Source organism: Dromaius novaehollandiae, chromosome W (genome assembly GCF_036370855.1).
Source record: "Dromaius novaehollandiae isolate bDroNov1 chromosome W, bDroNov1.hap1, whole genome shotgun sequence".
Taxonomy (NCBI): Eukaryota; Metazoa; Chordata; class Aves; order Casuariiformes; family Dromaiidae; genus Dromaius; species Dromaius novaehollandiae.
In genome coordinates, this window is record NC_088130.1 from 22,697,530 (window position 1) to 22,841,708 (window position 144,179).

Genomic DNA, 144,179 nt, shown 5'->3' on the forward strand with positions numbered 1-144,179 from the left:
GAGAGTGAGTTATCTTCAACTGCTGTGGTAACTTATATCAAGAATACTTTGAGAATATAATAGAATCACAGAATGGTTGAGGTTGGAAGAGACCTCTGGAGATCATCTAGTCCAACTCCTCTGCTCAGGCAGGGTCATCTAGAGGACGTTGCTCAAGATTGTGTCCAGATGGCTTTTGAGTATCTCCAAGGAAGGAGACTCCACAACCTCTCTGGGCAAGCTGTTCCAGCACTCTGTTACCCTCACAGTGAAGAAGTTTTTCCTTAGGTTCAGACAGAACTTCCTGTGTTTCAGTTTGTGCCCATTGCCTCTTGTCCTATTGCTGGGCACCACTGAAAAGAGTCTGGGCCCATCCTCTCTACACCCTCCTTTCAGATACTTCTACACATTGATAAGACCCCCCCTCAGCCTCCTCTTCTCCAGGCTGAAGAGCCCCAGCTCTCAGCCCTTCCTCATAGGAGAGATGCTCTAGTCCCTTAATCATCTTTGTGGTCCTTCTCTGGACTCGCTCCAGTAGCTCCATGTCTCTCTTGTACTGGGGAGCCCAGAACTGGACACAGTACTCCAGATGCAGCCTCACCAGGGCTGAGTAGAGGGGGAGGGGGAGGATCACCTCCCTCGACCTGCTGGCAACACTCTTCCTAATGCAATCCAGGATACCGTTGGCTGCCTTGGCCACAAAGGCACATTGCTGGCTCATGGTCAACTTGTCCACCAGGATCCCCAGGTCCTTCTCTGCAGAGCTGCTTTCCAGCAGATCAGCCCCCAGCCTGTACTCGTGCGTGGTGTTATTCTTCCCTAGGTGCAGGACCCTGCACTTCCCTTTATGGAACTGCATGAGGTTCCTCTCTGCCCAGCTCTCCAGCCTGTCAAGGTCTCTCTGAATGGCAGCGCAGCCCTCTTGTGTGTCAGACACTCCTCCCAGTTTTGTATCATCAGCAAACTTGCTGAGGGTGCACTCTGTCCCTTCATCTAGGTCACTGATGAGTAAGTTGAACAATCCTGGACGCAGTACTGACCCCTGGGGGACACCACTAGCTTCAGGCCTCCAACTAGACTCTGCACCACTGAGCACAGCCCTCTGAGCTCTACGTTTCAGCCAGTTCTCAATCCACCTCACTGTCTGCTCATCTATCCTGCACTTTCTGAGCTTGCCTATGAGGATGTTATGGGAGACAGTGTCAAAAGCCTTCCTGAAGTCAAGGCAGACAAGATCCACTGCTCTCCCCTCATCTACCCAGCTAGTCATCCCATCATAGAAGGCTATCAGGTTTGTTAAGCATGATTTCCCCTTGGTAAAGCCATGCTGACTACTCCCGATCACCTTCTTACCCTTCACATGCTTAGAGATGGCATGCTGGATGAGCTGTTCCATCACTTTTCCAGGGATCGAGGTGAGGCTGACTGGCCTGTAATTCCCTGGGTCCTCCTTCTTGTCCTTTTTGGAGTGACATTAGCCTTCTTCCAGTCTTCAGACACCTGTCCTGTCCTCCATGCCCTGTCAAAGATGACTGGGTGTGGCCTAGCAGTGACGTCTACCAGCTCCCTCAGCACTCATCGGTGCATCCCATCAGGGCCCTTGGACTTGGGGATGTCCAGTTTGCCTAAGGGATCTCTAACCCAGTCCTTCTCAACCAAGGGAATGTCTTCCTTTCTTCAGACTTTCTCTGTGGTCTCTGAGGGCTGACCTGAGCAGTAAAGACTGAAGCAAAGAAGGCCTTCAGTATCTCTGCCCTCTTTGTATCATTCGTCACCAGGGCCACTGCCCCATTCAGTAGCAGGCCCACATTCTCCCTAGTCTTCCTTTTGTTACTGATGTATTTAAAGAAGCCCTTCTTGCTGTCCATGACATCCCTTGCCAGATTCAATTCCACATGGGCCTTGGCCTTCCTGGTCACATCCCTGCATATTTGGATGACGTTCCTATAATGCTTCCAAGTGGCCTGTCCCTGCTTTCATCTTCTGTGCACTTCCTTCTTCTGTTTGACTTTTGCCAGGAGTGCCTTCTTCAGCCATGCAGGTCTCCTGTCCCCTTTGCTCAACTTCCTGCTCATTGGGATGAGATAGATGAGCATATTGTAACAATACCAGATATGTAAATAAATAAGCAAACAACCAGGCTTTGTGTGGTCTGACATATCTTTTAGGCAAAATGATGCTTTTCATGAATCTTTTTATGTTTTTGGTTTTAGTCATTTCCACATGTCCCAGTCTCTAAGGAATTTTATAATAGATAAAGTTGCAGGAAGGCACAACTCTGCCTAAACATAAAGTGGAGACCCTGAATGCTCAGCGACTGTTCACGCCACACCAGAGTACTAATTTTGCTTCCAAGCCCTGTATGCATACTGCAGCTGAGTAGCTCAGGATAGACCTCAACAGGCTCTCTCATCAGAAATCATATTTCTTTTCCATTTCTCCCTAAGCTGGGAAATGTCCTTTGATACTTCCTGTCTGACACCACTGCGTGAACAAAGACCATTTATTTTAGTTATCTTCTCTCTTCCCCCTCTTCCAAATGATCCAGCTCCCTCTTCAACTCACGTCTGCTCTATGGAGCTAAGTCCAAGAAGTTCTCTCTGGCAATAAACTTCTGGAGATAGTTCTCAACTTACAGATATGAGGTAGCCAGAATAGAGTGATGAGGAGCTGCTTTACCCCTCAGGACTATCAGTAATTTCTGTTTCTCACTTTTCATTTCAAATTGATATTTTTTTCGTTTGTTTAATCATGGCTCTTAGATTACATAACTCTTCAGTCTTTGCATCCCATTCATTAGCCACTGAAATGGATGTCCTTTGTAGGAGATATCCACTACATAAAGAGGCCTGAGGGAGTGGGTTGTCCAGCTGCCCACCAGTGGCCACAGACAAGACATCTATATTTCCAGAAGCTCAAGCCAGCTAACCACATTCTACTCATATAACTCATATCCAGCCTTTTTCTTTTAACTCTCCGCATACTATGACATTCAGTCCATTAACTTATTATTTTTTTTCTTTCACATTCACTAAATCCTCATTATCAAAAATGAACGGAAGTTACCAATCATTTATGCCACAGTCATCCTTTTATTTTGTGTTTTTTCACTTTGCCTACTTTGTTCGGTGTTTGGAAAGCTCTTAGTTTTTATCCCACCTTATACTTGTAGAAAGGTATCTTTTTCTCAGCTTTTCTTATGGAAAGTTCAGACTAATTTTTCATTTCTTGTGTAATATTATCAGCTAAAGGGGCACTTAAAGATTATAAACTCTCTTTTGGGGCCATGCGGGAGTTCCTGAACTCCATATCCAAATTCTGAATGCAGCAATGGTGAGTACCTCAGTGCAACATAGAGAAAACTTTGATGACAGGTATTTTGAATGTTCAGTTAGTTTTTCTGGAGCTGTCCATGCCCTCAGATATCCAGATCAATTCAAATGCCTAGCTGTAACCACGTGTGCTGAACCAGGAACTTCTGGGTAACCTGATTCTTCAGCAGAAATGGAAAGTGAATCAGAAAAAAACTGCAAAGCTGATCTGGCCAGGGCAGGCTGAGCCCCGACTGTCCATTCAGCCAATCCCTGTCATAGTAGCTATGGGACTCTTAGGAAGCCACTGCCATCTCTTAGCGTAGTCCCAAAGCTATGCCCCCTCTCAGCACTGGAAGGAATATGGTGCCTATTTTGTGCCTCTTGGCTATAGGATGATTTTATATGTGATGCATGGAATCAGGAAGGTTGACTTCTCATGACACAATACTATTACAAAAAGAATATCATGTAGTTTTCAAACTCATTGCTGAGTTTCCATGAATTTTTCACTAATATTATCTGTAGCTAATGAAAGCAATCTGGAAGGAATGAAAGGAACCAGAGACCCTTGATGACTTTGCTGGCTAAAACCACTTAAAATGTTTGTCGAGTTTAGAATTTAATGACATTTATGACATCTTTTACTGCTGACATGCTCTTCTTTCTAATTCACTCTCAAAGTTTAAACCTGGAAAAGAGGAAGTGCTAGATTAAAATTCTTTTAATTCCTGAAAGGACTCAGACTCAAAAGGATTGATTACAATAAAACAATGTGATAAATTAACTGTGGGCCTGTGTTCAGTGACCTAACTACACAACAATTTAATTGAAAGACTAAGGTGCCTTGTAGTTATTTGGAATGCTGTAAGTGGGAATTTATGCTAAGAAGATGGATACTAATTAATTCTAGGATGCTATTGAAGGTGGTCAGAAATCCAAGCGGAACAGTGCTCCAAAGGTTCGCACTCGTGAATGCCATAAAGGTATTTGACGGAGTAAAACAATCTCTGTCACTTGAAACTGAGTAGTTCGGTCTTGAGGGAGAGATGTTATTGTTCAAATGTAAATTTTCATACCATTCTCTAACGTGGCAAGCTACAAGTCTGCCATATGCCAGCAGCATAAAATGCTCTTTAGCTACTCATTACACATTTTTTTCCACATTGGTTCATGAGTTAGAGTTTGAAGAGTTTAGAATTAAATATTCACGCAGTTAATGATCTGGGAAAGGAAGTTTACTTCCATCATATATCATCAATAGCCTCTATTACTCATTTAACACTAATTCATAATATTTGAATACCTGGGGAGGTACAGCATATAATTTCATATATATGAAAAGATGAAAGATATATGATGAAATGATCTTGCTATTGTGAGCCTTATGAAGTTTGGCAGACATCAGGGGGATAAAACTCTGTGACCAGTGAAGGAACATAGATGTTTAGCCCATCAGTGAGGGGTATTTGTATGGGGTGCTCTGTCCCAGCATGCAGAGCGCCTTTGGAGTGACAGTATGTAGGAGTGGGACCCTTGGGAGAGAATCAAGTAAACTTGATAAGTGGTTTCGCTAATGCTGTCTCCCATCTTCAGAAGAGGAACTGAATGGGGGAATGCAGAGGGACGAAGAAGTGTGAGAAGCAGTTCAATAGCGGCAAAAAAACATACTCTGACTATAACCACTTTACAAGTGGGAAAACGGAGGCATAGCACAGCTTGAATCAAGAATTATTGTAAGTGGAGGTGGATATTTTGAACATACAATACCCTCTCACTTTTCATTTCCACATTTTTGTTCCACCCACCGATTCATCTTGGAAATTACTAATACCAAAGGCAGTCAAATCCATTGTAATCTTAAAAGTAGCAGGCACTGAAAACATAGGTTTGTAATAATGCACTTGTTTTCCCCTTGCTATCAATCTATCTATCTTAGAACTACAGATTGCATTACAGATATTGGTTCTAGGTCCTTTGTGTAGCTTTTTAAGATATATTGGCAGGATAAGTTGCTGTATAATTTATTGTATTCCTGAACAATGCTAAATATTGTGGTCAAGTGCTCTTTTTTTACTGAGTATTTTTGTATGTGATTTTGAAGGCTTTAAATGTTTAGGTAGTGACTCACCTGCATCTATTCAAAGAACTGATCACTAACCTATGAAAATCATTACACTAAAGCATTATAAAAAGGCATAGCCCCGTATCTTCAGATGCAGATTCCAGCCATTTTTCTCTTCATCCTTAAAAATATTTTTGAACTTTTCTTCCCAGGATAAGCTCAGGGTGACCTGGATGAATGATCGCTGGGATGACTAAGGAAATTTAATGTTATTGAAAGAAATAACATGTACTGTACATATGTGATATTTCTATGTCAACATGAACCGTTCAAAGGGAAAAAATCTTAACATTGCTAACACAGCTTAATGAAAATCCCTGTCATTGGGCAGCAGTGATTACAAAAAAGAGTGCACACAGCAATTAAAAAAAAGTAATAATATTCAATAGGTCAGTCATCTTCATTTAAAATAATACAGACAGTTCTGATTAATCTGTTTAAAGAAAAAACAGAAAAGGGCTTGAAGTTGTAGATAAAAATATTTAGAGACTCTAAAGCCTGAGGTTCTGTAGAAGAGGTCAGATAGAAAGTGTCTTAGCAGATGTGTGCAAAATGACAAAAGGCCACGGAAGAGGGAAAATAGAGAGCTGCTGTTTACCTTGCTATTAAAATAGGACAGTCACTGCAGTTAAAAGGTGATGTTTTTGACACAAGGCATAATTAACTTGTTGATGTAAATACCATTTACTTAGGTAGCTGGGAAGAAAGGACTGGCCATTTAAGTGACCAATGAAAACATCAGTTTTCAGGCAGAATAAAATTTTAAAGATCTAAATTTGTGTCAAAGTATGAGCCAGTTTCTGACAAGGATTAGAAAGAATTTCTCCCCAAATCAGTTCATTAATCACTGCTCTGGATTTCTTCAGGCTTGCTCCTGATTTATCTGGCACTGGCCACTGTTGGAGGCTAGATTTCCAGACGGTGTTTTCAGTATCTCACTTTATACTTGCTTTTCCTCCTGGCAAAACATCCCCATTCAAAGGCAGATGGTGGCTGTAAAGTATTAGCAAAGGAGGCATAGCCTCTGCTAATCCAGTTGCTCACATGGGCCACTGGGACCATGAGCCAGTCCTATCCTGACTGCATTTGACTCAGCATTCAGAAGGCAGTGCAAAAGTGATCAACGAGGTGCCTTTATAAATTGTGGAAAACCAAACCAGCGGCTCAAAATCTGACCCAAATTCCAGTAGGAATGTTCAAAAGAGAAGCTACTCTATTTTCTTCCCCTTTGATGAAAGTTACATAAAACTCCAGCAAAACAGATACCATCTTGCTCTTGCTTTTGATCAGCTAACCAGTTCATATTTTCCAAACATCCTATAAACAGTTCATTTAGACTAACAGGGAGAACTACTGCCATAACTATAGCTCGTTTCCATCCCATATGTCACATTGTAAAACTCCTGTTTTATCCAGTCTCAAAAATAGCTGCTTCAACTGTGTCGAAAACCATATGGCAAACATCACCCCCACACAGTGCGGTCTATTGTCATCAGCCGTTGATGTCAAAGGGAATTAATATCATGGGCACTCCTTAAGCTTTCAGAATGGGCTGGAAGGAAATGTAGAAGAAATACTTCCCTGCAGCTGTCTCTGCACATCCTCTAATTGTTAGATCTGGTCATCCTTCTCAACTAGCATGTCAAAAATGCAGAAGTCTCTAAATTTGTCTTTTTGCAGTGGTCCTTGTTTCTTGTTATCTCTTTAGCCCATCAGTAAGCTGTAGTTTTCCTCCTATCCCTGCATAGGTGTGATATTTTGGAAGAATAGTTGAAATTTTTGTTTTTCATTGTAGCGGAAGTGACGACTGATTCTTCATTATTCTTATCCTCCTGGTTGAGCCCATAATGACAAATGTCACAACATCATTTGTTGTATGACCTGCTGTCTCCCCTTACAAAAGCACATCTTAAAATGAAAGTTGGCTCCAGTCTAGCACTGTCTTGGCTCATTTACATGTGAAATTTTGAATCCCTGATTAGTTCTCCTAAAACTATTAATATAGATATACATACATATCCATGTATATTTACTTCTCATATTATTATTTCTGTCTTATATCTTGGTCTGTGTCCAATAATGCAGCTTGGGTCTTAGCAGGCTGAAAGGTATCAGATCCCAGAGTGTAATTTTCAATATTGCTCTAGGCTACTGAATTTTAGAAAGTTTTTAATGACCTGTACTGTGTTGAAATAAACTGCTATGTAATATATGTATTTAATTTACATAGCTAAACCCCAACTCAGCAAATTGTGTAAGCATGTTTATCTCCTTTGGTATTCAGCAAAGCACTAAAGAGTATACTTAGCATTAAACTTGTCCAGGTCCGCCAAGTTCAAGCACTTCAAGAGCTTTTCCAAGCAGAGGTAGATTACTAAGCGATCCCTGATGAAACAGTATTTTACAATTTGGTTCACTGAAAAAATGAGGTAAAGGGAAGCTGATGAGGAGGTTCAGAGTTTAGGACTGAAATATTTCACCAGACAATGTGCTTAAGTGCTTTCATGAGAAATGTTTTCAATATAAATTGGAAATAGAACTAAATGATGATACTTGCACTGAAATTCCCTGGATTTATTTATCAGCAACAGAGCCTAGTCATAAGCCACAGATGAACTTCATCTTAGAGTTGTAAGATTCATAGAAAAATTTTGTATTTGATTCCATAGCTTCTGCTCTTCTGATGAGCATATACTATCAGGTACAACAGGACTGTCCACCCAAAGGCATTGTAATGTGTTCTTGTGAGAAATATATATTAGTTAATATTAATATTAATTTTTTTTCCAACAAGAGAGCAGGTGTTTTCTTGTTTTATCAAATCAAATGAGTAAATCCCAAATGCAGCATTTTTGGAAGGCAGTGCATGTCACTCCACTCATTCTTTGGCTCTCTGTCCATAGGCTGATGAAATGTAGACATGGCTGGCATTTTGCAGCTATACACAGGATCTTGTCAATTTATGAAAAATTACCATGGTATCTTGGTACTAAAGTGTAGGCATCATTAAATGTACATAAGACATTTGAAAGGTCTTTTCTAAGGCCTCCCTTAATTGCCTGAAAACTTATACTTAGCAGCGTTGTGTGAAAGCTATAACTTTCATTTCATATTCTGAACATTTTGCAAGCATTTCCATGTTTTTGATCCACTTGCTTTTTTACTCAGATTTCTGCTGGTATCTCATTTAGTTTTTTCAATGAAATAAATGCTATTGCATTTGATTTCTTCCCAAAGAAATATTGATTTCTTCCCAAAGGATGATTTTTGTCACAGAAAACAGGGTGACTTTAAAACATTATATAATGTAATGATTTTACCACTGAGAGCAATGAAATTAGCGAACAATTTACATTAAAACCGTTGTCTTAAGTAAGACTATTTTGCATAATGTAATCCTTGTATTTCTGGATAAAATTACTTTTTTGACAAATAATATTCTTTCTGTGAATGAGTGAAAGTTCCTTTATCATAATTTTAACTTATAAATTCAAATATGATTCACAGCGTTCTACAGTACAATTTTTTTTTGTTTGTTTATCCAATATGCACAGGAAGGAAAGGTCAGGGCCAAAGACAGAAAGTTCAAAAGTCCAGGACAAAAAGTTATGGCTCATAATACACTTTAAATTTTTGCAGCTGTTCCTGTCTCCTTCTGTACTATCCAGATGTACCAAAATTCATATTTTTAGTCTGGCAAATGTCATATAAACATTAAACATTTCATGCACAATAAGACACTCTTGATTTCATCACCTGCATTTTGACTTGGAGATGGGTCAAATTTCAGAACTATTTTTTACCAGTGGAGTCATACTGCAGATATTAGGAAGAACACAGTACTAAAATAAAGGATGGATTCAGCTGGCTAATTTTTCCATTATTCTATCTCAAGGCTGTTTCAGTTCTAACTTATATTATGTTATACTGCTTTTTTAATTTAATTGATAAAAAATGACTAAAGCTGAATTCCTTGACTCATTTGTTATAAAATATCCAAGATCAAAATTCATTTTTATAGTGTTTATCTTAACCCTGCCGTATCTATGAAATATTATGACCTCTATTCTTTTCAGGTTTGCAGACTCTCTTCGTAGTAGATATTCTTTTGCTTTGTTCTGAATCTGGTTAGTATGTATTGGTTGATATCCTTATGACAGCTTTATTTTCCTAAGATTTATTTTCTAAATATGAACTAGTTTTTCTTCATAATAGTAATTTTTCAGAAGTAGCTGTAGCAGTTCATCACAGTACACTAACCAAAACATATACCGGTAATGAATAGGCACTACTGATAAACACGGAAGAGAAAACATCAACACTTCTGCATTAAAACTCTGGCTAGGAAATGGGAACTGAAAAACCTCTTATTTGTTTATTATGTTCAGGAAAGTAGGGATTCTTTAGGTCAATATGACTTAATTATGACAGTTACTGTGGTTTAGGCAGTACAGTATTGGAAAGTTACATATATTTATATATATGAATACCTATAGACACATATATGTATTTGGCCAAAATGGTATAAGCAATGTGGCTAATTGGCTCTCAGTCATTTGTTATCTTCTTAATTTCACAAAAGAAATGCTCTACTTGGGATTTCATCTCTAGTGAATAAAAGCGTACCTATCTTGTATCTGCCAAACTACTGCCAAAGATTGCAGGGTACAAATGACCTTCAGAGAACTCAAACGAGCAGGTACTTTCTCAGTAGTGTTTTGACTTGGGAACAGATGCAGAAGAAATTCTTCCCCATTCCTTCTCTCCCCGCCTTTTATCTGTTCCATCTCATCCTTTTCTTCCTCTCCCTCCCTCCTCACAGGCAATAAAAGCCCTGCCTTTCTTTTGTTCCCTGCAGCCATGCTCACAAAGTCACCAACATAAACATCACTTTCAACAGGCAAAGAGCCATTCTCTGTACAAAAACTTACTACTGGTTTTATTACTCATTTCTCCTTACATTGCAGGCCTTGTTTGAGAAGGAATAATCCAAAGACAGTAACAGAGCAGTCTTTTCCAGAACTCCTATCTGAACTTCCTCCAAATGCCAACATCCTGCAACTTATTGTTGCAAAGCACCTTCTCCCATTCTACTTACTGAAACGGTAGAGACTTGCCTATCCCAAAATAGACAAATCACTGAATTAACCTTTCGAGTTAAAAGTTAACTCGGAGAGTCCTTTAGTTTTGCAATCCTGTTGTCTGAGAAAATTCCCATATTTTACCAAACAGAAGCTTCAATTCACATGAAATGAATGAACCCCTTCAGCTGAGGCACCTTGTCTTCCTAGAGTCCACCTGTAGCCAGTGGAGAGAGCTTGGCATTTGCTGAAGACAGTTCAGCTAGCCAAGGTCTGAATCACCTTCTGGAGGGCCTTATCTCCTTCTGGAGGGCCTTATCTCCTTCTGCTGATAAGGGAGGGAGGCTAGGCCAGCCAAACTCTTAATTTAGGCTTTGGTAAAGTACATAAAATTAGGTGGCATGCATACAATCCTAAAATGTATGCTAGGAGTGGTATGTAAATCCCAACTTTAGGCTTCAGTGACCATAAGACAAGGACAGGAGAGGTGGGCTTCCTGTGGCCTGGGATGTTAGAAGAAAGCTGTTTTACACAGGAATCTACCACTAGAGAATGAAAACTTGGCCACTGGATTCAATGTGCCCTGATTTCTTCTCAATTCTTTTCCTCTCTTGAAAAGATACAGTAGAATTATTCTAGCCATGACTTCCAATGGCTGAAGAAGACCTAGAGAGGCAAATCTGACCAAGAAGAACCACAGTGGTCAGAGATACAAATGGAGGAGGAAAAGGGGGAAAATTTTTTGAGAAAGTATGTAATCATTGCCTTAGAGCAAGGCAAATCAATTGCACCAATGGCATTCATAAAATTTGTTTGTCTAGCCTGTTAATAAAGCCTGCAAGGATGGACTTCCCACCAGCTCTCTCAGTTCTGGTGTTTAACTAGCTTTTGGTGCTCTGCCCTTGGAGAACTCATTTGAGCAGATGTTTACTCTCTGCCCTACCCTCACCCCACACAGCTCTTCAGCTCCTCACATGAAAGCCTTAGCATTAGTGTTTGTTCTGCCTTTTCATAGCTAGACAATCTGTCACCTAGACAGGGCAGTTGTAATATTGAGCTTATTCAGTGCCAGAAGTAGCAGGTCCATGTTCCTAGATTGGATTTTGTGTTCTTATCCAGCTTGTCAATATGTACGTAATATGTTTTTAGGAATTTATTCTTTATCTGTACTATTAAACCACGAGTTGCAACATGTAAATGTTTGTCTGCAGTGAGTATATACTTTTCAAGGACATTTTTGAAAAAAACAGGATAAGACTTCTCAAGAGGCTATTTCCTAGTTAAGGAAAAAGAGCAATGAATTTAATAGCAGCAGCTTATGAATGTGTATTTTAATTTAAAAAATGTCTAGTTTTATCACAGTGATGCATCTCCCAGAGAGATCCTTCCATAGCATTTTCAAATTTAAAACAGTTACCACCATTTACTTTTTCTTATTTTTCCATATATCTTATATTTTCTATTATTTGAAGCACCCATGGGGAAATAGGTGCTTGGTTGTTTCTCTCCCTCCTCCCAGGTGTAGAAAGAGATGGGGACTTAACAGTGATGGTGGGACAGAATATTTGAGCTGCTGTAATATGGACAAGCTGTTAATTCTTAGTGGTCTCAGAACTGGGGTGAGTGAAGAGTGAGTTACAGAAAATTTTTGTATCTGTGCCTCTTCTTTAATTTTACTGAACCGACTGATTCACCAGAGGTAAAAGAAAAGCAGACCTGAACTTTTGTCAGAATTTCAAAGGTCTTTGGTTGTTGTCAAAACATTGTGTAAATGTTATAACTCCACAGTTCCTGATTTTGGCTCAGAACCTGATTACAGTTGAATTGTTTCCAGCTAATCAAAACAGAAATTAATAGATGCCTAGTAAGAAAGCTCACTTTATTTATGTTATTTACAGTCTAATCTAATCTGAAGACATTTAGCTAGCTGAGATAAATATCCCTTCGGTTTCCACTTTGAACAGAACCTGATCTATTTCTGAAGGATTACAGAACACTGAAGTCTATGAAAACATAAAACTGCTTTCTAAAATAATCTTCTATATTTTTGAAGTACTCACAAATGGCTTCACAAAACTGAGATGACTACATATTGTACATTCATACTGATATTCCAAATACAGCAAAGGAAAGTAGCAATTTGTGCTATTTATTTGAGATCAGGCAACCCATAAGAATGGGACTTACTGTCTTAGGTATAAAGATACTAGGTAGGACAGAGGGGTTTTTTTATGCTCTCCAGAGTAGGCATCTATTAATAGAAATGAGAGCCTGGAATATATCCTCTGGTGTAGCCATAAACAATTTAAAAGCATAATTAACATAAATAGCCAGCAGATGTCATTTGCGTTTTAGACTATTAAAGCCAAAAGGCTATTGTTATGGCAATGAAGTACTTTGACAGTTTACCCTTTGGGGAATAGAAGATTTTCTCAGACTTTCAAATTTGCTTTTATTAAGTTTCAGTGGAAATTAGATTAAAACATTATCATCTATATTGTTAAAAATCAGAAATCAGTGTCAGAGAAGTAGATGTAGTCAAATGTAGTTTTTTAGTGTAACATTCACGTAGTGTGAAGTGGACTGATTTTTTTTTTTTATTTTAAACTTAAAATCTAAATCCAACCCTCCTGAGTCATTGATAGCAAAACTGATTAATTTCAGTAAAACAGCATCAAACTCTAAGTTCTATATGAGTAAAATTAATTAAAAATAGATTTAATTAATTTAAAACAGTCTATCAATAGAATCCTTAGAGTGAAAGAGGAGGCACATTTCTCTTTGAATTATGCCATTGCTACAATGGTGAGCTAAAATTCAGGGTTAGAAGAGTCTCTGAGCAAAACATTTAAACTTACCATTTTAATACATAATACATTTTACTAAACCTGACTAGATGCTTTGGTGACCAGGAATGGAATTACTCAGTGCTAAAATGTGGGCACATGCTTAAGCACTTTGTTGAAGAGTCTAAGGGGCTAGCTACAGAAGCACCTAATTTAATAATAACAAAGCCAGATGTACACCACTAATAACAAAGTAGATTTTTCCCACACATTCATAACTGATAAGTACTTGCACACTTATTTTTACCTCTGGGGTGTTGAGTTTATTATTTTCTACTGAATATGTTAAAAATGAAATAAACTATCACACATCCAAACCAACCACTTATCTGTCAGGCAGAATTAACAATTTATATGCATTCTGCTGGGTACTGAACATTGGGTTAGATTTGCAGTATTGCTATGATCCAAATATGAGCAGTTTACTTGATATACCTTGATAAAGTCTTACATACTTCATCTGACTTTACAGTTACATTGTTTAATTTAAACTCAGTGTAAATATTTTTATATTTTGGTATATTCGACAATGCAGGGATACATGTTCTGTATGACCAGCTTCTACAAAGCAAATAACTGAGTTTTGAGTTTGTTTTTTTTATATTTTTCTTATGCATCATTACATTTATAGTATTATTAAATTCCATTTTAATTATGTGACACTAAAAGATCGCAATAATTGCGTGGAATTTTGAAAATGTCCTATATGTTGCACAGTGATTTTCCTGGGATCCAAAATGTTTAAATCTCTTCTGATACAGCATTTGTAAAATACTGCGTGACCATAAGGTAATGGAAGTGTAGACACTGAGGGCTACTACGGGAAACCAAAAGGAGATTGCCATACATGCTTGTAGCAACAGAACATTGGCTTCCAAATATCTTTCAGATGTAAGATGCTACAAAAGTTCAAGAGCTGAGGATCAGGATTGCCCAGGAGTTCTCAATCTAGCACACGGGGCCATATGAGAACATCTTTAATGGGGGCCACAACTGAACTGTTCACAAGCACCGCAATGCTCATGAGCCCTCAGCAGCCCATATCTTATTTTTGGCACTCTTCTAGCACGCCTGATACCTATAACTTAACAGTATCATGAGAGAAGACAGATCCCTAATAGATGAGGGACAGCAGCGGACTCGTACAAAACTGCTGGGAACTCAGGGAACATGTGGGAGGAAGCCAGTATGAGCAAATGATAGACAAGGGTTTTGCAGGTACAGACTAAGCTACTTGAATGGCTCCTACCACCAGGAAAGGATTCAAGGCTGCTGATCTTGGGAAAGAGCCCATCAGCTGGCTGAATCAGGTGAGTCATATGCTCCTCTCCTCAGCTTTTCTTTCCAGCTCATGCTTGTTTTATCTCCTGAAAGTCCATTCCTTCCAGAACTAGCTCTTCCAAGTAGTGTATTGGAAACCTCAGCTCCTAGGGTAATGCTGAAAATCCCCGTGCCTGCAGGGCTACCTTGAGTTTGCAGTGCAGACTTGGGCTAACCTTATTCTGGCCTGCAGCCTAAAACAGAAATGCATTGATTTAGAAAACAACACCTGAGTATCTACAGCCAAAATTTTCAATAGTAAAAGCCTAGAGCAAAGATCCAAACCTACATTCAGGTAGATTAACTAGCAACCTCCTAGCTGTTAGTATTCTAAGTTTTGGAAACCTGGTCGTAAAAGTGCCCACGTATGTAATTGTTTATCTTTTCCTTTGTACAGGATGTACTGATGAACAAAACATCAGCAAAAACCTATCCATTGTCCAGTGCCCACTTAATGCTGCTCTTTGGGATATGGCCATATTTACACGATGCATGTATTTAACTGTATTGACTCAGGCTTGTTTCCAATTCCTTAAGTATGGCGTGAGAAATCTAAACCAGAAACTATTTAACTTTCTACATATCTGCAAGTCTATGATATTATGCACATCCTCCAGTTACCCTTCCTTTCAATAATATTGTAGAATTAAAAGAAATGACAAGAAGTATAAGGCAATATGTAAACTAACCCTGAAAACACTCAAAATTGCATGCAAAATCTCATTAAAGCTGAAAAGCAGAAAAGGGAAACCTACAGGTTGAGAAAAGCTGCATAGTGCACTGATTCTAAGAGTAGTGCTCTCCTTTTGTCTGTAGCATCTAAACCCTACATATATTGGAATAGATGTTCTATTTTAAAACGCTAAGTAAATATTAAACTTTCACATTCTTTATCTTATTGTTTGCATTCTTTGACACTTGGCTGCAACTTGCTGCAAGTTTCTCAGATGAAGTCACTTTTTAGCAAGATGGTAGATTACTTTGAAGTAATACGAACAATCAAAACTTGTAAAGAAAGACATTTCCTAAATGTTATAGTCCACCTCACTAAGTGCACTTTTAGTGATCAAGAGTGATGTTAGCATTCCCGCAACTGCAAGAGGTGAAACACTCCTGAGCTGTCTCTGGATCAGCTAGGCTCAAAAAATAAGCCCCCCCCCCCCTTTTTTTTTTTTTTTTTTTTTTTTGCTTTTAAGAAGCGGGAGAACCTGTGGCAAAGCTAGGCTTTTTGACGAACTGAAATGCCATACTGCTGAACACATTGCAAAAAGCTCTATCCTTATTCAGTCTCTTTTACAAGAAAAACAGTAGCTCTGTGGAGCTCTTTTCTTGCTTTCAAAAGCAATCTCTAATCCTGCATAGTCAATTAAAGATACTTAGGCACTAAAGATATCTAGGAACTAATTTTCCTATGATAAGAACCAAGGCTTCTGTGCACTCCAGTCAGAACTCAGCATATGAAAATTAAATGGCACGTGTCTCAAACTAAGCACTACCATTAAAGAGAATTTTGAGAAAATTGTCATATTCCCCCTTTCACAGCTCATGCCCGTATATGTAAAATTGCCCTAATACTGACCAGAAAAGAAAATTATAAAATCAGTGTGTTTTGAACATCTTCTGGATATTAATGTAATTATTCAGTATTTAATGATAAATACCTTAAAGAAACAATGTTTGGCCACAGCTTTTTTGAGAGACCACAAAAGCTATTCACTTACAGACTGATTTGTACTGCTGCGTAATACTGATAACACAATACCATATTGTGTTTATGGATTAGGCTGACCTTCTCATAATAAACTTAAGCAAAAACGAGGTGATTAATTCAATTAAGTTGCTTAGGAAAAATATATTTGTCAGTAGATTATATTAAGCAAATCCTGTGTGCTGTACCAAGGGAAGAGCAGTAACATGAAGAAATCAGGACGGAATAATGGAATTCAAATAAATTTTTTTCCCCCAACTACATATGAACCTGCAAAGTCTTGATATATATTTATGTGTATATATATATATATAAACACACATGTTCTCCTAATATTAGTAGTATACTATCTTCCAAAACACTTGCTAGCACTAAACAAATTCTAACCAAAAAACTAACCACATGCTTCTACAGCACTAAGCTAGCATAGATTTAACATCTGGAGTTTGAAAACATTGCATCTTCTGTAACACAACAATCAGATGTGTTAAGTTTTGTTAGAGATTCAATCCACAGAATAATGCTAATGAACTTCAAGGCATCTTTCTCTGTTACTAGAAGTTGCCAGAAGTCAATAACAAGTTTCCCTCCTATCCATGAATGCCAGTGCAATCTTCCAGGACCAAAAACTGTGGTTTGCTTTTGCTAGTCTCAACAGATATTTATAAAATAGTCTCATATCAGATTGCTTCAGGATTGTCAGTGAGAAGCACGTAGCATCAACATTTAGAAATCCTGCTCTATTCTCATTTGGAAATGAGAAGGAAAAATGTAATTTAAGCTACTGTCACAGTCTCTAGGGGTAAGATTTATCACTCCTAACTTTAGCCATCTAAATTTAAACCTAAAGTTTAAATTACTTCTCTACTCAAACACTATGTTAATGGAAAGAGAGAAGCACCTCCCATGGACGATTCAGGCCATCTTAAGATAGAAACCTAAGATAGGTGGGAATTGCCTATCTTTCCATTTAGTACAGAAGGAACCTAGATGATGAATTTAGACAGGACACCTAACTCTTGAAGAGGTAAAATTATTTGAAAGAAATCCCAAGAAATTACATGCCCTGGAAGAGGAAAACCATAGAGGCTTTGTTAGTGAATAAAGGGAAGTTATCACCTGATTATGAGACTGCAAAACTAAAGCAATAAATTAAAAAACAAATCCTGAGAATATCCTTGAGGAATGGAGAAAAATTGGGACTTTTCCAAGTTTCTCTAAAAAATTACCTAATTTTAGTGTCTAACAGCGAAGTGTTGGAAGGAACCGTGATTCATCATCATTTTGTGACCTTTCATTGCTTTTACTGTGTTTCATATATTTATTCTTAGTTTGACTTTTACACATTTTCTGTCAGCAGTTAAAGACAATTCGGTCAATTGCTGTCAGCCACCTGCCTTGGTCTTCTGGCCCACATGGAAGAGGACCCGTGCCGGAAGGGAATTCAAACAGGGCTGCAAAGTTCTGCGTTGTCTGGGAGAAGAGCCAAGTCAGATGCCAAAGGGCTACAGGATTGATGCTTGAGCTCAGTGGTGGAACTAAAAGGAGAAGAAGATGCAGTGATACTGCCTCCGTTCTATTCATGACAAAAATAGTCATAATATCTAAGCTGTTACCTCTGAGCATGGAAACGATGGAGATAAAAAGTATCATATCTTTTAAAAAATATATTAACTTGTCTCTCTTCTGGATCTTCTCAGGTCCTAACTTCAGAGGCATTCTGAAGAGGCTTTCGGACCTAGACAAACCCCCCATTTCTTCTCCCTGTTTCCTACCTCTGACTTTGTCTAAGATCCTGGCTTGTAATCTGCTATCCTCCTACAGTTCCTATGGCAATATCTCAGTGCTATCCAAAAATATGTGTGTTCCATAAAGAAACCACCTACTTGCTTGGAACAGATATTGGCATCCTGGGTCTTGTTAGATTGTACCTTCAACTCACTAACTTCCTTCCAGAACAATATTCTTCCAATTTAATGATCCAATTTCAGTGAGTCATTTGGGCATTCAGTTTAACCCAAACTGTTCCAAGTTAGAGTTCTGCTGGAACTGAATCCCTACATAACCTGCAGAGGGGGAAAGGGACGGGCTCCCGCTTATGAACTGTTATACATGGATACCCATTTGCTTAACACACCCAATGAAGTCAAAAGAGGATTACTTCACAGATAGGCTAAGGTGTGGTTTGGAATCAATGAAGTATATTGAGATGATATTAAATTCATTTGCTACTCACCCAATTTTAGCAGAACTCACAGCTGCATAGCATATTCAAAATCATAATTATGTTGCTTGTGGGTAATTTGCATTTCTTATAGCCAGCTTTTTATGAAGTGGAGCAATGTTGACCAAAGACACACAGAAATGTAATTTGAAATTATAGAAGAGTTAAGCTTTTCACGTTACCTACAGTTTCACACGCTGTTCTTTTACCTTCAGCATTATGTATGCAGACAAGCACACTAATACCTTTGTTACATAACTGTTCAGAAATGCTCCTATTTCACAGGAAAGATGCATCCCATTCACACACCTTACGCAAACAAGGCAAACTGCTACACGAGTGAGGACATGCAATGTTACGTTTGAAAAGGCTATTTAGGTGAAGTCGTCATGGCCCTTCCCTGGGCCAAACAGTAAAACCCTCCCTTCAACTTGTTTTCCTCTGTTCTTGAGATTGGCAAAACACTACTACTTCATCACTAATGGGGAAGAGCTGTACAGTGGAAAAACAATACCCAGTTCGTGTTCAAGGTTGTGTTGACCCCTGAATCTGCTGCATATTGGTATGCTCAGCAATGTCGACTGGACAGTTTTTAAAGAGCTAACCCAAATGATGTCAATCACAAAAACGCAAACGTGAGTTAACTCACGCTTTTGTAAGTCTTTATACTCAACTCTCACCTTTGTCACAGTCTGAATACAGCTGTAGAAAAGCAAGCTGCTCAGTGAGCAATGGAATGAATCAACTATGATTTGCTTTGGTTTTATGTCTAACAGATGCTTGATTTTCATGTCTGAAAAGATGTGTATCCCACTTGGAGGCTTCACAACAGCTGGGGCACATAAGAAGTCTGTTGCAAGTGCAGATTTGTAGTTCACGTTGCCTTTTGTTTTTTGGTCATCTGGGGTTTCTGTCTTCTAAACAGCCACTTTCACAAAGCCTGTGAGAAATCAGTTATCTGGAAGACCTGTGCTTACTGCTGAATTTGTGCAAAAGCTACTAGGGGGGACAGACAACATGACTGCGTTTTGACAAGAGACTGGACTGAAATAATTCCAGAAGAGTTTTTTTCTTTGATTACTACCTAAATGATAGAAGCAGAAACCAAATTGTATTCACAAATCTTCAGACACAAGGATTGTAACCTTTAATTAGAGCCTGATAAGCACCATCCTCCAGGAGAGCACTACAGTGACAAAAATCATCCCAGGCATCAGGAAATTTGGAAACTATGAAAATTAGCTCAGGCTGGATTCCTAGCAATTACCACATGCTAAAGAGAGGAGAAATCTTTACCAGAGAGCTAGTTCATTATTCTAAGGATGTTTCTATATGTAGCAGAAATACCTACTATCCTATTACTTGAATTAAGTCAACTTCACATTAAGTTAAGTCAATTTTACAATGCATTTATTGAAGAAAAAAAGGGGGAAGTATACTGAAGTAAGAGTGAAGAATACACATAGCAGGTAAGACGCTGACAGCTGCAATTCCCTGTTCCTCCACTGCTCCCCCTCCCCCATGTCCAACTCTGGTACTTTTCCTGTAACACCGCTCACTGCAGGGCAGCTTAGGAGTGTTTTGGCAGGGAGCAGTCTGCTTATTCTCCCTGGAGACTGCACAGAGATCGTAAATCCTCCTTAGAGTTCTTAACCCTTGTGTGTAACTGACGGCCTTCATTTTCCTGGGCTACGACGTTTGAGCAAGCGGCAGTGCTAGGATGTGGGGAGAAGGCACACATGGTAAAATTACTGGGTAGCTCAGCCACACACTTTCTAATCTTATCTAATAGATTTTGCAAGCAGAACTCTGTCATCCCCTGTACCTTGAAAGTTTTCTGTTCAGGACATACCAGCATCATTATTAATAGAATAGAAACAGGTCACTGAACATACCTTTAAGGGATTTCTCATTCAGACCATATTAGTGACTTCTGACCATTTTCCCCTAAAATTCTCATCTGTTGTATTCCCCCCTCGATATTTTCTTCTTGGCAGAATTGGTGTCTACTTTGTGCCTTGCACTGTTAAAGTAACAAGTAACCAGGGCCCAGTCTTAATTATTACAGGAAAATGAAATGTGAATATTGATGATCTTATTGTAGAAAAAGGAGATGATGGATGAAAAAAAGCAAATCAAGCCAGCTATTTAGGTCATGAAACATTTATCCAAAAAACCATCTTTTACAGCTGGCTAAATAAGAGATTTAAAGGGGAGAACCTACCCTTTCTAACCTGACTTCTCACATCTTTAGACAAGTATGATTATAATTATACTATTCCAAAAATGTTTTTCACTTATGCAGCCGCTCCATGCATATTTCAAAGCATTGTAAAGCATAAATAACACTTGTTCTGTTTTGTATGCAAGATTAAGATACATGTTCCAAGCAGCATATGATTTTATTGTTACAGTCGGGGGGAGGATTCATGTCTCTCATCTTGTCGTTGCACTAGTCCAAAGCTACAAGAACCATTTGTGGAAGCTACTGGCATGCTGACATATAATGCTTGGGGTTTTTCCACTGTTTTAGCGTGCTTGGCGTTAGTGTCGGACAAAGTATGTGTTTCTGGAGATGATAGAACATTGTCTCTTTTTTAGTTTATGGGGGGGTGCCTCTTTTACATAAGGGCTGCTTTCACAGCACTGATTGCTTAAGGCAAGTGCTATCTAAATGTGTTTGGACGTATGCAATCAGAGGCATGTTTTGCAACTTTCTGTCAGAATCCAATAAATAGACAGCAATTAAAAGAGATTATGAGATTCTAGTAGGCGGGCAAGCAAGTTTCTAAAAAAGGGCACTTCCCACACTTAAATATTTGCCAACATAATCCGTAAAAGAATCCACTTAGTTCATAAACTGCTGTGATGCTCTGTTGTCTGTTAGATATCATAAAAGCCTATTTTATTCAGAGTTCAGAACCTGAAACATATGGAACTTGACACAGTGGGGATAAAGTAGACTGGTAAATGTAACAGCAATTTTTACCAAGGTCCAAGTATTATAAAATATAATACCCTCTGATTATCAACAAATCTTATGAGTTTTAAGCTTCTCAGATACCTTTAATGGAAAACTGGACTGGGAGTTGGTACTTCCCAATGTGGGAGCAGTAGATGGTGTAGTTATAAAGTCCTCTTGAGTACTGTATAGACTAGTTAACCACCAGCCAGTTTCACATGGAGGGTTCTTCATCCATGGTGTGCTCAGGGGAAGCACATGTAGATGAAGCATCTATTCCCAGTTCTACAAAATTCAACTGGAAACTGGTCTAGAACCCATTCCCAGGAGCAAGAGAGATGTGGCAGAGCCTATTTGCCAGCTTCAGTTCCAAAAGCTGAACATCATGCCTTTTAGTGTGATTCAGCACATGGTGAACATGTGGCTCAAACTACAAGCCCTTAATACTGGCTGTCCATGGGGTTCCCAGAGTTAGCTGGATTCTGTGCAACTCCACACCTTTCGTGGGAAGTCACTGCTGGGAAACTGCCAAGCAAGCCCAATTGTATCTCAGTGACAGTTTTGGGAAATGGAGACTACTTTGAGATTATTTCCTTCTTACTCACTTAGGACTTAGAAGTTGAATTCCAGTCTATAGAAACATGAGTAATACAACATGTTCCAGAATAGCAGTGATTTCATATGAATTTCTTAAAAAAATAGCTAGGAGGCACCTTCCTGATAGGATTTCAGATTATTATTAAAAAAAGTAGGAAATAATATACTATTTGCCATGCATGAGTAGTTTTTTGCAGCATGCAAGACACAAGGATATCAAGCAGTAACTCTTCAGAGAATGCATAGAATATTTAGGATATATATGCAATTTATGAAGGACAATCTTTTTCAGGTTGTATGTGGGAGGTTTTGGATATTATCCAGGATGACTCAGTTTGTCTGGCTTTTCTGAGTCCGTGACAACCCAAGTGACGTAAATATGAATTACAATCATAACAAGTCAATACCACTTAAGGTCTCCACTGTGTCTTAGAACACTTATTTTCCCTTAAACAGAGCAAGTGTCCTTAAGATACTATTTCTTATCTTAAAGAGCTTATTGATATGACAGTCTTCAGTCACAAGTTTTGTACATTGACAATAGCAACGTAGGCAATTAAACAGCTCTTATTTCTTGTCCTAGGACCCCAGTTCTTCAAAGTTCATTGAGCTTTCTGAAGGCACAGAGATTGCTGCAAGCTCATAAGGAATGTTTTTTTTTTTTACTCTTCAGTAAATGCTTTTCCATTCATACAAACAGAATGAGGGGGCAAAAAACATCTGATAAATATTCCAACCCCCACACACTAAGTTGCTCCAGAAAAAAAGCAAGAATTAGGTAGTGCTATTGCTTATGGCTCACAAGCTTGACCCATTGGAAGTTCTGTGAAATAAAAAGTCAATCCCACAGTGTTAATATTTCCAGGTTCCATAATCTGGTGGTGTTACATAAACTTTCCATAACATGTTTGTAGCCTTCCACACCACGAGACAAACTGACATCACCGAGGAGCTATTTCTTTAATCTCATTTTACTGATAGTTATCCCATCTTAAGAATGACATGAAAGAGATAAAAATCAAATGTCTTCATCTCATTTTATTAAACAGTGAGTTTGATGTTCAGTTTGGATTTAAAGTTTAGAATTCAGCTCCTAAAATTAGAATGTAAGGGTGGAATTTTCAAAAACAGCAGATAGTTAAATACTCAGTTCCCACTTAGACTTTTAAAGTGTTACCAAAATCCCTGTCAAAGGGGGCTTAGATTTAAAATTGGTTTCTTTCATAGTTATCAGTCTCAGAGTAAAAGGGCCACTCTGTCAATCTACGGGCTACAACGCTTTTATGAAGCAGTATATCCCAGTTGAAACAAATTGATCTTGTCCGTGTCTGACACCAGCAAGAACTATGTTTCAGGTCTGAGCTATATTAAACACTCATCTGGAACTAAGGTACACATTAAAACACAAAATTCAGCCTCACCCTTCCTCCTTTGCTTCTCAAGGATAGGCCCTTTGTTTCAGGCTGGGACTTTGCTGGTGCACTCCCTAGATTGGAAGGAAACTGCAGTTTGTTTTTGGAACTTTTGCCTTGGAATCTTTCTGTCCTCCCCCAGCTCCCTTCCCTCCTTCTCAGTTTCTTGTCTTTAATGAAATAAGAAGTTCAAAAGGCTGGCGACTGACATTTTCTGACACAGGTGGCATTTAAGATAAAGGCCTGACGCTTTTTGTTTTCAGCTCTGGTATGCCATGTATCAGCAGTCAGTTATAATGCCTGAGTCAGATATGCAACTGCTGTTAATATTAGAGATTAAAAAATTCTGAGATGATTTTTTTCATGAGTACTTCAAAGAAACATACAATTGTTCAGCACATGTGAAATGTGAATTTTTAAGATATTAAATGGGCTTTTCAGTAAGGTCATTAAGATGTTAGTAGAGAAATGCTATTTATCTTTTCAACACTCAGCATATTCCGCACATCAGGAAGCCAGTTCCCTTTTAGTTAAGGAAAGATATTTATAGCCACATGTCCATCCCAAGCTACCAAACAATGTCAAGTAAAACCACTTTCAACTCTGGACGGGTCTGTAAAACGCAAAACTAATGATAATCTTTGGAGAAGAATTTGAAAAACTCTAGGAAATATAGAAATTTATCCCTGCCCTTACACACTATATTTTCTTCTTCACGCAAAAGCCAGTAAGGACTGGCTATTGGACTTGGAGTATCCGAGGAAAGACTCTGCCTGTTACGCTTACATTTTTAGGGTAGTACTAGTGCCTGGGGGCTGCTGCACACTGTACCAGCCACAGGGTGAAGAAAGAACAAGCCGATGGGGGCTGTTGCTGAACCCTGAAGGGCCCTGTACCTTCATCCATCAGTGCACCAAGAGAAAACATGCTAGCAAACAGTTCAGAAGTTTGCTACTCCCTGCACAGTCATTTGAATCCATCACCAGAAGAAGCTACATAGCATTTCTGCAGCTGAGTTTATACCAAGTAGATCAGCAGTAGCCTCTACATATGCAATTTGCAGAGTCAGGAATATTTATATTTCCTGAATGGGAACTGCCTACCAGTTCCATGTTTACTTCAAAAAGATTTTTTTCCCCCCTTACAAAAAACACACAAGAAAAGCACTGAAAACAGGAATAAAAACATAAAACAGTGAAGATTTTTCAATACAGAAGAGGCATAGGGAATAGAAAAGCAAAACCAAGGAACTCATTAAAACAAAATACAATGCTGTAGGGTGTTGGAATATCATAGCATTTGAGCATTCCAAATCCAGTGGGATTCCACAGTATCAGCCCATATGACAGGGCATCCCAGTGTTATCACCATGTTTCGGAATATAGCTGAAGCTCTCCCCTTCGTAAGAGAAGACAACATTTAGCTCGAGAGTCTCAAGATTTTCTACAGTTCATACAGAAGTTACATTCCAGAGTCCTGCACTCTTTCTAAGCCTACGCTTCCTGTAACCAGAGCAAGTTAAAGTTTTTAGGAAAAACATTATCTTATTTTTCTTCCAGAACACCATGATTTTCTTCACGCAACTTAAGTTTACACCTTTTCTTTTTTTTTTCCCCCCCAATGGAATGTAGCAGAATAGGTAACTCCCAAGCTATAAAAATATGAAAAATTGAGAAAAAAAAATCCATGCAATCTGTTTTCCTCTTGCCAAATTTTTCAAATCCTTCCTCACTTTGAAAAGGATACAAAAGGAAACATGAAAAATCCTAAATATCTTAGATTCCATTGTCTTCAGTGGGAAAGAATAATGGAATGGGACAGACAAAGATGGAAAATACATATAACAATTCATTGAGTTTAGTTTCAAAAACATCCCATTTTTCAATGGAAAAGTTTTGGTCAAACCATCTGACTACTCTATAACTACCAAAAGCACACTTTTTCTTTTTCCCTATTTTTGAGCTTCTTGCCATTTTTCACAGTAGCAAACATGAAAACAAGCAAGCAAACACCCAGCCTGTCAAAATAATCTCATACTACTTAAAAAAAAGAAGTCAGATTTAATGTCATCTGTGACTCAGGGCCCTCGAGTGAATCCTCCTCTCCCTTTCTGCAGACTACTTTGCCAACAGGACAGCTTGATTCATGGAGGATTGTATATTAATTCTAAGTGACCTGCTTCCTGGGTATATCTCACTCAGCCATGTGCAATCTATTGTGTTCTCTTTAATGAAACTCACAGTGCTGATATTCAGAAAGCTGATACAGCCAAGCAATGAAGCCATTGATTCCCATCCAAGAAGTTAATCAACAGGACACATTTTCTTCAAATGTGATGTCTCATGAATTAATTAATGCAATTCAAGATCCTTGTGTGTTGGAAATGTGCCTTGTTATTTACAGACTAAAGCCAAACACTTTCAACCTGAACAGATGATTTGCTCTACTAATCTAGGGCACGTTTAACCCAGTGCTTAGCTGCTGAAAACAAATGCTCTTCTAATAACTTCCTTTGTAGGGGGTCAAGAAGAATGACATGCTTTCTCTTTTAAGTCAAGAGTATCTTAATTTCAAAAGCACAATGCCTTCTAACTAGCTGGACTCTGTACTCCTGAGAGAAGATGAAAGCACAATAAAACAAGCCACATCTTCTGTGAATGATGGATTCTATTTATTTTGCTGTCTTAATTTTGTGGGAAACTCATGTAGCCAAACTATTTTCTCCTGAAATGGGCACAAGGCCAGACAAAATCCAAGGGATTTTCACTTTTTCTATTTTTATAATTTTACGAGCTGTACAGATTTGTCTGGTTTACCTTATATGAGAAAAGCAGCTGTCATGCTTTGGTCAACCTACTGCAGTAAAGTAGAATGTGGCCACTAAAGCATGCTGCAGAACCTATACAATAACACTATTAAAATGAACTTCTAAATCTGCCATCATTTCTTTCAGGAATTTTTGTAACATGTACAGATAAGCATTTTTTAATCATCTATAAAACAGCTTGGTTTCTTTGACAAGAGGTCTAACAGCTCCATAATATAGTGGTGATGTATTCTGGCATTCTACATGTGCTGTCACATTGGCAAAATCCGCACTGACATGGTTACATATCAACAGAAGGGTGCAATAAAAAAAGCATTAAGCTAATCAGAACTATATAAACACATTAAGATAATCAACAGCTGGTTATATAGCAATTAGCTATACCATCTTTTCTATGGCTTATCTTCCTTTCATGATTCTACTGGTCAGTCCTTTGTTGTATCTTATCTCAAGTTAGACCAGAGGTTTTTCAGTGCACTGACTGTTTCTGTGTGTTTTATATAATGCATAGCAGAATAAGCCAGTACTGCTTGAAGTCCTCAAATACCACTGTAATATTAATAAATAATACAATCAGTAACAAATGATCAAGAAAATGTGTTTGTGTGGTCAAGTCTGCTGCATACAAACCAAGACCTTTATAAACAATTATTAAGAAGCTTATTCAGAATAATTGCTTTATTCCAGGCATTAAAATTAAAATATAGTCTTCTTCCCCTCCCCCCCCCCCCATCATTAAGTTCTAGAGTTGTTGGGATGAACAACCAGCTAAAGCTTTAACACCCTTCTGGCTTTCAAATGAAACTAGTCAAACAGAACATGCTTCTAGATCCACAGAGGGGAAAAAAGCCTTTGGCCTACAGCAGTTGAGACCAAAATATGATTAGACATGAAAATTACTCAATTTTAAAGGAACTTTACAGGAATTAATCTAAAACTATACATTATCACCAGTCAACAGATCCAATATGTATACCTTTTGAGCAACTGGACCTGACAATCACGGATTTAAACTGGACTTGACTGCCAAGTTTCAGCTTGTTAAGAATTCAGAGGGCAAAGTAACCTCTGTGGAAGAGAAATTACAACAGCAACTAACCCTTAAGATGAAAGCTGTACCCATTGTGCTCAGTCCTGTAGCCTGAAAGTTCACATGGTGATAAGAATATCTTATCATGACTAAACTCTTGAATTTGTTGATAAGTTCTTTCTTTTCTTCCCATTTCCTTCTCATTAATTAAATTATGAGTTGATGGGCCTACCGTTGTTTCAGCTACATGGCTGAAAGAGCGGCATAATCCATCACTAATAATAGGAGCAGAATTTGTGAAATATTTAAGTATTTGAGAGACAGGTAGGACTTTGGCTCCATATGATTGCATTCAAGTACAGACTTACATGCAAATATACATAAAATTATTTTCAGTGGTTGGGAATCACACACCATAGATTTAGAATTGCATTAAGTAAGTGTATTCAGACTCAATCATCAAAAGAATATGCATTTCTAATAATCCATAGGCAGTCATTTGATTGTCAAAATTTTCAAATACATTCCAATAATGAGCAACTTAGAAATGAGTCCTACTGTTTGGTAAATTTTGCCCAAAGCTGAAAATTCCAACTTTTGAAATGTTTATTCAACAAATATCAAATCTGTAGCAGAATACATAGTACATATGTTACATTATCTTTTTTTTTTTGTTTTAGTCTTTCAAGCTATGAGAAGTCTTAAGAACCTTTTTGTGTAACTTACGGCATATAATGTGAGGTGGGTAAAAAGTCAAGCAAGAAAAATTCCAGGAAAAAGATAGTTTTATATTCAAGGCAATTGAACGTCACCTTGACTAGTTTTTAATCCTTGCCTCCTTTACTGAGATACACGATACTCACCGAGTCGCATTTTCCCAGAGAGCTACTATGCATTTCTTATATTCTGGGAACTAGGTTTAGAACACATTGGGTCTGATTTGCAGTAGACTACAGTAGACTTCTCTAAGGACTTCTATAGGCTAAACATTCTGAAAAGTCATCTGTTAGGTATAGCAAAACTGTCAAGTCTGAATGAATTTTAGGCTTATGTTTTCCCCTCCCTCCATCCTCCACCTCCAGTAGGAAAACAGGCAAACGACCACCTAACTTCACAGGATTTTAATCAAGCCATCATTTATAAACAGCCAAAAGCTAGGTCATTAATGGTATTAAATACTAAAAGATAAAATAGACAAATATCCAAGAACAGTTAGACACAGAAAACCTTGGCAGGTGGTTAAATCACTTTAAATGAAATCTTGCCCTAATATCATGAAACTACTACAGAAAAATCTAGGAGGAAATTAATCTTTCTGTGCATACCATATTTCAGTGATGGACAATAAGTAATGCACAAGGCTGCACACCAAGTACTAGGATAAAAATATTAACTGGCTATTCATTTTATGATCATCACCCACTCTACATACTCTAAAAGAGACTGATCTGATACAAAAATGCTCTAAGTACTTATTTTCAATGAACAACATGCAAATTATACACCTAAAATACTGTTCTTCAGTTTTGAAAAGAAACTGAAGAATAGAGTACAGAGAATTTGTTAGGCCATTTTTTTGTTTTGCCAAATCACAATTTTGTGCCATCACACAATGGAAAAACATAATCAAAGGAGGAGGTATTTTTAGGCAAGAGCAGCTCTGGTTTTAAATATGCATGCAACTCAATTACTGATGCTGCTTTTGGGGAACAGCAGCAAAGAAAATCTTAGGTTAAATTATGCAGGTTAAATTCCTAAGTTGAACTATACAGAAAAAAAAATCATCACCCTGTGGGCCTTTTCTCTTAGTATAGAGGCTTCTTTAAAGCCTGGACAGCTGTTTGGACTGCTTTTACTGCTTACATATGTGTCTTGATACTACAATATGAATCTTAATACTACAATAAAAATGACTTATAGGTACTCTGGGAAAAAAAGGCTTTTGTGAGTACAAGTTTTGATTGACATGCTTTTCTTTGTCCAAGTGTATTTCAATCCATTCTCAATCTATATGAATTTACTTACTGTCTATTCAGACTGTCTTCATCTTTCCTGGAGGATGGTATGCTTAGGGAATCATCAACTTTTCAAAGAGCTTGATTTGTAGAGAATAATGCTTTAGAGCTGTGGATATGGGTGCTCTCTTGGGCCTAAGGGGATGGAAAGAGAAAGACATTTTCTCGCTGATTTAATTGAACAGATTTATGGACTGTGGAGCTATAACTTGACCTGCTAAAATGGAAATAAAGATGTCAAACTGGATCTATATTACTGTTTAAGAGCATATTTTAAAGTGAATTGCAATAACTTAATTGAAAAACATCCCCACCCTTTCTTTCCTCCAAATCTAGGAAAAGGCCTTGAAAGCAGTTGCTCCCAGGAATATGCAAGCTACTCTGCTTGGGGGAACACACCAACCTTTCTATAGCACAACAACTGCTTTATCACTACTGTGGCAGTAAAACCTGCATGTATGAACACTGCTCTGGAACAAATGTGGGTGTTTTTTGCTTAATTATACTATCTGGAAAATCTGGTCAGATGTCTTAAGTAAACAAGCCCTTTGTCTCAGTGTTCTTGTTCCTCTCGCTTGCTGAGAAAAACAAAAATTAGCCGAGCAATTATTTGTTCACTTTGTTCATTTCTGAACAACTAATGCATCCTCAAAGGTATCCTCAGTATTTCCCTGCCCTTCATTTGCCTGAATTTTCTGGCCAGAAAGCAACCTTTCCCACTTGATCTTAGCAGGAGCCTGACAGACACTCAGATACCAAAGAGAGAGGGGAGAGCTCAGAGCGCAGGAAGGCATCCATCTCATGTGCTGCCACATGTAAGTGGCAAGTCATCCCCAAAGAATGCACCGGATGATGCTATTGAAATCCCCTTTCCCTCAGCTAGAAAGCTATTTCTTTGAAATATCTAAATTTAAACAATGTAGTTTAGTGGTTGAGCGCCCTGATACATTCCTTAGAGCAAGCAAAAGAGTACAAAGTTCTGTTTTTTCTAGTCCTCAAATGTGCTCCCACTTAGACAACTCTTTTTACCTCTCCATATTTTCTACATTTTATCTACCAAGATAAAACCTAGAAATAACTAAGTATTATCATGGACCCTTCTGGATTCCTCCTAGCTAGTAAAACTATAGTCACAACGTACAAACTATTCCATTATTCTGCTTTAAGCAGCATATGAAAAGTTGCTGAAGCAGGTTTCAGAACCCCTTTCTGTGTAGTGCTATGGATATTTTCAAAGAATTTCAGAAGCAGAGTAAATTACTTATTCAAGTTCTATTCAGTGTCTGCACTGAGGAGGCTTTAATATACAGAAAAAAGCCAAACAATCTCTCCTTTGCCTGCTTTGCCCCTTGGTGCCTAGCACTGAAAGTTTAAGAGAAGGCTGGTATGCAACTAAGAAGGAAGTAAGGAATTTGTGATTTGTAATTCCTATTGATACATTTCCCCTTCCTTTGTCCATCTGCAATTGGAAAGATTTGGACACTGGTTCAGATAAGAACCTGTAAGACAGCTAGTTTTTCCTTAGATTCCTGACTCATTTCCTATCTTCCTGTAAGTAGTTTTACCCAAGAATTTGTCATCAAGTATTCTCCCTACTAACAAATACCCACTCTGTTTACCTTCAGAAATACTGCAATGTGCTACAGCTCCAGAGTAAAGAGAATTAATTTAGTAATTCTTTCTGAACTAGAAGTATTCTAGTCCATGTGCTTTTCTGAAACTGAACATTAACTCAGTCTTGGAAAAATGATGGATTTAGCCTTTCAGCATGATATCAAGATAGGGATTTTCTCTGCCCACTTGGCTTACTGTCAACACTGTCAGAAAGGAAATGATAGAAAAGTAAAATAAGCGCCTGCACTGTAAGGTTTAACTAAGGTCATGGATGCATTTGAGTACATGTATTACATGACTCTCCACATGAAACAAGATATACAGTTTTGCATATACACATAATTTTTTTAAACAGATATTTAGAGATTAATGATATTTAATATACAGATTCCAAATATGTTGTTATACAGCATTTATAATTAAGAAAGCTGAAGTATTGAAAACTCTCTGCAGAGGAATGTGCATGCTGGCAATATTTCTTTTATGATACACATCTGGCAACTATCATCATTATATATTTCAGAAAGCTAACATGAAAGGCAGCTTTTAGAAATGCAAGTAAATAAAATACAAAGTAATTACCTGACTGCACTTTTTATATGTTAGTCCTCCATGTTATACTTAGAAAAACTACCCCAAAGAGGTTAGTGTCTTATCCAGTATCACACCACGTCATTTGCAGCTTTGGCCTCTGCTCCTCTTTATCAAAACCTTTGCTAGACTGCTGCATCAACATTAACCAATAAAAGCAGTAAGTCACTTGAGAGCTACTGGAGAAAGTAATTCCAGTCAATATACATCAGAGCAAAGTAGAATCTGCTTTAATTTACACTGGGAATTGGATTGACCTTTTCTATTCCCACAGTATTCCTCTAGTATTCCCTGGAAAACATAAAAGGAGCACTGGACTAGCTCTTTGCATCCTCAGCTATGGTTTAACTAGGTGTATGGAACTGGTCCTTAGTGTAGAAACCTCATTTAAAATACATGACAGATTTTCTCACAGTCCAGATACTTTTCAATAATGTTTAAATATCAGCAAAAAATAGCCAAATCAACCTTACAGTTAAAATAATAAAAATAAAAGAGTGTATGTCTCTTTTTACATCCTATCTCTTGCTGATCTTATTTTGGAAACTGCTTGTGAATGTTTGATACTAAAATCACACAGAATAAATCTGATTAATTCAGAGGATAATACGACTTAAATAAAACACAAGTACAGACTGCCTGCAATCTCATTAGTTTTAGAAAATGCAACTCTAAAACCTGGTGAAGTTTGCAAATGCACACACAAATCGCTTCTGTAGTTATCAACTCAATTCCAATTATCGGTATGAAGCTATACTGTGCCAGTGAAGAGATGCAGCTTCAAATATAGCAGCACATTCTAATTTTCTCATTAAATGATGCGGAATAATAATAAGATGTTACTCCCTATTTAAACTATTGTGATAATGAAGATCAGAGATTGGCCCACAGAGAAGACAGAAATATCCCTGTACTAGACAGATACTGCTTCTTTGCATGACTCACCTGAATTAGAATAATCCTACACTATTTCTGCCTCAAACATGATTTAATTTCACTGATATGCAACAGCTGTCAGCTTAAAAAAAACAGGCTCAGCACAGCTACAACCATAACAAACAATGACCTTGGCTTATATATAGTAGCCATGGTAGCAACTGAAAGGACTCTTCCCACAATGAGTTTGGAGGAGGGTTTTAATCTCAGTTTCCCATGGCTCAGTGTCTCACCAACATAGCGAGGCTGAGAAAAAGTTCTGCACTAAAGGCAGCTACTCTGAGACACAAGCTAATTTGTGATGACACCATAGGAATTTCGCTTCCATCCTCTCTAGGGAACATGCCTGCTTTAGAGGCTCTGCTTGCAGCTACTTTTAGTAGCACAAAATTCCACCACCATTTTACCATTTTGCATGTGTGGAGAAATAATTCATCCCTTTGAAAAACAAAAAAGGGAAAGGAGGCTTTTCTGGGTTTCCCCTCTAGCACATGTAATTAATGGCTCGCTTTTCTAAATCAGTCAGCTGGTGCATTTTTTCCTCCTATCTTGGGCAATGCAAAAACCACTCAAGAATTAAAGTGAAGCATAAGGTGTTTAATCAGTTTAAGTGCCATCTTCACAGATGGCAAAGGTCAAACTTGAAAAAAGAAAAAATAGCCACTGAGTTGCACAAAACTTACTTAGTGTGCAACACATTACATGTAGGAGTCCAAAAGACCAAGGAACTGATAAACAGCTAAAAAGACACAGAATTACTCCTTTAGCATATAGTTAGGCTAAAGTGCTGCATACCCCACAGGCTGGCATATTCTTCAGTGGAGATCTACAGCATCTGTTAAGGATACTGGCATGTGTATATGTTGCTTGAAATTCCTAGCACCTGTCCAAACCACCTTGAACATAGCATCAGAGATCTCCCTTTAGCAGAATTTTCCATTCAAGCTTGAGTATAGTCCTTTGCATCTCTGCTGTGGGTTTACACCCTGTACTTTTCAGTGAGTTTGTACGGGAATTGCTCAAGGCTCAGAATGTAAGCTGACTCGCTTACTTTTGGCACCTACCACCCTATTTGAGCCAGCCCTTAGGGCTTCCTCTTCCCACTGGATCCAGGCACTTCAGCTGAAATCAGCCCCAGCAATAGATAGATTTTTCTGCTTACAGTTTGCTTGCCGCAAAGCCCTCCTCGTAGCTCATTTTAAAGCCACTCAGTTGACCTTCTTGGCAGAATAAGCTACTAGGGCCACAATAAATCCCAACTTTAATTGGACTGAATTCCATCAGAGCCTCTCAAACTGGAGCTCTCCAGTCTAACAAGGAGGGGAAGCTGCCAGCAAGCAGCAAGGAAACAAGTTCTGGCTGCATCCTACCTGCCTAAGGAGCTAACCCATTACATAACATTTTCAGAGAAATGAGAGGTTGCTTTGCACAGAACATTTCAATATGCCTAAAATGTGCAAGAATAAATATGCTAAAGAAATTCAGCTTGACACATTGTGAAGGGAAGCTATTATGTAGCTGACAACTTTTGTCTGGGAAGCTTCCCTCACCAATTATGCTACATAAGCATACAGCAATCTGTTTGAGAAAATCACTGCAGTGTAGCAGAACAAGGAGAGAAGTGTGAGCTTCACAGTGCCTCCAGTTATTTATATGGAGTGTATTTTCAGTTGCATAAAGGCTGTTTGTGTTATTCCCCACTTTTGCTAGAAGCTTAAGCTGACCAAAGTAAGGCTTCCGTAGCGAGCAGAGGCCTGCTATCTCTGGGTCATGATAAAGTCCCACTGAGTCAGATTCTTATATCCCCACTTACAGAAATAGTTTATTATTCTTCCCTCCTTAATCCTGCACAGCTACACACACAAAGCAATGTAGGAGTCCAAAAGTATACTGGGGGGAATTTCTTCATTATCCAGACCATGATGTCTGTATTTCCATGTTTCACTGTAAAAAAATTGCTTATTTGAAAACAGCATAATGCTTATGCTGAATTTTATGAGCGATCAGAGGACATGTTTAAGGTCAAATTCACTGACTGTTCACATTCCTTATCTGCTGAAGCACCTAATTGCTAGTATTTCAGTGTTCAGAGATGTCTCAGAGGACTTTATACTTCGAAGTGCATTTACTTGCTACACAGGTAGCCTGCCCAACTGTTTTTCTGTATCCCATACAGTCTTGTGGGAATGTCACGTGTCTGATTGATATCAGGCAGACAAGACCTTCCCAGAAGTATCCTTAGCACCCCCCTGCTAAAATAGAGAATACACTTTGTAAGTAGGGGAGCTGAGGAAAACACCGAACTTCAGGCTATGCCTGATGCCAGCTTGTTCTTTACAGGGTCACTGAACACAAGTGGGGGGGAGGAAGGCATCATTGGATGACAGGAGCTGAGCAAGTTCTCAGCTCCCTTGCCAGTTCCTGGGGCTCCAGAGCCTTGTCCATCCTGTTCAGGTAGCAGCCTGGGCTTGTCAGTGTATAGCCAGAGCTGGGTCAGTGCCAGGAATCTCCCTGAGGGATAAAGCCTCTGGCTTTTGCCAGAAGAAAAAAGTGAATCAAAGCCTTTCCCCCAACTGCTGTGGATCCCCTCTGTCTGGAGAGGGCCTTCATATTTAGTATACTCTCAGTGACAGAGTGCTGCAATCACCATGACAGATGCAGTTATATTTGGGGGGGAGGGGGGGAAAGGAGGGCTGACAAGCAGTGTCAGTACTGTCTTTTCAAAATCTGCAGAGAAGCGCAAAAAAAACTAGAATAGCAAAGAATGTACAGAAAAGGGGCCAACACTGCATGCTTAAGAATAAGAAAAGGGAACATTAATGTCACTTAGTAATACTTCCCTGGAAGACTCACAGCCCCCAGTCAGGATGCCAAGGACTACCTTAATCAGAAGTAGCATATTTAATGGTCCTTACTGGATTTTTCTTCCATGAAAATTGTACAGTCATTTTGAATCCATGAACATTTTTAGGATTCCCAGCTTCCTGTGGCAAGAAATTTCATAACCTCGCCCCCTTTTGTTTTAGCTGGTACTGCCAGATGGTAGTTTCATTAGATATCTCCCAATTCCTGTATTTGAAGAGGTAATGAAAAATTATTTGCTGTTTCCCATGACACTAATGATTTTATTGACCTCTGCTTCCTTTTCAGTCTTTTCCAAAGTGAATATTTTTAGTGTTCTTACTCCTTCTTCCAAGTCATTCCTTCCCTCTGACCACCTGCTTCGCCATTCCATGAACCTTCTCCAGTACTACCGAATCCTTTTGCAATATGGGCAACTCAGAGCTATATATAGAATTCAAGATGTGGCACCTGCTGCCTTTGAATGGTGCCACCGTAATGTTTCCTGTAGAGGGAAGGAGGGGAGAGGCAAATAACCCTAAATGCCTATTTTTAAACTCAGGGCTATGAGACTTGATTCCTGGCTTCTGAATGTTTGCAAAGTTAATTAGCAAGCAATGCCACTTCTAAACTTTCTCCTTTAAAGCTGGCTTTGTGGACAGTCTTGCAGAACATAGCTATAGCATTGCCAGTGGAACATAATGACTGTGAAAGCTAAATGAAAGGTCAAAGAATTTGGCTTCATTCCTCATTGGGAAATGCACAGTGAGGATGTAGCAACAGTTTTCAGCACTTAGGGGTGGGTGGTCTCTTAGAGTGGAGGCTGCATGAAAATTCCCATGTTTCAGGCAAAGAAGGAAAAAGAAGAGGAACCTATTGCCTTGTAAGAGATGTAGCCAAGAGGGGAACGTCGTAACTGACACTGCTGTGTATTACAGAGCTGCGTTACACTAGCAACTGAAATGACAATTTCAAGCCATGAGAGGATCATTCACTGCAAGTACTATTACTACTCCCTTAACATTTGCAAGTTTAAAATATAAAGTTTAGCAAAACCATAGCTTCTTAGACTTCACACAGAAGTTTGAGGAGAAACAAGATGTCCTGGGAATAGAAAGCTTACTGCAGACCGGCCAAAATGACAAGTGAGAATGAACTTGTCACTTGATGGGAGCTGTCTATTTAAATAACATTCTATCCAGAAACAATGTATTAGACAAAAATCTCAGTCCAACTTTTTCCTCTTGTAAAACAGTTTAAAACACTTAAATAGCATTCTGATTGCTCTCTTGCTCTGTTTATCCTCTATATGTTGCTGCACTGTTTTGATTTGAAGAAAAGATAGTGTACACGTTTGAACTTATCTTGATAAGAATGCTTGAGTGCTTAGATGTTATACCACCTCTGAGACATACACTATTTTCTACATTACCTGCCAGAGGAAGTAGCAACTTATTTGCTTTCCTCACTGTATAGTCTGAAGTGACCCATTCAGTAAAGACTATAGTAGTTTAGTTTGGTAAGCAAGTACAATGAAAGAAACAGCAGAAAGAATTTAGTTTTGTTCTACAAATAAGGCTTATTACTCAAAAGCTGTCCCTAAAAGCCTGTAATAATAATAAGGTCCTGATATTTAAAGGTATTAGGGTACCTAAAGATTTAGATGTCCAAGCAGAACTTTCAAAAGCCTCTGCACACCTAAACTGTCTCAAGTTAACACTTACCAGCTTTTGAGAGTCCTATTGAGGCTTCTATCTGCATCTTCAGTTACTTCAGCAAGTTAAAAATAAAACCATAAAATCCTAAAATGATAACTGTCTGGAAGGAAAAGTAATAATAATGTTCACTAAAGTAAAAGTGCTTTAAGCTACTGCAGTGCTGTAGGAGATGCCCACTTTTGTGCATATAACAGTGAGGTGACTACAGTTAAAGAAAATTGTTGCAATCACTTTCACAAAGAGCATCCAAGCCTCTAAAATGAGCTGGAAATTGGCTGGGAGAAAGCCTGTATTCAAGGCCCTTATCTCACCAGCTCTGAAATGAGCCCTTGCAATTCCCATGAAGACCTGCTTTCCTGTACTTCAGATATCTAAGAGCAATTATATTAGAGGTCCCAGTACACCTCTTTTTCATTCCCAGCATGCATTTGGGAATGAGAGGCTATCTTTTGTTTCATACTGCTCACTCAGCTTTACTAACAGGCAAGCTTCAAAGACAAAAATATGCTCTTTTTTATAAAAACCCACAGTTTTGTAGTAAAAGAGCAGAATTAAATAAGATAAAATAATAGAATAGAGCTATAGTGATAGTAAAGGATAAAGATGTTCCTTGGCTGTTTAGCACCTCAGTTTCTATTATCTTTTTAGGCTAAGCTGAAATCTCCCTCTTTTGAGATGAAATCTGTCTTGTTGCTGTTATCTAAGATGGCTACTTCCTTCTCCTCCTATCCTACCCATTAACTCCAAAGGAATACTAAAGATTTAAGATTTCCCCCTCCCCCCCACCACTGAAGAAGGTTAAGACATAAAAAAACCACCCTTTCTCCATGCTGTTCCAAGCTAGATCATCATCTTTTAAAACTTTGCTGCCTTGCTTCCTCTCAGTAAGCATTGGTATGCCACAGGATATTACCAAAACCAACATTATTTCTAAGTTTGTAGCTCCTTTGTCTCTAGGCATGCTGTACAGACTAACCATGATACTCCAGACAGTGAAACTTGAAAGGTAGTGGTAGAGCTAGCTAGCCTAAGCCCTTGATTTACAGACTGGCACAGCCATCAGGGAACAGCAAGACTGGGGCTGCTTAGCTGGAGTGGATGAGACAAGAGCCAAGGGCAACCACCCAGCAGAGGCAGAGCCCCACCATACCTGAGCAAGGTAGCCAGGACAGGGTTGGCAACAGCATCCATCAACAGTCCAGCAATCATCAGACAGCTGCAAGGCAACTAGTGAGGCCCGAGGACAACCCTGACCAGCAGGTCAGGGACAGGGCTGGACACAGGCCCACTTTCAGCCTAGCTCAGGCAAGGAACAAGGGGCCTGGGCCTGAGCTTAAATGGCGCTCCTGGGCGGGTGGGTGGAGGGTGCATAGGCGGGAGCCCAGGTGAGGCTGTTCAGAGCAACGAAGCTGTCAAGGCCCTGATGATTCCCCTGTCCTAGATAGGTTTATGAGAGCTCCTTCCAGAGCCTCCCTAGCAAAGAGATGTACAGTCCTCTCTCCCAATAATAGTATTTGGTAGCATATGCCGAGTATACAAATATTAGCTCTTGTACTCTCCATGAGCAGGATCCCATGACTGCCAAAACAAAAGGGGAAACCTTCGCATCAGCTTCTATCATCCCATTCCCTTGAATGTGAACAAATAAATACGAATACCTAAGTTGGTAGAAAAACCCATACCATCACTGGTGAGCAGAAATCCACCAATCCGAATGCAGTATTTTATATACAAACAGTTCATTTTACACACATCATGGAGAAGAACAAAGAAGTTACTTGGTCTGTTTTTCCTTCCTATGTTGCTTTTGTTCCGTTTTCTCAGAGCTGAGGTTTACTCATGATATTTTCCTTTAGAAGGAACCAAAACATAGCAAAGTACAAGGTTATCTGCACCCTTGTATAAACATCTTCTTCCGATGATATATTCTTTACAAATGAGTAATTTATTTATTCAGGGCTTAGAAAAAGCTTAATCATTTACTTTCTTCATAGTCCTCACACATATTTGACAGGCTGTTGTACTACTTTAATATTAATGAGAATACTCATTTTTCAACTCAGATAACAGCTTCTTTAAGTTTCTGGGAGACATAGACCATCCCTATTTTTTTCTTTCATTTGCTTATGCGTCTTAGCTGCCCTTCCCATATACCTCCTCAGCATACTGTCTACCTGTTTACATTTTTGGGAAATAGTGGGTTTTTTATTTTTAATTCAATAGAAATATTTGTCATGCATGCTCTAATTTATTTCCCAGGTCACTGATAAAACAATCTCACTCTCACTCCCTTGTAAACAATGTGGAATGAAATTAATGTGAAAGACTTTCCAATTATAAGCCAAATATTGAGGAAAAGCAGTTTTTTTCCCCTCAAATATATTTGTAGCTACACTGGTCCAGTTAAGACCTACTGCCAAAGCCTTTTGTGTTTGTGCAGTGTTTTCATTTGAGATTTTCTTTCTTCAAGAGTTGAAACTAGTCATTAGCATGTCTGCACATATGGGATGATCTCATCTCACAATAAACATTTCTGAAGCAAAGAGATGCAAAAAAGAAACTAGATGATTAAGACTAGAGTGAAATCAGAATGATTATTTATCCTAAATAGAGGAATAAACATATCACATATTCAGCTATTTAAGCCTGTGAAATAAAATAGTGGTAGACCTGCAGAAGTGTTCAGCTTAGCTTTTAAGATGAGTTCCTTGTGAATACTTTTTCTTGAGATTTTCTAAACATCATTCCGTGCTAGAGTTTGTGTTTTCCTTTTAGCTGTAGGAAGTGTACATATGGAAGGCTTTGTTTGTTTTTATTTTTAAATAACATATGTTAACCAAACTTTTTTAGCCTACCCTGCTGAAATTGTCTTAAATAAAACAAATGTTATACTACTTTCTAGTTTAGAAGCAATTACATTCACAAAATCATATAATTTGTTTCTAAATCACAGCAAGAACTTTCACAGAAAAAACATTTTGGCATTTCTTTAGGTAGGATGTTTCTTTCATCCTTCTTCCTCCTCCAATGAGAGTTCAATATCTTTAGCTCTAAAGAAGGAATAATATTTAAAGAGACCAAATTCCTTGCAGGACCAGGTCCTCACATATGTTATACTGTGTACATGGGATGCTACTTAATGAGCAATGCAATATGATACTGTTTTGGATACTTTGAACAAGTGAGGTGCTTCTAGATTTGATTAATTAAGTGTACAAGAAAAAATGTCTTTTACATATAACTGGAGGATTTAGTATGCAAGTAGATGATGTAACTAGCTTAGACTCTGTTTTGCATCAGAAAACACTTACAATGAAGGGTATGCATACAAAAAAGCATTTGACTCAAAGCTCATTGAAGTCATTGAAGGTTTAACACTGGTGCTTAAGCTCTTTAATTCATCAGGACCTAGGTAATAACTAGCAATAACTCAGTAATTTTAAAAATGTAGAATATTGCACTTCTGGATCTTTATATGTATGTTGTCCAAAAAGCAGACAGAGGCTGGCCTAAATAGTTCCTCAACTCTCTCACTGGATTATTTCTGATGGGTAGCATGGAAGGGAGGGCTTTCAGAGTATATCAGTACTGGGCTCTTTCCCCAACTGCGTAACTGCCTGCCTGCCTGCCTGTGTAACCTTCAGCAAGTCATAGTCTTTCATAGCTGTCAAATAAGAACTTTAATACTTGCCTATCTTTGTAAAGTTAAAAAGAAGATGTTTGCTCCATACACTTTGCTTACTTTGAGTCATGGTCATTCAAGACTCTCAATGAAATCAATATAAGATCGAAGAAATAAGGTTCTAGCATTTCATTAATACATGTGCATTAGTATGTTAGTACTTTGTGACAGTGGCTTTAAAGAAACTCCTGCTTTATCACCCCAGAAGGAGCTGTAGTCTTGCTGACTCTATGCTAGCTTTTACTTTTCTGTGAATTTATTAAATTTTTACATGACTGCAGGGTGTTTATTCTGTGAGTACCTCAAGTTACTCACTGCTTTATGTAAGATTAAAAACCTTGTTAATTATTGTAGTTTATAAAGCCTATTTTATATCATAGGCTTATTTATGCCTTGTCGAAAATGGGTTTTCTGTCTCATAAAAAATTGCTTTTGTCTGGAAAGATAAGCTGGATCAACTTCAGTATTGTACCTTGACAAATCTGAAATATTTAATTTGGACTTCAATTCCCTTTGAAACACTATAAGATAAATTTTAAAAGCAAACAATTATTTTGAAATTAGAAATAAAGCTTTCATTAGAAATACCAAAATGGGCCTTTGGATATTTTAAAAATATTTTCCCTTTTTTCTTAAAAAACGATTAGATCAAAATTGCTATGATTTAACAAAGAATTTTTTGTTGAAGCAGATTTATCTACTGCAAAATTGATTAAATACTTTTTTCTACCAAACCTAAGTTTGTTTGTATACAGTATCACCACCCTGGAAGTCCAGAGGGGCCAGTAAGTGTTAGGAATATACCATCTTATTGACGTGTGGCAAAATTAAACTGTCATATAAATGGAACCCATTCAGTGATTTCCTTTCTCTTAAGAAACTATTACATTTAAGTTCTAGTGAGAAAGCATTGCTATCTGTGAAGATACAAGCTATCCTTAACGGATTACAAAGTATGATTTCGTATTTTAATGTTTTATACTCTGCCATTTAGCAATAGATCATATGCGAATCAAAAGTCTTTCCAGAGTGCCACAGCATATGCATTGCCTTTTCTCCCCCCGGAGCTGCCGAGGAGTTGTGGTCAGGCCCATACCTTTGCTCAGCCTGTGGGATTTAATCATCTAAGGAAGAGGAAGGAAAGTGCTTAGGCAGCAGTTCTGACTGACCCATAACATTCATAAGGCCATTGGTCAGCTCATAGGAATTCTGAACAGGGGTCAGACACAATGTGGGCCTAGATTCATTAAAATTTCACTTTTCCATTTAAAAATCTTCTTTTCCCATCAATTATTCCCATCACACTGTCTCAGTAAAGTGGACATTAATTGGTATTTCCATTTTCTTTTTTAGTCAACGGCAGATGTGAGAGAAAATGGGGACCTTGTGCTTTCCCATGGAGTTGCAATGATACCATCCTTAGGGAATTTCTCTTCTTGACTGGAATTATTCCACCACAGTCTGTCTAGATTGTTTGTCTTTTTTATTGTTGTAAACATTTACTAAGTGTTAACTAAATGCATTCCAGACAAAAATAAAAAGCAACAAAACAAATTGAGAGAACATCTAAAGAATCTTCCCAGGTGTATTTATTGATTAGCAATAATTCTGCAGTCAGTTCAATAACTAGAAAGAATGAAGAGAAACCCACAGAGTTTGACATTTCTACCTTTGTGTGCAGCTCTATAGTAACTTTGAACTCTAGCATTTTTGTTTATTTTTCAGCGCTTTTTCTAATGAGTGTGACTGCTGCATTCTTTCATGTTTAACTGATACCATGTCTCCCTCATCCAAGGTTATTGATGCCTTGCTAATTATATGATTAAACTTATCATTAAGGCTCCATTTTCTGATTTTGCTTTGAAGTGTTTTGTTTTTTTTTTCTATTTCTACATGATAGCAGGAAAAAAAAATCTATCTACTGCTGGGAAATACTCTATTGTACCTTTCCCTTCTGAGAACTGTATGGACTTTAGCTGCTTTCACATCACATTGTGAACTCAGTAATTTCAATTAAGCAAGTTCCAGCCCTCAGAAGTTTCCGTGGAATTTATTTTGACATTATGGCCACTTGGTACTTTTGATAAATACTTTTGAGGGATTTTAGCAACCAGAATAGTCTGGGATTTAAGACCTGCTACCAGCTGCTGCATCTTCATTTCACTTTGCTCTAAAGTTTGTTCCAGTTGCTTTATCTTCTCATGCTGCAAGGAAACTTGAGTAGGCAACTCCAAAATCAAAGCCTACTGTCTCTCTCCCCCACTGGTCTGAGATCTCTATAGAGCTCTTCTTTCATGCATTCCTTTAACATAAACATTCAAGAAAAAGGCCCATTCAATTTTAATTTGACTTGGCATAAGCGAGAATTTTCCTTTTTATCAAATCACTTTGTTATTCATGTTCTTAGGAAGGTGAAAAATAGGTTAAAGAGTTGCAACCAGTACTGGCAACTGTAGGTTCCTCCTGGAAAACTGCTGAACTCATACCAGCTGCATCTGAAGAGCTGTTTCACTTGCATTTTATCCGAATTATTTACCACTGCATATTTTGATACTGAGTATGTGAAGACAGATCACTATCACTACTGCAGACAGCTAACAACTAAGATGACATTGCCAGGGAGGCATTTGGAATAGAGCTCCAAGAATCTCAAGGGCTTACAGTAGAATGAGTTCGAATATCTGATGATTTATTACTAATGACAAATGCTAAGATCTTCAAATCCAGTATCAAGATCTTTCTCATACTGTTGAAAATTACCCCTTTCCCCAGTTCCTAAAAATGATGTGAAACAGACCAGGGAAGATAGTAGGAGGGAAAGCATCTGATAGGTGCCACTGTGACAAGTACTGGATACACAGCAATTTTGTATCCCAAAGAACTTCAGAAACAAAATTATAGATTTAAAAATAATAACAGTTCTAGATATGAATGAAAAATACAGTCAATACAGAATGCACCTTATATGGATTCATATAAATAAATCATATGGCTTCAGTATGAAGTTAAGGTTTTAAACAATAAAAAAGGAGTAATCTTGCTGGAACATACATGTTTTCCTTGTTAGCACCCAAGATCTAAGAAGCATTCATTAAACAAAGGAGCATACATCAATAAAAGCAGGGAGACAATAGACATTACACTACTTGCATGACTGACATCCTTGCAAAGTAAAATAAAAGCAGTTTTGATTATAAGCAAGATTCTTACACCATGGAGTTTTGAACAATTTCTAGATTTACTCATTAGATAATAGAGAAAAAAGAAAAAGTACAGATTCAGCAAACATGCAAATAGCTAATATAGTCTATGGGCTACTGCTGCTTTTTTGTAGCATTTTTGGTAAAATAGTTGTAATTACTGTTTCTTGTAAGAAACACTGTGTATTGATAACAGCTGTCTATTTCTGCTATAAATTGTATGTAGACATAACCTGAGGTAGAATTACTGCATATTCTTAATGTGCATCAGTGGAGTTTTACCAAGTTAATAGTAACTTATTCTAGGCTCAAATCAAAAAAGAAACAGTAGAATTGATTTGCTGAAGCCTGAAGAGGTAGAATTGTCAGAAGTGGAGCTTTCCCCCGGCAGGCTTTATCTTTAAACATCAGACTAAAAAGTTCTATCAAATATGTTTACTTCATGTGCATATCTTAAAAATTAGCTACTCTTTAATTCCTTTGTTCCTTGCTCCTAAGCACTGGATGATTGCAAGTAGTATGATGGCTAAGTACATTAAACATGACTGTAGGGAAGATTTTCAAAGGGATTTAAACACCTAAATCAGTGGGAACAAGGTAATTTTTTGTCCCCCATGTCATCCTGAAATGTCAGAATCTCTGACTGAAAAACAGCCCCCTAGGTTATCATAGCAAGCGTGTGTGTGTGTGCATGCGTGTGTGTGTGTGTGCACACGTGTGTGAGTGTGACTGTGTGTGTTTGTGTTTTTAATTGCTGTGGACTCAGGATTTCCAAAATTTGTACTTCATTGCTTATTTTAAAACAACTTTATTTTATTCTTTTCGTGAAGGAAAGTGAAAAAAGAAATTCTGATTCTTCGGCTCTTTAGAGCAGCCTTGTGCTGATAGCTGGGCACAAGGAAGCTGTGAAGCTGGTGCAACTAGTTAGTGCTACATTTACGTGTCCTATGAACCCCTCAAATAAATGTGATATTAAAGTTTATGTTAACAAGAACAGGCTTGGAAAATCCACAAGGCTGTTAATATATTTGGCCTAGTCACAGCTTTCACTCAGCTATAGTAGAAATGCAAATACTTAAGGAAACCAAAATCAGAAAATTGTAACAGCAACTAAAACTAGATAGAAGCCAGATTACTACTCTTTCTTTGACTGTACATGATACTAAGGATGGTCACACGCAATTAAGGGACAATATCTTAAAGTGTATTTTACAGAAATACAGTTTCCCCCATGCACAAGGCTTTTTTCTCTTACAGTTATATTTTCTACATGCTTTCACCTGTACAATTCAATTATGGTAAGCTTCAATTTATCATTTAACAAGGTAGTTCAATAATGCTTTGTTTTTGTTAATACCAATTGAAAACAACCTTTGTACATATACACTTGAAATTAACTTCAATGGGAAGTTCAAGCTTCGTAAAATTCATATTGCCTGTGCAATTTTTCTGTTTACATAAAATATTCGTTCTAACAGCATTTGAAGCAGGACTTGATACAAGAAACGCTGAACATTTCACTGCACAGTATTCAATAAGACAACAAACCTTCAATAAATAAAGGTCAATGATATAAACCCTCCACCTAGAAACTGCCAGGCCCTGCCAGAAGGAGCTGACTTTCTACCACGTTGCTCTGTCCTTCCCACAGCACTCATTGAACCTTTACAATAAACATACCAGTGCCCCTACGTGGCAAGCATTTGCTGTTGACATACACAGGAATGAACCCTTCCAGAAATTTTCTTCCTTGCCTGCCTTTTCTTATCTAAGCAGCAAGTGCATAAGCAGAAGGCTGGAGTAGTGTCATGTTTCAATACGATCTCAAACATGAAGCCAAAGCCATGATTTATTTCAACTGTGCAATTCAGCAGTCTCTGAGGTCACGAAAAAAGGTCAACAAGCATTTTCTTTTGTTTGGAGATTTATGATCAGTTTTGTTAAAAGGCTAGGATTCTTCGGGTGATATTTGACATTGAAAACAATGTTTAATCAATGGTTATACTGTTTAATGCTGCTCTGTAAAGACTTGATTGTTTCAGCCTTCCCATTATTTAGACAGTGAATGAATGAAATAAGGGAAGTACCTTTCTGCAGCATAATGCAGTGAGCCATCTCACTTGTTACTCAGCAGCGGTTTGTTTCTCTAAAGAAATGGAAGAAATTCCACCATTATCCATTGCCTTCAGGGTAGGTCTGATACTTTTCAGGTCAAATTAATTTTCCAGGCCAAACCAGAACAAACCTAGGAATTCACTGCTGAAACAGGTTGCAACCTTGGGAATCAAGAAGCAGACAGCTATACCTTGAGCATCTTTCACATCCCATGTTGTTCTGCACTATGGTTAAACTTCCCTAGTAAGAGAAATCTGGATATGGTAGCTAACAAAGAAGTACCACTTAATATGAAAAACAGAGAAAATCTTTCAATCGCTTACAGAAAAGTGCTTTTGTCTGCTAAAGCTGTTCAATAGCCTCTGAGCCCTTTCCACCCTTTTTAAGGCAAATTAGAGCATTATTATTGAGGATACTCCTTCATGATTTTGCTACTTGCATTATTAGAGCATCTGGTAATTTCAAGTTATGGAGTAAATCTTCTCTGAGGATGGTACTATGCAAACACAGAGCAAAAAGATGATACTTGCTCCAAAGAGTTTAGAGTCTAAAGTAAGGGGCGACAAAAGGAATTCTTTTCCTGATGCTGGGGTGGATTTGGTATCTAGTTCTTCATGAATATTATAGAAACATTATTTGTTCTCTAACAGTATCAGGCTGGATCTTTCTTCAGAGGAAGATGGCAATGGCAAGAGGTCGGAAATCTTCCTGTGATACGTTAAGCAGTCAAAGCTGCAGCTAGAGCACTGTGAGAAATATTTCAGCCCAAGGTCTAAAAAGAGTCATCCTTCATAACACCATATCGTCATTACTGCTAGGGTCTATGTTTCTCTGTAGCTTGCCTTGTACGCTGCCATAGAAGATACTTGAAAAACTAGCATCCATGCTGCTCAAATACTGACACACTCTTGCACAGCCGCTTTAGACTTTTTTGCTTTTGCAGTGGAAGCTCATCAGTGTTTTTCTGCAACTATTATTGCAGGTACTGGATTTGGAAGTAGGTAACTTCCTATAGCATATTGTACTAGAGAAATATAGCAATATGTGAAAAACACCTGCACATTTGCTATTGGTGCTAAAGCAATTTGTGATGTTTCATTTCAGTTGCTGACAGTGTTAAGCACGGTCTGGTTGAATCCTTCATCACAGATTGCTCAATAAGGGAACTTAGGGAAGGTCATTCGCATTTCTTCTAGATTAATGCATGCCTAACTTCTGTAGTCCCTCTACATCAAATTTATAATAAATACTTGCAAAATTTCATTACTATAGGCAACTCTGAAGTAAATTACTTGAATACACATTTCACTTCTTAAAAATAAGATTAGCCTTACAAGTCCCTTATTCCTGCTGGTTTCTTTTGACAAAATGACTTATTTCCATGGTACAAAATTTCTCGTTATTGAAGGCCTTAAGTTCTGCTGATCACACTGTGAGCCCCTTAAGTATATGCTATTTGGATACATGGGTTCACAAAGTGCACCTAATGTTCTAAACATAAATGTAATTCTTAGTAGGTTTCATGTTGCTTACCTGTAAAAACACCACAATTTAATTCAAATTTTCAAGACCCTTAGTATGCCTCTATACGAACAAATCCATATAAAACTTTTGTCAGTAAATAAAAATAAAGTAACATATATCTAGATTTCTGGCTTGATATGTTTTTCCTTGTGATTTATGTGTAACAGTTGTGTATTATGAATTAATGCACATATTTGAACTTTTTTTTTACATGTTACACATTTAATAGTTACATTTTACAACAGCCCCACAAATGCATAATAGTGCAGAGGACTGATTAAAGAATTACCTTACTTTAAAACAGCAGGCCTATCAGTCCCACAAACACACAAAAAAAGAAAGTTCTGAGCTGAATGCTTTCTAGTAGCTTTAATGTGCCTCACAGCACTTGACATTGTAGCATGATATCATATGTACGTTACTGCACTAGCCAGGGGTCCAATGATAACAATTTCGGATCAGCTGCAGTGCCTGAGCATAGCACGGTGACTTTCACCAGTGACCTCTGTGAGGCTCTGAGCTACCTTGTGCTCTCTGTGAATAACATGACACCTCTGTTCTGAGAATCAACAGACTTTATTCCTGCTAAGCTGTATGTGCCCACCGAGTCGTCAGGCAAGGTTTGGATCCTGATGCAGCTGTTGTCTTTGTACCTTGGTAAAACTGCAAGCCCTGCGGGACAGGGAGCACGTTTAGCCCTGTCACTGCATGGTACTCGACATCATTTGGGTTGCTTAGTTAATTGAATAATAGTCAAAATAATCAAATTAATTGGAAGCCTAGCTGAAGCATCTAAAGTTACTCAGTAAAAGATTTACCAAATTCAGTAATTACTTAATTCTTTAGTTTTAACAAGTATGCTCAGAAGACTGCCTGTAGAGCAAGACCTTATCATAAGCCTTGCATGTATGTAAAAATCCCATAATGTCTTTTTCAACTAACATCTAAAAAGGACATATGACAAACTGAAAAAATATATTTTAATGTTTTGGTTAGATGTAACTACTCTTCTTCTTTATACAGTTTAATTTTCTTTTCTTTCATCTTGATCAAAGAAAACAGACAATTGCAAGTCATTTCTCTCTCTAATTCTTATTCTTTAGCACAATGCTGCAAAATTGTATTGACTACACTAAAGCAAATACCATAAAATATTTTTATAAAAATTATTTAGCTTTTATTTCTACTGATCTTTGATTTTAATAAAATATACTAAGGTGACCACAATTTGACCTGTTGTTCTTTCAATAAAATAAAATAAGATACAGCTTACAGGAGAATTAAAAATGAAACTTAGCTTTCAGAGACAAAGTTCTGATAAACAGAACTCCTGTGCTGTACTCCTACAGCATCAAACTTCTAGAAAGCTAAAAAACAATTTCCTCTCTCTAAAAGAAAAAGATGCTATAACAACAGAGTACTAGTTTGTGAGAACAAACTTTTTTTAAAGAAAAACTAAAGAAAAGGATTTATAATCACTCCTATATCCAAAGTCAGGACAACATTTTATGGTATTATAATATTAAGATATTAGGTGTATTGAGATCTATAAAAGTTACCATATTAGATATGTTAAGATACATTAAATATTTTGGCCTCATTGAAGTTAATGCGTGTTTAGAAATACATGTTTCTCTGTTTGCTCTTGCGCTCTCAAAATTTGATGCTGTAAGAGGTTCAGCATTTTCCACAGTGACTTAAAGACTCAAGCTCACCCACCCCTGTGCCAGAGCAGATTATAAATACAGAAACATAGATGGCTACCTCATTTTCATGAAAATGCATTAAAACATAATGTTGCAATCTGGGAGGCAATACAATATATTTAACTCTTCTTATCACCAGGATCACAGGTTACAGTCTAAATCCATTTAGGTTCTGAACATTCAGCAAGCACTCAGAAATTCAAGGAAAATCAGATGGAATTCAGGTGCTAAAAGCTTTTCTGGAACTGCCCCATCACCCCATCTCAGCTTCCACTGAAACCAATGAAAATATTTCTCCAGATAGCTCACAGTGCTCTTGTATTGATCTAGAACTCATCCACATAATAGTTTTTCAGGAAAGCTTGAAGATCCTGAGAGTTTTCAGTTCAGCTGTGACCCTGGCTACTATTTCCTATGGTGAAGACAAGAAATTGGAGGATTAGTGGCAACACACTACAGCTTGAAAATAAAATAATAGTTGCTTCTCCTATAAAGTAACCTGCTGGCCATGAAAGGACCTCACTAAGTCCTGAGCAAAATGTAAGATCTCTCGTTTTGCATCATTCATCTCACTGCAAATAATGTTTCTCCTCTTAAAATAAAAAGAGGCCAAACCTGACACTATAAATCCCCCCTCTTCTTCTTGTTTCTCAGCCCAAATACTTTTTTTTCCACATAATTATGCTCAGAACAAAATTATAGGAATAATGATTCATTAAAGGTAAGAGTAATCAAAGAGAAATACTAACAAGACGTGAAAGCAAACCAACATTACAGAACAGGGACTATGTTTCCAAGACAGTCACAGTCATGACTTCGTGAAAGTGAAGGAGAAGGAGGATTGCTTGATGAAACAATACAAAACATCAGAATGCCTTAACATCCTACTCTAGCTGCCTTCCAGAGATGGGGGCCCCATAGCAACAATATTTCCTCATCAGAGAAATCCTCTTCTTTCAGAACCTTTAATGTCTGAGTTCTCTGATACCATTACTCTGGTAGTGTGATTGTTCTGATTAATCCATGTTAATAAAAGAACAAGCTCTCAGACATGCCGATATAGGAATGTATAGTCTAAATCCAGCTCCTCTGGTCTTCTAAGAATTAACTCTTCACTCAGAAAACAAAGAACTTCCAACCTTGCCAAACGTAATAACTCCTTTTTGCCTTGCAGTTTGGAAAGACTCATGCTGTTAGACCTATCTGGCCTGCAAGCTTTTCAGTTGGCTTCCTCAGTGGAAGCTGCAGGCAAAGTCCAGCTTAATGGGTCTATTATTATTACAAATAATGTAAATTGTGCCTAAATACTGTAGGATCCCCAGAATTTTTTTATAGATAATATTTTAGCATTTGTTTACTATTTTTATCCCAAAATACTTTTCAGATTTTGCACAAGCAGCACCATTGAAATGCAGCTAGTTTGCAGGTCAGCACTAGTAATGTAGAGGAGGCAATATATTGGCAAGGGCTTGAAGGCAAATCTCTCTCTTCAAAAAAGTCCTATGAAATTCATAATGTCCAGTCTGAGCAGGGAGCTCCTTAACATTTAAGATTTTTCTGGGAGGCACCACATATAGTACATTTTTGGAATGACATTGGGCTAAACCCTACATTGCTTTCCTGGAAAAATATTGTCGTAAAATTCGGAAGAAGAACCACCCAAAAGTAGCAGAAATGACAGAGTAGTTTCTATAGCCCCCTTTCTTCCTGCACCAAAAGGAAAGGAGGTGAAACTGTATGCATCTCCTCTCCAGGCAGCACTGACTCCCATAAGGGCCCAGTGCAGCTTCAGGCTTGAAGTGCAACTTGCAGCTGCCCCTTCCCCTGCTCTAACAGCCTTAGCACACTGATGTGGCATACAGCGGTATATACCTGTAGTGTGAAGCAAGCTACTTTTGTGTTCCCCATAGCGTCTCAGCCCCACGCAAGGCCTCAGCAGTAGTTTCAAAGGCTAACCTATCTGGAAGATTGAAATGAATCCTGCTGGAATTGGAATTGATGGCAGCAGGCTGTCCCTCTAATCCAAGCCAAGGCTACCCTAAAATCATATGAGAGCCCCTCTGACTACTAAACATACATTCCTGCATTGCCCTGAAACCTGCTCCTCTGACTCCTGCTCAAAGACCTCTGGGAAATAAGAGCCACCTGCACCTGCAGACCTGTTATTGCAGAAAGCTGATCTTTGTTTTAAATCCTTTGGGATTCTCAGCACTATGAGAACTTTATTCTGCTGTTATTTTTCGTGTAGTCTAAATAAATGTAGTGTTTTTTCCCTACTCAGCATGCTAAATCCCATATCCTGTTTCCCAAGTCTGATTCTGAAAGGCTGGGGACATTGACACTACAAGTGTTTTGTTACTGTCTGATAATTTGGTTAATGTGAACAATTAATCCCCAAATTCTTTACAATTAAAGACCCAGAGGGAGTACTAGACCAGGGCTTCCTCAACATACTTTGATTACGTGCTGTGAGTGGTGGTAGTGCGTCTGCAGCTCCTGAATCAATACTAAGTTAGCACAAATGCACAGAAAGACATATATGTTTTCTTTTCTCGTATCTGTCTTCCATGCAACCTCAGTCTCCCCCGCCTCTCACACTCTCAACCTCTTGTCTCCTTCTAGCTTCCCCCCAAACGGGGATCCATCTCATATGCCTTGGTCATCTGCTTGCTACCTAAATACCTCAATAACTTGCCCCTTTCTGCCGAGCTTGTGCTCCCTACCTCATCCTGCTGTGGTCCCCTCCTGCTCCCTGAGCAGGAAAGGTAGATACTGCAACTGCTTATGTATATGCAACGGAGACTGAGAGGAGCTCACAGAGGAGCTGGAGGCTATGGCGGCACACAGCTTACCAGCAATAGGGGCCTGCACAGAGGGGTTTACCCCATGGTTTAAGGCCACATGCATGCAGCTGCAACCTGCCACCACTTGCCACTGTGAAATGATCCTACAAGTAAAAGATTCTTTCACTCTGACAGCACAGAAAACAATTTTATCTTACTTCAACATTCACCACAGATACGATTTTTACCCTTCTCTCCTTGCCTTTGACACTGCATCTTATGCCAAAAAATGAATTTCCCACAAAAGAAAATTTAAAAAAACCTAAGTCCCCAAATCCTCAATAGCATTAAATTCTCCCTTTTTCTTCCTTCCTTGGTTATTTTTGCATATGTCTACACGACTGTGATCAGCATAGAGTAGGGAAAAATGGGCTAGCTTTGAACCAGCTAGGTTAACCATTGTTAATTTACCTACAACCATGCAGAATTCAATGTTAATCAGAAACCTACCCAAAAAGCTGTGGAAATGTTCGGTTGATTAGACCACGCTGCCATAGCTAAACTGCTACGGGGAATATCTCAGCTATTGACGGCTTTGCACTCTAACTATTAGGAATGGAAACCATAACGAAGAGGGACGCGAGTGTTTTGACATTACTGGATCATACAACTTAGTTTATAGATAGAGCTGTACTAATGCCAGTAAATGTGTTTTCTAGAGTAGATAAGAACAAAGTAATTTGCAGGCTGCAATAGTTCTCACCCAGAAGGAAGACTTATGCAAATAGAGTGGATAAATGAATAAGATAAATGATCGCTTGAAAAAATTTACAGGCTAAATAGTCAAAATTTTGTGTATACAGTTATCCCACATGTGTACATGAATACATATCTAATTTGCAAATATAATTATAGTGATTGTATATGCAGATGAAACCACCGTACGGGCAAATTACACAATAACTTGCTGCAGGCATGCATAAATAAATATGTCACAGCATTACTAACTTGTCCATGTAGTACTAATATATACATGAAATTCAAATGTAGTCCTGAAAACCTGCCTGAACTAGATGGTAGCAGACTGTCTATCCAGGCCTCTCAAGGGCTATCTTTTATTTCTGCCCTTTACTTTCAGAAAATTAGGACTCACTTCCTTACCAGCAGCTAGGTTATCAGGTATGTGGATCTCGTCTGCTAAAATGGAAATAAGAAAGAAGCAAGACATAGAGGCAGGCAGACAACTTTGGTCCACTGACACGCAGGTCTTCCTGCAAGACGGAGCCCCTGAAGCTTTTGCATTCAGCAACATACTGTGATGCAATATGTTTCTAGTTTTCTTCTAACACAAGACAGACTGGAACTATGGAGGTTAGCCATAGTAGCAGCAGAATATATTGACATTATCTCCTGTTCTGACTACTGAACTGGTGTAAGAGACTGCATGCATACAGAAGGCACTATATACCAATGGGCTGATCCTCCCTCAGAGCAGACCCTTGGGATCTTTCTTTCACTCTGATGTAAGCAAGAGAAGAATCAGTCTCAGAACATCTAAAATGTACATTTGGAGCAAGCCATTCAGTACTTTGATGAGAAATATTTCACATAAGACAATATCACTTCTGGAAAATTGATATACTATATAAAGTACCAGCCTCCTAAACTGTGCCCTGGTTCTTTTAAACAAAGCTAAGAAATTGTGACCCTACTGCATCAGTAAACGTGCATTGGAACATGTTATTGCTGATGTTCGATGGAAAGCAGCACACTATTTTTTGTTGGTCTTAGAACTGGCCCATGTTTAGTTTCTTATTTCTGTATGTTTGTGTCTCAGGCAAGCTATGACTTTAATCAGGAACAAGCGCAGATTTCCCAAGGGCTATAGTTTAGCAGAACATTACAGTCATCCTATCTGCGAGGTCATGTGAAAGGCTATGACTTGGATAGCTGACACTGAAATATTATTCTGGCAATTGTAAAATACACCTCTCTTAAAGCCTTATTTCATTGTAGAACAGACATGAGAAAAACATGGAAGTATTCTTCATAATTTTTTCAGAGGGTTGTTACCTGCCATCTGGTCAGTCGCTGGTAGCTATTTAGAGCAGATTGTGCTGTTCTAAACATGCGCAGCTTCAAAGGGACTGCTCGGAGAATAAACAACTATCCAGTGGGAATACTGATGGCACAATCTGGCCCTTAGTGATTATTTTAACTTGCACCAAAGATATGTAAGCTACACCTGGAGATTTGTATTCATGGTTTCAAACTCTAATTGCTTCGCAGTACTTTTAATTAAAGTCTTAAATGCACAATTATTTATGCGATCTTAAGCCAGTTTGACTAATCCCTCTATCTGTTTTAGAGAAACCTGTGATTCACAATGCAAGTTAGAATAGCCTAAGAGATGGCTGTAACCGATGGTCTTCTTAGAACCACTTCAGGTATTTTTCACAGCCCTGAATCCTAAAAATACTGAGTGGCAGCCCCGTTTTGCTCTCCCAGTCCATGTCCTATGCACCAAGTTCTGCCTCTACATGACAGCAATTCTCCCTGCAATATTCATTTGGGGAATCCAGCCGAGTAATCGAGGTGGGATTCTGCCATTCGGCTTTTTGAAAAGGTCACTAAAATGTAAATCATGCAGGTCTAAAACTTTCTTGAGGGCTTTCTTCTGTCCAAAAATACAGAACTGGGCTCTTAATGGAGCATAAAGACAAAAGGCAATGGCATTCTTAAAGTCCATCTGTGAGTATGTGGAAAAGTTTGAAAAAGCTATACTATTCTGATACAATTCTGCTTATGTGCTGGAGATTGCCTCCATTTTTCGTTCCTTATTGTGTACTACTAAGGATATTTACTTGAAGATAGAGTCTTTGTTTAAGTATTCATCTTTCTTTTTCTACTCAATAATCTGAAATCCTAATCCTCTGTTTGTGACGTAACAGCAGGACTGCTATGGAAATTATTACAGTGCCAAAACTTAGAGGACTATGACACCAGGTAGAGAATAAACAGAAGAGGCAGATGAACTCTTGGGAAACAAGGATCCCTTTTTTATCCAAATATTTTCATTAAAAAGAACAAGGGAAGGAAAGTACATGACATGTTTCTGAGGCCCAGCTGCTCTTTTAACCAAGCCTTCAGAAGGATGAAGTGTAAAAGGGCCTTGTCACTCACAAGAAAAAGGCTTTAGTTTTGTTTTCTTAAGTCTAGACCTTTGGCTCCTATGATTTATTTACATACCTCGATATTTTTTTCCTTTGAAGTCCACAGGCACCAGTGACAGGAACGGTCACAGATAGTCCTTTGCTGTGCTGAGTTGCTAACTGACCTCCAAAAATCTCTATCAAGGACACAGTACTGCCAGTTACATTCGAAAATCCCACGGCCTCCAAAAATCAAGATATTACCAAAAAAATATAATCTTTATATTTGCTTTCTGATTTCTGTGCTTCCACACTAACATGTATCATGTTTCAAACTTTTCCATCATAACTGCGAGGGCTAGATGCTTACATGAAATGAAAATTGAGATTTTCATTTGTCATTTTACCACAGGAAATTGGGATGTTAGTGAAAACACCATGTTGTGTTAATGGGCAGGTTTTAATCCCTCAATAGCAACTGTCTGATGCTATATGATAATGGCCTACAGAACAGGCCTTGAAGATCAGCACCTGTAGGATGTACTGTATTTCAGCGTATATTCATCTTGTGGATAGAAGAGAGGCCACTGAAAAGGAAAACTGGCTGGGCTAAGAACCATCAACAGTGGTACGACACACGAAAATGCCATCATAAAAAAGTACAAATATTTTAGATATATGAAGGACTGACTGGAAAGGGGAGCAAGTTCCAAAACCAAATCAAATATATTCTCATACCGACCATAAGCCAGTCAGTCAGACAGGTGGTACATAGAAGAAAATAGAAAAAAAGTACAGGGACAGATTAAAAAAAAAAACTAATAAAAAGGAAGTACTACATTATAAGTAGATTCTAAGATAAATTGGCACAAGAGATTGAAAAAAGAAACTAAGATTTTAGTTAGTACTACCCAAGGTATGTTAAAGTAAAGAGAAATGGTAAGAAAGATGTGTGTCCAAAATGTAGGATTTACGGCCAGGCACCAAAGCTTATTAATCATACAATGGATGTATCAAGTAATTGGAGAAGAGTATATGGCAGATTTCACAGTGAAGGGTAGCAGCTGCCTTGCAAGACATACCTGCACAAGCAGAGATCATTATCGCTGTAGTCCAGACACAGCTGTAAAGAAATGTGATTCTTTAGTCACTATTGCCCATGAAGCATAGATTAGAAGATCAGATAAAATTATTGCACACAGAACAAGAGGTAGTACTTTACCAGGAACTTTTGTTTCCCATTTCTTAAGAAGGTCCAGCTGAAAAAATATATATATATATATATAAAAAAAGGAAGAAATACACTCAACTGGACAAGACTGGGCACATGAAAAAGATAAACCTTATTCTAATCATCTGTCATACATTGATATTCCCCAATGCAATCACTACTCTGTACAGTGGAAACTGACAATATCGGGTCCATCAGAAAGCAACAGTGAGGAACCTCTCTAAAATGCTGAAGAAGATAATAACGTTCTAAACATGGCTGCCTAGATCTAATCGAGATCTCTGTTAGTAACCATACTACCTCCACATTATTCACTCCAGGTTCTTAGGCAGGGGAGGGAAATAAAACTGTAATGTTCACTTGAGTCAGCTGTAAATTACAAATCCAGCTGACGGTGGAAGCAAACTCCAATTCAACTTTTTTAAATTTGGAAACATTGCTGTGACACTAGATGGCATTTGTAGTTGAGAGGTTATACATTCCCACTATTTTCCTAAAGAAAATTGGGTTTCATCTACAAATCCTCACAGCAGCCTTCCTTCTTGGGGAAAAGATTCTGATGGTCTCAATGCCACAGGGTATTGTGAAGTCAGTTGGGAAGCCTGATTCACAGAAAGGTCAGAGCATGGGTTACCTAAACTACAACTCAGGTGCCAGGCAAGCATGTCACTACATAACTTCCCAGTCTGAAATTTCGATGTTTTCACAGTAGCAGCAACTTTTAAAAACAAATCTCAAATTTTAATTGGAGACCTAATTTTCAAATTAATGGAAGATTTTCATCCAGTCATAATAAAAAGAATATCACTGGCAGAAGATAGGCATACAATATGTGCAGGTATCAGTTCAATTAAATGACAATGTTCCCTTTTCAAAGATGTAATACAGCTGAAGTTAAAATGCTGAAGACAAGAGTGTTATTCTAGGTTTTTGGCAAGGAAAATCCTGTAGCATTATTTTCACTGGAAACATAGCACAAAAAGTTCAGTTTCTGCAAGGGGTTAGGAGGACAGAGGGGAAGCCAATAGAATTCCTCCAAATGCATGCTCTGTCTTCTAAATATCACAAATGTTTAAAATGTTTTTCATGTATGTCATGAAAAAGTCATAAAATCCATCATTTTTAATATGCACTTAGATTTGGGCAAAGGAGATAATTATAATTACCTATCAAATAATATAATGTTAAGTAGGGTAAAGCATGATATTATTAAATGGTATCTTTAAAAAGATATCCCCTCCTTCAGACGAAAAACTTTGATTATACCGTAATATACTTACCACTAGTATACTTCTGCATATATTCATGACGGTTCTTATAAAAATCTAAAAGCATTCCTCCTGGAGCTCAGATGTTTTCTCCTTTGAACAGAACACAGGGATTATTTTAAATTAATGAGATGTTGGCTTGACTATTCCATTTTTGTTCAAAAATGAAAAAATAAAATAACCTTGAATTCTAGTGGACAGTAACACTGAGAATCTGTAGTCACAGATTAGCCTCACATTGCACTAAACGTGATACAGAGAAGCAATACAGATGATCCATGCCCCAAAGTGCATAGTGGAAGAGTATAACTAGATCATACATATATTTAAATAAGGCTGTACTGGCTTGGGAAGAAGACCATAATAAAGAAAGGCAATTGTTTTTGGTATTCATAGCACATGCAAGTACTCTCTATTCAATTTACTGCACCTGGTGCAAAATAAAAACAAAACAACATATTACAGGAGAATAATATCCTGTGTAATAGACAGACTAGCTGTTGATAAAGATTATCTTAATCAAAATCATTCTTAACCCATGTCAATAAATGCCTGTAAGCCATAGACTAACGTCAGGTTATTTTGAAGCTAAATGAAATCCAGTTCACAGCTGCACATACTTCATCACATAAATGCAGATTAAAGCTGATTTGAAAGCATCATTATGAATAATGCATTATTTTTAAAGTACAAAGTGAATAAGGTAGTCAGCCTGTGTAAAACTGAAATAGGTAGATTTTCAATAAATGGCCAGATTCTCCACAGTAAACAAGGGATAGCAGTTTCCTCGGTTGGAGAGAAGTTGTGCTCACGAGTGGGTTCAATTCCTAGAAGGCTGGGATACAATGAGGAGAGAAGAAAAAATCTTGTGGAAGTTTCTCAGATATTAACACAAACTGGAGGATGGATTCCACCTGCTCTAAGCTACATTGTCCCATCCATGACAGTCTTAACACAGGATCTGTAAGAGGCGGAAAAGGAGGTATGTCTAAGAGGTAAAGTTCAAGTAGTGACAAATGAAATTCAATTTTCACAACTCTGCACAAACTCTTCCAGCTGTAGAAAGTATTTCCATTCCCTTCATAAACATTTGGACTATATGAGAAGTTCAGCTCTAAATATTCCCTCAAACTGCAGGCCTCCAGTTAGCATTAGTGTCCTTTGTTTACTGCATTTGGTAAGTTAAATAAAGCCTTGAATATTAGAATTATGGAAGATCTAAGCATAGTATCTTGCTCTTACCATTCAGATTTAGTAAGTAGTTATTAACCACATAACTCGGAAATTCCGCAGTCTTTTCTTAGGCAAAAGATCCTTTCACACTTAGAATAAAACAAGTTTTATTTAAATAAGGACAACTGGACTAAGTCCTTTCATTTGAAAATTATATATATATGTCTATATACATACATACATATATATTTGTGAGAGAGTATTCTTTACATGTATGTATATGTTTAGATACATATACAAAATATACATATAATCTATATATGTGATGTTATAATGGTTAGCAAGTTAGAAATCTGAGTAAGCCCTTACGAGTGCCCTGTGCAAACATAGTGACACTATGTGCATTGCAATCAAACAGTTTGACTGATGTGAACAATCATTCCTAATGTAAAATTCTAGGCATAGTTTCCATTGCATTTAAGCTGAAAATCTAGATGCTTGTAGTGCACAGAATAGACAGCCCATCCCTGTGGTAAGGGTAACTATGCCACAATATGTTTCAGGCATCTGGAAAAACAACCAGAACAGTAACAGCACTGTTTTACTCTGAAACAAGATACTCCTTTCCTTTTAAAGTCAATACTTTTTGAAATTATACATTTTGAGATAACTTTGATAAAAACCTGTACCACCATACTCTGCGCCCTGCTGTTGTTGTAGTTGTCGAAGTTGTGTGCTGCGAGTCCCGTTAGTATCTACCGTGTCATTGATCAATCAATAGTCAGTTTTAGCAATAATGTCCTTAGACCTTTTCTATGAACTCTGAAGCTGATGGTTCGATGCATAAGTGTTATAGAAGCCAAATACTAAATACTGTTGCTTGCTGATTGTCTAGAGCTTTTGCATTAAATAATTAAATCAAAAAGAAAGGATTACTGTCTGAATACATAAGCCACAGGGGAGAAGTCCTGGAATACTGTATAAGTGCATAAAACCCACCTTTCCTGGACTTCAGCAAAGGGCTTTCAATTTTATGACCTTTTCCTCTTTCCTTCTCAGATAAAGGGTTTTCACATGCACTTAAGTTGTGTTATCAAGTCTGATAGCTTAATCATGTGTCGCGCACCTGATATAACATTTGCAGCTCTCATGGACAAATATGATGAGTGTTCTAAGAGTATGAAATTTCACAAATTCAGGGGGTGAATTGTGGGAGGTTCGAGTCTAACAGGGTGTGTCTATGTAAACAGATGAAAGAGGACTTCATAAACACAGTTTAAGGAAGGGTGGAAAGTTTTGGGTTTTTTTTTAATCTTAACATCATTCTTGTCAAGATCCAGATCCAAGAACATAGACTTCTTCAACATTTCCCTCTATTATGTTTTCTGTAAATCACTGGAGATTAAAACTTCCTCCCTATTTCGCTTTCTCTTTTCCTTTTTTAAAGAAAGTTAATATTCTTTGGAAATTACCAGTTGTTCTTCCACACACGTAGGCTCTTGTGCCAATTTGGGAAATCATAGCACTGATATGAAGCAAAGACTGATGACTCCTATCTTTTATTCTTTCAAAACCCTTAACAAGTGGTTTCATTTATTTGTTCTTCATTGCACTTGATAACCTTACTGTGCCCCCCAAGTGAATGAGTTTTGCTGTTCTGCCAAGGGTCAGCCACAGAACTATGCAATTCACCCTGAATTCTGATGTCTTTTGTTTCCACTTTTTACTGCTTTGGCATGCTAAGGCATCAATGCTTCCTTTCTTTTAATGGAAAACTGAGCAAAGGCTTCAGGATCTGACTCTTCAAAATAGGATCATCTTTTTGTTCAATTGTCAAAGTTTCAGGGAGCAGTGACCCATGTCTTATTAGTTACCACAATATAGTAACCTACAGGACACATGGCACCATTTTTTTTCATGAATATAAAAATACTTTTCTCTTTTATTTTTATTTTTAATTTTAGTTACCTAAGTTTGGTTTTCTTCAGCCTCTTATTCCAACTTCCAAAAGAAAGAAAGTGCTCTTTAATGACCTTATGATAGGTTGGTGGGCCCCTCTCTGCTGTCTGCAACAACCCAGATGCAAAAATCTACAATCACCATCTTCTTTTGTAATTCACAGAGCTGTTTCTAAGCTCTTTGCCTACTGCCAACATGCGAGTTTACCTGTGATGTCAACCCCTAGTGTAGCTGTTTTGACTAGTGTAGTTCTTTTCTTTTGTTCGTTTTCCTGAATGACTGTCTAAAAACTATTCTAGTTTAAAAGTGTAGTTTGGTAGTATGAGTCTTGAAAAGAAATAATAATCCCATATCACCTTTATCAAGGGGATCATTTTAGCATCAGCAACACTGCTATTTGCACACGTTCAGTCATAACACGGAAAAATATCATTTTCAGCTGTGTTTTGAGAGCATTTGTGTTTGTTTACTATCATCTGCTGCCATCTGAATTTTTCATTCACATGTAAAAAGCAGTTCCCAAGGGTGTTTGCAAAAACAGCCATTAGTTAAATCTCTGCTGTTTTGAGAACTTTTCCCTAACAATAAATATTCTTGCTGATAAGACTGTTATTTTTCTTATGTCCAGGCTTGAGCTGGACTTCTCAGACACTATACATCTGCAGTACCTTCTGGGTCAGTCAGATGATTCAGGGGACAGAAATTTTCTAAAGCTTTCCAACGATTTACTTGCAGAGCAGCAAGCAGTATTTCTTTATCACATTCACCAATAATCAAAATTGCCTTCAGATTTTGGACCATCTAATGAAAAGGAGTATTCAACAGCAAGATGTTTCTAGTATGACTGAAAAGAGTGTTTTTGCCAGTTATTCGAAAGCTTGACTAAAGATGCATTTTTGTGGCTTACGTTCTTTGATATGAACAGACTATCCCCTTGCCATCTACCTGAGGCTCTCTCTTGCTAGATAAACTTTTCTGCTGATGGCCATTCTGCCTGCTGGGTAGAGATGATCTGGTCAGACTGTATATTCCCTCAGTGCTGCTGAGCTCAGTCAACAACCCAGTCATAATTCCAACAGATGTTACTGCTTCTCAAGGCCAAGGTAACCTTTCCAGACCTCTTAAAAAACAAAAAACAAAAACAACAGCAAAAAGCATAACTCCTGGAGCAAATATTAATAGAATAGTTATTTAAGCCCTTCCCTCAATGCCAGGAGGAAATCTGCTTTTTGTTTTCTTATAAGGTAATTTTTTCAACAAAAAGTAAATCTGTGACCTTCTATCCCATCTATTCCTAAAGTATAGAGACCAAAGCCCCTGCTTGAGAAAACTACCACTATTAAAGAAAACATTTAATCACCTGCTTAAATGCCACCAAAGTCATTACAAAGTAGGCACATGTCTTCACGAGAGTCACCTCCACGGTGACTATCTTACAGTCAACACTGCCCTTTCCTGGGGCTTGTCTTTACTCAAAAATGGGTTAACATTCCTCAGACTCGAATGCCCTTAGGGCTCTTGTCTCAGGCCTGCTCAAATCACACCAGCATTTCTCCATCTCACCTCTTTACTCACACCTCCCTTATATTTGGATTGGGTGAGGCATCAGTCCTTGTCAGACAAGATAACACACTTAACCCTTTCTCCCCATGGTCAATATCTGAAATTTGGTGACTGGTTCAGAAAATCACTGCTAGCTTTTGCAAACTCAAAATAAATCATGAATTTCTGATATGAATTGAAAACTTATATATAACGTGGGCAATATGACCATCCCTCCTTTGGCATTTACATTGACTATAGGACGCAAGACTTCTCAGTTTATGTTGTTTCAATATCACCCATGAATATAAGTTCAAAACTCACACTGCTTCTGCAGTCATGCTCTAATTCTTTTTAGGCCATTGCACTATCAAAATACCAAAAGAGAAGCCTGTGTTCAGCCTTTAGTTAGAAGTCTGTTTTATTAAAAAGCAAGGCAATCCAGATAAGTTTGTTTTCATTGTTTCTTTCAGTGCTGAGTGACTGAGACTTGGATGGACAATTCTTTCAGTGTATTTAGATCATAATTTTTCTCATATCCACTGTATTTTTTATACAACAAGCCTGATTTTTCATGGAATAAAGATTATAATTTTGTTTGATTATCTCTAGCAGCTTTATGTGGGCTTTTTTGTGAATTGATCTTGCATCTATTAGATACCAAAGGTAAATATGTGTGATTCTATCAGCTTTCTCCTTTTTATTTGGTACTCACACTGTTGTAAAGAGGTGCAACTTCAGTTGCCTCAGTTACAACCTGGCTGAGTTTAAAAGTGCTAGGCCTGCAACTCTATTCTTTCCTCCCGTCTATTTCTCACCATTTGACTCGTACCTCAACATAAATCTCCAAACATGACCTAATTAAATTGCATCACTCAAAGCTGCAAGTTTTATAGTTACCAAAGTCTACTAAACAGTATCAATCTCAGTATTATATCTCAGATCAGGGTTACTTAAACATTTTCATACATGAAAGAAACAGTTATAAACAACATTCTCAAATTACCTTCTATTCTACACAAAAACCACAGCAGTCAAGTCTTTCCATATAGTAACAGATTTCTCAGATATAAGTGGTTACAGTAACTGCATTTTATGAAGGACTCTCTGAATTCTTAAGCTCTAATAAGGTACTACTTCAATTCCAGTTTTACTATCATACTCTTCATAGATTCAATGAATAGCCATTTATTATCAACAGCTCTACTATTTTAGGAACATCAGAAAAAGTTCCCTTCTCTGAGAGTCCTACTGCACATCTCTGACCTAAATGTGGCCCACTGCCTTTGTTATAAGACCACTGGAGGAAAAGTAGGCCCTTTTATGTTTAAAAACACGTAAAAAACTAGGAGAGTCATTTTTGTAGAATAATTTCCACGAGGAAGATAATCATATTACATGGGTCTGTTCCTCGCAACAGGTACATGTAGCAGCTTATAAACACCTGTGAGTGTTCATAAGTTAAAACAAGCTGGTGTGCTATTAACTTACCCTTGCATCACCTGTACAGACAGAATGGGGACAAAGTGAGTACATTCCCTATCGTTGGCTTGATTCTGTGTCCCAGCTCATGAAGCCACCACCACTTACACACCATCATATATACAGCACTGGTAGTGGCGGGTGTGCAGAGAAGCGGTGGGAGGTGCCATGGATGCACCTCAGCTCCTGCAGAGAGTGGGACTCATTCAGGGAAAGCCTTGCTAGGTGTTGAGGTAGGCACCAGAGCGGACAGAGAGATGCCCAGACACCTAAATCACACCCGAATTTCTGCAGTTCTTCCATCAAATTCGTTTTCACCCAGCACTTTGGGAAGTAAAATGTCCTTGCAGAAAAATACATGATAAAACCGTCTTGTTTCCTGCTTAGCTGATAAAGAGATTGTGGATTTCTATCAAATTTCTCTTGTGCCAATTTTATCCTCAGATTATCTCCATTTCCTCTTTCCTTCCAATTGAATGCTTCATTACCTTGCAATAATTTATTTTACCACAATTTATTACAGAGAAAATAAAAGCAGGCATTATGTGTGGGGTTTTTTCTTCTGTAAAATATAGCTCAGATTCAGATTCTGGTATAATCTACCTAGCAAAGATGAACCCTTTTCTGATTCTATATTTACACTAATCAGAATATTTTCTACTTGAATCTAATATGCAAAGGAAGGGCAGATTACATGAAATGAAGACCAACTTGAACAAGAACTAGTTCAAAGGATGATACTAATTTAAAACTCAAAGGAGAGAAAGGAAACTTCATTTCCTATTCTTTTCTGAAATATGGGAACAGAAATGCTGAAACAATTTTTTTCCTGCTTCAACTGAAAATAAGAAACCCTGAAAGTCTTATGAGCCTCTATCTTCATGAAGTTCTAACTCAGATCTCAAACTGGGGACATTTGGATATGGTTTCGCAAACCTGTGGCATCTGTGTAGGCATCTGTGATGCCTACTCAAATTCTAGACTTTAGACTTCTATGAGGAAGCAATATACTATTTCCTTTTCAGCATGAGAAAACAGAGACAGCAAAGACTTTACTAATGGTGCTGGAATCCATGACAGGGGTATATTAAAGCTTCACTGTACTTCCCTAGAACCTAATGTAATAGGCACTGGCACACTTCTCTGGACTTCTGAAATACTATTTCACTAGTAAATACGAAGAGGCTTGTGTCCTCTGTTCTTAGCAGCCAGAACAGTCTTTCCAAGTCAAGAGAACAACTTTCTTTCCTACTACTTGTCCCTCTCCCTGGTGGGAACCAATATCCCAACCTTGGAGTTCAGTTATTTTATCTTTCTTCAGAGCTTGAGATTTGTTGTTTTAGAGGACTAGATTTAACAACTCAAAAGCTGTCTTTATTCCTCTGTTCCTATGTAAAAGCCCCACCATCAAGTAAGCAAAAAGAATTGCTACCCAGTATGAAACAAATCCTCTAATGTAGATTCATCAGTTTCTTACCATGATAACACTTCTTTTCCAGTTCCCATTTTACTGTGCTGCCATATTATCTGGCTTCTTGGTTGACGTGATTGCAGCTTAATTCAGGAGTAGGAAGGGACTGGCTAAACTGGCAGCATTTCAAACGCATTCCCTAAGGTCTGAGTCCCTAACTCTTTTTCCGTGCCATAACTGGCCACAAGACGGTTATCACAGCTGGGAGTTCGATGTTCTCCTCCCAGCTGATACAACCCACGCCTTTCCTCTGGGAGACTTCCTATAAAAATTAAAAAACAAGAACAAGCCATTAAGTGTCCTTTAAGAAAGCAGAGCTATAACATTTCTTCTACTTTAAGTAGATCCAAGGAACAGCAAGCTCAAGAATTTTCTTTTGTCATGTATCCTGAGCTGTTCTCTCTTCTAGTTCATCATCTATGTAGCTGAGTTGATACTCATCATTGTTATAGCCTAAGTGTTAATCTTGAGATTTTGAACCATTGCTAAAGAACTCCTGCCTCAAAACAGGTGTAAGACTAAATAGATCATCTCAGTAAAGAGAAAACTGCCAAGGAAAAAGATCACAGCACTACCCAACAGCCTAGTTCTGGGGCTGAGGGAACCATCCACCATTACCAGTCTATCTAAATGCCCCCTACTCCGAGCTGAACAGACTGTCCTCTCTGAAAGCCTAAACTTTCTGTCCAGATAAATGTCCACATAATATAATAAAAAAAAAGAGTTGAGAACTTTCTCCCTGACACCATCTTAAAAAGCTCCCCGCAGCCAAAAAGAAACCATTTCTAATACAACTCCTCTCTGTAAAAGTCCCAAGAAGTTCAACAAACAAAAATTGGACTGAACACCTCCTACCAGCTACAACTCCACTTCAGAGCATTATTTTGACTACATCTGAAAAAGAATCGACAGTGAAATAATTCGCAAATAACATCTCTCTTAGAGAGGAAAGCTATATAGCCCTTCAGGACCAGTCACTGAATGGAAATTAAACCAGCAGAGGTAGGGGAAATACAAGCATTCCAAAATTCAAGAAACACATGACTGTGGCCAAAGGACACTCCTTGGACACTGCACACAGTAAAGAACTGAATTGAGACTTCTGTTTCAAATCTGAAGAAAGGTTTGTGTGCCTGACAGTTTGTCTACTTCTTCTAACTGTACTATCTGGTCTAATAAAACATACTACCTTTACCTAGAAATTTTGCCCTGCCTCATATTCTTACACCATCATAGCTACAACAGCTCTATGACTAAACAGATCTAATTCAAACCAATCATTTCATTTGTGCTCATGGGAGATTTCCATCTTTTGTCTCTAAAGAAGAGAAAGAGGTAAGTGCAATGCAACAGGCACGTGTATCTGCATTAAACCCATCTGTATTTCAGGATAAGTAGAAAATTCTCCTGTCCTGATATCTCTCCATTCTGATACTTCCTGCTCCTCCCTTCAGGATCTGTGCCTACAATAAAGTGACATGAAAACCCCCTGGTAGGGATTTTATGGAACTGTCCTGTTTCTGCTTTAGCAGCTCCATCAGTGCTAATAAGAGCGAGAGGCGAGTGCATGTGGATCACTGATACTGTTGCTGTCAGATTTGCCAGTCTTCCACAATATAGCTCAGGTAAAAAACAGTAAAAAAAAAAGGGAGGGGGATGCTGCAGAACAACAGCAACATTCCCAATATGGCTAATGGTCTACTGATGCCACCACAGTACTGCAAGAATTACAGGAAAACCACAATGAAGGTAGATCCTTAGTCAGGAATTTTGTAATTTTTACATTATCTAACTTAGAACAAGCTAGGAGGAAGGCAGAAGGAATGGCAAGAGAAAACAGAGCAGGAGGCACTCAGCTCTCTCCTTGTCACAGCAGAGGTCATAAGCACTCAGGGCAAGTGGCAGGAGCAGCAGGTGCTTTGGAAAGTCCTCCTGGCACATTGCCACTGTCAGACGTTTGCCCGATTGTGCTGTATGAGTCAATAAAACTATTCTCACAGTTCATAAGAGCTGCAAGTGTTCAACTGAAATTAAGTATACTGGTCAGAAATGGTTTTCTTTTGCAGCTTGGGGGACTTGACCTAAGGCATAGAGCAGATAACTGTAATATTCCCAGTGATTCCATGAGTTTTGAATCAGCTCCATAATCTGTGGGAAAGAAGTGCACAAAAGAAATGTCACCCAATGGTCTGCCTGGGAATCTACTCTCCCAGGCATTATGGTTGTTACTGACCTTCAAGAAGGCAAGCAATAAACTGAGTTTTCATACATCTGTTTTCAGTCAATCTGTTTTCAGTCAATTCACTTCTCTTGAGGCCAAGCCTCTTGCAAAATAATAATCACAAAAGGTGGGAGAGATACATGCAGCAGAAAGGGAGTTCTGCAAGAATTGCATATCGTGCCAGAAGCCGTATTCATGTAAATATTTGTGTAAAAAAATTGTGTATTTTGAAGCATTTCCAGCCCTGACATTCAATGTCCTATTTCAGGAAAGCAGACAATTACAATCCCAGTCTACACTGTAGAGCCAGCTTGCAGGCTATCCATGAACCAATGTAACAGAGAAGTCATCTACCTGCTTTTTGTTACTCTGTGCACCTCAGATCATACCTAAACTGCTATAAGCAGAGACCTGCTCGGAAGACCCGCTTCATCTGAAGAGCAAATCACCTGGGAAAGTAAGGGCCTAAACAGTGGGGAAGCAAACTATGCAGCCCAGGGCACAATTTCCCCTGTTGCTACATTAAGAGCAGGCTGGCCTCTGCTTCTGCCAAGTAGATTTATGCACAAATTGCAGGCTGTTACTCCATTAGAGTCACTTTTTGTTGCCACTATAATTGCATACTTTACTCTGTATCCTCTCTTAGTAGTATGTGATACCAGGAATAATAACAGAGGCAAAAATAATATAATGTTAGCTATTAGTAAAAATGGGCTCAGGTTTTTGGCAGAGATGGAGCCCTCTCTATGATTTATAAATATGAATAAAAAAATTCAGATTCTTTTTAAATACCTGTCTTGCACTGTCAAAATATGCTATGTATTTTTATTTTTAATGTATAAAAATTCTCATAGTGTACCTATAGTACACTGGCTAGTAGTGTATAGCACCAGCTTAGTGGCAGACATTGCCTAACATTTTCTGAATTTTTTTTTTCAAATTCTGAATGAAGATTTAACATTTTTAATCAATGTCTTTCTTTCATTCCATTTTATGAGATGACCCAGCTAGAGGATCTAAAATAATAATCACTGTTTCCCTGCATATAGTCTATATATAGAAAGTTGTCTCTATTGTCAAAAGAGGTGAATTATCCTGTTGCTCAGTTACTTTGCACAACACGCTGTGACAGCACCTTATTCTCTGTCACATTCATATACAGAACCACTACTGACACTTATAGCTCTTTGTGTAGATAAGGACAATATATAACATTTTCATTCAAATGGTTTCTATAATACACAGAACAAACATCTGTCAGGTTTGTATAATAACAAACAGGTATTTAAATTGAGGGTCTTCTCATTAATGCCTTTTTACACTCTTATTGATAACCGTTGTTCTCCAAAAACATAACTCTATTAGCAAATAATGTTTCTGTCTCATCGATTTGATTCCCTCTTTTCTCATGATTTATTCCCTAGTTCAGATGTTGATCTTCTCTTAGTGGCATTATACTGAGGTGCTGTGGAAATAGCTTTGTTGTCTTAAACAGAAGATAACTTACTTCAGTCAGAAAAATGTGAAAGGGGACAATCAGTTTCCAATACCAAAAGCTTCCTTGTATAAATCTTTACAACCATACAAAGAGACATTGCAGGTTATTTTAAAATATTATATTTTAAAATTCTCTGTGAAGAGTAAATTCTGTGTTTTTTCATTGCTTCCAGCATACGGCACTGGAGCACTTCTGCTTTCAATTACATCAACACAATCGTGTAGAAGTCAACGCCATCATACCGTTATAAAGTTGGGATGAGATCTGATTTGGGCCTTCTTTCATTTTTTGATTATAAGTATTACAGACTTATTTTCTTCTTTTTTTTTTAAACCCAGCTTTAACTTTTTTTTAAACTCAGTTTGCCCCAGGCTTAAGTTCAGTTTGGACAGTCTGAGCTGAGAAAAAAAAGCAAAACAAACACTGTTTGTCTTCTTTTGAAAGTTATTCAGGCACCAGGGGCTAGGTCTTGATTAATGCTCTCTTTTGAAGCCATTGTTATCTAAGCTCTTATACAATTTGTTTTGGAATTTTCCTTGTTTTCAAAAGTAGTGTTGAAAACTCAATGAAGTTAACACAAAGAACTACTGTAATGAAGTAAAACTGTGCCCATACCAACAAAAGGAATAAAAATGAATTATTTCATATGCTGCCAGTGAGCATCACTATTAGAGGAATATAAGAACAGTGAGAGCTTGATTCAGCTGCCTAAACACAAGCATCTAGTGACATTTGAGATGCCCAGGATTTCCCGCATGGCATTCACATGCAAATCCAAAACTGCGTAAGTCTTCCTTAGGTTCTTGGGGTGTCATATCTGACAGCCCTATGCAAACTTTCCAGTGTCTCAAATGACATGAGAGAGTTTTGTTGAAGCAACTGAATCAGCCCTTAGTGTCTGTTTATTCTGCGTCACTTAGTTCTTTGCCACCAAAATTAGCTTTACACTTGGTCAGTAAAGGACACACCTATAACTGAATGTTTTAAACCTCTTTGGGTAAATCTGCTCAACATGAATTTTGCATAGTCTGCAAGCAAGAGCATAAGAATAGTAAAGTACTAGCATCTTTATGCCATATGCTCTGCTCTGCTTGGTAGCAAATTATAGCACATTTTTCCATGGGGAGTAAAACAATCATGTTGTGGAACCTCAGTGAACCACGTAAAAGCCAGAAGTCCAAATCATCTACAGCCTAATCAGATACAGCCCCTGTGATATTTGCAAAGTCGCTCCTGTTTCATGTCATGGCGAATTGGTTGATAGTGAATTCATTTGGGTTTTAATATAATTACTGAAAGTACATTTTACAGACTTTGATTCCATCAACATTTGCAAGATTGGGGCACAGCCGTATCATAACCTGAAGAAAGTGCATATCTGAACAATTCCATTTATACTATGGAATATATTTTCCTCCTCAGATAGATTAGCTAATGCTTACTTTACCATTGCTATAGCATTTGTTATGAATACTAGGAGTGAGTACATTTTGCCCTCCTCTTTCAGAATGAAAGTTTCCAAGTCATCTGTTTCCATTTAGTGCATGAGAAAGCTTCTTTTGAGACAGTGTTTGCAATACATAGACAAAGCACAGTGTCTGTTCTGTAGCTGTCACTAATATAAAGGCTTCAACCATTTAACAGGGATAGCAGGCCCATTATGTTTAGCGAACTTTGTCAGTTTGTCCAAGTCACTGTGACAAACACAATTTCTTCTTAGCTTATTTTCTGGTTATTTTCCTTGTCCATAGCCAGCTTGCTTTCCCCTCAGCTGCTGGCTCTCTCCATACCATCCTTCTTACCTTACAAGGGCTGGCATGCTCTTCTCCTTTGCTCACTGCATCAGCTAGCCTATCCTTGGCACTCCTCCCCCATGTAAAGCTGATCAATTCATTCCATTCCTGTCTCTTGGCTGCAAAGAAGACCAGCTCTCAGTGCCCCTTTTCCACTTTGGTAACCTTTTGACATTGTGTTGTGATATAATGCTGGCTTGTACTACCAAGAATTACTAGTGGCTTTCAACCCTGCTTGAGAGGGGTCATTTAAGGACAGATCACAATTAACTATAAGCTTCTTTCTATAGCTGGTTTATTTTATTCTTAACATTACTTAAACTTAGATTTCTGTCTGCTAATGTTACTATGGTTATACTGACCTCTAGGGGTTTGCTTTTCGTCACAGAGTCTTTATCTTTCGTTCCACAACAGTGAAGGCAGTTTCCTGCTACTTTTGCGCCAAGTGGAACCATAATCTCACTCTTCTTGCATATCTTCGTTTCTTTAAAAAAAAATAAGAAAAACATCAAATGAATTCAAAAATGTCAAAACAGAAAACCACACACAGCCATGTTTGTAAGGACATCAGCTAAGGTACAATGGTACCTTCAAAGATGAAGAAAGTCTTGGACAAAATCTGTAGACTTTTTAAGGACTGCCAGATACAACGCCTCATACAGACTGTGCTATTCTTAAATCTTTTTATCACATTCATCCTGCTTTATTCATGAGAGGAACATCACAAATTTTTGTTCCAAAGATGATTCCATTTTTATTCCATGTCCTTTCTGAGAATCATAAACATAATTGTTAGGAACAAGGACTTGGACAGTTTTTCAGTGACAATTCAACTTTTGTCAGAGACACATGCATTTGTCACATATGAAGACAAACTAGTTTGGTTGCTTTAAATGATACAAATGCTAAAATAAAATTGGCCTCTGAACTATGGAATGGATTATTTTTATCAAAATGCTGCAGTCTAACAATACAAAGTCTTTCTAAAGGTCTTTTGGCATTTTATATAGTCTAGTGGGCATGCACAACAAATGAATTAAACAAAAACGCGGTGACCTTAGTGTCTCGCAGCAGCACAAATTTTCCAAGGAAAATGTACATTATATTAGCACTACAGTGGTAAGATTTTAGGTCAGCAAATGCAGAAGTGAATGTTATACATACTGCTTGGAAATACACTGGGAGACTCTAATTTCAGGATTGCGTACAAACTCATACAATTCTGTTTTTAACACGGACATGCATATAACCTCTGCAGTACTGTGCTCTGTTCTGTATTTGCCCAAATGACCATACAATTGGAAACAATTCGTCAAAACTATTATTCATAAATGCAACACAATTTTCAACTAGTGACCTAGCTATAATCATAGCAGAAGAGAACAAGGCCAAAAATTTACAGTCTAATTTTGGAAAAGCACGCTGGCTTTATGCCCAAAATGAAATGCTCCCAACTTCTGCTTTTACTGGTACATCTGGAATCGCCAGATAATCAGGAAATCCGTAGGTGGAGAAGGGGAAATCCTATATTCCTCACCTGATTTGATGGGGAATTCCACTGTGGAAAATCATATTAGCTATCAACCAGAACTACATATAGTATATAAAAATAATTAAAAAAAAGTAAACTAGGAAAGTTTAAATAAACAGCAGAAACAAGCATGCAGACGAATTCTTAGCTGTCAGTTAAATTTACATTTACTATGGAAGTACCATGGGATTCTTAGCTATTTTATGAATCCCATGTAAGATAGCCTCAGGCAATAATATCAGAGAACATATTACATCCAGAGAAGAATGCTGAATTCCAGTCCTTGACTGGACATATCTCGTTTTGCTCATCAAACTCAAATTCCTGATCCTCCTTCTTAAGATTCTATAAAAGCTGGTTTTAACTTCTCTTCCGATTCCTTCAGTCCCACACAGACCTTGTGTACTGATTAATTTTCCTCTTAAATTTCAATTGGGGGCTCCTTTCCCAGGCCTGTAGTTACTTAGCCTTCTTCTAGTTCTCTCCCCCCACCCCCCAATATCTTTCCCTTTTATAACAGACACAGATAGCTTTCCAAGGCTGGTCCTCTGTCTTTAATTGTTTTATATTATACTTGGGATGATTCAGGCCCCAGTCCTGAAGGCTGGCATTTCCTTAGCTTTATTCACTGCAAGCAGACTCGCTGATAGCAGGCAAACAAAGCTGGAGCAATAGTTCTATACAAGCCGCTATTCCTATGCAAATATCAAATTATCGTCCTAGGAAAGGGGTGGATGTTGCTCTTTAGGGAATGAGCTGCTCTCCCCTTCCCAGGGGCAGTGGGGATCCCGGGATAATCTTCCCGACTCCGTCAAATTGGGGAGCCTCTGTTTAGCAAGGTGTTCCCTAACAGCCTGGTTCCAAAGAAGCAGGGTTGCTATGGAAGTGCGAAGGAGATTTTCTAATCTGAAAAGGACTACAGAAGAAGTCATTCTGTTTAGGTCTCAGTGCATTGGAGCAACCCAGAAAATAGGAAAAAGAAAAAAAAAAGTTCAACCAAAAAAGTTGGGAGTATTTTACATGGGTTCAGGGAGATTCATTTACAGAATGTCCAATTGATGGATGATCTGAAATGCAGAAACATGACTTCAGCTTCTCTATGATTGACAGTACAAGAGTAAAAAATAGGGACTCTGCCATGCAGAATCTCCATTTGACCAAAGGCCTATCAGACCTGCTTTTATATTAAATAAAATAAACCCTTGTGCGCATCAAAAGGCTGAAATTAGAAAGCAGCACAAATGCTGCATGCTTGAAATTCACTTGCAGTAATTTTTTTAAACTCTTCCTGTAAACACAAGAGGAATTTAGCCAGTAGTACTAAACATTATGTTGCTAAGTGCTGCCTAAAACTAAGTCTCTGTGCTGCTGTGGCCCAGATTAGAATTAGCAATGAGCAGTCACAATTTAATGAGCAGCTTGAAAGCTGTTCTCCCTGACACAGAGAACTGCCTGGGGAGCTAAACGAAGAAATTGTGTAGCTTCACAGCTCCGCCTTTAAAAGTGTGGGCTATTGACATACAACTAAAAGGTAATTGTTGGTGAATAATGGAATAAAACACAACAAAGAAGAAAACCTTGTAATCATAATACACCAATAAAAATGCTTTAGATATGATTTGTATACCAAGCTCTCATATCATAGTATGATAAATACTAGCTTTGGTTTACTAAATAAATTAAATTTTTATATGGCACACTTTGTTACGTAAGCAAAGTGCTTTACAGTCAATACTTATCAACCAGCTCCTCTAGTTAGTGACTGTTAGCAAAGCCTGTTCTGAACAAAGCTGTGTACATTCAGTTTAATGAATTGAACGTACACAATGTATAAGCTGACAAAAATGGACAATGTCTGAATCTTGAGAATTATTTCCCTCCATGTTTCCTTCATTCTTTCTGAAATACAAAATACCTAGTAATGCTGTTTTTCTTTCAGCATTCAGCCTCCAGTCAGCCATCCAAAGCATGTATTTAAGCTGTGTAGAATAAAGCACAACTTTTTTGGAGAACTGGTCAAGGAAACAATCCTAGGAGGAGGCAAATGTGGTATTCTAAATGAAATGGTGTCCAGTGCGGCATTTCTAAATGAAGGGTCCTCCCTGGGATCTGCATCCACTGAATGAAACTGAAGTACTTGTCAGTGTAAGCGTGCTAATACCATCACTGGAACTGGCAAGAATCTGTTCCATTCAGTGCCTGTGAAATATAGAAAAAGGAAGGAATCAAAGGATATTTAGAATTACAATGCACTTGAAATAACATTTGTGAGACATCCATATCTTGAGAGCTTTTCTTATAGCTATTTACAATTGACTTCTGTGTAGACTTCTTTATTTTACTTGGATTGCTCATTATAAAATGGCTGTGCTATAATCACAAAGGCCATATTATTCTTTGGACAACTTAGGAAACCCAATGGACCTAGAACTTAAAAGAAAATGCCCCAGGAAATTTAATATTTGCATGGTCACATCTGAGTAGTGTCAATGCTCCTTCAGTATATCTCACAAGGTAAGATGGATTCTCTCACTTTTTTGCTGGAAGTTCTCCAAAATCTGAGTGTTAAAAAAGGTGTTAAATACAACAGAGAAAAGCCAGCCATGATAGGATTGAACTAACAGCTACCATGTTGCTAGAAATTACTGGAGAGTTAAAATGAATGTGAAATCCTTTCTGTTAATAGTGACTCGTGCTAGGTGTTTGGGGGTTTCAGGGGGCGGGGTTCTGCTGTTGTTTTTACACATGAGCAGTAAGTTAGCTGAATTTGTTTACCAAAATTCCTTCTAGCAGTTTCACTGGAAAATCTTTCTTTACTTTTCTAGGCTGTTAAATAATTGTTATGCTTCTCACAAGGTGCAATTGCATTTAATGGCATGGAAAGACATTCCTCTCAGTACTATGACCTCTGGATGTCATTTATTTTTAAAATTACCTTGTCATGCAAGCCTAATAAATCTCCTGCACTGAGCGTGAGACTCACACAGGTGACTTTTCAGCTTACGCTGCTTGTTAGCTAGCTCACTCAGAAATACACGGGGGCCTCCTTCCCATGGACCTACATGCAGCATGGCCTGATCAGTGATCCACTAACCAACCCTGAGTGGAGTGTTACAGAGCAGCCAGGTCTCAGAGCAGCACCGCACTATATTGCAGTTAAAAGTGAGCTATACAGTGAGGGTTCATATTTGAAATGGCCAATGCTATGCCATGGCCTGATACCTTAGCCCTTTCCCAAAGTCATATAACCTGATTATCCCTGCTCCCTTCCTCTTGCTATTTGTCAGGTCACAACTCTGAGTGTGATATCTCTCATGTCAGGAAAGAAGAAACCTAACTGTGTACACTTGGTTTGAAAAGTCTTAACAAGAATACCTATTTAATATCAAGCATAGTAACTCAACAGTTACTCTGCATATGGATTGTCCCTGCCTGGAAAAAGTGACTTATCTGTACTGACATTATATAATAAAAGCAAATATTCAGAACATATTCAGAGTATTTTTCATATTTCCTGGGGACAATTCAATAGTTAACTCATTGGTCAACTAAAGTCTGGACTGGTCTTGGACAGAAGGCTTTAAAGAAGCAGTGCTAGTATGTATTCCTTAGGCATACAACAGACAGGTAGCGGCATCAATGACTTTTGCTTAGCTATTTCCTTCCACATTTTCAACCAGGTGTACCAGCCATATATAAGCTCCTTCAGTTGTGTCCCAAGCTGCTTGAATATGAGGAACTCAGAGGAAACTCTGGTCCATAAGAAACAACACATAGTCATCTACTGTTCAAACTGATCAAATGCCTTATTTTATACTTCCAAATGGAATTTATCCCTTTAAATACGTACCATCTTAATCTACAAATTTACCACACGAAATGCTAAAATCCATCTCTCACATGCTGCTGTACCACACACATCAGAGCAGTCTGAACAGCAGCAACAGAGTCATAACCTGCTTTTATTCACCCTCATCTTACGCAATTCACCTTTATAACTTCCTGCCAGTTGCATTTAACCTTTGATTTCACCACTGGAATATTTTCTGTCATAGTAGCCAAACCAAACAGCACAAGTACAGCAGAATCCTTTCCCATATCAGCTTAAATTTCCTTCATTGAAACACACACTCTTTTTATTTTTATAAAGTCTCTGTTTTTGTGAATTTCTCCGTTTTTCTCGCCTATACAGACCTGTCATATCTTATTAAGCATGCCAGAGAAATGAAGCCTTAGCTAAGAATGGTACTAATTCTTATACCTTCTTTGTGGACCAAACCCTCAAAAGCCATACCACACGCTTAAAAATATCGAGCTAGTTTCTGACAAACTAGGTGTGTTTGTAGAGCATTGTCAATGGGCCAGCACTGTTCCAAGCATGGAAATGGGCCCCAAGCCTAATCCCTCGATTCTTAAGCCTACGACCACCAACTGGCAGGGAGGCGTTCCCCACAGTCCATGGAAGGGGAGTCTTGGAGTACTGCAAACTTTAAAACTAGATGGGTCCATTTGCAAAAATGAGACTAAAATATGTAAATCTCCCTTTTAAAGTGTCAAAGTCTAACTGAAAATGTTGATATTTCTCAGCTGCATAAGTGCAATTTATTGGACACTGGGTGCATCAAATCCTTATTGATGTTTCTGTGGTAAATTAACATCAAATCAGACCAGAGTTAATAAGAGCCTACTTGTAGAGGGTGTGCATACAGGAGAGAACTGAGGGCTCTTTCTTTCTCTGAGCTATAGAATTACTATGACATCTTTTTTGTCATGCTACCAGGGAAAAAATTTTCTTGGCTTCTTTTGTTCTTACAGCATTAAAAGAGGTTTGCTATGATGAGCAAATTCTATAGCAGGGTTTGCAATTATTTTAGTAGGACTTGTCCCTGTAAAATATCCAAGCAAATGCCCAACTATGTCTTGATTCCCTTCCACCTCCTTCGTATTTAACTTCTGAGGTGGTAGTATTCCTTACTGACACACTAGAAAACTGATAGTAGAATACAGAGATTTTCAGAGCCAAAGCAACTGTGTATTGATCTTGCAGGACTTTTTGTTAAAATACATAAGGAAAAAAAAAACAAAAAAGAAAGGAAAAACCTTTGCTATTACCATTCTAGAGACAACTCAGGATGAGTAATTCAACTAACATCTAATCAACACAAGGCATTAATTATTGGGTTCTTTAGATAAGGTAGCCTTTATATAACTCTGTCAGATGAAAAAAAGAACACAATCAGAGAATTAACACATGTCAAAACTGTCACATTAAAAACAATTAAGCATCTTTATTTATTGTTTTCCTCTTCACTGTGTTAGGAATGTCATCCATATTTAACATTGTAAGGATAAATGTTTTAAGCGAAACACATGGGAACTGTAGGGGAAACTTTTAGTCCATTCAAATTCCTGCCTTGGTGCTGTTTAAATTTTGTCATTGTTAATTTTTAAGTACTTTATATCCATCAGATGATTATAAGCCAGCTTAACATACAGATAACCACTGTTCAGGATACTGAATCCAGGTACTGAAGACAATCCAACTTGTTCAGAAAAGTACCCAGGTCCTTTTAATATTTGCTAAATAAATGGTTTTTGTATGGATTTAACATTGCCTTATAGGACAATGTGACCATGCAAACCACTGAAAAAGGATTCAGAAACTGATATATCTTTTTTTTCTAATTTTCTCTTTTAATTCTGCAAGCTGAAGAAATGTAGAAACTAACTTAACATGAGAAATGGTGAAAATAAACTTGTGTTCAAAATTTCTGCTGTTAATCTAAAATGAGAGCGTTAAGAACATTTTAGTATCATTTTAGCTCAACAATAACACTACTAGAGTTTTCAGGTAAAAACAAAATGTTACATCGAAAGCGTTGTACTATACTTTCGTAAGTTCACAGGTGCATTTGGTTTGTCTTGTTCTCCTAAGTTATCTGCTGAGTTCGGTTAGACATTAATAAAAGTAGGGTGAGCAAACATAAGTCATGAGGAAGAGCAGCACTGTACATTTACTTACACAATTTGATTCAAGAGCGTTTCTAAGTATGCTATGTTTTCATAAATATTTTAATAGGCAAGCATTTAGCACTACAGGAAACATATAAATACAGCTCTAAATTACTAAGATCACTTATGGATAGTCCCACTTGTTTCTTTCCAAATGCAGTGTTCCAGCTCGATAATTTTCTTTGTTGAGGCTTTTGAAGGTATACCAAGCAAAAGCAAAACACCCTTTGATGAGCAGGAAGAAGAAAGGTATCACGTACGTTTACTTCATCCTGAGGACTGTAAAATGATGGCATAATGCCTGGCAACTCTTGAGCCCTTTCTTCTCTTCCCCATCGTCATTTTGTATGTGTGGCACCTGCTGACTCAGTCAGCCTCCAGAATCACTGCTGGCACAACATTGTACAAAACAATAAAGAAAACAAATACACTGGCACACTGGCTTGGCTGCTGGCTGGCCAGCACATTAAATACACAAAGAGCAGCAATTTTGTCTGCACCCTGCAAAAGCTCGAGCATTTATCTCATTAAAACAAGACAATTTCTCCCTCTCTTACAGGCACACACTCTTTAACACTTCAATGCAAAATTAAAAAGCATATGTATAACTCTCCTGAATTTTTTATCATACACAAAGTCTCTGAAAGATCCTTTCCCATCCCCCCTTTCTGAATGGGAGAGTCTGTTAATTTTGTCTTCCACAATAGTGATATTAAATCATGACTTTAATTTCTTGTGCATGAAATGACAAGCGTTTTGGAGGAAGGGCCATTCAGGACAGTAATTATAGCAGTAGAGCTATCTATTGAGAAATCTCTTTGTTACGTGTGTATAGCACTACTGAGATTTGAAGCTTGTCAGGAGCTACCAGGCCTTACTACAATAGAAATAATAAATGGGACTGAGGACTGTTTGCACGCTTCAAAACTACCAGAAAAGTAGGCTATTACCTTAAAATAAGAACCTGAGTAGCAACATTACAGGGGCAAGCAGAGGTAACTCCTGTAAATTTAAAGCACTGGTATTTTGTTTGCATTAAAGTAACTTGTATGGAGCCTGTAGCCAAAACACAGCTGAAATACAGACTCCTTTAATGAAACTAGTCCTATTACAGGGAACTGAATGTAAGCCCTAAGTGTTACCTACTCTGCTATTGCCTTTCTCTCATAGTTTCAGTGGAGTTTGGATCACCAGTAGGCCCTGAACTAGAATAGCATTCAGCTAGCAGTCGGCTGACAACCTTACCAAGAGAGAATCACAGCTATGAAGTGCAGCAGGAATTAGCTGAGTGCACAGTTAACAGGGAAGATCTAGTTTAGGCAAGTCATGTTCCGTGCCTTAAAACCTGTTTCAGTCATCTCACCCGCCTAAGAAACTCACTACTTAACCTTGCAGCAGACTCTCTGTGTTTGGGAAAAGTCCTTGAGAGAATCCTCAGTAAGAATATGCAGCTCCAGCTTCAGCCCATTGCAATATTGCTAGTTTTCCAGCTTTTCAGTAAAAACAAGGAAAGTGATATTTCTGAAGTGAAAACACCCCTACAGCACAAAAAAACCAACAGCATATGGTAACGCAGAAGCTATGGTATGTTCTTCAGGGGGACCACAATGGCTTTTTTTACCCTGCTTGGAAGACAAACAGTCCAGAAATCTGTTAACATGTTCACGTCTGCACAAGCCTGCCAACAGGGAACTAGTTATAGAAATATGTATGTTCCTTTAAACTCTTACATATGGTCAAGTCTTGAAATCCATGCAGTTTATTAATGTGAATTGCTTTTGCCTGATCAATATCTGTGTCATTTCAAACAGATTCATAACCTCCTGAAATCAATGGGACCGCACTTTAATATGCATACCTGGCTGAATCAAGACTTACAAAACAAAACACGTTTAGTCCTGACCACCTGAAAGACATCTCTATGCCTTTCTCTCCTCATACAAAAAGAGCTACTTCAACTTGAACTAATTGCTTCTTTACCTTGAATCAGAAAGGACTAGTCTGCAAAGTGTTCTTGGCAAAAACTAATTGCCAGTTCAACAGAGCCTGGGCTGGATGATCTTTGGAGTACCTTGCAGACCATCTGTTTGTCAAGGGTCTTCTCTGAACAGTGCTGGAAGGATCTTCAGCAGGAGTCTCGCATAAGGCTGGTACATGACATGGACCAAGAAGGTTGGTGACCTCGCCTGTTTGGCCAGTGGCACTTACAAGTATGTCTCTCCCAGGAAGTTTATCCCATATTCCTGCTTTCCCTATATAATACAAAAAGCTGTTTCCAGAGAAGTCCTTACAGGAAGAAAACATACTGATTTAACACAGTTCTAGGCCAGTTGTTTTGTTTGTAGGAGTGAAAAGGGAGAGAGAACAAGGTGGCAAATCAAAGACTGGCAAAAGCCAATTTCTTCATGGGCTGCAACATGTAGTACTTTGAATTTGGCATCAACTTTAGAGATTTCACAGTGAGGAAAGCATACACTTCTGGAGGAGAAAGCATAATTTGTTTGGGCAACCATTTAGCACAAGCAAAATAATAATTAAATAAGCAACAATAAAACTAACAGTTAAACTACAATGTAAGCAGAAGTTAGCTGAATAAAGAATAATACTGAATGGGAAAGTAACTGGTAGCAAAATATATATAAAATCAGATAATATTTAGTATAGAAATACCTAATGCATTTTTTGCAAATATCAGTACAACTAATGTTTTCTCTGTTTTCTGTTTTTTACTGTGCTGCAATAATAGCATGTTTTGGGCTGCTTCTACAATCCTTTACAAATAGGAAAATCCCTACTAACTTCATTGTGGAATTACATATGTCTTAAAAGGCAGTGTCTGAAAATCAAGGCCTTCACAGTGCTAGCAAGGAAATTAGCTCTTCTTCCATTTAACATCTCTGTTTTAAGCAGAGCTTAGAGATGGCAAAGAATACTCTTTTCTCACTTTAGCAAAATCTTTTGGACATTATTTTGAAGTGTCTTGGATGAAAGTCAGCTGCTCCAGGTCTTAGCTGTGGCAGCACGAGGAAGTTTCACTTTAAAAGCCTCTAATGCTGATGAAGGGGGTAGGGTTTCTTTCTGAGAAATGCATAGCCTTTCATCAGCAGCCGTATAATTGCTTGGGTAGCATTCTTTGCACTGCTTGGGGTTACCAATCTAGCCCAAGTTAATTGAAACACTGCTAGAGGGTCTGTCATGTCAAAAACTCCAACTGTTGAGACAGAAAGACAAGTCTGCATCAGGTACTTACAATCTGCTTGGGACTCTGGAACTGAATCTGTTTTGCTAAGACAATAAAGCACCATTGAATTGCTTTACTGAAAAAAATGTTTCCAAATAATTCAGTAAATGATAGTGTCAGAGGAAAAATACAGAACTAAGTTACAGGTGATTTAATCTCCAAGGATTGTCACTGTTCCCGCTTGGTTTATAGATAATTTTTGCAGTATTAAGAAGGAAATGTCTGTAAATTGGTCTCTCCTGTTCAAAACAAACTGTGACCAGCCTCATATGAGCTTTTTTTTTTTTAACTCAAAGTGCTCCATACTTGCATGTCATCAGCAGGACACCACATTGGACAGCCGAAGGATAAAGGACAGGAAAAGCAGTCTCCACTAGTGTATTAATAACAGACAGGCTTCCTTAAAAAGACTTCAATGTACATCCAGAAGGTAAACATTCTCAGTACAGAGAAACAAAGCACAAATTATTAGAATAAATACTGAAAATAAATTTAATTATTTTTCGGCAAATACACACAGAGAAGGAGACTTTATCCAGAGCATTGAAAGGAAAGAATACAATGGCAGACTGTATAAGTTGAAAATATCTAGTGCCTTTTCAGCTGAAGTGGGAAACTAACCTAAAAGGTCGGGTCACTGGCCAAGGTTGTTGTATTATTGTGTATATTCCTGTTTTAATGCAAGATTTATCTATCTCTGTTTGTCTGGGTCCAGCATGGAGGGTAACAAGTCAGGCAGCGTTGATGATACTGTGCAGCCAAACAAGTTCTTCTAGCCTCACCTAATTCTTTTACAGTGATTAAATTTTTAAGAGCAGAAAGGCTGTATATCTACAGTCTTGGTAACCCTTTCCCATCTAAATGACATTTTAAAACTTGCTAGGGCTCAAAGAATTTCAATCAATCCACCATCAGAATGATAAATGCAAACTAAGCTACTGTGCTGAACTCATGTCTTACGCAGCCTGTCTCTGGCACCCGGACTTTGCTGAGAGCAGTATGACTAGTTAAAAGATGTCACGTAAAATGGTTATATTTTCATGTGATGGGTCTTATTATATGGTATGCTACCAAGTAGTGGGAGGATTGCAAAGTTCTATCGTGGCAAAGGACCATCTTAGAATGGTCTTCGGTTAGTATTAAAGTATAGAGTGTTATTAATCTTATTTAACAGATCCCTTAGGCATGCAAGCATAGAACAACTTCCCTGAACCTTCCATAAAGGCTCTGCTGTCCCTGCATTTAAGCCTGTCTTTAATCATGCTGTGTTACAGTGAACTCAGTTGAAGGGTAACAGAAACTACCATTGTACTCATTTCCTTAACAATTTTATTGCAAATTGCCGCAATAGCGACTGTCCGTGAAACTCTGAATGCAACCTTTTGCAGATCATGAGGACTGCTGCAGATAAGGACTTGTAATAATTTGTGACAGTGATAGAGTTTAAGTCTAATGTCACAAGACAAAAAGGGGCTTTGATCTGATTTATTCCTGGTTTCTTTGAGACTGAAGAACTTGTTTCTAAGAGAAGAATGGCAGCAAACAGAAAGAGGTTCAAAACCACCAGTGCTGGTAGTTTATTGGACACTTTGGTGGAATGGATGAGGGATAGAGACTTTCCTTCTTGCTTTAAGCTGGCAGAGATCAAAAGTAATTACTACAGCCCAAGCCAGTAAAGCATTTGAGCATGTGTAGCACTTTAAGAATGTAAATAGTTCAATTAATGGAACTTGCATTCTTCAGATGACATAAATGCATAAGCACGTCTTTGGAGTAAAGAAGATGTTGCTTATCCGTCACGTTGACAAAAAGGGGAAAGTTATGGTTGTCTCACACAGCAAAAATGCTAACCTCGCACTTTCAGTCAAAAATGGAAAAGTCACGGCTGTGTTCTACTTAAACTACACATCAAAAGATATTTATCAACCAAATAGATATATTTTTAATTGCAATAGAAGATTTCACTACGATCCACTTAGTATTTAGTATCATAACACTATTAAAAATCCCTAGTTAAGCTCCCACACTCTATTAACTGCGTGATACACACAAAGTGTGAAGTTCAAAGTCTATTTTTAAGCCTTGTTAGTTGGGGAAAGAAAACAAGAACTTTTTATTAAATAATCCCCAAGTAATAGTCCTTCATCTTGATACAGGCCAATAGCAAAATCTAGCACATAATAATTATACACTAGGACTTAAAGAACTAGGCTGCCCTAACCCTCTTTGCCAAGAAAAACTGAGGGGAGAAAGGGAGTGAAAAAGGGAGAAAAGTCTCAGTGCCCACACTTCAATAAATGTGATATTTTACTTCACATTTTTTAAGAAGTTGCAAGCAACTTCTTAAAAATCTAATTGCTAAAGATAGTTTACTGGTGACCAATCATCTCCCACTGAAATCAGCAGAAGGCTCTTAATGTTTTCAGAGGGAACTGGACCAAGCTCTTTGCTAAAATCTTACAGGATTATTCACAGATGCTGTTACACCACTTGTTCAGTGCAGGCTGGCCGCTAGGTTTTGTTGCTGTTAATTTGTTCCAGAGGTTCTGCCAATGGCTGCTGAGCCTTTGCCAAGAAGAAACTCCACAAAAAGAGCAATGCTGGAGTCAGAGGTAGGAAGAGTGCAGGTCAGATATAGTAGTGATACTGTGAGAACCTGACTGGGCTGTAGGCTCATCCAGCAAAGAATCACTGCTACCACCATGAAGCAGTTGCCTACACACATATCACGCACATTAACTCACTTGAATGAGATGTTAACTTTGACTTTTCTCCCTACAGTTTGGAACAATCATCTGTATCCCACACAGCCCTTTGTTCCAGCTTTTCATTGCAGAGTGGGGCTTGCGCCTGCTGTTGGGGAAGTTCATGCATTAACACAAACCAAAACACATCCCATATGCAGTCCCAGAGAAGTGGGCTTAATAGTGCAGGGATTGCTATTTCTGAGCTGAAGTGAATTTATTTTGAAATGTGTGGCAGCTATAGGTGGCCAGTTATTGTCCTTCCCATCCTCCTTTCTTGCACTGGCAGAATTGAACAGCAGTTATAGCTGTTATTTGATAAAGGTTTCCTTGTATTTTGCTTTGCTCACTATTTGCTCAGCAGTGACAATGGTTAGCCAGGGACGGCCATTGTAGTCTGAAGTCCAATGAGAGGCTATGAGAATAGTTTTTTCATTCAGTTAATACAGCTGGAGATACTGCCCTTTCCTCTTCCCATCCTCAGATAAAACTCTCATATCTAAGTGAAGTGCCATTACAAACCAGGCTAACTGGTCTCACTGGCTGTGTAACACAGTGGTAAGGCTCTGCTTTCATTTAGCCAACCAAGGCTACCAAGGATAGATCATTCAATATTAACAGATTTTCAGTGCCTTCCCACAATTTCCCCCTCTTGAACAAGCAAAAAACTACTCCCACTAGTTCCTGCAAAAGAATCGTAAAATCCCTCATCTTTTTTTTTACTAAAGCACAGACATCTATACAATATTCTCCAGACATTGCAGTGACATAACATGTAGAATTAGATAACTCAGGCTTTTCTTTTGTGTTGTATACAGCCATACAAAACTATCTAAGTAGTAGGTGCCCAGAGTAACTCTAAGGCAAACACATACTCCCAGTCCAGTGGCTCGAACACCCACTGCTAGACTAGGGCAGATTTATTGCAGTGATTAGGCTGCATTTGCAATACTGTCCATGTCAAATGATGAAGGGCTGGGTTTTAGGGGAAGCTAGTGTATGCTACCCAGCCCTCCCAAATTTTAACAAAAGTGTTGTCTTATCAAATGTCAGCAGTGCTCCAACTATGTTTAATAGGAGTGTTTCACAATAGCAGGCTGCTATCTTCAAGCAACACGGAAATGGCTTGGCAACTCCCTGACAGCCAAACCAGACAGTTCGGAATTTCCTCATTACAGCTTCATGGCTCTTTATATTTAACAAGTCATGGGGTACACTTCCACGTCTGAAAACAAACAGAATTTCTTAAGCAAACTATAGCACAAAAAGGTGTGTGTGAGACATAAAGAAAGTACAAATCTGAAAACCTGAAATCAGAAACCCTAGCACAAAGCTGTATTCTGTATTTTTTTTTTTCCTCCACTAAGCTTACTACAAACTGAAACTTTGTCTTTCCTCCAGAAGTGCTTTCTATGGCAAGGAGAGGAATATGCATTAGCTACCTTCTGCCAAATGCTGGTGGGGGATAAAACTCAGTAGTTTTTGGCACAACATAGGTAGGTGAGTTCAACTACTGATGGGGATATTTTGTTGGATATAATGTTAAAATTGCCTAGGTATGTCAAGGTAAAAGTGACAATGCTTTATCTCCGAACAAATCCTTGTGGATTTTAGTAACTCATGTTAATTATCTCGCCATAAGAAAATTCAGTGAAAAGATCAATGAAAAAGGCTTCCTCTCCACTAAAAGCATGTGTATTTTGAAGTCAAGAGAAGATCCACATATTTTGAAAGTATTTGCACGTAATGCCAGTCCAGACAGAATGTGGCCTAGTGCACACTGTATGTCTCTTTGCCTGATATGCTTGCTTAGCAGCCAGTGGTGATAGAAAAGAATTATATGTAGCACTCCACATGTTTAATTAAATCATCTCCTGAGCATTTCTGCATGACTGGACATTCTGGCAAAGCAATGGTATTAGCACTGTACTAATTAAGTCAAAAGACTCCAATACAAAAATGAATAACCTGCCTGAAGAAATCAGCAAAGAACCAGAAATAAACACTGATATTAATTACATGATAGACCATACCAAACTCATCAAGCAAAGGCAAATGTAAGAGTCACTTTAGTTCTGCATCAGAGCCCTTTGCAGTGGGCAGCTAAAAGAAAATGAAGTCCTTGGCCTGTCCCAGTATGGCCTAATGACAAAAACAAACAGGGATAAAAAAAAACCATACAGACTCTATTGCTGTACTGTAGGCCAAAGACATTTGAAAAAGCAAAGATTCAAGAGCTTTTCTGTAAGGTATATAATTATCCAGACCTTTTGTCAAGGAATATATCAATATTTTTCTTCATATTTTCTTGGTCCTCTTAAGAATGTAGATGGTCAATGTGCTATAGGAGATGGTGGGTTAAAAGAACAATCCTATGTATCTAGCCTTGATTTCAGGATGTATTCATTCCCCAACTCAACTGATTTGTGTCTTGGAAGTAGGTCACTTGTTTTCCTTCTGTTGTAACTGTGTTTAAAGTGAAGTAAGGAAAGCCTGAGTTAGGAAAGTACTAAGTTTTCTCTCCCTCAAGCAAGGCTTTCAATAACCAAGCAACACCTCTGACTGCTTTCTTGTAACCATTCCTGATCAGAGCAGGCTGATAGCTAAAGCAGTTTGAAAGAAGACTACATATATCCACCACTGCTCTTTTTCTTGTTATTATTACCATATCATTACCTTGGAGTTATAGTCTTTGACCTCAGCTGTGACTATAATACCACACTAATGCAGAACCAAAATCGCTTACCACCACCTACTTAAATTAGGGATGCAAACTTTATAGATTTAATTCATGGATAAAAAGATTTTTCAGGATGTCTGATTTAACCTAAATTGATTTTTATCTGGGAAAAGCCTTTATTTGCACTCCTTACCTGCAGTCCTACATTCAGCATCCTCCAGATGAACACCGCTATCAAAGCACACAAAATAATGCAAATCCCATCATTCTAGTCAGGACAGTTTCAATTGCTCACCATCCTAAAGGAAGAACTCCCCTCATTCAAAATAGTCCACTGAACCATTTTAACTACATACTGGATGTGTTTCCTTGAGCTGCTGCTGAATCCAGTTTATAAATTAATCCCCAAAATTTCAGGCCATTTCTTGGCTTCTGGGCTCTTCCCCTTTGGATATCAATGAGATAGGAGATTCCATCCTTCACTCATTCCCATATTGGGTGTTAAAAACCTTGTCCACTCATCTGTAAGTTACAAGATCAGCCCTAGGTTACTTGCACTATCTGTGCCCTTTAAAAAAGGGCAAAAGACATGGTATAAACACTGTTCACGTAAAGCAGTAGAGTAAGAAAACAAAGCTAGAATCTATTGTACATAACTGTGATAAAAGAAGCAAAATGATGCATTTGTAAGTACTTTTTCATTTCTGAAACTAAAACACAGCAACAATTTCACATACTGCAACTTGAATCAGCGGCAGCGAGCCCCCTTCCTTCTTACCAATCCAGAAGGAATCTAAAGAAGCACAGCAGAGAAGCTTAACCTTCAGAGATGAGAGGTTGAAAAAAACAGATTGTTAAGAAACTGAGAACTGCATCTAATTTGCATATAAATTTTCACATGCATTGCAGATAATTTTAATCCATGCAAAACAGAGTACTATTTATACGGCACCGAAACAGTATCCAGCTCACTATAGATCATACAGAAAAGTGAAAAAAGACTTTTCTGGGTGCAAAGGAGAAGAGTTGTTTATTTTAAAGCGGATTCTGGAAGTCTAGGCTTTCTAACTGACATGGTGAAAAGGATGGAGAAGAAGGAATAGTGGGAACTGCGGAGGGGTTTTTTGCTATTGAAAAAAAGTGATATTTGCTAATCATGGAGTTTGCTGAACCAAACTATGATGCTTTGCTTCAGTTTGACATTAATCTGTGACTGGATGAGTTTATACAGTGCTTCTGGCAAACAGTAGTTCAAATTCTGTATTTTCCTATTCTTCTCTTTTAAGGGTCTTATTCCTGCCCAGCCCCTCTATGACACACTGTGGCATACTACGATAGTTGAACCAAAAAGGAATTGCAGTGCAGCATGAGAGCTATGACCACACAGAGAACCCATTTTGGGGATTTTTCTGCAGACAGTTTTGATCACATTCTGATCAGTCAGTTCTGCTCCTGATCTGTACAACTCTGGGAATCCTATTACAGTTCTCCTTATTCAACGTTCACTGAAAAATGTGAAGTTCAGTAAGATAGAACAGGAGTTTGCCCTCAGGACCTCAAAGAATTTTTAGATGTGACAAAAGACCATGCAGGTAAAATCCACAAACATATCAAAATGTCATTCTTCTCAGAGAGAACACCTTTCTGTCTCTGAAGTGAGAAATCCTGTGAAAAATGTCCTACCTTTATATCTCAGAATGGCATACTTTCATTTATCTTCTGGATGAATAACCCAAGGAAATGAAAGGAGATAGCTACCTGCCTTTCAGGAGGACAATAGAGTTGAGCTCTATAGTCTGCATTAAAAAACTCTGCTATCTAGACTTCGATGCTTTTCATTCAGGACTTTGTATATAACAGAATTTCAAAAATGCATGTTGCCATAATATTATACCAATATACTAGATGCTAGCCATAGCCATCTTACTTTAAACTTTTTATAGTGTTTGATAATTTTATTAAAATACCAATGCACATTATAAAACAGTTGCGTGTGTGTACAATTGTACAGAAATAGCAACTTCAGAGTATGGAGTATAAAGGAAATAAAAATTCAGTACTTCAAGCCAGTCTGCAGTCATATGGTTAGTTTGTCCTTAGAGTCTTCATATTAAATGTTAGCTAATGAAAAACATCGTAGCTGTAGATTACAAAGACTGTAGAATCACACAAAAGAATTAAAATTTCTAATTCTGTTTTATTCATTCAAAAATAAAATTGAAAAGGCAATAACTGGAGTGGTTATTACAATTATGGTAATAGGCTAATTACAAATATGCATCATTCTACACACTAAAGCCAAAAATACAAAAGCAAAATTATTATAAAAGTTCAGAGGCTAAGACCTAAGGGGTTTGCATGTGAGAAGACAACCTAGATTTTTATTCTTGGGTGCCTTAAAATAGGCAACTAAAATCTACTTTTAGGCACTGAAATACATGCAGTAATTTTAAGTTCCATGTATTTGAAGCTGCCTCTGATTTTAATGGATTTGCTTCTATCTTTTACTAGTAAGATCAGAACCAGCCCCGAAGATGTACTTTTAAAAAACACTTCAAGATTCAGCCAGCCCTGATTCTATGAAATTCTGTAAAAATTCTACTGTGTTTCTGAAGGAGGGAGGTTCAATTTTGAAGTATTTCTCATTTTCCACCTAGGTGTTGCCAGATATAGGGAGGTGAAGACATACCTTCTAATGCTTATAATATCATTGGGCAAACGTTGAACTTCAGTTTGTTGCTAAAACTAAAGAGACTTTAGCCTCTCTCTTGCGTCATATGCTATTTTATATATACTACCTATTGCTGTGTAAGCAGCCCCCTCTTCCCACATTGCAAGTCTTCTCAGTCCTGAATTTGGTCTCTTCTTTGTAAAGGTAAGCGAGTATAAAGCGCTTGTGAATAAGTAATCCACTTACTGATATTTAGGCTTAGTGAAAGCTTACAAGGTTTTGGCAGGGCTTTTTGTTTGTTTTAGAAACCATCCAGCTATTCACCACAGCACAGCTGAATGAATGGTAGAAAACAACCTGAATATTCAGTTTAATTTGAAAATGTAATTCATTTCCATTGTATTCAAGATCTTCAAAGACTTCAAATTTGTAAGAGGTTACATCAGGACGTATGAGAGGAAACAGCTTTGTGCAGCTCTCATGTTGAGTTTAGACCATCGTCTTCAGAACTAGTGCAATGCAAATCCAAAAGAAACCTTAAAAAATAGTTATTTAAACAATTGGCTAAATATTCATTATTTATGAGAATATTATTTATTCGGACTGCTTAAAAGTTTTTAAAATATTTAACTGATTATTGTGAGCACTTTTTCCTCCCGTGCTCCCCACCTACTCTAGTCTCCTTTTCTCCTTTTAAAGGACATGCAGACAAAAATAAATCAGTATACTGTATCAAAGCAGGAAAACGCTATTACAAGATACAGATCAGACAGAAATGTGAGGGAAAAAATGTCCTAATCCTCCCATAAAATTGTTCTGCATGCACAATATATGATCTTTGAACACACATACAATAAAGAAAGCAATAAGCCTTTATTGTCATGATAAAACTTCAAAGTGTGTTTTGTACCAAACACTTTCACACTTTAGAGTGCTTGAAGCATGCCAGTCTTTTATAGACAGATCTGATTCCCAGAGTCATTATACTGGTAGTATGATAGACTACGGTGGCCAGATAAGGTCTCAGTTCCTGTAAACCTTCCTTTACAATTCAGTTACATTGCAAGGAGTATTTAAACCAAGAAGGAATGTCAGCTCGGGACCAGGTGCAACTTTCACTAGGTTTGGGAACCACTCACTTTGCAACAAAGTTGCCACATAAATTACTCAGTGAGGAAAGTACCTTCCCATCCTGAGACCTCATGACCACAGGAAAATATCCCCTGGTAAAGTGGTAAAGAATTACAGATTGCTCATATTCCTGTGAAGAAAAGGAATACATCCTAATGACACAGGGCAGGCTGTTCAGTATATTAATAAATGAGCTGAGAAAATGGTGATACTGAAGTGACAAAGTTTTCTCATTAAGCTAAGTTATTCAGGACAGTAAAAATAAAATATGTGGAAGTGCAGAAGGAAAAGGTGACCAAGCAATTAAATAGCAGAGGAAATTCAGTGTAGATAAATGTCAAGTGATGCACAGGAATAAAGCATTTCTAAATTTACATGTACCACGAGTGGCTGCAAGTTGACTAATAATACTCAGGAATCTGATTTTAAGTTTATAACATATAGTTCTTTGAAAACACTACATCAGTTCCCAATAACAGAAAAACAAAGCAGTAAAGAAATAGGGAAAATAACAGAAGATCTCACTGTCTTGTTGTATAAAATGCAGTACGTACTGTACTTACAGTTTGAACACTGTCTGCATTTCTTATGACTTAAAGATCTTGCCCATCTTAAAAGGATATTGTGTAACCAAAGATTGCGCAGAAAGGGGCAAAAGGATGATCAAAGATACAGAAGAGTTTCCCTGTATAGATATTTCAGCCTGGAAGTAAATGACTGAGGAGAGATATAATAAAGGTCTATTAAACTATGCCTTAAACAGAAAAGGTAAATAAGGGATGATTACTTACTGCCTCTCCTAATACAATAATGAATGGGCATTAAATGCAATTATGAAGTATTAGTCAAAAAGAGGTAAGGTTTTTTTACGCAACATGCAGTTAAGCTGTGGAAATCACTGCCGTAGGATGTTGTGCACCCCAAAAGATTATTCTAAAGATAGATTAGACAAATTGATGGGAAACATTTCTCAAGGAATATTGTTTTAAAAGGTAATACCTTTCATGGCACATCTGAGAAATCTACACCTGAGGTGTCTATTACTGGTAGCTGGGAAATATTGGGGAACTATAGCTACAACATGCTATTATACTTATCCCAAGCATCTCCAATGGTGACTGCTAAACACAGGACACTGTACTAGATGAGCCTCTGATCTGATACAGGACAATCATTTTTTTGCCCTCACAGAGTGATAACAGCGCCACTGAGGATACAGTGACTTTCATATAGCTTTGCAATGTGGCAGACCACAGATGTTCAAGCTCCATGGCAGATCAGCTGAATTAGCACAGCGGTGAGGACACGGCCCCTGAGAATTCCATGAAAGCTTCATCTGAGAGCTCTCTCTAGACCAGCTACAGAGTGACTGCTTACACACACAAGGTCAAACAAGAACTTTAATAACCAAACAGTGATGTTATAGAGTGCGTGTTATATAACACTGTTGCTTGGTTTTAAATCAATTATAACTAAATAAAAGATACTGTCAACAGAATGGAAGATAGTTCCAGAGGCTAACTAAATGCTATTATTGTCCCATAATGCCAGGGAACAATGCTATTCTGCTCTTAAGAAAATATCAAAACAGTCAACACTAGCCTACAGCAATGCAAAGGCAAGAATTTTGCACAATGAGTTCAGTTAAAACACACTGAAATGTCACAAAAAGACTCTCACCATAATTTGAGCCAAGCCAGTGACTTTTAAACCCAGTTACCACAACTATGACGTGTTTTCAATGAGTTACCAGAACACTACAGAGCGTAGCCAGAATCATTGATGCTCTAGCTATGTCTAAGTTAGCAAGAAATTTGGCACAATAGGAGCTGACAGTAGCTCAAAGCAGCTGGTGCTGAGACCCCCTACATCTACACGCTATGGAGTTTGGGAGTTTTACTTTAGCCTAGATTTACTCTGGCCTTCTGGACTGAACATTCCCACTGCACATCTGGCCCAAAGCTGTCCAAAGGACCAATAGTCGGTCTGAATCTTTGTGTCCCAGTTAGTGGTTGGGGTGCACCTTGGGCACAACTTAGAGGATTCTGAAAGGAATCTGGTTTGTGCATACTAGAGCCACTTGCGAACAAAACCAATGCGCAGTGTAGGTGGGTACCACCAGGGACTGTACTACTGCTCCACTCTTCACACTACTGCTCCAAACCAGAATGCTCATGCAGATGTTCATTCTTCTGCCAGCATGCAGCAGAACAGTCGGAATACGATATGTTATATGGAAACTATTTTAATCTGGTCGTTAAACCAGTTAAAGATTGTACTGGTTTAGTTTCAGTTTTCTAACACTGAGGATTTTAATTTAGAACATACTTTTTCCACATTTATATAGATTAAAATGTTAAAACCTAAAATTATATTATTATTAACAACTGCATAACTATAAACTTCAGAATAGCCATGTACCAACCAGTCAATTAAATACCCTTCTATTACATTTTAGAGACAGAATACTCGACGAGGAGGATTAAGTATTGTCTAATGGAGGTATCTGATCACTGACACAACAGAGTGGCAGGAAATAGAAATGAGGATATAATGGGAAGAAATGATGGAAAACAATTTTTTTTTTCGTTCCCATACGAACAACTATTACCACATGGAACAAAGGAAAAAAGTGCCAGTGTTTTGGAACCTTTTTAGAAGACCACAGACCAACTCCTGTCCAAGTGAACAATGAACAGTACCTATCATATGAAACTGCCTCATGATGGTCTGAAGACATTAGTGTAGGAAATAAATAACAATACAGAGAAAGTTTGAATGAGAATCCACCTATGCAACAAATGCGGACAAAGCAGGGAAATATGTATACATATACCCTTTACCCTTACCATATTACATCAGCTACACAGCAATCATATTTTCTAGAATAAGCAATATTTCAAGAAACATAAATCTGTATGAAAACTCTTTAAAAAATCCAGCCTCTTTTTGATGTTATATTTTGTGAATGGGGAAGCTGAGATAAAGCATCACACTAAAGCATCACACTGAATTACACAGGTCATGTGGCTGTGTGAAGACTAGGACAACTGTCATTGGAAAGGATGGCACAACTGTACAAATGCTGGCAGGGAGGAGAAAGTGAACAGTAAGTCTGAAGTTTTTTTCATGTTGAGAGACTAAGTTCAAACATAGCCAGGGAAATCATCAAAGGTGCCACTGACCCTGCAAATCAGGCAGTCTGAACCATCTTCCCCCTTCTGCCACTGACTTTAGAGGGCAACATTTTCTCTCTACAGAGCAAAGATAATAGTACATATGCAAAACACTCAGAGACCAAGTAATGAAACCACTGCAAAATTGCTACGATGTGAGGAAGCACAACAACCCTAACCCATGGTTTCGGAAATAGCTGCAACACTCAGGGGCCCAAAACTAAGCACTTTCAAATAGTAGCCATTAAGCTCGTTGTCAGGTCGAAAAGGGAGTGATAACACATCATATGATTCCTTTCACCATTTTATTCTACATCACATTGTTTGTTCTGAAATTTCTAACACTTGTAGATGATCTTCTATCTGGTGAGGGAAGAGTCCTCCTATAGCCTGTATGATATACCTACTTCTGGGCCTTCCTTTTTTTTTGTTCCTTTTTAAACTCAACAGGGTTATGAAAAAACACTTTGCTTCCTGAGGGTTTTGCTGTACTTACAGACAAACACAACAGGCTTTTTTTTCTTTTTTTTTTTAACTGCCAATTCCCCTTGCTTAAAACTCAGAATATTTGAAAATGAGAAGACTACAGGAAGTCCTAGCTACTTTGTCTGTATATTTCTTCTTGTTTTCAGTTTCGGAGACAATGCTGGGTTGCTTGAGGGAAAGATGTATACTAAGTGGTATTCATGAAAAGAAAAAAAAGACTTCATGTACCAAATTCTGCTCTTTCCTACACTATATGACTCTTGAGTTATTAGACTGATCTCTTTGGCATTCCTCCAAGCTTAACTGATGTTGCCTGAGCAGGCTTCACCTCACAGTAATTAGATGGATTTCTCTAAATGTACAACCCAAGGGAACGCACAGTCAAATCTGAGTAGGAACAAGTATTTTCCACAAATCTTCTATGCCAATTTGGGAGGAATACAGGATCTATGAAATCTATGGCATTCTAATTTTCCAGTAGGGCACGTTTGAAAGACTTTCCATGATCAGCTGTAATATCGCATGTCCTTATTACATATTGAATTTGCATTTGCTGAAAACTAAGGCATGATCATAGGCCAGAAACTTAATGACAATAACATAATATCTCTTGAGATCTTTTCCAACCGCATGTACTACATCTTTATCTACTAGAAAGTTTTGTTTAAAAAAAAAAGATAATGAAGAAAGGAGCAGGCAGTGGAGGAAATGCCTTTGTACTACTGAAGTGCTTTTAATGGCATGGAAAAGTTTTTCATCTTCCCCTTTATAGCCAGAGCTTGCTATAGTAAACAAACATCTTCCTCAATCTCTTTCTCTTTCATGTGCAGGTGTTTTTTGTATGTGATATCAGTTAATGGAAGTCACACTCCTACACCTCTTTTCAGACTCTCCAATGGCCATGATTAACCCAGTTCTTAAATGAGTTTCCTTTTAGCTGTAGTATAATGAACAATGCTTCTTTGTTTCCTCACAACAAGAAGCATATTTACTTTTTAGTTTTATTACATTGTGAAGGTAAAAAGAGTGTACACTACCCTTTCTGATTCTGCAGGTAGCAAGTTATATTTCACCTCAGACTTTGAAGAAATCATAGTTCATTTTTACCTTATTGTTTACCAAAAAACAGAAATTAAATTGAAAATGCTTTATGCTACTGTGAATCTAAGGATTGGACTTTCAGGATAAAATATCCCAGTTAAACTTAATTGCTTACCTTGATTCAAAGCAAACTGTCTCCATGCTTTGACTAAGATTCAGCATACTATTAAGTTTTCAGTGTAGGGGGCCTGATTTAGCTCTCTTTAACATCAGCACTAATGACTGATGGATACCACTGAAAATAGTCTCTGATTCTGCAGCAATTGGGCCTGCCTGTTTTAGCAGGAGAGTGATTTATTCATAGTTATGTCAGAAAAGGCCTGCTGTAGTTATAGTAGCAGTAATGACTTGAATGTTTTGCATATTTATATATACGTTATTAGGTAAGTTTAAAAAAAATGGAAACTTACATGATCTTCAAGCTATTTCCATGAAACTTTCAGTTCTTCATTTAATCTCTTTATATACTGAAAAGACAAAAAAAGTACTGACTTCTTACCAAATCATAACTTTTTTTTTTGTCTGTACACATTTTTGATCAAAATTAAAATATATGCTTGGTAAGGCACAGCTCCTTCATTACAATTTAACAAACATACAGTATATTTCTTGAAAGTTATAGTTTTTGGATGCACTTGCACCATGTGTAGATTTTACTGTAAAAACTACTTCATACTTGAAAAGATTCCCAGAGATTTTTAGGTACTATTCCAGTTTAACAGACAGGTAAAAATCAAAGTCAGCGTTGCTAAAACTACACAAATAATAAGCGGCAGAGCAGGAAGTAGAACGTAATGGTCTTAACTGCCAGACTTCTCCTCAAACTAGAGAGAACGATGCAAAAAGTAGGTTGGAAATAATAAGCCATAGCATAAATAGAGAAAACGATCTCAAAGAGATGAGTAGTAACACTACGGACTAGCTAGACTTTATTGTACAGGCACAGCCAGAAATCAACTTGTTTAGTGAATGAGTTTATCAAACAGACAGAGCAATCCATTGTGATGTCTTGACTGTTAGTGGTGCTGGCAGCTCAGCTGAACCTTATGGGGTAATTAGCTAAGGATAAATTAATCTGTTCTCCAGTGTGGCCTGCTGATCTTTCCCAGGTTGTGAGCCTTCTTAAAAGCATGCTTTCTAGATTGTTTTTTTTTTTTTTTAATGTTTAATTTAGTCTTCTTTGGAACTTGAGCAAATAGTGGTATCTGGAGCTATGAAATATCACTTTAGCATTTTAAAAGAGTTTTCCTGAGTGAAAAGCTGCGTGGTTTGGATTAATGTCAGACCACTTTCCAGTTAACGCTGGATCTTTAGACTCTTTGTGCAAATGTTCTGCAGGAAACATCACATAGCTAGTCTTAAGGAAGACAAATATTTAGTTTTTGCAATACTGTCCTTAAATGACTACACGTACCTTAGGCAAAAAGGATTTGGCACAAATCGCTTTATTTTGCTTTAGTTACCATAGATGAGGTTTGTTCACAATGCTTGAGGTTTTTAAAACTGGGGATCTTGGTTCTCATAAGCTATCCCAGAACATACCTAGTTTTTGGGTATATGTTATATTTTCAAATGCTCTCACAGATTGTGCTTTAATGCTAGTATAAATTCTATGTGACACTTGGTTACATAGCTATGTCTTTATCAGAGCTGTCAGGCTAAAAAATATGACTGAAAATTTAAATTTATGCAAAGCAATTTTAAAAAGAAAGAAAAAATGGAAAATTGTATTCAGAATACTTATTTTCATTTAAAATCCATTTGAAGCCCTTCCCATTAATTCCAACCAGAAATAAGGCAAAGAACTGTGCAAAGAACTGAGTATAATAGGTACTTACTTTCCTCTCATACACCTCCATGAAAATTTAAGCTTTATTTGAGCTGCTAAGCATTCGATTTTTTTTCCCATGAATTCTATTTTGCATCCCTTAAGACATGATTTTCAAGCAAGGTCTTCACACTCAGATTTGCGGTCAGAAATGGCTAAGGCCATGGTGGCAGGCGCAGTTCCCACCTTGCAAGGAATTTGCTAACAGCCTGCACCTACACACACCGTCGCATCTATATGAAGTTAAATACAGCGGCAATTGCTTTTGCCTCAAAACTGTGGGTTGTAAAACCAGCTCTCCGCTACCTCACGAAACATGCTGTCAGCTGGGGTACGAGCGCAGGTCCCCCAGCTCACCAGCAGAGCGGATGGTGCGCACGGCTGCAGCAGGATCTGCTTGGGTGCCGTGCTTTCTGGGGGTTTTCTCCAGTGCCAAATAATTACAAACTGGCATCAAACACAGCGGCCTAAGTGCCCCCCCGTGAACATCACCACAAACTTAACATTTTTCTTACGTTAAGCACCCCTTTTGGCATTCCCACATGCTACTTGGAAAGTTTAACCCTTGGCGAAGCTTTGTGTGGGTTAATTTTTATTTATACCATCCCTACACAGATTTTGTTTCCAAAGATACTGCTGTTGGAGACCAGCAGGCTGCTCATACTCATACCCGCCGCGAACTGAGACAACGAACGCTGAGGCGTGAAACCTAGTAATTTTGGTCTCAGATATTCGTGCAAACTTTCACTGTTTGCCATGGGATGGTGGCTCCAGGCAACTCTTAAACATCGGCCTCTTTAACGGAATGGAAATACGTTGTACATATAACTCACTCAGGATACACGTCCTACTCTACGTCTGAGGGAGAGAGGATACGGTGAACCAAACGTTAGCCTTTTCCCGCAGCGTTTCACACCCTGGGGGCCGGCGTGGCTTCAGCTGGCGGCTGAGCCCTGCCGGAGCCCATTGCGTCGGACGAGCCGGGCTGTTAATCCGCAGAATCGCTCACCCCTTTTAGCCCCCAGCTGCCTCAAAGGGAGATGAAATAGAAACGATGAGGACTGTAAACAAATCCGCCACACCTTTGCCGCTTACGGCCTCTCCTCAGGGCTGGTTTCAGCCCGCCCCCCCCTTCCGGCCGCCGCCTTCTGGAAGGTTCCTTCCGTCCTTGCCCGCCAGGACAAGGCAGAGCCGCCGCCTCCCTCCCCGCTGCCAAGCTGCGCCCTTGTCAGAGAGCACCATGCGCTGCACGCGATAGACCGCGCACGGACGAGCCACACACGCGTGGCCTTTCGCAGGCAGTAACTGTGGAAATTACAGCCCCAGAGGAGTGGGAGCAACAGAGAGGTGCCATGGCGGCGGGGCGCCCGAGCCGCACCGGCACAGGCGACGGCACGACGGGCACTGCAGCACGCTACCTGATGGAAAGAGCATACTTGGGAGAGTTCTTGCAGCTGCTCCCCTGGCTTTTTTAAAAAATTTCCACTATTCACAAGGAGTTTTTTTTTTTTTTTCTCCCTTTGGAAGCTTTCCCGGGTTGCTGCTTAAGTCCTGAGATGCGTAGCTGGTTTTGTTCACTGCTTTTGCTGAAAGATAGATTTTGCAACAGTTTTTTGTCCCCAAGCAGCACATGGAAGTCAGACAGACGTTTTTATGAAAACTGAAAATGAAATGAAAACTGGCTTCTACTGCAGAGGCTCAGCGATAGCAGCTTAGATGGTCCCTGCTGTTGTGACTGCTAAAATGACCACTTGGTCCTGGCTGCAAATTCTGCACCTTTTTATTAACAGTTTCCTGCAGTCTACTCACAGCTTCCTATTAAGGTGCACAGTCAGGCTGTTGTCAGCTGCGAGACTGGTTTTCTGTTAAGCGTGGAGGTTTGCTCTGACAGCTTGGTTTGATTTATGGTACCCAGTGTCACTGAACGCAGCAGGGCCAGAAAAGGCAACATGCTCCTTTGGCTCGGGGTTGACTGAGGAACCAGAAAAAGCTGCAGTGAACATGAATTTCCTTTTGCATAGGGCCTGTGATCAAAACTGTTTCAGTGCATAGTAACTTAGAGCAGCAGGTTCGGCAGATAGTAAAAGCTTCACTTCAGAGAAGAGACAGGGAGAAAAACGAGGAAGACGACCTTGGGTTTCCTAGCCTGCACAGCCAGTGCCAAGCTGCTTTCATATATCCCTCAAGTAAGTGAGCTGGGATAGTAAGCACAGGTTTTCTCTCTTCGAGAAGCAAAGCTAGGTCATATGTGACTTCCAATTAGGATATTTTACTATGAGGCTTCTGAGGTAAAGTGAGATATAATGATAAAATATATTGAAATATTTTGTTTATTTAAGAATATTTATATGTTTAAGAGAGAAAATTACCGTAGGACCACAGGATAACAGGCTAGTCAGATAATTCAAGTTGAAAGGGACTTCAGGAGTCTCTGGCCCAACTTGCTGCTGACTGCAGGGACAGCCACAAGGCCAGGCCAGGCTGCCCAGGGCTTCCTCCAGCTGGGACCTGAAGCCCCTGAGGAAGGAGGGAGCTGCCCGGCCTCCCTGGGCCACCTGCGCCCCTGCCCAGCCTCCTTGGGGGGAAAAGGGCTCCTTAGAGCCAGCCTGACCCTCTCTCATCCCAGCTGCTGCCTGTTGTCCCACATGCTATGGAGAGGAGCCTGGCTTCGTCCCCCAGATACCCTCATAGGTACTGGGGGCTGCTGTTAGGTGTCCCCGGAGCCATCTCTGCTCCAGGCTGGACCAGCCCTGGCCCTCAGCCTCTCTGCACAGGGTGGGTGCTCCAGCCCCCACCACCTTAGTGGCCCTATGCCAAACTCACTGCAGCTTATCATTATCTTTCTTGTACTGGGGGCCCCAAGCAGGACGCAGTATCTACATGTGGTCTAAGAAGTGCTGAGCAGAGATAGGTAAACCCATCCCTTTATCGACTGGCTGCGCACCCGTTAACGCAGCCCAGGATGTGACTGGCCTTCGTTGCTGCCAGGGCACGCTGCTAGCTCATGCTCAGCTCGCTGCCCACCAGGACTCCCAGGGCCTTTTCAGCGCAGGTGCTCCTCAGCCAGATGGTCCGCAGCCTGCATCACTGCAAGAGGTTATTCCTTCCCGGGGCAGGACTTTGCATCTGTCCTTGCTGAATTATGAAGTCCCAGTCAGCCCATTCCTCCAGTCTGTCTAGCCTTTCTAGATGGCTGCCCTCCCCTTGAGCACATCAACTAGTTCCCTCAATTCAGTGTCATATAATGATACATTATAATAATCCATTGGCTTTTAAATTGTCCTTTTCACTTTTCTTCTTCAAAACATTCCAGGGCAAAACAGCCTTCCTAGGAGACCTCTACAGGAATTTCGACTGCTCTGTTAACAGGACAAGGCAAGTACAATCTCTTTTAGGGCTACTGAAAAGAAAACTAAACTTCCATTTCTATAAGGAGAATTTAATCACATTTAGTAAAGTTCATCAGTTTAAAAGTATTTTGGCCCCTGTAACTGAGCTTAAAAATCGCAAAAGTTCAGCCACAATTTTGAATTCAATTTCCATGTTTCCATAAAGTTAGTCTTTGTGCTACAGTAAGACAAACATATCAATGTCATCTCTTTTCAAACAAGTTTTGAATTCAGAATACAGTCCAGGAAACATATCAGACCTAGAATAACTGTTCTGAAAAGTAAAAGAACCCCCCCCCCCCCCGACAAGTTGCATTTCTTGGCCAGTGAAATATTAAGCTGCTCAGAAATGAAACACAGAGCATACTTTCCCATAGTTGCATTTTCAGTTTAATTTAGAAGTCACTATAGCTTACTGGGTTAAGCTGCTTAATATTTATAGCCCATGTGATCTGTATAACGGGATGAGTTTGTAGATCTCAGAGACTGAAGAAGGACCCAACCATTAAAGAACAAAGAGGAATCTTTATGTACTAGGTTCCCTTTTATTTCATTAACCAGTTTTGATACTTTTCTACATCTGGTGGCAGACATAAATATGCCTGCACTGTCTTCCAAATCAGATAAAGAGAAGGCTTCAGGCAAGTCTGGGAGACATTACATGACAGGGAGGGAGGGGATGACTTTCGAGACAAATAGAAGTCTCAGCTGAAACATGTGGAGTTCACAAATCTCTTCCAGAGTTAGGTTTTGCTAATAACTATCTTTGCTGCTGGCAGTACAACTGATAAAAGAATTTTAAAACTGTCCGAAACCCTGTGTAAAACAGGTATTTCCAGATGGCGAGGTATGTAGAGTTGGTCAAACTATTTTAGGTGTCACGTCTAGTTTAGGAAAAGAAATTTCTTCCCCTTCCTCCTCCTTGCCTTCCTCACCACTTTCTTTCTTTAGCTTTTAAATGCTTTTACTTTCCTAAGGTTTTAAGTTAGAATGTTTGATCCAAGTAAAGAAGGACAAAGTGCAATCTAATCAAAAGGTGTCATGCTATGCAGCTTCCATTAATTGCATTGATAGCTGAATATTGGCTGCATTTTTGCTGGGGACTGAACAAACCAGTGAATCATTGTGAAAATAATTTCTTCTTTTCTCTCAAGTTTTAGTAGTTATAGAAAAGTCTTCTAGCCTTTGAATTATGCCTTTGAGAGGCATAGTAAACCCTTTAATCACTCCAAGTGGATGTCCCCAGTGAGGAGTTGCAAATGTCATACACTATGTGATATTAGTATCTAGGAACAAATGCATCCGAGACAAGATCTTCTGTATACGGAGACCCTCCACCACTATTACTTTAAAATAAAAGACTTTTGTATTACAATATGTATAATTTATATTATATTAAAGAAAAGGCTTTCACTGCCTGTTAACTTTCCATTTTAATCCCTGAACAGCCTTCTTTGCTAAATGTTCCCTTAGTATTCTTCTCCTGTGATAGTCTTCATTTCTTTTTTTTAAGGCTTGCATCTTAGCCTATGTTTAGGCCATAAGGACTGTACTTTCATATGTTAAAACAGCAGGAGTGCGATACCTTAAAAACACTTCTGTGCAGTGGAAGGTGGTTACTGCAAGCCAGGAAGTGGTATTATTTTCCTGAAATCAACATTAAAATCAATGTGTAATAAATGTTATAGAATGTTATGCTTTGGGTCATCTTTCAGACCAACAAAAACCTATGGTCCTGATTCTCTGTGGACAAATAAGATCTCATTGTCATTGTTTTCTAGCACTGTAAGATAAGCATACGTAAATCCCCACATCCTGGCTTCATTCTGTGTCATTCTGTCGGCTTAAATTCCCTTATGAGTTGTGTTAAATAAGGTATTTCAGTCGCTGTTGTGTAACGTACATGACACTGAGATTATGCAACAGTTGACTGCACGCAGTGAAGTGACGTTTAATTCATGCACGTGTTAAGAGGGTGGGTTGGTATTTTTATGGTTCTTTCTTTACTGCACACTTAGGACAGCTTCAACAGCAGGCTTTGTCCTTAACATGATCTATGTCAACACATCCGCTCACCATGGGAAGGCCACCATGGCATGAGCTCTAAGGCATACCTTTCCTGAATACTGATAACAAAAGATAATTGCCATGAAAATGTGCAGGCACAGCTATTCACAAAATCCGATACATGATTTTCCTCCAACCGCTTCCATTAGCTTCCTCAAGTACATGTTCGCAAGCACATGTTGCTTGCCATCCCCCGAGCTGTGACCGCCTTGCCAGGAGAGATCTAACTGCATATGCGAATTTGTTGATAAAAGGGTCAAGGATAAAAATAAAATATCGCTTGCCATCATACTGATCTGCCCCTTCCTGACAGTCCAGTCAATGTGCATGCCTTCAAAGGTGTGTCACAAATCTCCAGTCTAGAGAAGGAGTTTTCTAGCCATTGCTTGTAACCCAGGGATCTCTTCCATCATCAATACCAGACAGATACAGTGCTGTTAATAACAGCCGTTCTCCTGAGGCACAGGCAGATAATTGCTGCCTGAAGTTTTGCAGCTATCAGTTGTTTAGGGAAAGATGGATCCCTATGGCAAGCATTTAACAGAATATGGCCACACCAGATTTTCAGGGTCTAGACTCAAGTCAAAATACAGCCTTAGGGCTAGCTTTAGCCACTTGTTTGATTTTCTCCAGGGAGTCACCTTCTACCAAGAAGAGAAGGAAAACAACAGTTTAGGCAGTTAATGTGCCTTCTATGGACAATGCAGTGACCTTTGTCACCCTCTGTATTAGGAAAAGCAAGATTCTCCTGCTTATATGGTTTCAGCTAAACTGACCTGGTCCATGGGGGATAGGTATGCCATAACTGGAATTCAGATAAGTTTGGCTGTTGAGGGCAGAGCCATTCTGCTCTAGAGCATTTCTTTCTTTAATCAAATTGGCAGGCAGGCTAGCCCATCATCTGCAAAAATGCGTGGAATAATACAATGATTTACAATTTTAGATATCATGAGATAAGCTACTTGTCTTACTGATCATAGCCAAAGACAGCCCAACAGGTACATGGGACATGACACCAACTTACTGATATTTACATGTGGTTCTTTTGCTGTGTGGTGAATTGCCACAAAATGACTAACTGGCAGTCATTTAACCTATGGTTATGTCATTTAACCTGTGTCATTTAACCTGTTTAACATATGGTTAGTTCCTAATGAAGATACAGCCTACACATTGCTTGGAAAAGGTTCAGCTGCAAGACACTGTAAATATCTGTCCAGCCCTCAAAGTTCACCGGAAAAAGAGACAAAGAAACACAGACTAGGTTGTGTTGAAAGCATAACTGTATGTATGCACACGGTTCACACCTCCTAGAGCATGACATTAAGACTAAGCAAAGCCACCAGTTATGTAATTAGTTAGCAGAGGCAAACATCCTGCCTCAAACAACAAGAACAAAAGCCAATTTGTTATATCTTTGCTATTCTCTTTAAGCCAATATGCTGCTCTGAATGCAGCGCTGCTGTACCAGTGTCAGCTCCTGTTCCTTCCTCACTAACAAAGCTGAAGTCCTGCTGCAGAACAATTCTCTTGTAGTGACATCAAATACAAATGGCCTCAGAGGTAACATATTTGCTTGAAGAAAGTCCCAGTTGCTAAAATTAGCTGTATAACTACATTTATCATGAGAGATTACTGTCAGTGATGCTGCGCTGGTCCCCAGGAGACTTACATAATAGGTTTTTCTATCACTAATAATTCTGATTTTGTGATTCTCTGATCATCTGGGTATAAAACAAAACTCAAGCATGTGTTCAGGCAGAAATAACTGGATAGAAAGATAGAAAGTCCCAATTACTTAAATTAGCTCTATAATTACATTTATTGTGAGAGATTACTGTGCCAGTGATGCTGCGCTGGTCCCCACGGGACTTACCTAATAGGTTTCTCTATCACTAATAATTATGATTTAGCGATTCGGTGATCAGCTGGGTATAACACAGAATTTAAGCGTGTGTTCAGGCAGAACTAACTGGAGGGAAAGATGTTTCACTTTTGGCTCTACAGAAATAATAGTGTTTATGCACTTTTGCATATAAACACTGCTGCTAAGAATACCTTACTTCAAACAAAGTTATCCTCACTAGATCCAGTGTTCTATTTAAACACTAAAACACAATAGGCAGTGCATATTTGGGCAATCACTGCATGCCTCGGATGATGTTTAACCACCCGTCAAGTACAATAATCCCCTAGAAATGCACCAGCTGAAATACCGTATTGCTTTTATAGAACAGAATTCACAGAGAAATAGAGGGAAAACAGTCTGAATGGGCATTGACCTAAACAGGGTACCATCAAAAGCCAAGCACAAATCTTTCCTTGTATCTAGTGTCCTGAAGCCGTTTCATAATTTGGTAAAATGACTGAGGTATTCTTAGTAGTCTGCCTTGTCAGGGCTAGTTCAACAGGATGGATGTATGCACAATGGGTTAGACTCTCAGCCTCTGAGTAAAAATCCTGTGTTATTTCTCTGGCTGGTCCCAATCTGTACAGATTCCATAATCACCTAGAAAGATCTGTGTCAGAGAACTATGGTTGTTGGTATTTGGGATAGAGATAATCTTGCTGAAGTGTGGAGAGAAATTTGTCCTTGTTACGGTTATCTTCAATTTCCACATTCTAGCAGTATCACTCATTTGTACTGTTTGTACTAACACAGAGAGAGGAGTCAACATAGTTCAGAGAAAAATCTATTGAATAACTCATAAATCAGGCAGTTCTCAAGTGTGAGATGAATACACTGTTTTCTCCTTACCTTTGTGCATATATTCATCTGTATTAGCAATAATTTCAGACTTTTCTAAGTCTGTATAGTATATAGTGTTAAAAAACAGTAGACTAGTAGGAGTAAATAAATGCATGCTGTAATAGGCATATTGATGACATTTAATGAATTGCATATATTTACATGTGTAGGTGTTATTCCATTGTAACTGTTAGCTTGTACTAGGGCCTTGATCAACTCTCCAGGAAAATCTGAGAGAGACACAGGCAGGCCCAAATCCATGATAAAATCAGAGATAAGGAAGATTCCATTGCTACTTTTCTTAGTGTTAGTTTTGTCTACTTGACAGTGCTCAAAGACCAAAAGGAAACCTTGCTGAATGTGTTTTCAGAGGTTCTCAGTACACAAGAATTTCTTGGAACTTCGAACCGTCTGCTCAGATCAGTTACAGAGGCTGGGGACGACATAGATGATGCAAATCATGGTATTTGGTCATTTTGAAGGAAGGTAAGAATCTTGATATGAACTCATTCCTTTTATTTTTTCTATCCTCTTGCCCTAACTAGTGTTGGATCATTAGTTTTACATTTAAAAAAAATTTTTTTTGATTGTCTGGATAGTCTCGTAAAATCTTGTGTTAACCAAAAGCAAATGGATTGCAGATCAATTAGTGAACAGGTACTGATCAGTCAGTACCAACTGTCTATGATAGCATAATATAACTTCATTACAGCCTTTGGTACATGCTTGGCAGAGTTTTATGAGTATGAAACCTCAGAAGGATTTCAGGACTAAGATTTGGTTTATTCTAGAGTGCCTTATTGCTAGTACACTGAACTGAAGAGATTCTCTCTTCCCTCTTCTCATCAGGCTGTCTGTTGAGCGTAGGGCTCCAACTACTTCCATCTTTTCACCAAATTGCTTTTAAAAAGGAAGTATCTCATGATACAATGCTGTGCTCTGTACCAAAGTCATACCCAAATTATGTCAGGGAATGGTGGGGGAGTGCTAGAAGAGGGAGTCAATCTGTATGGGTGAGTAATGGAGATTATGGTAGCACAGAGAGGTTGAAAAAAACTATTTTCACTACAGGTTTGATTATTTTAAAGTATCATCACATATATGCACACATGTGTATATTTATATGAACAGAAACTCGTTAACCAGAATATAATAGGAGACATGCTACTAGAGACATTCCTTTTAACCACTACTACTTGCAGAGCAGTTTGTCAAACTTCTGGAGGAGGAATTGTGTGTGTATGTAAGTGGTCTAGAAAAACATTAGTAATGTTTATAAAGTAACAAGTATTAATTCAGGATACAAACATCACATTGCTTAGTGCTTCTGAGAGGACTGTCCTAGTTATGTCTTTTATATGGTAGCCTTTTATCTTTTATTACTTAGGAATCAGAAAAATAAGAGAGCTCTTCTGTCAAGAAGTGCACTCAAAGGTACACCAGCAAGAAAGCAAAATACTGTTCTTTAGTATAACTTAAGTCTGAATTTAGAGAAAAAGCACAGGGGTTATATGCCCAGCAGAGAACAATCAAATACTACCGATTCTTTCCATTCATTCTCTGCTCAGTGGAAAAACACTTACTTAAAATTCTCGAGAGCTCTCCTCTCACCACTTCTACTATGACTCCCAAAGATTTTACTGTCTAATTACAGCTCTGCAAAGATTCCCAGTGGCAGCCAGCCCTACTTTTTGGGCTCACATGAGCTTCTTTAGAGAGCCCAAGGGTAACACCGAGTATAACTCAAAGATCAGTAGGTCAATTCTGATTTGAATTACACTAATATAACTGAGATCAGAATTTGGGACAGTGTAATAGTAAGGTCTCAATAGTGGTATAAAATTAATCTGAGGGGAATCAAGCTCATATTGATTTCAATACAGCTTCTCATCGGAGTAAAGGCGTCAGGATTGACCCTGGGAATCTTGTGACACAATGTTCCAGGAAGCAGCCTTTGTTTGCACACACTGTGGCTCTTATTTATTAATATGTGAGGCCAACAATGCCTATTGTCTCTTTTCATATTAGAATGTTGTCACATGAGCAGTTCAAGTGACACCAAGGATTGCAAGGCGAAGACAAGTGGTTCTCTCTGGTTCCAGCTAGAAATGCTGTATATTTTAATACATTAATACTCAACAAACGTCTCTTCAGATTAAATCACCCACAGATATTTTTTAATTAAAAACCACCCAAACAACTACGCCTAACAAAATTAGGTTTGCCCACCTAAACAAAGGAATGATTTATTATGAAAATGCAGGCAGCCACATCTGTATCTAAAAAGAATTAATTAATTGAATGATCTGAGTAGCTGAAATTAGGTTACAGGTTATTTGCTATAACAAAATTCCAAGAGTACCCACTTTGTTCCTGTGCAACTTTCAAATTTTATATGCAGAGGTATAATTTTTAAATGGACTTTTGTTCAGCTGTTTTGAAAGCTTCATCTTTTTTATGCCCTTCTCACTAGTATAGTTCAGTCTTGCAAAAGAAACAGCTTACAAAACATTTAATGTTATTTACAAGAGCCCTATCATGTATAGTTTCATCAGAGGCTTTTCACTCCATAAACCTAAAACAATCCTTTCTTTATTGCATTACAATTGCTGCTTTTTCCCCATATTTTAAATGAATCAATTTTGCATAACTGCATCTATTATTCCATTCAAGAGAAGAGATGAGGACTCTTGTAAGTGATATCAGGCTAACTTGAAATTAATAGAGCTAAGCCATCAGCTGGTATTATAGTACAAGGGGTAACCTGACTCGTATACATTTCATAATGGAATAAATGAAGAATAATGAAAAAGAGACAATGAAGTCCAGTCCAGATGAATTATGACATCTGTGTCTGTACCATTAGCATGTAGGCAGGGCTGAAGAAAGACTGTCTTTGGAAAAGAAGGGAGCAACTAAATAGATGGTATTTTCAAAAATGCCAAAGTACCCCTGCATCTCTTTACAAAAATGTATTAAACACGTAGACTTCAGTTGGCAAACACTTCCCAGACACAGATTTCAACAGGAGTTATATACCAAAATCATTTTTTTGATCTAACCCTTGAAAGCCTAAACCATATTGAACTAGGAAACTAAAGGCTAGATACAAAAAGTATCTTAGACGTAAAAAATGGAATGGGATACCTATGTCTAGCATTTTGATGTCACTGAGATTTTTGAAATCTTTTGCACATGCCATCTAACTTCAGAGTTTTCCTGTGTTTCTGATGGGAACATACAAAACTTTCTAAAGATCTGATGTTGCTGGCCTGTTTGGCTGCAAGCCTCAGTAAGCAAGAGAGACAGGACAGAAGAGAATGTGGAAGATCTCTGTTTCAATTACTATTTATTTTATACAAACCGGAACAAATTCAGCTGAGTGCTGAAATGTAGTTTAGCAATAAGAATATTCTTAAGACCTTTTTCTGTATAGACAAATAATCCTGAGTGGGCTGAAGCACCCAACTACTGAGAGCTGAGAACTCTTATCAGCATTTCCCTACTGGTGAATTTAAGCAACTTTCTACTCAGCTTACTGGCTTCTGAGAGCCCTGTTCTAAGGTGCAGACTCTTTCCCGTGTCTACCATAGATGTTTACGTATCTGGCCTGGGACTGATAATTCCTTTAGGCCCAGCATCCCCAAATGCTGAACATTGCAATGCTCAGGAATTTAGCGCTTGGACATCTAACCCTCCATAACTCTGTCACTTTCTAATGGCACTCATAGACAGATATGTTAAGGGTATTTAATCAAATACAGGTAGGCACATTGCCAGATTATCAGACTACTGGATGCATTTACTTCCCATTGACCCTGAAACATTTACTGAAGTCTTAGTATCTGGATTCTTAGACATTCAAAGATCTTTAAAAATCTGGCTTTACACTGCTTAGTCACTTTAGGTAGTTCCAAACATTGTATTCCTAACTTTGCTTTACCTTTTTGATAATACTATATAACATATGGATCCAGAAAAGAATCCCTCAGATGCCAAAGGCATTTAGCAGTAACTTGGCTTTCAAAACTTGGGACAATCTCAAAACTTGAGACACCCTTTCCCCTTCATGACCTGGGGCCCTGTGGAGACAGAGAAAGGGAAGGTACAAAGCCAAGAAATAGCTTACCTCAGTAGTCTGGGTCTTTCCTAAATCAACAGCATTACCATTGGAGAATGAAGCCAAGAGAAGAGAATTGCCAGCAGCACTAACTTGCACCTCCTGTGCATCCTCCTTGTGGAGGAGGGTAGCTGATTGCATGGCAAATAATAAAGCCCAGGAAGTATAGAAAGCAGAAGTATAGCTTCTTGTGGATGCTCTAAAATGTATATCTCTCCAGATGAAAGAAGTTTTTACAGCTTTACTCCATGTTTGTAGAACTGTTTTCTAAGAGTCTGCTTGTGATCTTGCTGAAGTGAGGAAAAAATCTATCATTGCCTTCTCAGGAATTCTGATCAGGCCATGAAATTATTCACACACCAAGCACTTGCTGGCTCATCCCTTAGAAATTATTACTTTCATCAACCATGTACAGCAGCGGAATAAAATTCCAGAGATTTTTGTTGCGCTAGCAACTACCATAATTTATAACAGTTATGTAACAGACAGATGTGTCTCTCTGTTGAAGGGCCATTTTCTTTGAGATTCTTGTCATGTGCTTTTTGAGTTTTGCCACTGACTGAATGTGCTCTGGATAAAGTCCGTATTGCTAAAATTATTCTGCAGTAATAGACAAGATAGCTGTAAAGGAAGAACAGTGGCACCCAGTGGCCATTGGCTTTTTCTTTTTAAAATTGTTCTCTTGAAATGCTTATTTCCTAGCTTTTTGAGCCAGTGTCCCAATATAATATTTATGTTTTAGTTTACACAAAGAATATACATACATCTATACATCCATTATGCAACAGTATACATATATACATGTGCTGTAATTCATAAAATGAAAAGTGTCAATTATAATCAAAATGTAATTTTTATATTAATTTTAAAGAAAATAACCAAATGAATTGCTATTTAGAAAACAAAACACTTTACGTAAAGTGCTTTGGGTGAATTTACCTAATTAGTGAATAATGCCATTTCTGCAATAGTTAAAGAAATTCCCTATCCTAACGAAATGATAAAAATAGCAGGTAGCTTATCCATTATCTTTTAGCTTATTTCAATAAATCAGCTTTGAAGATGCCTTCATTCATTCTAGGAGAACGTCAGTTTCCATTTCCACATATTTAGCTTTAAAACTTTGCAAATTTCCAAGGAGCTGTTTAAAAATATGCTATAACCTCCTGTAACCATGCAGTTTTGGTTTCGTAAAAATCCTATTTGGCCCTGATTCATACTCCAGGCTATTAATTATTCAACCTAAAGTAGGTTCATTTGATAATCAGTTAGAAAATGCCACATATTATTCTTTTATCTCAGCTACTATAACCAAACCCAATTTCTCATGAACATTACCTAGTTTCTTACTGCTTTTACCTGGTGCACTGCTGGGGATCCTGGGTAGTCTATGTCTGTGGCTATGGGGCCATCACATTAAGGCTGCATCTATACTATTAGATTAAATGTAACCGACGTGGTTCCCTGATGCTAAAACAAATTGGCAAGGGAAGGCTTTTTGTGCATACTGTTAGTGTCTGTCTTTAGTCTCCAAAACACATGGGCTACAAGCAAAGTGCTCGTCTGGAATAATCCATAGCCCTCGCTAGTTCCAAAAGCACAAACAAGAATCCTTAATGAGTGTTAAGTGGCTTGGGCCAAAACCATGCCAGAGACCATTATGACAATTTAACTGGATGGACAGCTGAGAGCTAATGCCTCAGAACAGTCTCCAGCTTCACCTAATTTTCTAATATACGGGTATCTTATAAAACTGCTATAAATGCCTCAAGATTTCTGAAGTCCAAGGCAGTCCTGTTGTGCTTGAACACACTTTTCAGGGCTGAAGGATGAGTAAGGCCTGAGGCCTGAAAGAAAAAAGATGACTTCTAGCAGAGAGCTCTAGATCAATGGAAAGTGAAGAAAACTTGCTTGGCTCTCATTTGAGAGAAAGGGAGCTGGACCTGAAGGGATCAAAGAATGAACATAAATAATGTTTCATTTTAGTTTTTTGTTTTGTCAAGGTTGTAGCCCATTCTCTTAGCGAGGAGATGGTTGATAAAATGGTGAAGACTGTGTTGTTGAAGCGGTGTGTAAAAGTTTTGTCACACTAACTACTCTTGGCATACCAGGGAGGAAAATATTCACTCTTACCGGTACCTTGTAGCCTTAGGATTCATTTGGTAAGAACAAAATCACTGAAGAGGAGAGGCAGACACAGGACAGCCCATAACCCTGGGTCAGCTGCAGCTTGTTTGATGCTTTGCCACCCAGCAAGATAGGTAGTAGAGCCCTGGGATTTGATATCCGCATTTTGTAAGTGGAGCATAACTAGGGCAGGAGGCGGGGGAACAGGCAGCTCCCCAAGTAACTGCATGGTCAAAAATTTAGAGGGAAGACTTTATGATTATTGTACTTTAGGTAAAGGCATAGCAAATTGCTGAATATTATTTTTTCTTTTATGAAGTCAGTATTGTAAAACATTTGGTTAATTGTTTTTGATTGAGGGCACATAGCTGACTGACCACCCAAACAGTCTTTCAATTTTCCAGCATTTTCAGAAGGAAGCTCGAGCTGCTATTTATTAGATACTCTTTACTGAAAATTGGCAGGCCCTGCCAATGAAGTCCTCATAAAAGTAGACTAGTTCTTAGCAAATGAATGGATTTAATTTTATTCAATTTTTTTTAGCAGAATAGTATGAAATCGATATCAGATATGGCTTTTGTTCCTGTGATCACATTTTTGTAAGGGAAGCAAACCTTTCAAACCTTCTAAACTGTTGTAACGTTTTCTACCTCATATGCCCAGTGCTCCAATGTTCTGCAGTACACATACATCATGCACGTTAGGTCAGCAATATGGTGTTTTTCTATGTGAAGTGCTAGACTTGTTTTCTAAACAGTAGTACATAAGGAAAAGTATCACATTTTGAGTAAGAATCGTTATATATTCACATATGTGAATATATATTCATATATGTATGCATATATATGTATTCATGTATGTGAATATATATAAATTATTATATTATTAATACATATTCACATATGAATATATATTAATATAGATATAATTATATATGGATATTCACATATATATGTGACTTATATTCACACACATAAAATTTTATATATATAAATATATATAATCACATATATATTCACATTGTATATGCAATCACAGTCCTTTAACACCTATTTATTACTTATATACTTATATAACATACAGTGTCTGTTACTCCACTGCTCAGAAGAGCAAATATTACTTAAGTGTGCTGACAGCTCAAAAGAAAGCAATGCTGTTGTCCCCAATTACTAAAATCTGCTTAAAAAGCAAACAAATGAAATTCACTCACAGTCTAAAACGTGTAATCTCCTGTCAGTGTAAATTAAATGATGCCGGCAGTTCTGGCTAAGCCTGCTGTAAAGTATTCACATCCCACCCAGCCAATCTCTTCTCTGAAGTTTAATATCAAAATTGTCATCTTAACACTAGTTTGGTAGATTGGAACTTCTCATTCAAAAGTAAGAGGACAACCAAATGCTATATGACAAAAAGGTGAAAATGGCAAGCTCAAGGGATATATGAAATGCTCCTATTTTCTATTTTCGCAAAGAGAAAACAAGGTTCCTGACGAATTACTCTAACCTGCTAGAGTTGATAGAAAAATGAAAAGATTCCTCTATGTTCTCTTGGGCAGCCTCACGAATAGTCAAGCATTTGGGAATTTCGCTGTGCTCAGACTTCCAGCTTGCAGGAAGGCCAGGAGCTGCTTCTCCTCCATTGCCCCTGGGCAGAACTGCACCATCTAGCTTTAGACAACTCTCCTCCATCTGCTCAATGCAAACAAAGCAGCACTGCTACGGCAACACAGATAGTAGGTAAACCGGCAAGGACTCGCAGTGAAAGGTGTGTGTCTGGTCAAAATCAGTTTCCAAGCCAATACCCACCCCGCCTTGGGGACAGAGACCACTTGGCCAAAAACACATATAAGGAACCCTGGCTATCACTTTGCCAAATGCTAGTGCCTGAAGGGTTTTTTTTTCTGAAATAATAATGGTTTAACTGGCAGTCAGATCCATAACAGTCTAAATACCAGTGGGGGGAGGAGGAGGGAGAACAAAACTACACATTTTCTATCCTACCATACTTGAGAAGCGTACAACTCAGTGCTTACTCAAACGGAATAATTGCTTATTTCAGTATCCATTTGAGAACAGAGCAGGCTCTGTTGTGCTTGGCTTGCAAGGTCTAGTGTTACTATAACCTGTGATGAGTGACCACATATAGTCAAAAAAGGTAGTCTAATGCTCCTGAAATGTTTTAAGGCATAAAAACCTGAAAGGGAATAGGTGATTCTGATTTTATCAGTGGGTATTAACCTTAACTTTTCAAAGGTTAAACAAACTTTTCAGAGGTTAAATTCATGACCTGAATAGCAATGTGTCCACACTGAGTCTCAGTTCCAAACATCCAAAATTTGAGAAACTCGGGTTAGGCCATGAATTATTCGGATCTCTCATTCATAAAGTAGATGCAACAAATTATAGGACATACTTCTCTGCCAGAGCAGGACAAAAGTAATATGTTACAGAACTAATCCAGAGTCAGCAAATCAATGAAGTTATATTTGAAAAGACATACATAAGCCAAGCCAAAACTGTAGAAAGCTTTAATACTTTGAAAAAGAAAACATTCCACAATAGACCTTAAATCACTGAGGGATTTCAGGGCTGTCAGTATGTTGTGCAGTGCCCAGCTGAAAGTTCAGAACAAGAAAACAGACTTTCTAGTCCTCTTAGGAAAGCACTTATGCCAAAAAGAGGGAGCCTCTTTGATTCTCTCTAGGGCAGTCAGGCTAGAGTTAGTTCAGTAGCAGGGTACTCACACACTGATGGCTGTGGTTCATACTGTTGAAACAAAGAACGAATGAAGTGAAATATGGAGGCATCCTGGATATGCAAATCTGGAGCAAATTCAAAGACAGGGATGTTTTATTCTCCAGTGGCAAAATAAGGCATGGACTGAAAGCCACAGAGCACAGGACTGATCAAAATGCTAGAAGTTCAGAACAGACTAATCTGCATTAGCAGAAAAATAAAATGGATCTTTCACTGACCGTTGATCTGTCAGCAGCAGGGGATTACTCTGAAAGAATTTGATTAAACAGTGAAGCCATCCTTTTTTAAGTTTTTTCCAAGTCCTGCTGTATCTTATTTGTTTCTTGGTGCTCTTTCACAGCATAGTTAGTAGAGCAGAGGCTGAAATATAAACAAGATAATGCAGCCTGTGAACAACATTCCCTTTTATTTTGGGTAATTGCCAAATCTGTCTTAAGCAGCATAATCTTGTTTTGAATTTCTGCCTTGAAAAACTTTCTAGTATTTTCTTGAAAAACTTGAAATAATAATGAGATGGGATGCTGAGTGATAGAGTTACAGATCTTTCAGTAGCCTCAGGTAGAATCATTTGAAGAAAAATCTCTCTCCCTGGGAAGTCTAACATTTCTGTTCTGTTCTGTGAGAGCAATTTGATAAATGAGAAGTTTTCATTCCATTGCATCAGGATCACACAGAAATCCTGTCATCGGCTCCACACATAGGCAGCTGTGCTGTCAAGATTTTGTCACATATCCCCCAGTTTTGGTGCAGAAGAGGATGTTTTAAGTGGAAATCTCCACTAGACAATCAGACTTCTGAAGTTCAGGAAACCACTTCAGCTCACTTCCATACATTTTCTGCATATCTCTGCTTGGAACACTGCAGTTTCTTTGAAAGGATATCAGATTTTAAGTCTGTGTCTTCGAAGTTACTATGTCCAGTCAAAAGAGAGGAATGCTATTGATGTTAGTAGTTTGGACAGAAGAGACGAGAAGGTGGAAGATACTTTCACAGCAGAGAAGTTTGATTTATTTGGGAATCAGCTGAGGTGGAAGAAACTTGGCTGCATGTGAAGGACACACACACACACACACACACACACGAGCTTATGTTTCAGTGAAGAAACGATGTGCAAAGTAGAATGAACTTGGCCTCTTTACAAGACTGTAGATAAAAATCAAAGGCTTCACAGGAGTATCACCTTGGATATAACATTGCCCCAGTGCTGTTATCCTCCTACCCATATTTTGGACAAAGCCAGGATAGTTAACACTTTATGGGGACATACCCTTCAGTGTTATCAAAGCACAAATAATTATTATCGTATATGCAAAGAATTATAAACACTGAGATTCCTCATGCTGCGTAGGGTGTGGTAGAGCAGAGTTGGGCTAGATGAAATGAAAAAAGAGAGGAAAATTTAGAAGTGATGCATTTGTAAGGCATGGGAGCTGATACTTGGAAAAACGAAGAACCAGGAACAGGCCTATCTTTTTTCTCTGTATTGTGGCAAAGAGGACTTACATATGGAGAACTGTTAGCAAAGAGTTAGGGACGCCCAAACCTCCTCCATGTACCCCCATAACTCCCTCAACAAATGAGCTAGAAGCCTGTTGTACCATTCCTCATTCTTCTTCTCTTGGTTTCTCCATCATTTGCCCCTCTCCCCTCACCCTCACCCCCCAAAAAGCTTGCCTGCAGTGCTGTCTTCTATATCATATTAAACATTATTAAGTGTGAAGTTAGAAACTTTTTGCCTGATATCAGTCCTTAAACAGAAGAGATCAAGTGTGTTTGACAAATCCATGGTTTGGCTGGTAAATACATTGACAGAATATGCTTAAAACTCCTGATGCTGATACTTTAAATTCTTGATGCTGTTCAACTTAATATTGCAAAACAGTCCAAAAAAAAAAAAAAGAAAAAAGAAAAGCCTACTGCAGAATAAAATGTAGATAGAATATATTGCATTAAAAATGTCATTGTAAATGAGGAACAATACACCATTGAGGGTGTTTCTGTTGGGATTCAGAGATATATTTTCTTGAGCCTTGTTAATACATTTCTTGCCAATAATAAAGTAGATTTTTTAGTTACTGTTGCAAAGTTTAATGAGAAAATATTGGTAGCATTGTAAATAATGGATCTGGCAGAAAAAAAGATGAGAGTCATTTGAGTCTGTCAAACAGCAGTTCTCTTCGTACAGCCAAATAGAAAATTTCTGTAATTAGAAACACGGAACATAAATTCTGTTACATAGTGATGAACTATACCTTCAGTGGAAGAGCAGAATAGAATTGTAGAATAAAGGTGTTTATACTTCTACTGTTTGTTTTTCACATAGGTATCTGATAATAACAGATGCAGAGAAAGATCTTTTTCCATCAAACTAAATATGTTCATACTGAGAATTATTCTTCTAGAGGCAGTGATATACATTCAAGGGACAAAGGGTCTGGCACCCAAGATAGGCAACATGGGCTAAGGTGATACAGAAAAGGGACATTTGAACTTTGTATCCATTCTCTGTAAAAATCAGTCCACTTTTAGGTATTCAACTGAGACAAGCACCAGTCTAATGAAGAGTCTGTTTAGGATCAGCAGGATTTACTAGTTTATGAGCAATGCTGTATGAACACAGCTAAACTACTTTCAGGAGCACCTCAGAAGTTCAGTCACTTTTAAGTAACACCCAATACATGAAGTCTGGAGGACTTAATATCTCTGGGACTCCTCACTGCTCTAGGTTACAAAAGGCTGATTAGCCACCACATAGTACGCGCTTGGATGGTCTCTGCATTTTTGATGCCCTGCATTGGAGCCAACATGTCTCACCGGAGCTAGAGTTCTGGGAGCTGTGTTAAAGCAACAGTCTAAGTGCTGCTCCATAAGCCAACTCAGGGCTTGCAGAACAGAATTTGTGCGGTCCATATATATTACATGGAACTCATGTTATCTGGATTTTTATGCTATTTTGAGTATCCCAGTCCCTAACTACCCTGGATAATGGAGAATCAACTACTGTTGACTGTGCTGACTATAGCTGACTATGTCTCTTCATTGTACTTGTCTAGTTCCCCAACCATGTGACTCCAGGACAAAAGTGTCCTACCTCTGCTTTCTTTTATCTGGGCTAGAAAAACTCAGTTCCTTCAAAAGTCATTTTCCAAATCTCTTCTTACACAATCACTCTAAGTTCTCCTCAGCGTCAAGCTCTTTATGCAATGTCTTAAACTACACGTTCTACCTACTTGAGGCATTGCGAGAACCAAGAAGTGTAACCTTTTGTGTCTTCCATGTAGCAACACCATTAATACAGAGGAAATGTCTTTCTTTTCTTAATAATACCATTACATTTTACTCATATTTATTTTGCAATTCACTACAATCCACAGATTCTTTCCCACAGCACTCCTACCTAGCCAGTTATTTCTTACTTTGCAAGCGTGCATTTTATTATAGCTTCCTAAGTATAATACTGTACATTATGTATTATACTGCTTATATTTTCTGAATTTCACTTGCTTGATTTCAGACCAGTTGGTATTCAAATCCTGTCCTACGCTGTGCTTGTGACTCCTCATAGCTTGTTATAAAAGCACTCCTCTTTCATTAAAGTCATTAGTAAAGATGTGAGCTAGACCTGGAGCAGAACAGATTTTCTTCCAATTGACCAGACTGTCCCAAAACCAACTTGAGCTATCCCCCAGTCTGACAGAAAATTACTGATAACTTGCTCAAATACTGTTTTTCAATCAATTATAGTTCTGCCTTACTGTAATTTGAGGGAGCCATATCTCCTTAGTTTATTAGGAAAATGTAATAGAGAACTATTAAAAGCCTTACCGATGTCAAGACAGTTTCTGCTATCCTCTTTGTTAGAAATGCTCTCAAAGAAAAATGTTGGGTAGGATTTTCTTTTTTGATACATTCATGTTGACTATCTTTTATGATTTTATTATTCCCCGGAGGCTTACAAACTGATTCATATTTTCCCAGTGCATTTCTGGATAACTAAGCTGATTGGTCTGCAATTCCCAAGGTAATTCCTCTCTTCTCAAAAAGTACTGGTTTCCCTTCCTCAGTCCACTGGAACCTCTTCCTGTCTTTCCTGAGTTGTCCATAACAGTCTGTAATGGCTCAACTAGGTCTTTAAATGTCCTGAATACATCTATCTTGTCTATGTAATCTTTTCCTGTTGTTTTCTCCCCCTGCTATCTTGTCCATTTTTTTTCTATATCTCTGCTGAAGTTGATACAAACATCCAGGTTTTTTCTAATGTACTTTTTAAAAAAGATCTTAATTAACTTAAAGACATCTTAAATGTTTATGCTTTTGTCAGATAAATTACATGCAAACAAATATGAATGATGGATTAGATTACATATAATAATAGAAAAAATACTTTAACATAAATATTGTGGTCATCACCCATGCCTAAAGGCTGATATGCAAAGAAATGCTATAGATGGACAGTGGCCAACTGTTGCCCACATCTAGTCTGGCAGAACCTGTTCCCTGGTCTCTTACTTGCTTTTTTCTTTTCTAAAAGTCAGTCAGCTGTTCACAGACAGCCAGAACTGGGACATGCAAATATTTCTGACATATTAATCCCTGACACTCTTTCCCAATCACATTGTTCCTGCATCTCTCTAATCGTATAACTAAATGCAGGCACCTGATAACACAATCAGCACACACGACTACATCAGGAACCTGGGCCAGGGGAGCATATATACAGCCATACGACAAGGACCCATTTTGTCATGTATTTGTGGGTGCTTGTGTTTTGGTCAGGGAATGGGCACTTAAATACCTTAAGCCAAGGACCTCATTTTGGAGCAGATCCATCTCTTTGAAGTATCTCATAAAAAAATGTCCAGAACAGCAAGAAAACAATAGACTCAATGTTTGTTCAGCTGAGAGAACTGTGAATATTTTCCTTGTTAAATCCCTTTTCCCTCCTCTAAGTTTCTTAAACAATTTAGAGCTTGTCTGGAACTAAAAAAATTAACATTTTTCTCTTTTAGAAATTAGTGACTTAGCATAACGCTCCTGGCAAATAAGACTGTTAACGAACAGCTAATGTAATCTGAGATAACGAAGCGTTATACTTATTATTCCACTTATGCATTTTTTCCATATCGTGTTTCAGCTATATACCACATTCTTTATAGTATGCAATAGGTTGGAAGTCAGCATTGTTGGATGGGAACCGATGACTCTCTGTAACTTTTAAAAATCATATGGCAGGATATTTTTCAGAAAGAAGTATGAAGAAGGAATGTTGACTTGATCTGGAATTACTGACAGAATATTGTTAAGTAGATTTCAGGCTTCATCTGTAATACATAGCTCTGTCAACTACAAAGATACACAAGTGATCGATATTCCTTTAAAATGGAAATCACCCATTCCTCTTGCCAGCAGGGGCAACAAAAGAAAGATCTTTTGACTACCAAAAATCTACCTGCACACCCCGGTATACAAAACAAATACTCTAGACCTGGAGGTCAGTGACTTTGGAATAGACTCATTTCCTGGATAGACCTTGTCTGGCAGAGTCTCATGCTGTAATTCCCACCAGCTTCATTCGTAACACTTAAACTGAGCAAGAATCTAGATGCAGACTGCTGTACTATACACAAAATGGCATTACTTCAGTACCACCTAGGACCAAACAGAGGATGCACCCCCCTGTGACTCTGTAGCCTCAAGATTCTGCCACCACATGATATATTTGAGCATGATAAAACAGCAATCAGGTTCTGAAAATCCACATATGCTGAACATTATGCATGTATTTAACTCATTACCTTGCATCAAGTTAAGCACAGAAAGATTCGGTTAGAGCATTCATCACACGGTGCCTGCAGTTGTGAATTTCTGAGTATTTTTTTGTTAGGGAATTTAGGACAACCACCAAAAATTTTGCATTCCCCATTACTGTATAAAAACCTCAGCATTCAGACTGAATGACAAATAGAGCTACTTTATAATGGGCCTGGTCCAAAGCCAATAAACCTCAGTCAAATACTTTATTTACCTTCAGCAAGGCTTTGAATGAAGTCCACTAAACAAATGAAGTTCATTTTTCTCTGTTGCCTTGTTGTATTTAGTCTATTTAGTTTCTATATTTAAGGAGGCTTTTTTTCCCCTGGTTTTTTAAGCCCTTTTCAAGTTGCAGACGGAATTATTTTATTCAGATTTCCTAAATTTTATACAGTATATTCTACTGACTCCATTACTCTAGACTTCAGTTTCTAAGATGCAGTAGAGTTTGGCATTGTTGCCTTAAAAAATATAGTTAAGAGTATTTTTTATAATTACATAATTATTCCTTTGGAATTAGTTGCCTGTACAAATTCATGTTATTTTATTAACTAAAACATATGCTTTGAGTTATTTGATCATATCTCTTCTAATATTTTGCTTTTATGGGGGGGTAAGGCTTTTCATGTATTCATTCTGTTACCTCAGCATCATTTATGGAAGATTAGTTTTCACATTATATTGATATACCCAAAGTTTCACTCTAAAAGTCCAGCCTATGCTGCTAAATTATTCCTTGGCTTCTTCCTTCTGTAAGATGGATAGCAGATGACTCAGTGTGCTGTGCTAATCACCTGTGAACTCCATATCCACTGCAGATGTTGCTTAGGTAACTTCGTGAAATAAGATATATCTAACATATACTCCCCCCCCCCCCCCCCAGATGCATACATTTCAAAGAAATAGTGAACAAGCAGCTTTGAGGGACAGAATATAGAAGAGAAATGAAGATAATACAAGGAAAAGGTGTGGGGGGGGATAAAAGAAATGGAAACTTAAAATCAGATATTGTAATTTATTTGTTTTAATTTTTCTGGTGAGACACAGTTGAACCAAAAAAGCTTGGCCTACTTTCATCTTGGTCAGTGATTGGGGCTTTTATCTTCAGCGGGACAGAAAAGTAAGGGAATGAACCAGCCCTCTTTCATTTTTCAGTTTCCAGTTTTAAACAAATAACTCTCTCCCCAAAAGGATTTTGCTTTCTCTGCTTTCCTCGTGTGTTCATTTTCACTTGGCTTCAAACACCACCCTGAACTAAAGCAATACACAATTCGTTGCATATACACTGATCTCTGAACTTTCTGGAGCATTTCTTTGAAGATTAATGTCACAGGAGAAACTCCAGCCACCAAGCAGCTCTTTCCCATGTTACGAGAGAGGAGAGCACAGGGGTTGTAATGGGTAGAAATAGGAAAGTGATCTTCAAGCCAAAAATTCAACACACAGCAAATAGCAAAATGCAAGGTATTCCATCTGTTTAAAGGACGCAACATATCTCAAGAGCTGATTAAAGCAGAACACCACACAAAGGAAAATTAAGGGTAAGATTTTAGCTGATGAGAATTGGTTCTGTTCCTTCAAAGTCGTTAGAGCTACGATAGCTCTACAGCAGCAAGGGGCTCGCTCTGAAACCGTCGCAACATATTACAGGCTCGCTAAAAGCCAGATTTCCCATAACCTCCAGCAGTCCAGTTGTCACGAAGCTGTCCAATTTGACCTTTTCCCATGAGAACAATTCCTTTGTACAGATTGTTTACAAGGCAGAATGTTACTTTATTTCGAACAGGAACATGGAGGATGTGGGCAGCAGCTCCCGCAGAAGAGACTGTTCATTTCCAAATTGTGAGAAGCAGAGAAGACGTGCCAGGAGGCATTTCTTAGCAAGCAGTTACAGGCTGCACTCTGAAGCGTGAAGTGAAACAAGTGACTTTTCAGAGGGCTCAGGTATTATATACTGAACATGCTGCCCATTATTTTTGTCTCCTTCGTACTAACTACCTTAGCATGACCACTAGCCTTGACTTATCGTCCGGGTCGGTGAAGGGCAGAGTGACTGTTAAGGACAAAGGTGTTACCCCAGAAATACACAGATTTAAGTGAGGGGACTTGTCTTTAGAAACTGAACGCCAGTTCTATTGCTTAAGGAAATATATGCACTCTTGTTGCTGGCTAGTGAATGGCACATTAGGCCCTGAAGTGCAGCAAATCTCAGTTTATCCCTCCCATGAGTTCACTGTGTTTAAAGAGAAGTCAGTTCAGTATGCGAGACAAATTAAATATATTTGAACAGATTTTTGGCCACCATACGCACAATTTCTATCATCAAAATTTATTCCTACTGCTCTGTGGAACTTCAATGATTTTCTACAACTTCAAATATAAAATCTCAAACCAGTGTACCATCAGTCACAAACTCTGATTTAGTATATGGCATTCCAGCCTACAAAATTAAAAAAATTACTTTCCATTCCTGCAAAAGCCAATCTACTATACAAGAGGAAAATTCAGGTTAGGCCCTTTTGAAATTTATGAACAGATTTCACCTTTATGCAATATACACTCTGAATATCTGAAGCAATCCTAACCACCTGTGTCCCACCCTGAAAACCTGAGTTGTTACAGCAGCAGATTAGGCTGAATCCTTCTGCAGTATAACTTCACTGCTTGTCCAAGTTGCATGTCCAAGTTAATATCAAACTGATCAAATTTAGATCAAATCAGAGGTATGGCCATTTATTGCTATTATGTGATAAACACCATATGCAGTCCAAAGAAAGAGTTTCAAGCAGGATTTTCCCTGTTGTTCAGAAGACTAGGCACTGCAGGTATCTAGGATACTATTTCCTAATTATAAATTATTAGAAATGTCACATGCCAAATTAAAAGGTGGTGAGTGATGGAACACTGAGTTGGTATTTTATATTCAAATATACATGAGCTAAACTTGTCTTGCCTGTGCACAAAGCAGTAACCAGTGTGAAAGAATTCAGTCAACTTAAATACTCAGAGCTAAAATTTCAGGCTCAGATAAAGACTTGGGATGTCCCAAGTAAATCAGTGGGTCAGAGAGCATAGAGGCCGCTGTGATATGTCTTCGTAGCCTCTCTGTCCTGCAGACTACAGCTGCTCAGAGTCCAGTGAATCAGGAAAGCAGAAGCTTTTAGAAAGGCCATGTGTTTGGCAGATTAAGTTCAGGCTTATTCCCAAGACTTTCCTTCCCTGAGGATTATGTAGAGGCCTGCCTTGGACATTTTGTACCTCTGTAGTGGCTAGTGGGGAAGATTATCCTGAAACCTATAAGAATTTTTTGTATGTTCACGGACTGTGGAAAGATCTGAAGACAGCAGAGTTGCACTGGCAACTGGTCTTCTGCGTGTACAAGGACCAAGTGGCATTAGCAGAATATCCTCTAAGAATACCCTTTACTGCATCATATAGATGTTTGTTAGCAGTTTACAGCTCCAGCAGTGACTTGCATGTTTTAATTCGCATCTTCTTTCAAGCACAATTCTTATCAATCTGTAATCTAAATCAATACATACATACTGGTTATGTTAATTTATTCTATCCTTATGAAGCACTCCCTGGCTGAGAATTTTTAAAGATTTTAATCTTACAAAAGCTTTACTGCAGATTGCCTGTGGCTGGCTTAAACTGTTTTTTTTGTTTGGTGGCAGAAAATTAAATACAGCATCAGTTCGTAAGAAAGCAAAACCACCATGCTGCTCACAGAAAGCCAGCGGGGTCCTAGGCTGCTGCTTTTTATTCATGGTGACTCTACAACGTTACTAATTTAAACAGGACATTGGCAGGTTTGTTAAGGACTTCTCAATCCTAGGACTACTCAGAAATTTTCCTAGGTTCCCTCTCCCACCCATTCCCCCCCAACAGAATTACTGCAAGAATGCTGTTTTCTTTGGAAAAACAGTTTTGTTGAAGTGTTCTTACACTCCAACAGGAACGTCGAAACAAATTTTCTTTCAGATTTTGTTAAAGTAAATCAACATCATAGTTTTCTTTTTAATCCTGAATTTACACAACATATACAGGAATTGCTGCAGTGCATCAGGTCATTTTCCTCAAAGGCCTGGCTGAATTAATACCCCCAAGCTTCTTACATAAAATGAAGTTTGGGGTTGTTTACATCTTAACAGAGAGACTGATTACTAATGAATGTAAAGGTCTTATTGGAAAACAAGAGAGTTCAGAGTGAAATTTTAATAATAGAATCATAAGGGTAAATAGGCATTTGAGAGGCTTTTACTTTATCCCTGCTGCAAAGCAGGATTATTCCTGAACTATTCTTGATTTGTATATAAATTGAAATTAGTGGGAACATTTTGCTGGAGGCACACTTTTTACAAAGTACTCAGATTATCACACTTCTCTGAGCTTTCTGAATCAAGTCCTCAGCAGTTTAGGAGCACTTCTTGGACTGGCCTAAGTCAGGGAGAACTGGGGACTTGTCCAAGGACAGGGGATTTGCTTGTTTACAACCCATTAAATAATTTCATAGACCCAAAGTAATTCTAAAGGTAGATAAGCATTTTTCAGGTAGACTTGATACTGTTAATTGACAAGTAGCTAACATGCAAAAACTCCACACTAGAAACAACGGCAACTAGTTTTCCCATCGTATCTCACTTCCACATTAAATTACAATTTTCTTTCAGGTACTCAGCATCAATTCTTTACCAAGTCCATTTAAGCTAACGTATCTTTTACCTTTTGCGTGTGATCAGTGTAGAATATCTCCCCCTCCTCCATGAGAAATGTATTTGAAATGTGTTTAAAAAAACCCTTATGATATTGTGTACATGTGCTTGTCTGGTACGGATGATTTTCAACTGATTACCCACTTGCTTTGTATGTGGAGTATCTGAAATAGTTCAAATAATAGAAAAAAATTTTGACCCAAATGAAAGATTATAATCTGAAAACAGCAGAAGTTAAATGCATCCAAGTAAAAAGCATAAGCTGTCCATTAACCCTCAAGCCCTCTTTGCTCTGACCAAAATGTCCCCAGTAGTGATCTAAAGATAAATTCCCAGTATTGGATCCAACTGTGTCTTGCAGCAGGAGGAGACCAGTTCATATTTAGCCAGGCTTCTCTTTCAAAAAGAGGATGGCAGTCTGGTCTTGGCAACACACTGCCGACTTTAAATTGCTTTCCCCAAGGGGAACCCACATTTTCCTCCCTCAGCAGTATACACCAGATACGACGGAGAGCCTTCTGTAAAGGAAGAGGAAGTAAGAACATGATTTGCAAGCTAGGCCTCTTGCCTACAGCATATTCAGCTACTGCAAAAGCCTGCTGTCGAACTACAGGGTGTGCTGCTTGTGAGGGACTTCGTTTTAGCTAGGTATCACTCCACATACAGAAGTGGGTGGGAAGGAGCAGGACACTATCTGCTTCCATGCATACAGCAAAAGAGCTGTTTAGAGCCGTAACACAGATCTCTGCATTTGGAAGCCTGTGCGGTGAAGATAATTCTCTTCCACTCCAATAGCCTTCAGGTTATATAGGGGAAATTTTCTGTTTCTGTCGTACATAAAGAATGTATTTAAAAGTTGTAAGAAGCAAAAAAGACTTACGTGGCTGAATTGAACTCAATATGAATCCAGGACTGAACTACATAACACTTTAGACAGAGCTTAAACCCTCCCCCTCCCCGGCATATTTCAGAATACCTGGACATCTGTACAGCCCATCATTCAAAGCTCCTGAAAGAACCAGCCCCCAAACCTGGAACTAGATTTTCCAGACATTTACCTTCCTATTTAGGTTTTGGAATAAGTGGCAAGATGTTTAAAGAGAGAGAGGAATCTGGCTTCTGGCCACTACAGAAGTGATAGAAGAAAACTGGATAAAAACCAAAAAATAAACAAAAAACTGAGCTCCAGGACGCTTACCGGAAGTTCCAGGCAGAGATTTTAAGTGCCATAAGCAACACTGCGTGTACGGCGGGGGATGTTTTGGGGAGAGTTTCTGCCTCTGCAGCTGCCAGTGACAGTGCGGTACTAAGTGTGCTATTCAGCTGCCAGAGCAAGTGGCAGGGACATGGGATGATGATTGGTCATTACTTTTTCCACCTCCAGGCAGCCCCTGAAATTCCTGCTTTACTGACCTGGCATGCCACAGCTAAGACAAAAATACGCTTTTACAGAGTGTAAATAAGTGCAGAAATAGAGAAATACAGCGTTCCTTTCGTCAGCAACTGAATCCCAAATAAACTTAAACAATAGCCTCTTTGAAGTTTGGCTAATGCCTGAAGAGAAAAGGAGGAATGCAAGACCAAAAAAATCCACCCACAGTCTCAACACACTGATAATTAAAATCATATTTGTTTACCGTTCTAAATTGGTTAACCTTTTTCTGTTGCTTACCCCTACAGATTCCCACATACCTTATTGTAACAGCTACTTGTTACACAGTTGACATCTTAATTTAGGTGGACTTGGTTCTGCTTCTGCAGAAATCAACAGAAAAATTCCCACCGCATTCAGTGAGGGCAGAATTTACCCTGAAATCTGAGCTAGCATTTTTCAAGATGTAATTTGTATGCATGTGTGTATATTTATGCACACACACATTACCACATTCTACTGTTTTTTTAAAATCCAAACACATTCAAAACTATCCTAAACTAATGCTACAGGAAATTGACCCAGATATACATATATATTGCGTGTGGTTGTGCCCAGTGTAAACATGTGAAGTGACTCACTGATGTCACTGAGAAAATATTTCATCTCAGAAGAATTTGAAGCACAGAGACATTGTAAGCTTCCTCACCATATTTTTTCTCCTCTCTGAATTAACAAGTTCAAGCTAACTGAAAGCAAATGTTAAAGACAGTAAGAATTTACCTTCTCAGGTATGCTTCTAAAGAAGATACAATGCAACTATGGTAATAATACACAGGAATTACTTCCAAAAATAAGAAAAGGAACTTGGGGGATTTGGGATCTTCTATTTTCCTAGAAATTGTTTTAATAAGTTTTTCCCCTGTCTTCTGTAAAAGAAGAAAAGACTAGATAGATGTAATTTCAGCTTTCAAAGTGGTAATTATAATCAGTACACAGTACCTTACTTTACTCACATACATTTTAATAATAAATCTTTTATGTTCCAGAATAGTTCAGTTCCTTCCTGAAGCCTTCACCCAGTGAAGTCAATGAGAGATATTCTGCTGTTTGATGGGGTTTCGATGAAGCCCTCAATTAGCTGAACAACCTCACAGCCTCTTTTTAGAAAAACAAGACATTTCATAGCCTGAAATCAATGGTTTATTGCACTGTCACAATTGCAAGAGAAAAGATTTTAAAACGTCTATTTTGCTTGAATTATGTGTTAGAATATGCAGAACAGCTGGATTCTCTGAAAAATTATTTCATTGTCCCTACAGCATATTTATTCCCAGTGAAATTAAAGCTCACCAACTGTTTTTTTTAACAGAAACTACTTTTATACAATACACAGTATATGTGCATAGTACAAGTATCTAAGATTATCCTCTCTGTCTCTCAGATATTCTGTAGCGAGAACCTAGAAGGACCTTTCTATATTATAACCATATTTTCCCTATCTGACATTACAGACAATGGCATTTTACAGTGCACAATGCCTTGTTACAATGCCATTTTAAGAGAAGCATTCTCCACATGACAGAAGGCGATGCATCATCATCTCTTCACTGCTTAACGGTTTTATAATCGCCTCTTCTTCCTCCCTGACCCATGCCTTGCCTCTGGTGTCTAAGGTGCTGCTGTCACGGTGACCTTGCAGCTGAAGCTTGTCCCCATTGGAACCACAGCTCCCGTAGGCTATGTCACATGCGGTGACAACCAGCCACCTGCCTTCTCCAGGCTTTTTTAGAGCCTTATGGTTATTTCCCATCTCCTAACAGCTGCCGGAGGAGAGGCAGCAACCTACCAACAGCAGGATCTTTTCTTAACTGTTAGGCAGCCAAGCAAGGCGTGAGCTCATAATAATTAAATATTTAGCAAGATAACATTCTTCCACTTCTGATAGCCTCAGTATTTCCTACAGGACAAAGAGTTGCTTTCGAGTCTACTCTTCTTTCTCCAAATCAGAACAGCTCTTGGAGGTGAACAATCTGCCTCATTACTCTCAGGGAGTATAATTTTTAGACTCACTGCAAATTGTCCACAAAGAGTGATAAGATTATCATTTTAAAGGAAGCATACCGAGACGAGGCAATTTGCATGACTCTTTGTCCCACAGGTCTGGGCAGAGATTACCTCCCATCTGTTCACATGTAGGAAGGAACCAGTCCAGGCCATGGCTTTAAAACCTAGCAGATGTCTCAGCTTCTCTCCATCTCTCAAGCATTGCAAAGGACAAGACAACAACAGCTGGGCCAATTGAAAAGCTATTTTTGTCGTAGCTGGGGAGGGAGACAGGGGGGAAAAAAAAAAAAAAAAAGCTATTTCTGTTCTACCTGGTGCAACTGAAGTAGAAAAATGGGTAGAGACTACCATGCATTACAAGAGGCATAATACCTCTGGGAAGCGAGCCCTGCAGAAAAGGATTAGGAGGAAGGGTATAAGGAGTCAAAAATCTCTCTCCAAAGAGATGCCCCACAAGCTCAGGCAGGTGCAGGTTGCCAATTTGACTCCAAAACATGATTTATTAAAGATTTTACCCGTGGAAAAAGTATTCTAAAAGTGATTTTTCTCCACAGAATGTAAGGAGAGAACACCAGTTTTCGTAAAGGAAAATATTTCTTTAGAAATGTTTTGAGCTTTCTTAACAACAAGAAAAACTGTCATGGCTCAGTCCACACTCACTCATAGATGGCAAAGCTGGAGAGGACATTTAGCTCCACTATTATATTATTTTGCTGTTGGGGACAGTATACTTAGGAGGATTACATATTTCATGAGCACAGCTTCATTTTGGCTGATCAGAGCCACGTGTCTTTCCATTTGTTTCAGCCACTGGTGTGCAGCATATAAATTCTCCAAATCTCTCAGGATTAGAAAGTAATATAACTGTTTCTGAGAACGAAATTTTTTCGTCACAAGCGTGATATAGCTACATTATTAGTTTGAGGCAGGGGATGCATGTTAATTTTGTATAGCTTTGGGGTGTATTTTTGAATATTCTGGCTTTGAAAAATCCTTTCCCCAAGATGAACAGGTATCTCAAATTTGGGTTTCTCAAACACATTTTGAAAAGTCATGTGGCTACAGGCTATGAAAACTATAGTTTTCATAACTATAGTTATAGTTATGAAATCATATAGTCATAAATCTTATCTATCCTTCAGGTTACTTATTCCCCCATTCCTGAGCTGATTTATAAGCAGTCTGCCCTGAGAAAAGAAAAATATTTAATTGCCTTTGAGGGGAGGGGAAAAAAAAATCTATTGGGTCCCACAGTTGCTTTAGGAAAAGTTAAACTGCAAGGGCAAAGCAGTTCTGAGCTAGCTACCATGCCTGTGCGGAACGTGACACACGTAACTGGCAAAAGGAGTAAGTTTAAGATTGGTGTTGCAAAGGAGGACCAGGGCACAGTGCTGTGGTTTGCTTTAAATGACTGGAGATTCATCATTCACTACATGAAAATAAAATTTTGAAAGAAACATCTTACGATCACAACCTGATGGCTTGAGGTTACAAGGATGCTTAGGTGTCTTGTCATTCTGGATCCGTTTGGCTTAAAGTGCTACGTACAGCATCATATTCTTCCAAATTTCCAGTAAATCAAATTACAATTTCCGTATTTCATAAGTTATGGGCAAAACTACAGTTTCTTGAAAAATCAAGTCAGATTTCACACCCTAGAGAAGTGATGAATTCCTAACACTTTGAAATTGGTTGTATTTTGCAAAAAACTCAGCTCTCAAAATAAATGTTCCACAGGAGATCAGCACTGATGTTGCTGACAAACAAAGGTGAAGTGTTAGATAACAAACTGCTCTCTCTCACTTTCATATTTCCTGTCAAGAATCTGAAGTGACAGCTTGTTAAGACTATTCTCTGATTTTTTTAAAAAACATTTAATAATCAAACAGACTGACAAGTTCATAGTTCAGAGCTTTGAAGTTTTAAAGTGTACAGCAGTAAGAGTGCATAAAGCACCTGCTTTCCAAAGGGAGGGGAGAGGGGTCATCTAGTTACATGGATACGACAACAGCTCAAAATCCACAGGGAAGTCCAAATCCCTGGCTCATCTTACTGACATTTAGCAAGATGGGGAGATAAACTTAATCGTGCTGCTCATAATGGAAGACTTCAGCAAGTGCTCATGTTCTGCTGAAGCGGGGCCATAACTGATCACAGTTTCACCATTTAAGTTTCACCTTAAATGCTATCAAGTCATAACTTTTTTACTTCTGACTGCAAGCTTGGATCCCTCTCTGAATGTTTCTCACATCTACTTTTAGCACCTGACCACTACTGAACAGCCTTTAAAAGAAACAGAGGAACTCAGAATGCAAGCCCTCAGCAATATTATTCTTTCTTTCCATCAAATGTAGCGCTGAAATCTTCCATCAATTCCACATACTAGAATCCAGTTCTTGTGGCTTCTTTGGTGAGAAGATTCATCTTATTTTCACAACACACCAGCAGCTACAGATGTCAGAGCTTTCAATATTCATTATGCCTGCTTTCCTTTGGCATCTTTTATGCTGCACGATGTTATTCCAAGCTTGTCTGTGGGTTTTCACCACAACAGTATACATGTGCTGGCATACAAAATGGTCTTCAGATATAACATTGCTTTACTTTCACAGTATGGGAGGGAAGTGGAGTTCTATATTGACTGTGTTCTTATGTTTTGCTGGCCTGCCACTCACCTGCTTGCTCTGCTGGCTACCTCTAGTCCAACACAGATACCAAATGCCTAAAGCAACATCCCCTATGTACAGCTCTTCTATCCATTTAATTAATTTAATTAACTCATCTATCCATTGAATTGCTCCTAGTTTTTACTGTTACAGGTGAGATAAGAATCAGGGCTGAAGAATTCCCAGCCATCCAGGAACATGAGCCTGAAGATCAAACTAAATGATGGAGATTTTAGATGACTAGGAAGAGAACAAACCTCCAAAAACAAACCAGCCTACCAACCAACCAGCCTACAAAGATGAATGAAAAAATTCTGTCCATGGAATTCAGGCTGCTATTAAGGAAGAAATCCCTTCTTAGTGATAACTGTTAGTGCCTCAACTATAGTTTTAGAAAATATAGGCAACCTCCTTGGCTCTTGGTTTCTGTGTAAAAATTCACATTGCTCGCACCATTCTATTCTCTAAGCCTCTGCTTTCAAGCTCATTTTAATCATCACTTACGATAATAGCGAAGGGAAGCTGACTGTACAAATCTGCGTTCAAAGGAAGCAAAGCAGTGAGTAGTTGCTGTAGCATCAGGTCAGAAATTTCTCCTTGGCAAATATTCTGAAACAACAAGATTTTTATTGTGAGCATTGATAATTAGCGTCATCATGGTCATTATTAGAGTCATCATAGAGCCATCTGATTGTGGACTACTGTTTCTTTCTTTGATAGAGTAGAAAGGGTTTAGGAAATAGTCTAGGATTTCAGTATTGCTGGTAGTTACAAGTCCCTAGCCCACCTATAAACATACCACAATATGCTGTTGTAATCAGAGCTTTTCCAGCTAGAATTCCAACTCTCAGTTTTATTTCACTGTATATAGCTATGAACAAGTTATGTATAACTTGGTGTTCAAGCTGTGACTTGTAAACTCAGAAGTGTCAGTATCCTAACAACAGAGCGAGTCAGGAATTCTGCAGTTTTCTCTCTTTTGCAGAAGATCCAGAACTGCAGAGTGCTTTAAATGGAACTTTCCTTATGCCATCTGTAAATACCTGAGAGGAAGAGCAGAACACCTCACCTTGAGTTCTTCTGGCTTCCAAAATGCAACCAGTGTTTCAATATGCTCATAAGTAAAGGAAAGTATGTCTTAGAAAATACCGAGCTCTATTCACAACAGCTGTGAGGATGATCCAGAGCCTCAGTTCTCCTGCCTCTCATCCCCTCTCACACAAGTCCCTGCACTCCAAACACACACACTGATACTCAACCAATACAGAAGCATGTGTTTTCCCAAAAAACCTAGGAAAGAACAGATAATTGCTAAGATTTCTGTCACAAGCAGAACTCAGTATTTTCTAAGGTATACCTCCCCGGCACTACTGCCCACCATCCTCTCCATGGAGTGCAAAGCCTCCAGCCCAGAACACAGGGTCTGTAGTTTATAATTTAGTGAGATCACATACCTGAGCCAAAAGCAACTCTAAACCCAAGTTCAAAGTTTTTTTAGTAGCCAACAAGTGAGTTTGAGCTGAAACCTGCAAAACCATCTGTAATTGTGCTGTTACACACAAACAGCTGACTCCAATACGTGGTGTCCCTCAGACAGCAGAGCTAACAGGCCTTAGTTTCTTACTGATTTGTATTCTCCTGGTTACTTGCACCACAGCAATTCCAACTCCTAACTCTTCCATTGCCCATCATCATTTTCAGTTTCTGCTCTCTCCCCCCAGGTTCCCTTCTGCAAGGGCAGAAGGCAGTATGTCAGAGTTGGCTCTGACCAACATACCTGCTGATTATTCTGCGTGGCTTGCTGGCTAGCCACATAGAAAAGAATTTAAGTTAATGTGAAGCTGAATGGGATACACTAATTAGTGCCTTATCTCCATCTGTCTTCTAATTAGTCAGAAAATTTCATAAACCTGTGGAAACTTATCTGCAGGATCATTTCTCCTGTTTTGAATTTCACTGAACATTTAAAATTAAGGGAGACAGCCAGCATAGCTGCAGAGATTTAGCTTCTTAACTGAACCAAACTTTTTTAAAAAAAAAAAAAAAGGTTTCTACAATAGCCAGATGTGTCCAGCCAAAACTGAAGCACTCTAAATAGCAAGGAGTAATTCTGGTTGTGAAACATCAATTGAGCAATGTGTTAGCTCAACAGCCAACTTTTTTTCTCTGTGTCTTTGTCTAAAGAGAGATTTCTGGCTAGTAAGTGTGCTGGGCATGGTATTTTTCCATGTCTCCATGGCAAATTATAGGAATACAACCTTGTCTTCTTTCCCACCCTTTCCCACTCCTTTTTTGTTTGACTTTTCAGGGGGGTTGTTTGCATTTTAAGGAATTAATATTTCACTGACTCATACAATGTTAAGCTCTATTATATTGTTCTCCCTAATTAGGGCTTTTATTAAAAACCCCTCCAGCTTCAAGACAGGCCAAGCTAAAGTCCATTTGTTAAAACAGAGGTTTATTTAACAGAAGATGCATGAAACTTGAGCAGCTAATACAACAGTTATCTCAAAAGTTATGGTCTTGATCAGCAATTCTTTCAGTCAGGTTGCCTCTTTGACCTGCCTTAGGTTAACAGGGATCATGGGATTGCTTTCATGCAGGCTTCTTTCAGTGCAGTCAAGTCTAAGATATTAGCTAAAAAGGATCAGCATTTTTATCCAGGTACACACCAAGGGCTATAGGTAAAGCAGCACAGCTATTTATTTGTTGGCTTTGTTAGGCAGTTTTGCTGCAAGAGTAGGAGGAAACTATAGCAGCATAACTACTGCGGTCTAGTGATACAGAAGAAGAACTTGTTATTTCACTTACCTCCTTCCTCTTTTTCTAACTATATCATTTTGCTACAAGCTTTTTCAACATCAGACTTTCAGTAGCTAAAACAACCGCTTATCCTAGTGAAACCGAGACTGAGCTTACAATAACAAGTTCACGATGTCTTCACAAGTGGCAGGCGTTTGTCATTGGCATTCAGAGCATCACTAGTGGTGCTTTTGCAGCCTTAGAAAACAACTTTTGGCAGAGCAATTTTACCAAGAAAGTGGGTGAAGTTTTAGATACGAACAGAGACTCAGTTCAAGTATCAACATTAAAAGGGCTAACTGACTGACTTACAGAAGCTGCACAAATTTAATACAGCAGTCTTCATTGCTAAATAACACTAGTATAACAATTGTTCAGATGCAACACCAGAGATTCAGTAGTCTTCCGTTTCACTGAGAAGTGTATTTATGAGAACCATAAAGGCAGCTTTGCAAGACACCAACACGTTATAGATCTATAGATGGGCAGTCAGTGAACCAACCTCTTTGAAGGTCAAAATCACTTAAAAGTCTGGCGGATTTGAATAGGCAAAGAGCCCAGTGCAAGTAGTTTTACTGTCAAACATGGCTAATTTTAGAAAGTAGTAGAAAATGGAAAGGCTTAGAAAGTGATCTACGCTATTAGACTAGCTCATACATATAGAACACATCTAATTTTAAAAAGATGAAAAGTTTTCTTTTTTTTTAATAGCAGGAAGGAAACCTTGAAGTGAGATATTGTTTGGAAACAGAGCATGGATTTAAAAGTGTTTGTCCTTGTACCCCACCCTTGGAAATAGTTATTCAAAGTCTTTAGGCAAGCATCCTAACAGAATTTAAGATTAGTTTCTTACTGGCAGGGTGTTTAGGTTCTTTGTTTTGATTTCATGCTTTGAGAATAGAGGAAGGCCACTACTCATGCATACATATACACTCACTCCCACACACCACTTTTGCTTTTCTGTATGCCAAGATAAGTAAATGGAAAACTGTATGAGATGGAGGGTTACCCACAGCAAGATTAAAACAGTTTTGCTTGTTAGACACGTGTGCTGCTTTCAAGCTGAAGAAAAAATATACATTGTGTATATATATATATACATATATACACACACACACACACATATATATATATCTCTGTTACACATCTATATATGCCAAGAATTCTGTCTGTTTTGGATGGCTAAGGACAAGAGTGGATCATTTTCTCTTCAGTTTTCCCTAGTTAAAATTGATTTACATGGTATGTTTAAGAATTGGAGGGAAAAGGACATTCTCAAAAGTTTTATATACAGATTTGATGGCAGAAGTGATACCCAGAAAAGGCTCATATACAGCATATTCCTGTGACCAACATGAAGAATTCATCAAATAAGAAGTTCACTGTTAAAAATGGTTAGACAATTGCTATTCATTAAATAAAATTAAATATGTGGAGGAAAAGATGGATTTCATTTTCAGATAATGCCTATTTATTCTCTTTTATATCATCCTGTTTGCATTTTCTGACTTCTTTATCAATATTACTTGCAGAAAACTTTTTTAAGGTGACTTTCAACATTGTCCAATAGGACACAAATCTGATTTCTCTAATTTTTTTTTAAGTCATTCTTGTGAAAAAGGATGCCCTGTTAAACCCCTCCTCCCACAGTTTTTAAACTGAGGAAGAAAGGAAAAGGAAGGATCACTGGTTGAAAAGAAGAGTTAAAAGAGTAGGAAATCTCCAAAAGTGTTTTAGACGCAAAGAGGAAATTTTATAGTAATCACACTAAAAGCTAACGAGTAACTGAAGAAAACTCTGAAGACAAGCAACATGAAAGTCCTTAAAGGAGAGGAGTCAGAATAGAAAAATTATTTAGAGAATAGAATAAAATGAGGGAAGTTGGAATATACTGCAGGCACTGAAATGTCAGGCTAATAGAAACTCTTTACTTTGAAACTGGAGCTGAGGGGACTTCTGAAACCAGTGTGGAACAGGATCAGGTGAAAAACCTCAGCAGACATTTCTGAGAAAGTCATAGCAGGACCACCATAGAGGTCCTACAGCAAGATTGCAGGCTAGTAAGCACGGCTGGAATAGCCCTGTGCTGAACAAAGCTTGAGAGTTGTAGGCCAAGAGAAAGGAAAAGAATTAACTGGGGAGGTTACTTCGCTAGTGAAGGAAGCGACAGTGCTCAGGAGCAAGTAGTGACGAGGATAAGAAAGAAAAAGAAAGAGACTGCAAGAGGCAGGCAGACAGGCAAAAGACTAAGGTGATGGTATGGGGGGCACTACTCTGCACATCACACTTCTTCCTCTAAAACAACTGGGATTTGCACCACTGTCTGCTCTAAGGATAGTTTTCACCAAATAATCTGGTTAGTGTATGTTCACAGTGCAGCAGGCTCACTCTTTTCTCCCCTGTAAGTTCTCTCCTGGGAGGTTCGTTACTCTGCCCACTGCATCATAGTTACATGCTCCAAAGAGCTCTAAGTCATCACCTTCAAAAACTGTTTAGCTTTTCAGTTATTTGAAACCAGCTGTTGCAAAAAATGGAGCATCCTGTATAACAGAGAAAACTGCTCACATAGCGGAAACAAGGATTCATTGCAGAGGAGGCGAAAGAACAATGGACTCACTGTTGAAGAAAGGCATAAATAATTGAGAACGCCTGCAAAGGGACTAAGTTCTCAGGAAAACTGGCTTTTGGCCGCTTGTAAATTAAGTGTGAAGAGCGCAGAAGTAGGAGCAAACAAACCTGAAAGGATCAGGCAAAGGAACAGCCAAATACCCGTTCCATTCAGGCAGTCATCCTATTAGCCCTGGCTTTAGGTAAAGGGTAACACAGACATTTTGTATGAGTTTGTAACAGTAGGCTACAACCTTGTTTGACTGCATGTGTGTGTGTGTGTGTGTGTGTGTGTGTGTGCGCGCGCGCGCGTGCGTGTGTCTTGCACGTGCATGCACATTTATAAAATAAGGCATACTCCAGCATTCAGTGCATGAGCATAGGACACTGTTAGTAGTCTCCAGTTGGAGGAACCCCACGAAGTTCTATTTGGGGGAACTTATCCCATGGCATCCATATATCCAAGCTCATATATTCCTTCATATGTTCAGTGTTCACGGTTCCCTAACCTCACGCAAACCCTGCCATATCCCACGGTCCCACAGACTTTCTCTTCCAGGGGCTAGACCTTTAGCAGCCCCTAACATAAGGCAACATCTGCTGGGATCTTCATTGCCCTTTAGTTGCAACAAATTTGAGACTATCATTTCTCCTGGAGTCTAGACCCCTCTTTTTGATGCTGTGAAGAAAAAAGTCCACACAGGCCTAGATCCATTCTGCCTTTCTTATGAAGATTCCTCCTTACAAGTGTCAACAGCAGGTACCCAAAGCAAGAACTTTTCCTCCCCAACGGCCTGTTCTGAGTGGGTGATCCAATAGCTGTCAAGCACTTTTCTTTCCCTTTGTAACACAGGAGGTGACTCTACTCCCTGCATCAGCCCCACGAGGAGGGAGAAAAGAAAAAAAAAGGGTTTCATCTCTGGGATGACCTATCTATCCTGTCTGTGAGCTGCTCAATCCCCCATTTCCCCCTTCTGGCAGGGTAAGACATTCATCCTGCTTTAGCAGCGCAAACCCAGGGTGCAGAAAGCTTGTGGGCTGTCCCCCATAAAGAATCCCTGGAGGACACATAAGTGCTGACAACTTACCTGTGCCACAAGCAGGAGTCTCTCATACTCCACAGAGGTACAGTCTGCTGTCAGTCTTATTGCAAAGCTTTAACTCACAGCTCTGGACAGGTTTAAAGAAAAGGAATGAAAGGGGCTATTTTCCCCACCACAGTAGCTCTAAACACTAGAGATTTCAGTTTACATTCGTACAGCAGCCTGTGCCATGCATTCTTCCCTCTATGCCACCAGAGCTAAAAGCCCTCAGCCAAAAAAACAGAAGCTTCTTCAGCTGCTCCAGCTAAAATGCAGCAAGGCCATGAGACAGAGACCTCAGTCAGCCAGGGCCTCGTGCTGCAATGCAGATGGGCCCCATTACCCTCATTCCTTCTAGTTTATATACTACATTCTCAGTCCTTTCACTTGCATTTCCTTACAAGCTCCCACCATTGCGTAGTGAATACTCACAGTCATAGGGAACTTCACTCAGTCATCAGTCAATCAATCAGTCCCTCCTATCCACACATCTCCTCCCTTCTTCCCCTTCCTCCCGGCTGGACATAACAGTATACCTCACCCTGCAGCTAAGCCAGGTTTCTGGCTAGAGAGCCCTCACACCAACTGGGCATGCCTTTTATAAGACTTTCCTAAATCGCTGCTGCCAAGATGTCCTACTACAGGGATATAAGGTTAAGCAGCAAAGCAAGGTGGGTTTGGGTGGCGTTTATGGAGGGCTTCAAGCTGGATGTTCTCATTAAGAGATGCCTTTAAATAACAGGTAAATAACAAATATCAGGAAACAGACAGGCATCGTGCATCTCCCCGCAAGTGGCACTCTCAACCATCACTTACTCCAAAGAGCCAGGATGTGCCAGAAAGTGTTTCCAGTGAGGCATCCCTCACAACACCCATTTCAGACAACTTCATAAGATTTGAAAAACATCCAGCAGCTTCATTAATTAGCATTTAAAAAATCAGTCACTCTAAACAGTGCTTGCTTTGCTTAAACTTCTCTGTTCCAAAAAATAAGGTAACAATGGCTGCTCCTCTGACAGGATACATTCAAAGAAATAGGAAGCAACCTTTGTTCCTTCTAAAATGGCCAGTTGTCCGTAAAACAATAGATTGTCTCTGCTGTTTCAGCCCCATGCAGTTTTTGGCAAACAAATCACAAATAACCTGTACCTCTGTAGTTGCTGAGCTTCTATTTTACAAGGGCGGATAGAGCTTGAAAAGGTGGTCAGGCACTGCTAGAGCTGCGTTACTGAAAGGTCAGTGCTGTGTGGTGATGGGGGTGAGCTCTGAGCGTAACTGCTCCGTTTCCTGTGGTATCTCTGCATGGTGAGCTATACTTTCTCTTAGTCTCTTTTCTCTTGGTGGTTTTTCATGTGCATGCCAGTTTGGGTCTTGTTGCACACAACTGTATGTACACGTGAGACTGATTGTTTCTCTTTTCTTTCAGTCTGCCCATGTTTCTTTGTCTTTCTGCTGTAGTTTTTCTGACCATAATAACATGACGTTTTGGTTAGGAGTCTGTCTATCACTTTCCAAGAAGTAATAGTCATTACTTGCTAGAGACAGCCCACCCACTGCAGGGCGTCATCCTGTTTACATTTGTATCTCTGGTATAAGTACAGGAATTATTGGCACTACTCTGTGGAGCATGTATGGGAAAGTAAAGCCTTTTTCCTTTGCTCACCTTCAGCTTACCTTGTACCAAAAGATTGACTTGCCCTCGGAAGGGACAGTGCAGGAGATTTAACCCTTTTCCTAGCAGCAGGCATGAACGTGAGTCTCTTCCTCTCCAGGGAGATCCAGCCCCCTCCAGGCCTACTCTGGTCAGGTAGCAACTTGCAGCAAAATTGTGGTGCTGGTTAAGCTGTACACCCAGCAAATGTGTGGTTTCAAATTTTGCAGGATTAATCCACCTGCTGTCAACAACACATAGAAATCTGTTTCACACTATGTCGTACCTCTGTATGGGCAGGTAACCGGTCAGCATCACACCGTTCCATAGAAATGCATGTTCTTGAAGTGTTACAAACAGGATTATGAACATCTTATAGAAGGGAATACTTTAATTCACTCACAAAGTTCAGTCACCTTTACCATCAGTACATGAGTAGTACTGCCAGGAAGGATGGCCAAACCAATCTGCATGGGCCAAAGACTTTTTCCTACATGTCTTCCACACCTAGCCTACTGCCAGGAGTGATTTAAGTCATAGTTACACTAACAAGTAATTGCACCAGTTTACCCTGGTGTGCCTGATAATTTTTTTTTTTGTCTAACTTGTTATTGCAGCCTTCAGCTGAATGATAAATTGAGCCAGCTGCAGTGATTTTATTGAAATCACCATACTGCTGATGTAACCATTTTGGGTCAGAATGTGGAATCTTCTGTTCAGGAGAGATCAAACTTTAGTCTTATAAATGTCAATGACTGGCAAGCAAGCTTTGCTTAAATGTGAGCCTTAAATGTCTCATACTTACAGACCAGATATACCATCGTCAGTTTTGCCCTTTGTAAAGAGAGGCTGAAAAACAAGGAGAGAAGGCAGAAAAAACATCCAATAATAGCACATGTACAGTGCCCTTCCCTTGAAGGGTTTTGTTTTATTTTTCCTCAGTAAAAATTAAGCGTCAATAAGAAGCCCAGTGTCAGCTCAGATCACAGGAAATAAATGTTCAGAGAACTAAATCTGCCTTATGCATTTATAAGCACCTTGTGAGCGTATTGAAATAAACCTAGAGGAGCTGCTTTCCGCGGCAGAGGGCTGTGTTCACGTGTTCAGAGCTCAGCAGCAGGAGTGACGTGCCTCTCTCCCCTCCTGCCTGTTACTCTTCTCTTTCATCTGAGCAGTTCTAACCTGTTTCGGCAGGTCTTTCCTCCCGCGCTTCAGGCCAGGTTTTCAAGCTCCTCCTTCCACTAGTAAGAAGTACACTGACAAATACTATCCTAATAGCAACTCTAAGCCTCTTGGGCTTGATTCAGGTTTGACATGTTTGATTCGCTGCTTCATTATGGCATTTCCTTGGCATGGGAGGATTAAGTGGGCACATGGGCTCTAGCCACTTTCCTCGTAGCCTCAAGAGGAAGGTGTGCGTTTGGCAACGAGGCACAGCTGACATGCTATGACATACTCTGTTCTAGGTATCTGTGACAGACAAAATTGTTCCCTGGGGCTGTGGAGAGCTGGAGAGAAACTGAGGCATTCTAGCTGCTCTTTGGTGCTCCAAAAGAGGCACTGGCTAGTCCCGCTATTAGAAGGACGAAAGGAAAGTCTTAAATCACCTGTTTGTCCCTTCTCAGTCCATAGTGTGGTAGGCACAAGTAGGTAGGACCATTTGCTGCTCCAGTATCTCCGTTTGCCAAGGTGGAAAGAACAGTAACCCATTGCTCCTGCAGGGCTGGTGCTGCAGGTAGTATGGGCATCTGCAGTTCTTTGAGAGTCAGGTGAGAAAGGGAGGGACTGGGAACATGGTTACCAAACAACTTTGTAGAAAAGCAAAGAGATGCTAGTGCAGATCCAATTATATGTCTTAAATTATTTCTAGCTCCAAAAGAAAAATCTACTCTGCAGGTGTTAAAAAATCCCATTTCCAGGGACCTTGTTCTATGTTTAGCAAGAACTGAGAAATAACTTCCAAGGGAAGAAGAAAGGGAGCCAGTTGTGAAGTGGGGCGGTCACAGAACAGCCCGGAGGTTTAAACAAAATGAGGTGAGCAGCTCCCCAGAAGTCAACCGGCAGATCTGGGTTGCTGCAGCTGCAGCAGCCTCACATATATAATGAGCAGATATTTAATTTTTTTTCAAAGTCTGTCAGCCATACCAATCACAAATGTTGTCTGCAGTCAGAATAAGCTGTAAACACTCAGTTTTGAAAGCCAACACTGTGAAGATCGAAACTTGTACGACAAAATTTATGTAATTCTCCTCAATTGACAAAGATTTTTAAATGCCACCAAACAATATATAGAAAAAAAACCTCTCCTCTGACTAGGAAAAAACTCCACAGAAATTCAGTGGAGGCTTGTGCTTACGTTTTCCAAATCTTACATAATATTCTAGAGACATATTTTAATTACATAAAGAACCAGTGTCTAGAAAAACAGCTTGGCCATTTCAGCTTCAGTATTACATTACCTAAGTGTAGTCAATGCATCTAACACACTCAAGTAAATATTTTGCAGAGATGAAATTTTGTCTCTGTAATGTGGAGGTGAAGCAGATAAACTGACTGACATCGTGAAATAGTTAAATGCATCAAATACACTGGAGATTTGTTATTTTTACATCCTGTTTTTCAAGCATTTGCTAATGTCAAAAGATCTGAATTATTTGTAACTTCTTGAAAATAGGAAAAAGCTAATTACCGGATATACAAAGTAGCACAAAGTAGCTGCCTGAATACTATTAATAATGATCTGTAGCAAAAGTTTAAGACGCACAGGAAATTTACAGTAAGGACTTCAAGGATTGCAGAATGTTTGCAAATGACTTGCAACACCCCTGGTTAATCACATATTTAAAGAAAAGACAATGCATTTCAGTAACCACTATTTTAGTTTCATTTCTAAGCAAAGAATAGAAATCAAATCGCTGTTCTTCCAGCTACTCACAAAATAAGGCAGATATTCCCTTGCTTATAGTGTGCAGGTACACGCTAAAGTTAGCTTTAGTCTTATGACAACTCTTCTATAAACAGTATCACCAAATGGGCCACAGAGTCCTCTGATGCAACGTCTGGCTAAGGAGTGGCAATTCTCCCGCTGCCGGGTAGTCCGTCAGCACAAACCCTTTACTTTTTATTGGCAAACTGAAAGATACAAATGAATAGACTGAAACAGATTCCACTGCATCTGGAGTAATCACATTAATACAAAATAAAAGAGAAGAAAAAAGGCCTGTCCTTTAGCTTCAGATTCAATCAAATTGAGAATTGCAATGAAGCGTCAAAGGCAACTGTGTGCTCCTGCACTCCTGGGTCAACTGAGAGCAACATGCTTCCCTTTTGCCACTTGCAGCTGACATCTCTAATTCTTTGCGACCTGTCGAATTGTCATTCCTTGTTCCCTGTCCCTTCACACCTCTGTGATACGTGTTGTGTGTAGGGAGCAGAAGTGGGACAGAGCTGCCTTAAGGACCTCTCTCTCTTTCTCGCTCTTGCATGCACACCTATCAGACAAGCTTTTCATTTGTCCCACCCCCATACTGCTTTATGCTGCTTCTGATATGTACTGTTTTAATTTGGGAGTTTGTACTAGATTGATATCAAGCTCTGGTTGATCTATGTACACTGGGTTTACTTTTATAGAGCTGGTAAAAAATAGCGAGCAAACAATTGATTCCTTACAGTTGTCAAGGTGCAAAAGTAATCACTTGCTCTGGTATTAAAAGTCCAAGGAGGTTTATTTTTGCCTTAACAATAACACTTAATAGTTTCCAACTTATACAAAACTTACAGTTTTGATTATCAGGTTCCCTGACTTGTTTTTCTAGGCCAGCGCTTTGTACTGTCCTAGCTTTTATCACCAGACACAGAGGGATAGTACTAGAGTTCAATTTTGTTTTATTGTACACAATTCAAAGCAACAAATGTGTGCACAGATAAAACAGAATATCAAAACTCCCACCTCTGCAATAACACTGAGAGAAAACACATTTACCAGCCCTACCATACAAAAGCCATTCAGCGCTGTAAATGTTTTGTCAGTACAAAAAACAACCCTTGCCCACTTTTTAGGAAAACAGGCAACACTATCGGAAAAAAAAAAGGAGCACCCTCTCAGACGCCCTCTCAGGCTTTGTACGGGCCAGGATTTTCATCTCTGTACGTCCTCTCATGTCCTGCTCTGCTCTTGAATCTAGCGCAAACAAGGCTCAGGTGGCAGGAGAGGGCTTTTGTTTGTTAGCTATCTTGTGGTAAGTCCCTTCTGTGCCACCACCTCTGCATGTGCTCTCCCTGCTGGGAGTTCAACGTCTAAAAATACCATTTGCAGGCAGCGTGCTATAGCCTGACACTGCGGGCGCTCAGACTTAGCCGCACAGAACCGATCTAACGTCAACCTTCTCCCCCCATGTTAAAACCACACTCGTGAGAATCACATGTATGTCTGGAATAAGCAAAATCAAAACGCAGATCTTACGCTCTTGTATTGATTTTGGAAATCAAAATCAATAGACATCATCCAGTGCTCTAGATCAATAATAGCAATTAATAAAATAATAAGCTCAATTCAGCAGTGCAGAGCTCATCAGTAGACCACCTCTCAGCACCTTCTGCTTTGGGGCATATTTGCTTTATTTATTAGACCACCTCTCAGCACCTTCTGCTTTGGGGCATA

At 38.6% G+C, this 144,179-nt stretch overlaps 1 long non-coding RNA gene across 1 annotated transcript; it reads right to left on the bottom strand.

Annotated features, from left to right (window-relative positions):
• Positions 1 to 17,497: 17,497 nt before the first annotated feature.
• Positions 17,498 to 96,180, bottom strand: LOC112992398 (uncharacterized). The gene is made up of 7 exons (XR_010385683.1): positions 96,121 to 96,180; positions 71,300 to 71,421; positions 57,811 to 57,891; positions 56,522 to 56,558; positions 56,382 to 56,422; positions 29,448 to 29,572; positions 17,498 to 17,908 (listed from the first exon to the last, which is right to left on the bottom strand). It is a non-coding gene; the product is annotated as an uncharacterized LOC112992398 (long non-coding RNA).
• Between the last annotated feature and the right edge of the window lie 47,999 nt (positions 96,181 to 144,179).